Source organism: Tripterygium wilfordii, chromosome 8 (assembly GCF_013401445.1).
Source record: "Tripterygium wilfordii isolate XIE 37 chromosome 8, ASM1340144v1, whole genome shotgun sequence".
Lineage (NCBI taxonomy): Eukaryota > Viridiplantae > Streptophyta > Magnoliopsida > Celastrales > Celastraceae > Tripterygium > Tripterygium wilfordii.
This window is the reverse complement of record NC_052239.1, coordinates 885921-1005497: the sequence shown is the minus strand read 5'-3', so window position 1 is coordinate 1005497 and position 119577 is coordinate 885921. Positions and strand designations below refer to the sequence as shown.

The following is a 119577-nucleotide window of genomic DNA, read 5'->3' as shown; positions in this document are numbered from 1 at the left end:
CGTATAATACGGCGCTCAATTAAATAACCCCTTTCCTAGACAGAACTTTCTAGACATTGCTACTTTATTGTTAATCACCAAAAAAGATTACCAAAATATTTGAATATATAAACAAATAACTATTCAATATCTCACGTAATTATTAAAGCAAAACAAAAATTAGTTTCAATTGTGTATCACATATATTTTCATGCACAAGACATACACGGCAAAATTTTAATTATCAATTGATTTTTAATTGGCTTACTCAATTCACATGCAAGTACCTTTATTGGACCAAATTTGTGCCAAAACAACTAAATAAACAATAGACAGTGAATCAAAAGCATTTAAGCATACATCATGCTTTGTTCCAATTAATGCACCGAAAGAACAATAGTGATTTATACAGATAAATGATATAGCAGTTAGCAATTGATATAACAGGCAGATATGCACGTTCAAGTAATGAGCATGCAGTCAATATGCACGTACAGGTCAACAAGATTTGTAGCAGTTCACTCAATATGCAGGGAACAATATGCACGTACAGATCACTAATTAAACACAAGAATGAAATTTTTATCAAATGAATACAATGATAGTTTCAACAGAACAACAATTTCTCTTTAAGAATGTTGGTATATAACATGCAATAAACCAATTAATATTTATATTGCATGAACAGTGAACAAGCTACAGAAATAAAACAGTAACATCAGCATATATGAACTCAATAATTGATGTTTAAATTAAAATACCAAAAACCGTAAACAGTTGATAGGAATAGTGGGAGCGAGGTACGCCTTTCACGAATCTCCTTAAAGAGAAATGTCCAGCCACTGGTGCCAAGCTCTCCGGACAGACTCTTCCCAAGATACAACGCTCCGCAAACCACTAGTAAGCAGCACTTCAATACTAATGGACTTAGACGAACCAATTTAGAATTGCACTCTCAAACAGATTGAAGACAAGGAAAGCGAGACTTAGAAGAGCAGCAGAATGACAGAAGAAGAAGAAGATTTTCTCTCTAATGAAGCTGCTGCCAAGGCTCTCCTTATATAGGAGGCTTAGCAACAAAAAGTCCATATTCAATGCATTTGGGCCTCTCTTATGGGCTTATAACAAAGTGCAAAAATGTAAGAAATTATTGGGCTAAGTCTGCGAAGGGCCTGATACGCACGCACGCTCGCCTCGCCACGCCCGACCGACCGGCTCGGCTCGGCGGGCGGGCGCGCGCTTGTGTTTGAGTCCAAGTTCATAATGTGGAGCCTCTCACTCCTACAAAAGCTTGGGTGCCCTCGGGCCCAAAGTCTTACTACAACACTTGGGCTTATAAACAACACATCCACATGATATTTTTCCAATGTGGGATTCTCATACACACACTTATTGCACTATGTCCACCATGCTCATCATGGTCACTTTGGAGTCTTTTTATATTCAACCAATAAATGATTTGGTCACACTAATTGCTCCAATTTATTGTCCTTATAACAAGGATCAATTGCCCGTAATTTTCATTCAATAATTATTATTGAGCTTTCAATTAATAATGGTCAAACTATAGTTGACCCTCATTTTCCAACATTTTGTACCGACGTATATAAATTGTTTATCTAGATTTCTTACTGGCTTGGAATTCCCTCCTTTGGTACAGCGGAAACAAAATGGTCAAAGCACTCTCTCTTGTATTTTGCTTTTCCTTGCTGTATGGTTTCTCAGAATCCAAACAGGTCACTCTACTACCTGAAGCTCTTGGATCGCTTAATCTCTCATACATCCAGGTCTGCAACAATTACCATCACAAACTATTTTCTGTTTGTTTCTTTTTTTTTCTTTATAAATTAATATTGTTTTCTTTTGTTTGTGGGGAAAAGAAAGTTGGGAGTTGTTCTTACACGATTACCATAACAACGAGCTGTTCCTCCAGCAAGTACACGCGAGATCAGATCAGTATTTCATTTGGGGATTCTTATGGCAATCAGGTTAATTTGCCCTTAATTTTATTTCATTCGAAGTTAAGAGACAGTAGGTTTTTTTTTTCCTTTCTTTTTTTTAAAAAAAATTTTCTGACAAATGGGTTTCTGTGGTTTTCTATTGTGTATCATCGAGGTTAGTTCTAAGTTGGATTTCAATCTTTTCCTACCTGCTCATGATTTAGCATTCTTTCAGAATCATAATTGCGATGCAATTTCATGTAACATGACTGACTTGTATTTGTATATTGTATTCTCATCAGAGATAATTAGGTTTAGGTGCATATAATAGAGGAGCGAAAAGCAGCCCTCCTGATTCAGATTTGTATCATACCCAGAAACTAATTTAAAGGACAAGTTAAATGTTGTCAAGTTTAATATACTTTAGGAATGTATAGGCCATTAGCACTACTTTTCCTTCCGAGTAAGTCCTAGAAATATCAGTTTCTGGTTCTATAGCCTCAAATTCTTGTGGCTTTAGTTCTAATTTAGTATAGGCAGCATGAAGATGAAATTTTGATTAGCAACCAGGAACATAGACCTTCATGGAATGAGATAACTAATGTATGTTTGTGCCCGCTGTCTATAAATCTAAAATCGGAGATTACACGGAACTTTGTTTAGAAATGGAAGCTTAATATTTTTTATTTATTTTCCATGAAGTTTACTCTGTCCTATATCATGCATTATTGGGTATTCGTGGAGGTCAGCTAGGGAAGAAAATCTTTGAAAGTCTTATATTCGATTCGACTCAACTAAATCAAGTTGCAAGTCCAAACAAGCTTGGTTAGGTTTTGTGGATGTTGTGAGTTTTATTTACCATTAAAAAAGCATCAAATATGCATCTTAGATCAGGTTCGGGAAAACTTGAGTTGTGTTTTAACTTGAGCCAATAAGGAGCTTTGTTTTGAAGTGTTGATGTCTATAATGAATTTTTTTGATACCCTACTGGCTGTTCATCAGATTTATGCACCGAGATTGGATGATCCATATACAAGAACATTTGAACAATGCTCCACAGATACATTTCAGATTTACGGTCCGTGTGCATATCAGATTTGCTTTGCATACCTCTATAGAAGTGGACCGGATGGTTGGAAACCAAGTAGTGTGAAGATATCTGGTTATTATTCAGGGGATGCTATGTTCAACTACAATACCTTTATCCCTGATGATGTTTGGTACGGATTTGATTTGTGCCACAATGATTCTCCCTCGCACAAATTAGCTAGTTGGGGTTGGTTTGTGTCTTTGATTGTGGGTTTCTGCCTTAGTGCTCTCTTGTAACTATCAGTTGCCTTTATGTTCCTACTTAACGTTGGTTAGTCTTGTATTCTTACATTATTGTCGAAGGAACAAAAATATATTTACTTGAACTTACTGTTGAGTAAATGCTTATTTTGCTATTCATAGGTTCTAACCTTTTTAGATTCTGATATTCGGGCATGTAATGTACATTTGAACTCATATTAAGAGGCATCATTCAGGTAAATTGATGAAGTGGAGATTCAGAAGGTAAATATTGACTGTCCTCTGGTTCTTTCCTCGTCTTTGTTTAGAACGGAAAATGAAGAAGATACTGTGATGGTTTTGGTGATTCAATGCTGAATGGAAAGGAAAGAGATGCTGGTGCTGGTGCTGCTGCTCCTTTTTCAGGAAGATGAGGAGAACAGTGGTAGTCTTTCTCTTATGTATGTAAAGTAGAATCAGATTGAGCTGGAGCTTGAAGGTTAGTACATGTGGAGATACAAGTTATAATGCATCTGCTCCTTGGCCTGCTGATGTTATCAAACCTGTCTTGGAAGCGGTAGCAGAAAGAAACAGAAAATGTACAATTCCTGCTGCTGTTATCAAAACCCTCTTGTTGGAACGTGGAAGCGGCAGTAGCAGAAAGGCAGAATATATTGGTTGAAACAATTCAATTCTTATAGAAAACGATCCATTCACCGAACAATTTTCTATGAGCTTTTAATGCCAGACTCGATGAAAATATGAAATTGAATCGTGCTTTAATCTTCTCATTTTAATCGTTAAAATTAGGCCTCCTATTATTAAAAATAAAAATATTTGGTTGAAAAAAAAAAAAAACTAAAAGTATTTGTCGTGCCATTAATAAATTCAAATTTAATATAATCTCAACCAAAAAAGTGGTTTATATTAATATAAATTGATAATTAGGAAACCTCGAAATCTGGAAAATTCTAGTTCATTCAGCGGCGACCTCTTGGTTCTTAATTCTTATGGAAGAAAGAAGTAGTGTTACACTCTTGTCAATACTACATATTTGTTACGTAGCCTCCGCTCTCCACCCTTGAATATGGGATCTTATAGGAAAACAAAGCTGGCAATCGATGCTTTTCGCAATTTTACATCGAAGATTGTCTCAAGAGCAACTCCTATTCGAGAATCCTTCCCAAGGATATTCCCAAATGGACCATCAATTTCTCATACAAATACCAATACAGCTAAGTTTTCTGATTTCTCTTTGTATCCGGTTGTTTCTCGGAGACCATTTTTTTCAAATATTACGCGTCAATCCAATCCCTTTTTGGGTGGTGCCAAGAGATTTTATTATGTAGATCGATATAAGGTTCACCATTTCAGGCCACGAGGGCCTAGACGGTGGTTCAAGAATCCAACCACCGTCTTGATTGTGGTCTTGGTGGGTTCTGGAGTTGTTATCACCGTTTATTTTGGAAATTTAGAGACTGTACCCTACACAAAACGAAAACACTTCGTGCTTCTGTCAATACCTATGGAGAGGAAGCTTGGGGAGGCTCAATTTGATCAATTGAAGACAACATTTAAAGGAAAAATACTGCCTGCAATTCACCCTGAAAGCATAAGGGTGCGTTTGATAGCTAAAGATATCATTGAGGCCCTGCAAAGAGGGTTGAAAAAAGAGCAAGTGTGGAGTGATTTGGGATATGCGTCCCCTGAGAGCAGTGGGGTTCCTGAGAAAGGCGTCCAAGATACTTTGATAGCGTTGATTGAAGGTAAAGAGGAGGAGGAGAAGTGGTTTAGAGAAGATGAGATTCTTGATGATGAGTGGATTCAGCAGAGTCGGAAGAAGGGTCAGGAAAGAGGAGCACAGGCTACTACATCACATTTGGAGGGATTGAACTGGGAGGTTTTGGTGGTTAATGAACCTGTTGTTAATGCTTTCTGCTTGCCGGGTGGGAAGATTGTTGTGTTTACTGGGTTATTGGAACATTTCAGGACTGATGCTGAGATAGCAACCATACTTGGGCATGAGGTATAAATTTTTGAACTATTTTTTTCCTTGCCTTTATCTATTTTGTTCCCTAAGGCTGTTTGAGGGAAGGTGAAGGTTCTTAACTGATTATTAAGCTCTTGAAAATGTTAATTAGGTTGGGCATGCTGTGGCTCGACATTCAGCTGAAATGATCACGAAGAATTTATGGTTTGCCATTATACAGCTGATAATGTATCAGTTCGTTATGCCTGATCTGGCCAACATCATGTCAACTCTTCTATTGCGGCTTCCTTTCTCTCGAAAGTAGGTTTTACTTATCAATTTTTGGCAGTCTTTTTTACATTAAATTTATTTTCAGAAGCATGACATTTGTATTTGAAATGAGCCTGATTAGGAACATGCATATTGGAAGACAATAGACAGTATAGAGAAGCGTTCATGTCTTTGAACCCTAGTCGTGTCATGCGGAAGTAACAACTAGCGAATATTGGTTGTCAAATTCACTTTTTAGAATTCCGGATGATTAGGATTAAGGTCATGATCAAGGAATGCTTTGTCAAGCAGGATCTTTGTGACGAGTAGGCTCCGTGTTCTAATGGACCTTCGAATATTAGGTATTATTAGGTGGTGGCTCAAAGAAATTTGTGCTCATAAGTTGTATGCGTTGATGTATAGGTTGCTGCTACTCTGATATTATCAGATCCTCAACTCTATTATTACCTTAGACCTTAGTCATATTTGGTCTTCCTCGGAATAAGACGAGAGATATCATTGAGTTTGCAGATGATGTCTCTTATTTGCTGTTTCCTCCATGAATTCCATGATAAAAGTTGTCAATATGGTCTGCCCCATATTAGTTGTCAATTTGCTGCAACGCCTCTTTTATTAAGAACCAACATTTACAGTTTGATGGGTGCCTACTAGTGGCTAATCATGATTTTCAATTGTTGAGAGGTTAAAGCAGTCCTAATTTCTTAGCTCCATGTAAGGAATAAGTTAGAGTCAATTCTCATGGACCTAGGATGCAATTTTGTTTTTCTATTTCTTTGACAAGCAATGTGGGTTCTGGCCTTCTGGGAGATCATATGATTGATTCAAAATGCCATACTCTTCGTCTCATAATTAGGCTTGAAGGACTTGCATATACTAACTAATCCATTCCTACATCTCATTTTCCTGTTGGCCACAGCCTTGGTTTTCAGTACAATTACTCTGTTATAAAACCATTGGTTTTCTTATTTTCCGTGGGTGGATTATAATGTTAATTTCATACCCTTCTTCTCATAATTAGGCTTGATGATATGAACCCATGACCTCTTTGGTCACGGGCCTTAAGGTGGGAGCCTTGGCATTGCTCCTTGATATGTTCTTGCCATCACACATATTTCTTAAGAACCTACTGTGAATGACCCTTCATTTTTTTTTTAGGATGGAAATTGAAGCCGATTACGTTGGACTGTTATTGATGGCTTCCGCTGGATATGATCCTCGAGTGGCCCCCAAAGTTTATGAAAAGTTGGGAAAAGTTTCGGGTGACTCAGCGCTGAGGGATTATTTTTCCACTCATCCATCTGGAAAGAAGAGAGCTCAATTGCTTGCTCAGGCTAAAGTCATGGAAGAAGCACTCGCAATTTATAGAGAAGTAAGAATGGGACGTGGTATTGAAGGCTTTCTGTAGGGCAGCATACCTCTGGAGTTGGTACCTAGAGTGAAGTTGGAAGGTACTTTTATTTGTTTAATTCGGCCACATACACATTCTATTTTGTTTCCTGGCCAGCTTTCAAAATTTTAGAGTCTCTGTACGATAGCATTTGCAAGAGGAAATTTATTCTATGAAGGTTATTAGTTCTGTTAAATACGTCAATGGTTATCTTATGTGAAGGTGTATGATTCAGGTTTCAGGTTTGATCCTTCGCTTGCTTAGTGTCAAAACACTTGACACGAGGCCGTTGCTCTGTTTAAGAAGCACGAAACCCACTACAAGGACTCGTACCTTTTAATGCCAACATAAATGTTAGACAGATTGAAACACTAAATGTGAAGGAGCTACACCCATTACTCCTCTGCTTCCCTTTCTCTCCTCTTTTTTTTCAGAATCAATACTGTAGGCTCCACCATTTGCATTGAGAAGTGACCAGACTGTAGTAGGCTCTAGTAGCGGTGGGATGGAGCTCTAATTCTCTCCTAAAAAAAATGTTAAATTATGAATTAAAATGTGTTATTAAGTATTTTGATATTCATGTTAAAATATAGTTGATTTTGAAAAAGAAATTTAAATCCTAAATTTTAAACTCTAAATCCTAAAAAAATTTATAATCTATAATGATTTTTGAGAAAGAATTGGAGTCATCTTCTACATAGCGGTGGTGTTTACATTTTTTTTTCCCTTAATGATATACTAATGTTTTACTTGCAAGAACATTTACTTGGCAACAGGCAACCTAGACCCTTAACTCCTACTAACGACAAAACCAGATTTAATGCCGGCCAGCACACATGCCATTCACTCCATGAAATTATTTCCGATTGCAGTTTTCACTTTTCACAGTGCCTTTAGGCTTTAACTTTTATAATAATGTGTTTGGATTAACAGATTTGAGGAGAAAGAAAGAGAAATGAAATTTTCTTCTAATTATATTGTTTAAATAGTTTAAAAAAAATTAAGGAGAGAAATTTAAAGAGGATTGAAATAAAGATTTTATTAAAGGGAGAGATTTAAAGAGATTTTGGGGAAGATTTCCTTTCCTTTTTTCCTTTTCTTCAAATCCCTCAATCCAAACACATTATTATTAAGGAAAGTGACTTAGCTACTTTCTGTGAGAGATCACTTTCACCCACATGACAGTCTTTAAATCTCGAAAAAGAACTTCAATTGTTGAGATTACCAATATCACTCTCACATGTCCAATTAGAGTTATCATAATACGTACGTACATCTCAACAACTCCACACTTGCATTCCTCGAGTGCGAGTCGACGATGCTTGACCCATAATTTGTTCTCCATGAAAAAAAAATGGGGACTGGAATTAAAGCAGTCTCACACGAACAAAATACGAGCGTTGAAGGGAATGCGGCAAGTAATAACGAAGTCTTGTACACTGAATCTGAAATGCTACTGTATGTAGAATTACAAATGTGATTTACATCTACATGCAACTTGTGAAAATGAATGCCGGGACCACGTGATCATAGCACAAGGCACCAACAATATTAAATGGAATCTACAAAAGATCATTTTTTTTTCTCTGTTGTTCATAATTTCATAGTCTCACAATTACCTCAGTAAAATTGATATACTTACCATCAACATTAGCAAATGGCCTTGGATTGTCTTTCTGGGACTCAACTGAGGATGATTTAGACAAGAGCCGTTCCATGTTGGTCCAATTTTGACTGACAATATTATCAAGACAGTCAAAATGACGTTCCTGAAGGACCATAACCATAACCAGATTAATATCCCCAGCCACCTCTCCTAACTTTCTTCAGCTGGCATTCATGAAGCAACCAAACGCCTTTATTACCTGCGCCACATGACAGAGTAAAGGCTCCTCCCTCTGCTCTGATATTTCCGAGACACCAAATGCCACATCCACATCCACATCCACAACCTTCTCATTCTCTTCTTATTTATCTTGCTCATTCTCTCAACTTTATCTTCCAAAAGCTCTCTCTTACTTACCCCATAAAATGGATGAATACCCAGTGAAATGGCTGTTCTTTATACTAACAATCCATCTAGCCTTCAATCTTGTCCTCTGTTCACAAATGCCATCAACAAAGAAGACTTACATTGTCCAGATGGATAAGACCTCAATGCCACAATCCTTTTCCAGCCACCTAGAGTGGTACTCATCGAAAGTGAAATCTGTAGTTTCTAAACAAGAAAAGCAAGGAGATGATGGCAACAAAGAGCGGATTATTTACAATTATGAGACTGCTTTTCATGGGATGGCTGCCCAACTGAGTGAAGAAGAAGCTGAGAAGCTAGAGGATCAAGATGGTGTCATGACTATATTCCCAGAAACCATATATCAACTACACACAACTAGGAGTCCAAAGTTTCTTGGGCTAGAGCGAGAAGATAGTACCAATGCATGGTCTCAGAAACCTGCAGATCATGATGTGGTAGTGGGAGTACTGGACACAGGAATTTGGCCAGAGAGTGCAAGCTTCAATGATACAGGCATGGCACCAGTGCCTTCTCAATGGAAAGGAACTTGTGAGACTGGACGAGCCTTCAATGTCCGTCACTGTAATAGGAAAATCATTGGAGCAAGAGTTTTCTATAGAGGATATGAAGCTGCAACAGGAAAAATCAATGTTCAGAATGAGTATAAATCGCCTAGAGACCAAGATGGCCATGGGACACACACAGCCGCAACAGTTGCGGGATCTCCAGTGCGTGGCGCAAACTTACTTGGCTATGCATATGGAACGGCAAGAGGGATGGCACCTGGTGCAAGAATTGCAGCTTACAAGGTTTGTTGGGCTGGTGGGTGCTTCAGCTCAGACATTTTGTCAGCAGTGGATAGAGCAGTGGCTGATGGAGTGAATGTTCTCTCTATATCTCTGGGTGGTGGGGTGTCTTCTTATTACCGTGACAGTTTATCGATAGCAACCTTTGGGGCAATGGAGATGGGTGTTTTCGTTTCATGTTCAGCTGGAAATGGAGGGCCAGATCCTGTCACTCTTACAAATGTGTCTCCATGGATCACCACGGTTGGTGCTAGCACCATGGATAGAGAATTCCCCGCTATTGTTAAGCTGGGAACTGGCAACACTGTAACTGGCACATCTCTCTACAAAGGCCAGAGAAATCTGTTAACAAACAAGCAGTACCCCCTGGTTTATACAGGCAGTAATTCAAGCAGTCCTGACCCAAGCTCCCTGTGCTTGGAGGGAACTCTGGATCCACATAAAGTTGGTGGAAAGATTGTGATATGTGACCGCGGAATCAACCCTCGAGTTCAAAAGGGCCAAGTGGTGAAAGATTCTGGAGGGATAGGCATGATTCTGACAAATACAGCAGCAAATGGAGAGGAGCTAGTTGCAGATTGTCACCTTCTTCCAGCAGTTGCAGTTGGTGAAATGCATGGGAAAGCTATCAAACACTATGCTTTAACAAATCGAAATGCAACTGCCACTCTAGCATTTCTCGGTACCAAGTTGGGAATTAAGCCATCTCCTGTTGTAGCAGCATTTTCATCTAGAGGACCCAATTTTCTCACTCTCGAAATTTTGAAACCTGATCTTGTTGCACCCGGTGTGGACATCCTTGCTGCTTGGACAGGGGATTTGAGTCCGTCAAGTTTGCCAACTGATCATCGGAAAGTGAAGTTCAATATATTGTCTGGAACTTCCATGTCATGCCCACATGTGAGTGGAATTGCTGCTTTGCTCAAGGCTAAACATCCAGAATGGAGTCCAGCAGCAATTAAGTCAGCACTGATGACAACAGCCTATGTTCATGATAACATTAAGGGCCCTCTGAAAGATGCCTCAACAGCTGCCCCCTCAACTCCCTTTGAGCATGGTGCTGGACACATAAACCCGCTTAAAGCTCTAGATCCGGGTTTGATTTATGACATTGAACCTCAGGATTACTTTGAATTCCTTTGCACACAAAGGCTAACTCCCACACAGCTTAGCGTCTTTGGCAAGTACTCAAATAGATCTTGCCATCACTCCCTCGCAAGTCCAGGAGACTTGAACTACCCAGCTGTCTCGGTAGTCTTCCCAGATAATTCTTCAACTTTGACAATCCACAGAACAGTCACCAATGTTGGCCCTCCCATCTCAAACTACCACGTCGCTGTTTCCCCATTTAAGGGGGCAATTGTTAAAGTTGAGCCACAAACCTTGAATTTCACCGGCAGAAATCAGAAACTATCTTACAAGATTACCTTTGTTACGAAGTATCATCAAACAATACCAGAGTTTGGTGGTTTATTATGGAAGAATGCATTACACAAAGTAAGAAGTCCAATTATCATCACATGGTTGCTACCAATATAAATTGTACTGAGGCAATTTCAACAATTTATTGTTCCAAAATAAAAGTGATGTTTTATCAAGAGTGAAGGCTCTTTCATATGTAGTATATGAAATGCATTTTCTTCCTGTGTTTCTACCATCGATCTAACAGACTTCCGGTATGACCTAAGACTGAAAAACTACCAGTTTTACTGTCAAGACTACGCTTTGAATGCCTCCAGGCTACGGATATTATCTCTAGTGTCATAACGCAGAAGTATGAGGTTCACTATGAGACACGAATGAAGCTCTTGCTTAACCTTTTTAATTGGTGGCTTCCTTGCATGATTCTCGACTAACACTAACTTCAGAAATTCTAGCAAAGATCATGACTGCTAATATAGATACGTTGTCATACACTATTAGCAAACTACCCACATCATCAATCATGAGAATCCTTTAAATACAGAAAAATAAATACCCCAATGGGTTGCATATTGGCTGGAAAAAAAAGCAACAACAACACAGATTATATCATACCACAAATTTACAAGAAAGCATTAATACGTATATCAGATACACAAACAGAAGTTAAAATCATCGTATGAAGCAAATATGTTATAATCATACCATTGGGTTTGGTTAATAGGGTATTTGTCTATATGTTTGCCTAGGTTGCATGAAGCAATGGAGAGTATTTCCATAATACTTCAGGAATACGTAATAAATTACGAAAATTCCTACTTCTGAGCACAACACTTTAAAAATCCCACAGGCCCATGCGATGTCAGGCAAATGTTAAATGCAAAATCACTTCTACTACAAAATAATCATAATTTTGTTAAAATTCATCTTACTAAGAAACTAGTCAGAGTCAGAACCTGTTTTATTTAATCACAAAATAATCATAGTTAAGTATTACTCTCTTTAACAGTGTCATTGCTTCCCACTTCTTCTCACCGTAAACGAAAATTTCTCCAAACAAATATCTTAGAAGATTCAATAACCTCACTTCAGTTCCAACACGATCTAAATAGGACCTGGAGGGATTAACAATACCACATTTGGATTTGATGAAGCATTACTAGAATTCAATTTCTACTTTTAAATTTTCTTTCTAACAAAAACGATTAATCAAAATCAAGCATACTGTCAAATGCAATATGAAATAGCACTTAAAATTAGAAAAAAAAGAAGAAGAAAGTTGCAAAAAAAATTCTCAGATTTCTATTAATATTACGAAGACCAGAAAGGGAGTACGAGAGTTGTGAGTCTGTTCCGGCTAACCTGGGTTTCTGTTTATGATGAATCAGTAACGTCAGTAAGCGTAGGGTTTCCGGACGAGAAAGGATGAAGGAGGACGGTGAAAGTTCCATTCTTTAATTTGAGGGCTACTTCAACTCCAGGCAAAATGACATTGGGCCATTGGCATTGGCATAACTCATCAGGCACCAGCTGGTCGGAGTCGACGACGCAGTTTATAAGTGGGACTGGGAACCATGAGATTTGGTCCCACTCTCTCCCCGTAATGAAGTCATTTAGGAGGATTAATTGCACTTGCAGAAGGGGCCAATATGAACCCTTGGGCCTCATGTGAAGGTTTTTTTTTCTTGGGCCGGGCCTGTTGTAATTTTTTGCTTTAAAAAATTAAGGAAAAAACAAATGGAGTAACTTATTTTTAAGTTTCTTACATAGGTGAAGCCTGTGTGGCGTGCATGATGCAAGGACTTGGACCCGTGACTTTATCTTGTTGTCCGACCCAGAAGAACCGTCATGTCATGAAACTGATTTTTTGTCACCCCTAACCTTGCGTGTGGAACTCGTGGTGATCTGCCTCCCATTCTTAGGTTTGGTGTACCTTGGTCTTCATCATAAGCACGCAACAAAGCCCTAACAAAACAATTAATATGGTTTGACTTTTAGTAATCAAGCCTATAAATTTCCTAAATTCGCTAATGTTGTGGTTCACAAAAATTTGGAGTGGGCCGCAGAAATTCATTGGGCTGAAACGTACCAAACGTGGGCCACTGCTCTCCCCTTGACATATCAACGTGCGAGTCTCTTATTGGACCACTTGGAAAACTATCACTGCCCTTGACTACAGTCTACACATGTCAGAATTCCTTGGACACGTTTCATATTCCAATGACTCGTAAAGGTCGATATATCGCGATACTTGAAATTGACTAGGCAGAGAAAGGTCATAGAAACTGTTTCCAAAATTCAGAGGGACGCGTGTCTAGACTCTAGAGCACAGAACACGTTGCCTTTTCTCTTCTACGTCTCACAAAACGTTTTCTAGGAAAGGATGAAAAAAGGCTACTGATTCTTCTCTTCTCTATATGGTGTGTTTTCGTTTGTTCTATGCATCGCCTGATATGATCAAAGAGGAAGTCGAAACGTTGCAGAAGCTTTGTTTTCGTGAACGTTGTCAATAACGGAGATTTACAGGAGACTGATGAGCGACAGGGACGAAGATTCGCCGGGGAAGTGTAGGGAGCGTCGCCGCCGGATGTTAGAGATGAGACGAATGTCTTCACAGTCTATTTCGCCTCCGGATACTCGAGAACGGAAGGGGAATATAAAGGAGAGCTCAGGTTGCGTAGCCAAAGGGAAGAGGATTCATACCGAGGAGGCGACCGGTTACCAGACGATTTCTTCGGTATCGGCGCCATCTGCCGGCGGTGTCATTGTGGATCCGGGTGAGAATTCGGTGGCAGAACCGGTATTTGGTATGATGTCGGTAGCTGGGAGGTCAAGTGAGATGGAGGACGCCATATCTATACGGACGAACCTTTGCCGACCTGAGATTAGCTTACAGCAACCCGTGCATTTCTTCGCTGTATATGATGGTCATGGAGGCTCTCACGTAATGAAAACCTCCACACGTATTTTGATCTAATTAATTTGTACCGCTTATTTATTATTGTTCATGTTGTTGAACTCATGGCATTTCGATGAAGGCGAGAGTAGTTATGTAATATATGGTTGCAGGTGGCAGCATTGTGCAGGGAGAGGATGCACCTGTTGATGGAGGAAGAGTTGGTGCGCCTGGACTGCACGTGGAGTAGAGTAAGTGGTGATGCTGGTGGTTTTGATAGCACGAAAGAAAAGCATGAGCTCCAAAGACATGGCGGGAATGAAGGAGCAGAGGAATTTGAAGAGAAGTGGAGGAGAGTGATGAAAAGGACTTTCCGTAGAATGGACGAGGCGGCATTGAGTACGTGTGTGTGTGGTAGCATGGGCTATCGGTGTGGATGCCACCCGATGGAGGTTGAGCTTGCAGGATCCACCGCCGTGGTGGCCGTGTTAACCGCTGAACACATTCTGATCGCTAATTGTGGAGACTCACGGGCTGTTCTCTGCCGTAATGGGAGGGCCATTCCGCTCAGCTTTGATCATAAGGTTAGTTCTATTGACCTTTTGTATAGTTACAATTTTTTTTATAGCAACTGGAATATAGAGTTCTTATTGGCTTTTGATTTCACTTGCATTCACAAATTCTCACCCCCATTCTTACGCTCAATGATGGTTAATCGTTTCATAGAATACTAAAGAGTTAGTTTAATTATTTATTTTCTTTATTAGAAGCATACCTTTTATAGAATTATTAGTAGTTTTAGTGTTAGTTCCTCATTTTTGTATTCTTTTAAGATGTTTTCCTAATTTTAGTATAATTAGATTACTTGTCTTTGTTGCGTATGTAAAGGCATGAACAGTATCGTTAAAAAGAATGATGAATTAATAATATTTTGAGGTTTCTTTCAATTTTCTTTCCGAGTTATGTTGGCTTAGTTGTGAACTAACCAATCAATTTTTACTTCCGCACTGTGTTACTCAGTAGGATTTGCGAACCGTTGTGATTTTATGAAGGGAATTCCTTGACTACGTTACTGACAAATTTGGGTAAGGCCATGCCATTCCCTGTGTGGAAATTGGAACATAGGTGCATGAAATGTTTTTGATGAATTAGCAGACGTTGTCTCTGGGTTTAAACTTTACTAAATTTTATGGGCAACTTGATACTTGTGGTTAACTGAGCTGTTACATGTAATTTGGGTTTAGGTGTGCTGCTGAGTTGTTGTGATTTACATTGTTGGCATGTTCTAGCATTAAGAATAATAAATACTTACTTTGGGCTCGCCACCATGTGAATTTTAATAATTGTATGTGACCATTGCCCAATGATACTAGTTTGAATCTAGGAAATTTATCGTGTCATGTTACTTTTGATCAGCGCATAACATCTCGATTTTTTTTTCATTATTTTAAATCCGTAATTGTCTTATGCATTGTGTCCAAACATCTTCGTGACTCCCAAAGCTATAAATAAGTACAATTTTTCTCAGCTCATTGAACATTGTTGATCTTTTACCCCGTATTATCCTTTTTCCACATGTTAAACACTGAAATCAAGTTGTTCTCCTCATTTGGGGATGCTTCTTTTTGTATGTTCAGCCCGATAGATCAGATGAACTTGCAAGGATTGAAGCTGCTGGGGGCCAAGTCATTTTCCTGAACGGAGCGCGAGTTCAAGGCATTCTTGCTATGTCTAGAGCGATAGGTAATCAATTAAAGAAAAAATAATCCAGGCATGCATGTTTCTTATTCTTGTGTAAATGAAAATTACTTGCAACATAAGGAGCAACTGTAAGAGGTAGTTAGCATGATCCCCTATACTACACATTACCTGTATATATCCTGCATTTGAAAGGGTTACTCAAATATATTTTAAATTATTGAATAACCTGGTTTAGTCACAATAACACATGAGAGCGCGTGAATTTTACTATGTCTGTTTTAATGATGGAATTTCCTAATGCGTGATGTATACAATGCTGGACATGTCCCAGTGTCCAACGTTATAGGACCTATGATATTTTCTTTGATATGGTTTTGTTAAAATTAACGTATATATCATGCAGTTAAACTACTATCAGAATATTTTATGGTTTATTGACGGTGCCACTGATCTTTTTGTTCCTGAATAACAAGTGATATTACTTGAACATTGGCTTTCTCACCATTCAATTCTATGATCTTATTTTTTTTCCAATGAGTTGTGCTACTAAATCATAGACATGTGGGAAAAATAAAGATGATGAAGTTTTCATTGAAGGTGTGTAAGCAGTATAATGTCTTGACCTCAGGAGAGCATTGAATTGGAAACTATAATTAAGTTATTGCTGATTGTATCTAATTGGGAAATCTTGATTTTTTTTTGAGTTGCTAGTGGGCAATAATCTTATCTGTGAGTTCTCATGTTTGATGCTCGTACATTTTGGTAAATTACTAGTCTCCACGTCAGAATTAGATTTTCACATCCAATGGATGCCCATACTGTCTTGCACTTTATGAATCAGCTTCATATGACTCCGTTACTGGGCTACTTCACAAGCACAATGGCAGTTTTTTTTTACCCTTATGGTGACTTAAAACAGCAGAGTAATAAAGCCACTTATGAATTGCGTGATTCATTTGGCTTGTTATCGTGCAGGTTTGGTTTGTTTAGATAATGGTGTGTTCATAAGTCATACCAAATTTATTTCATGATTGCTTGTGGATTCTTTTTACTTAATTAGAATAGTGTAAGATTGAACTTATACTCCTCTGTGAGGTGCTTTAATTTGTAAATTAGTGGTAACATATTAGCAAGCAACGTATATAGTGACTGTTCCCAAAACTGAAGGCATATGATCTATTATTGTCTTAATTCTTGCAATTACTATCTATTTTAGCTGGTAACAGTCGTGAGCTATTTCCAATATTTGATTTAATCCCCCATCTGGAAGATATCAGGGTGAATTGAAGTTCCTTTTGCAGCGCGGGTAACATAGAAATTTCCTGCAGAGCAGATGCTTTGTCAGCAGGACTCAAGGTTGTGAATTGTGAGGCACCCTTTTTGAGGCAAGAATAAGTTGCTACATTTTCTTTTGTACTTAGTCTGGGTTGTTCCCAGAATCGTTGGTGGTTTGACTTAAAGAATTATTTAGATGAATTAAAGAAATTCTGTGATTATCTTCCGTTGTAGAAGTTGATCAAACTACAAGATCTCCTCCATTGTTATGCAAAATTGAGATATTAATATTATGCCAGGATGTCAGTGATGTAACTTCTACTTTCTGTTAGAACTTGTAGAAGAAATTGGAAAATTTCTGGGTTGAACGCGTAATATGATGGGCTGAATTGTGCCTGGTTAGTTGGGAGCTGATAATCATTCGTCTATGTTGTATTACCATGGAAAGAAGAATTGCATGTTTTTCTTTGAAAAGTTTTCATTACATTTATTTACACGTGTTGTTTCATCATGAAGTTCTTCATACAGTTTTAATATAGACCTTTCCCAAGGAATGTATCATTCTTCATACAGTTTTAATATAGAATTTTCCAGAGGAATTAACCAATTTGCAAGACGTGAAATCTATGTTCTTTTTATGTTTTTAAGTGCAGGAGTGCAATTTTTTTTTAATTTACTTCTAAATTAAAGGGAGCATATAATGATACAAATTCCAAATTTGTGGAAGTAAAGTAATTGCCAAACTTAATGTAGTTATATGTATTGATGTACACCGTTTCCATGTCCAATATGTCTACCAATGGTTGTAATACTTTGTGTTGACTGTGCACTGACCATATCTATATAATACTGGTACTACGTTTTAAATTTTGTATTCGACTAGATATGCATGTCTTAATTTTCCTGATTCCTTTATCGCTACTGAGAATGTAATTGAATGTATAAATAGTTGTTCTTCTCATGGCTTGGGATTTTCTTGTTTTAATTGTTCTTTTGGCTGCATCGGGTTTCAAGTAACATTTCATCTTCTTAACACAGTCCTTTTTACGCACACACACCTTTTTGTTTGGAGCAGTCTAATGAAATAGGAAGCCAAATGGGTCTTGCGGATTTTCATCAGGCATTCTGTCTATTTGTATCAATCAGGTCAAACCATGGAGCTGCCAAGTTGAGTGCTAGATCCTCACAAGAACTTCCACTACAAACTTTTGATAGTTTTGTATTACTCGCTGTGTGATTCTTTTTTTCCAGTTTTCTAGCATTAACTTGCCCGTTATGTAGTGTTTGGAGTTAAACTTAAAAGTTAAAAATCGCAGCGACGTCTTTGTCGTCATTTTTCAAAATTTGTTTCGTATTGGATATTAACGATGTCTGATTCATTCTAGAATGGAGAACCATGAAGATGATTGTGGAATTTGTCAGATCATTGCAATCTTGCACATATGGGTTGCTAATTCGTAAGATAGGTCTGTCAGCATGGTTTCTTATCAGTAGTGTTACCTTCTTGATATTGATCTTGCATAGCTCCGCATATAGATAAGGTTGACACATGCATGCAGCTCTCATATGTGGTGGCATCTCTGTTACTATGAAAAGAGACTCTATGAGCTATACTTTTTATTTTTTTATGTGATATATTTTATATTTGCATGTGGGGAATTGAACCTCACCCTGGCTCAAACCTAATGGAAACAAAATCAGCCAATTAACATTACATCTATTCCATTTTGGTACTTATTTTAGTAATGGTGCTCTTCTCGATCCTTGATTGAAAATTTTATGGTAGGAAAAACTAGGAGATTGCACCGTCATTTTGGTGCATATTAAATTGCGATTTGCTGTGCCTCAATGATAATATACCTGACTGTGATTAAGGGATTGCTGATTGTACCTCAACCATCCTCGGCAGGGATGGGGTGAATGCTCTTGTGGTCCAACTCATTAATTTGTTTCGCTTGGGTAATTACTGTTGTTGGAGAGCTCATTAGATATTAAGCTTATAATTTCAAGATCAGGATAATGTTTCTTAATTGTGTTTTTTGTCACAGGGGACAAATATTTAAAGCCAATTGTGACGTCAGAGCCTGAGACAACTCTAACAAAAAGGAAACCAGAAGACGATTGCTTAATTCTCGCTAGTGATGGTTTGTGGGATGTTTTGTCAAGTGACTTGGCGTGTGAAGTGGCTTGCGAGTGTCTGCGAGAAGGTAGTGCTCCTGCAAACCTCAGTGCCGGTCCTCGGATGGAAGATGAGAAGTCCAGTGCATTGTATCCTGCACGTAGTGTACTGGCTGCTGCACTGCTAACTCGCCTTGCTTTGGGTAGAAAAAGCTCTGATAACATCAGTGTCATTGTTGTAGATTTGAAGAGGAGCTGAGCTGATGGGAGAGAAAGTTCAGGAGGTAACATGACATTGATTAATTAATATGAACTTGGTCCAGTCCTTTTTTGGTCTTAGGGAAGAGGAAAATAACATGCACATTTCACATGTTTTAAGGAATAAAATTTAAAGAAAACAGTAAATTTGGAATTGTTACTATGCTAGGAGAAGAACTTCCGGAATCATTAACACGGGTGTAGAAGGTAGGAGTGAATAGTTGGCAAAGTAGGTAGAGGAAGGAACAACAGGTTGTCTTCCCCGCTTCTCTCACCAACCAGGAGGAGTTAATACCCGGATGAAAGGAGGCGAGAGGCCCCCGTTCACTAACCCCTTGATCCTTTCTTTTCTTATTTATTTTCTTTATTATCTCGTTTTCTTCCCTTAAGAATAGGTTTCTGGTATGGTGGTGAATAATAGATTACTTTATCTATTTCAGACTGTTCCATGTCTCTCTTTACAGTCAATCAATCATTGGCGTGTAGATGTTTAGGTACCCTTAAATGATGGAACTGCATTATCAGGGATCTCATCACTTATCAGCTTATACTTGATTAAAAAAATTTCCTTATGGATTTGGATAAGAAGCATCTGAAAGGAGAACTGGGAAGCTCAGTGGGTTAGAAGAGTATGATTAGTATTGATGTTCTTAGTTCTTTGGGTGAATATAGTTCTTGGAAGATTCTGCATGTTACATTTTTGTTAATAGACTGTATATTCTTAAATTCATCAGTTTCATTGTGGACTGCTACAACCAGTAGCAGTTAATAGTTAGCTGAGCTGGTGTGGAATTTAAAGTATATATACTTAATGACTTCTATTCTTACCTTACAGGGAACAACAGCAAGATAAAATGAAACCCAGAAATCGTGCCAAAAATTGCATGGATTATTTATATTCCGAGTGTGTGGAAAGCTCAGTAATTGCCTATTGTAGGGGTTGCCTGGTTGGGACTTGGGTACTTTTGGAGGCCCTGGATTTCACTTTCTATACAGTGTGTTCATATGGAAAGAGATCCATGGTTACGGTTGGGTTGCATGACCAGTGCTAAACTGCTATAATGCCAAGGAATTAGACAAGCCTTTGCGCCTTTACGAACAGTTGAAATTCCTCTGACGGAATCTATCCTACCAGCACACTACTTATCTTTGTTTTAGTCCACATGAAAGGCAATTTCCTTTTCTAACGCTTTTTTTTTTTTTTTGGAAGCACTAACATGGTTTGGCTTAGCACGTGATGCTCGGCGGACAGCAAGAGCAAGCCGGTTGGTCGGTTCAGGCGTTCAGCTTCACTTTGCTGATAAATTATCATATTGTCGACATTTGCTTGCACCGTAAAGTCTGACTTAAAACGAACAAATTGAATGCAGACAATGTGTAATCAATATTCAAATGTCCCCAAGATAAAATAAAATTTATGGACATATCCAAAATGTTCAAATATTTGCCAGTACGACCTTTTTTTGTCAGAATACCATTCAATGTATATATAAGACAAATTTCAGACAAAAGGGAGAATAAGAGCATTTTAATTCGAATACATGAAGGTTTCTCATAAAGAACAGGTATTATTTTACTACCTGATTCATAAATCCAGGGGTAAAATGCACTAAAGAATCAATTATTTGAAACTAACAATTTTATTAAACTAGCCAACAAGGCAAGGTTGATGGATTTTCAATGATGTTCTCCCCAAATTTTTGAGATAAAGATTTGAATGATAATGATAAGCCAACTAGGCAAGGTTGAACATTTGGCTGTTTTGAACAAAGTTGAAACTGGCCATTTGAAAACAGTGTATTAAAAACCCAATGTTGACCTCACCGTGCACTACTGGTTCTTATACATCAAAGATAAGACAAAATATGGCTTAATTTCCATCTTTAATAACGTAAATGGGGTAGCAAAGAGTCGCTTTCAGATGTCTGAGTATGAAGAGAGAGAACAAAGGGTCAAACTTAATAGAGGAAAACCCCAAAATGGTTTGGTATTTGGTGTGGGTCACCATGTTTGAAACCAGGGCAGGAGTTTTGAAATGGCCAAATAATAAAAGTTATAAAACTGAAAGGAACCACCCACCCCCCATTTTCTTTCTAATTGCTTTTATCAGCATCTAACCTAAACCAGGTTTTCTTGCACTCAATTTCCTTTTGATTGGTTCTTCTTCACCTTCTCCTCCTCCTCACTTTTTGTAAATATCAATTAGGGAAGATTAGCAATCATTACCACTAATTACCAAGATCAACCATTCTTATAGGCTATAGCTTCTCACAAAAAATTGTTGATGATCTCTGTAATTCCAGATTATTAAAATTATGCTCTATTTCCTTTTCAAATCTCCTAAGTTTTTAATGCTGAAAACATTTATCTTTATATCCAAGCTACAATATTTCCTTTTTGTTTGTTTTTTTTATTAGCTAAATTTCAGGGGAAAAAAGAGGGATTTGATTTTCGCTAACAAAGAGGTCGACCACATATGCGAACCAAGAGATGGAACATAAAACGTCACCGTATAAAACCCATTAAAAGTCTGGAGAACCGACAGATTCCAGAGCATCAAAAACGGCTGTTAAACTGTTAAGAGCGTCGACGCAAAAAGGGAAAAACACACAAGCAGAGCCGGAGGGCTTCTTCGCCGATTGGGGACTTCAACTTACAGTCATGGAATTTCCCCCTCTAGAATTCTTGTAAGTTCGTCTTTCACTTCTTTTCGTTGTTAAGCTTATTAATCCCACCATGCCATTTCGCCCGGTCCCACCAACACCCCCGGGGCCGCCTCCACCATTGATCGTTCACCAAGTCACACTCTCCCCTGCGCCCTCCCCCACAGAATTCCCACACCACCGCCAAGGCGTCCTACCACCACTCGCCGCCGCCTGCTCCTTCCTATTCTTTGTCCTTCGCTGCTTCCGAAAAGTTCGGCGGGAGCGCACCGCTCCCTCCGACGCCAAGCCACCACATCGATTCTCCTACTCTTCTCTTCGTCATGCCACCAATTCTTTTTCGTCTTCTAACATCCTCGGCCAGGGAGGCTTTGGCTCCGTCTTCCGAGGCACCCTGCCTAACCGCCTGGAAGTTGCTGTGAAGGTCATGGATTCCGGTTCCCTCCAGGGAGAGCGAGAGTTTCAAAACGAGCTCTTCTTCGCCTCCAAGGTCGACTCTCCCCATGTTGTTTCCGTCCTTGGATTCTCCTCCGACAGGAAGCGCCGCAGAATGCTTTTGGTATATGAACTTGTACAAAATGGAAACTTACAAGACGCGTTGTTACACAGAAAGTGTGCGGAGCTGATGGAGTGGAAGAAAAGGTTTTCGATTACAATTGATATTGCGAAGGGGATTGAGTATTTACATAATTTGAACCCGCCGGTTATTCACGGAGACATCAAGCCCAGTAACGTACTGTTGGATCGGCAATTCTCCGCGAAGATTGCAGATTTTGGTTTGGCGCGGTTGAAATCAGAGAATCAATATGAAATTACAGTGGACGAGAGTGACGGGGGGAAAGTGAACGATGTATTAGAGGTGGCAAAGAAGGCAGAGCTGGAGAGCAACGGGGGTGGTGCATTAGAGGATTATGGATCTGTAGTGGAGGATACAGAGAGTATAACAACGGGGTTCGAGGAATTCAGTCTGGGAGTAGGTCAGTCCCCGGAGGGCTTCTCTGGAGATCCAACATCGCCGGAGACCCTAGATGCTGTAACTGCCTCACCAGAGACAGTTGGCATAGTGCCATCTCCGGGGAGAAATAGTTTTGATGGTGCCAGTGTTGAGAGTGTTAATGAATTAGGTACTGGAGCTGAAAAGAGCAATAAAGGGATGAGCAAGGGTGTTTCAGCGAAAGACTGGTGGTGGAAGCAAGAGAATGGGACTTCAGAGAATGGAAAAGTAAAGGATTATGTTATGGAATGGATAGGAACAGAAATTAAGAAAGAGAGACCGAAGAGTGATTGGATTGGAGCTTCTTCGTCAAGTAATGTTGCAACTGGGAAATTGGAGAAGAAGAAGAATAAGAGGCATAAACAGCGATTTGATTGGTGGCTTTCATTAGATGAGGACAGCAAGATTGCCACGAAAAACTTGAAGAAGGAGAATATAAGACCTGCAAGAGAGTGGTGGAAGGAGGAATACTGCGGGGAGCTTGAAAGGAAGAAGAAGAAAAAGAAGGAAGGGGTAGTCAGTGACAACAATGGCGAAGAAGATTGGTGGCCAAGAGCTGAGGAATTGTATGTCGGTAGAAAGAAGAAGAATAGGAGTAGTAGTCGTGGTAGTATAGATTGGTGGTTGGATGGGCTTAGTGGAGAGTTTCTGAAAGGTCGAGGCAATAGCCGTGATTCTATCAGTGGAGAGATTCCTAATAGTGGTGGCATTAGTAGTACACCGAGTATGAGAGGCACCATTTGTTATGTTGCTCCTGAATATGGTGGAGGGGATAATATATCTGAGAAGTGTGATGTTTATAGCTTTGGTGTGTTGTTGCTGGTTCTCATTGCCGGGAGGCGGCCCCTTCAGGTGGCAGGCTCGCCCAAGTCTGAATTCCAGCGTGCCAATCTGATATCATGGGCACGCCTTCTTGCGCGCACTGGGAAGCTTCTTGATTTGGTTGATAAGAATGTTCAGTCATTGGATCGAGAACAAGCTCATCTTTGCATCACAATTGCTCTGCTTTGTCTGCAGAAGTCACCTGCTCGTCGCCCCTCAATGAAAGATGTGGTTGGAATGCTTTCTGGGGACACAGAGCTGCCCCAACTACCAACTCATTTTTCCCCTTCGCCACGGTCACGCCTTACATTCAAATCAAACAAGAAGGCTGGGTGAGTTTCAATGTCTAATGTCAATTTTCACACACGATAGTATACTGATGTAGATCATCGATCCTCATGTTTGTTGAGATTTGTGTAGAAAGGAAATATGTTAAAACATTGGGAGAATTTCAAAGTTCATTCTCAATATGCCCTAGGATTCAGTTATATTTTAACATCATCAGCTTGTATATGTAGCCATTATAGAGGCTTAAGTCATAATACTAATGCTTCTTCTTCAACTTTAAACTGAAACTATGAGCACTTCAAAATGCCATGGTTAAGCGTGGATTCAGCCATCTTAGGTTGTGTTTGGTATCACTTCCAAAAATTTTGAAAACAAAAACATAAAACATAAAATTGAAACTTGTTTGGACGAACACTTAAAACTGAAAACAAAAACTGAAAGCATAAAACTGGAAAAAAAAGAGTGTGTCTATGGTTTTATTTTCATAATAATGGAATATATCCACACCATTACATTTTTCATAACTGCAGCCTTTGCCGTGTCTATTGCAACGTAATTCACCATTGAAAACATCAGTAGAAAGCAAAAAAGATAAGAAATAAAACAATAACTCAAAGTATATTTGATCATTGTCTTTATATCTCTATGCAATTTGTAATATGAATTCTTAAAGAAAGTGCAATCTATAATCAATGTAACTAGTTCTGTTTCCAAAACTTTAAAAAACCTTTTTTTCTTGTTTTCAAAAATTTTGAAAACCTGTTTTTGGTTTTCATAAAAACCAAAAACAGAAAATACAAACAAACAATATTTTTTGTTTTTATTTTCTATTTTTTGAAAACTAAAACAAAAAACAAGAAACAAAAATGATACCAAACAGACCCTTAGTAAACTTGATTAGTTTCCTTGAATTTGAATATGTTGCTTGCTTTTTATCCTTTCATAACTTTCATGCTGTGGTGGTTCTTTATAGAAAGTCTTCCATTTATGGCATTGGTTGGCTTTGTTTATATTCGAATTTCTACCAGCAGATTGCTTGTGTATGGTTATATATTCGTTTTTCCACAAGGACAAAAAAAGAGAGGCTTTGTTTAAAATATTATAGTTAAGAGTATGGTCCTTTTGAGTTAATATCCACACAATTATTGGTTCCTTCTGATAATGATAAAATCTGTTTTGCTTTTGTATGCAAATCCTTTCTTCAAACACAGTATGCTTGAAGAGTAGTTTGGCATGTATAATGACTAATGAGATACCTTTAGTTGAAGTCGCATAGCATGCCAAGAAGCACACATTTGATTTAACTAGTTCAAGGTTCATTTTCCCAACTTTATTCATTTCTTGGCTGCACATGAACACAACAGTTGGAAGCAAATATGTAAAGTCCATTATTTGCTTATGATTGTTTGGAGTCTTGATATGATTATTTCTTATTTGGTGATGGACGTGTAGGGTTACTATAGTTTCTGTGGAATGAATGGCTTCTATATGTAGCCAAGGTGTTTGGTAAATTGCACGCGAGAAATGGCTATTGTAATTTTGTAGGGATGGAGTGAGGTGACACAAATGGCGATTGTTATCATATGCAAATTCTTCTATATCAACTTTCACATGATAGCTCATTCAATTAGTCGATCTTTTAGGTGATTAAAATCAAATAAATTTTTTTATGTGCTCTCCCGAAGTCAGTTAAGATAAACAATTTAGGAAATTTAAATTCCAAGGCCAGAGGCCTAGAACTATAAGTGGAATCAATTATGCGCGAGAGATCGTGTACACCTCAAAACTATTAAGTTTTTTCTTCTCTTTTCTATATGGAAAGTTGGAAACCCCTATCACTATGATAAATTCATAATCCGTGCAATAACTCACAAATCAGATATAGCAAATGCATGTGAAAAGCTTTTGGCTTTTGTCTAATTTCAACATTAAAAATCCCAGTACTTTTTGTGCCAGAATTCAACAAGGACTTTGCTTTAGACCTGAGAAGTAAAACAGCTAAAGGAATTTGTAATCACCACCTCGCAATTCCCCGCTTATAGGCAAGTAATAGACGCGACGCGCGCACGCGCGTTCCCTTTATTTGCACCGCCCGGCTGCGTAAACCCGAAGCAGTCACTATCCCAAGTTCTCATACACGGCAGTGGTTCGTTACGCTGGCTTTATTGTTTCTCCGTTTTTTCTCGTCCACGGTCTCCACATTCACTCTGATTCATAGTTTCACACGCACATGCCGACCCTAATCTTTCGCTAAAACCTAGAATTTGAATGTCGTTACTGCTCTCTTGGTCACTCCCTCTGTCCGTGATCTCTCTCGCTTGCAACCACTCTCTCTCCTTCATATCCTCTCACATCCATCTCCCTCCCTGGAGAACACGATGCAATTGCTCTATCGCCGAGCCGACAACGAAAGCAACTATGTAATTCTCTCGATCAAGCAGGATCTCCGCGTAGATCGCCGGATTCTTTATCGTGCGTATGACTCTTCTGCGTTTTCTTATATTCTTTTTAGAGTTTTCTTTGTCGTTCAATTCTTTTTAGGTTTTTCTTGTGTCATGAACTCTAATCTTTTGTTAAACCTATAATTTGACTCCGTTGCTGCTTTCACTCTATATTTCAGTTGTTCTCTCTCCGCGTCCGCTGCGAGAGGCCATGCGCGAAAGAATGGCTCCGCAATTATTTGGTTCAAGTAGGATCTTCGAGTCTGAGTCGACGATCATCGGGCCCTTGTAGCCGAACCAGAGTATGGGGCCGTGGTTCCTCCCTATGTCTTCGATCACGGATTCTTTTTCGTGAGTATGCTTCTTCTGCTTTTTCTTGTATTCCTTGTTTTTTCTCCTGGTGTTAGGTCATTATTTGTCTTATATTACAACTCTAGTCTCTTGTTAAAACCTCGAATCAGAAGATTTTTTGCTTTCATGAACATTCTTTGTTCACGTCCTCTCTGGCTTTCTCCTTCAGATTCTCTCATCTCCATCTCCTCCGCTCAGCACGTTCTAGTCGCCTGGGCAGGAGAGGCAATATGCTAAAGGATCTCCGAGTCTTCTACTATCCTGGCCTTGTAGCCGGGAAGGCAATGCGTCAAGGGTTAGCTTAACGCTTAGAAGTTATTTTTAGGCATCTTCCTTGTGCTTCTTCATCCTGATTTATCTCTCCTCATTTCATCATGAATTTTTTATGAAAACAACTTTGTCACTTTTGTTACTGTTAGTTCTTGTTTTTGCTCTGATCTCTCATAGGTTGGACAACATCTGTTGTCCTACTTTTTGTATACTTCTTTCTTTAATGAATTTAACATTTTCTATCCAAAAAAACTTTGTCATTAACTAACTCGATTCTTTGCAGCCTTCGACAACTTTATGCCTCCATTAATTGCAAAGTGGCAGCAACTCTCAAATTCAGAGAAGAACCTCTTTCCATATTTGCAACTTTACATCCACAGAACAGGTGAGCATCCTCACTTCCTATTGAGGATGATCTATTTATTGTATTCTGAATGGGATGATCTCAATCTGATAGAATAAAGAGGTGTATACTCAAAGCAATATCTTCAAATGTGTGTAGAAAATAGCAGAGCAAGCAATGATTATTCCCGAATTTAATCTTATTTTAAGTGATTTGGTGATTTAATGTTCAGGCACATCGTTCAATTTCTTTCTTATTGGTATCATAATTGCTGGTGAATATGAAGAGAGTTTGTCCATTTCAATGGACAAACTCTCTTCAATTTTGAACTCTGATACTCGTGCTTGTACTTTTAGCCCTTTTAAATCGACAAGTTTTATCGTAACATTGGAGTTTGGACTTATACTAATTTGTTCTACTCGGAGAAATTTCTGTCACGGGCGCTTTCACCTTTGTGAGTGTTGTGTAAGGTGCCAAGGAACACAACTATTGTTTATTTGTTTGTTGTCTGTTGTTTGGACCTTAAAGGAATAATATGAAGTACAAGGCCATGATCTTAAGGTGCCAGAGCAACTGAGCCTATTTTATGCTTCAAATCACAACCCTGACTGGGCTTGCCGCTTGGAAGTTGTAATTTGGAGCTGGTCCAGCTGAGAGATTTGTACTTTAGAAATTAGAACGGAACATGTACAAAGAACTTTTCGAAGGAAGCGACAGTGCCAAAAATTCTTTAATAGTAGGTACATTTGTGTGAAATCCTAAAGGGAAGCGCTTCAATTCTGCAGGGAAAAATGGGAATTGTTGGACCATTTTTTAGGGAGAGAAAGATACACAGAAGTGAAAGAATGAAAATGCACACAGAGGTTTGCTTTAGATCTTTACTTTTTTAAAAGTGATGTCATTCTTGATTTATTTATGCTGGATAATGCATAGTTTTGATGTAAATCTTTCTTTAATATAGTGTGGGGTGATCACGCCTTGTGCCTTAAGCAACCCTTGTGCTTTTAATTACACTGCTCGGAGATGATTTGGGCCCCATAGATTATCATCTCTATAATCCTTGCAACTTTTCTTTAACTAAGGATGTCTCACTATGAATTCTGGACTCTGATTCTAGTTTTAGAAGCTGGACATCTCTACATTCAGAGCAGTTGTCCCCACCTCATCCCCAAATGTCTACAAGGTGATAGTCGTACACCCAAATGCATGTATGTTTTTATTTATTTTGTTTTATCATCCATGGTTGACTGGACAATATGCTCTGTATGATTCATCAAATAATATGGTTTGTTTCTTTCAGGCACTGGTTCTAAATATCAACCAGACCTAACAATTGGCAAAGGTTTAACAAAGTCTGGTATGTAGATTATTGTTGTTTTTGTTTTTCTTCTAGCCATTTATAATTGCATTTTAATTTTTGCGTTTCGTTTTTCTACATAATTTGTATGTGATGTGATGGGATAAGAAACTATCAAAATAGAAGATTTGATCTAGGATACGGGTAGCGCCAATCAAAATAAGATGCAAGAAAATATGCTAAGCAGCTTGGTCATATACAATGTAGAAGATATTATTGCAGTATTAGTAGAGTTAAAAAGAATGTAAGTAGGATGTACTGAAATGTGATAAGAAAAGGCATGGACCCTATAGAATATATGAAACTCTATAGAATAGATGAAATTGTAGATCTCGATAAGAACAAATGGCAAAGGAAAACTCATGGCATGGATATTACTAATGTCTTATATGGGTTCTTGTACCCTACCCTTAACATATTGATTATGATAGTTTGGGATACGTATTTGATGATGATGATGAATGTGATTGTTGTTTGCAATGGAACTGGCATTTGCATGATTATCCATACGTTATGCTTCTTTTGTCTTTCAAATTGCGTTGTCCTCTGGTATCTTCTTTTGGAAAATTATGTGGCAACAGAAGGGTTTCCATAGAATAGTTTTGCATTGTTTGGGTCTCTGAAATTCATCATTGGTGAGTATAGGCATTGCCACATGGAATGCACCTGTGTCCTGTAAAAGAGAGAGTGTTATGTTTTCAGTATCTTGGAAAAATGGAAAAAAAAGAAGAAGAAGAAACGTATGGATCTCTTGCTTCTTCTTTTTTCCTCATTTTTGCATTAGTTTGATTTTTTAGGCAAAGCTTTGTATGATGAATTTTGGAGCTGGTTTTTAGTTCTTGGATGCTATATTTTCACAATTAGCAAATCACATTCATTCTAGTAAGATGCTATTTGTCGTCTAACATTTTTGTCTGCTTCTAAGTTTTTGGTGGTTGTGATGATTAAATGGGCTAGTTAGGAACTCTTGTGTGGATGTATCTCAACTTCCTGCAGTCTTTATTATTTGAAATCCTGTCTTTGGAAACAACCTCTCTTGTGGGGGTAAATATCTGCGTACATCTTGTCTGTCCCTAACCCCTTCCATTGTGGGAGCCTTGTACACGGGTGTTGTTTAACTTTTTTTTTTCAAGTCATTATCATACCCCCAACTCTTATGGGGTTAGCTTTCAAGCTTTTGTTCTTTTATCTCGAAGCATCATATTATAATCTGCTTCGCTGACTTCATTTTGGATTTTGCTTCATGCCCTACCCACTTAAAGATATTGGCTGGAAATTTGCGTAGGTTGATTCTATTTCTTCTGGGGCTCAGTATGATAAAGGCACTCTTGATTTGCTCTCTGGACTAGCCGAGGCATCAGGATAGAGAGGTTGGTAGTTCCGTAATTATGAACAAGGTTGGTACTTGCCTAACTGAACATTATTTGATCGTGGAAAAAATATGAGATCAGGCATATTAGCTGTCAAAATTTGTCTGAGTTTATAAAGCTAAAGCATGATATGTGAGACCATACCACTTGTTTACTTAAACCTTAAAGTAATGTCATAGATTAACAAGGAACTTTTGGCACGGTGTTAGTTTACTCCTTAAGCTGAACTTGATGCAGTGACATGATAGCTTGGAGTAAGGAACTCCCCTAAAGCCAATCTCATTCATGCCCTCGGCTTTCTGTAAGTAAAAGGGTAAACCCTCTTGCACCAGTGATATAAAAAAAATCTGTTTGAAGACTTTGGTTGTTTAAGGCTAATATTTTATGATCTAGAAACCTAATCGAAAGAGAATTCATCTTTTGTTTACATATTTTGAGAAGATATACCAATTTATACGCCCTTGGTCACCTCTTAAGTCTTAGAGCTTGTTTGGATTGATGTTTTTGAGAGTTAAGTGAGAAGGGTTAAAGAGGGTGGAGTGATTCCACCTTTACCTCCTATCCAAGTAAAGGTGAGTCAAGGTAATCCCCTCCCATGACCCCCTCACTTAACTCTCTCCATTAATTCTACTCTACTCTTCATTTTACCCTTCAAGCAAATCCTGGATTTGTTAGGAATTTGTGAACTTGTGGTGTTGCCTCTGTTATCCATCCTTTTCTAACCTTGCCACTTGACAGTTGACACACCAAAACATTTGTCCAGCCCAACACTCTACTTCTTGTCATTTCAAAGTTGTATCATTTACTCAGCTAGTGGAGGCGTTTCTAGTCAAAATTTTTCTTCTATTAAAAATTATTTCATTGTCTATAATTGCTTTATATTGTACTCTGCATCGGTCATTCACCACGTTAAAATTTTGCCAATACGGTTTAAAGCAAAAATACTTTTGTCCAATATCATTTAAATTGGGGTTTTGCCTTTTGGTTCATTTCTGTAGCCCAATAAATCACAACTACAACGTTATTTAAAAATTTAAATGCACATAGGCCCATGTTAAAGGTTCATTTTCAGTTCGGCCCGAGGACAATTTTTTCTTCGGCTTCAGGCTCATTTTCATGTGGGAAAATCACGGCCTCTTAGTTTTTACTCAAATTACCCCAGAAAAAGAGCCCCGTTAGATTGAGCCTTATTTACACTTGGGCTTGAGCTCCATATTGTGGACATCTTTCTGATTGTACTTGTCTCTTGTTTTAAAGGGCCTGAGGCCAACATTAGATTAGGCTTAAGGCCCATAATGAACTGGGCTATTGTTGTTTCGGCCCTAGGCCTATATTAAAAGGCCGTAAGTATTAGGCGAGATGCGCAAATGGGCCCAAGGCCGATATAGTTTTTACTGGGCCCAAAGGTACATTTGTTTTTTGATGGGCTAAGGTCCACAATGTTTTTACTGGGCCCAAAGGCCAATATATTTTGATGGGTCAAAGGCCCATTTGTTTTTTGTTGGGCCCAAGAGCCCATGTCATTTTCATGGGCCCAAAGACCATTTCATTTGTTAATGGGCCAATGCCTTTTTTAATTGGGCCAAAAGCCCATATCTTTTTGATGAACGCAAGGCCCAATTAGTTTGTTAATTAGCCCAAGGCCTATTTGTTTTTCCGAGCCCAGGCCCACTACTTTTTTGATGGGCCAATGCCCATTTGTTTTTTATTGGGCCCAAGGCCCATATCGTTTTTGATGGGCTCCCCAGGCCCAGTTCGTTTTTGATGGGCCTAATGCCATTTCTTAATTTTGGGCCCAAGGCCCATAACGTTTCTGATGGGCCCAGACTCATTAACATACTCATGGGCTCAAGGCCCATTTTATTGAATGTGTCCAATGCCTATTTCTTTCTGATGGGCCACTCGTTTTTATTGAGTGGAAGGCCCATTTGTTTTTATTACGCCCAAGATCATATCATCTTTGATGGGCCCAAGACCAATTTCTTTTTTAATGGGATGAAGGCCCTAGTAGTTTTTTAAGGGTCAAAACCCATATTATTTTTGATGAGCCTCTGGATCATACCGTTTTCTATTGGGCTTAGAGACCATGTTGAATAAGCCGAAATTCCATTAATGGGCAAAATTTGTTCAAATTATTAGGCCCAAGGGACATTTAAATAGCCGAGTGAATATTGGGCCAGGAAATTGGTTGAGCCTGGTTCAATTATTACCTAAGGTCCATAATCTAGAGAGGCATAGGCCCATGACAGACATTAAATTGGGACTAAAACACAAGTGCTCAAAATGATAGTGAAAATACATGCCACTAACACAGGGAAAAAAAATAGAAATACCAAAATTAATTAGAAAAGAACGAACTAGAAACAATTAGCTAGGAAACTAGAAAGAAACACTAAAATAGTAAAATTAATGAAACCAATTAATTAAGAAATCATAGACGAAAAAATATAGAGACAGAGCACCGAAAAAGCTTTAGAGTAAGCTGGACAAAGAAAAGTTTTGATTCACTCCAAATAGAAGTAATATTAATATAATAATACAAAGCATATACAAAGTAAGCTACTTCCGAATGGAACATGGTATACTGATTACGCGTGTAATTAAACTGTTCCATTTGTATGCGACATATTGAGGAACAAAATATATTGAAAAGCTACTTACGAAGGTCCAAATTCCAATGCACACAAGGCATATACATCAGAATATAAACTTCGTACAAGTGCATATTAAACTGAATTAGAATTAAACAGATCATATACTTAGTACTTACTCCCCGTACAGCCAAAATATGGCCACATCAAACTGATTTACTAGATCAAGTTTCTCTAACAGCAAAAAAAAGTAAAAAGGATGCCTATTTTCTGAAAGATGGCAATGGTGCTATAATCCTAAGGCCAAACAAAGTCGGAACAAAAAAAAAAATACCAGTTCAAAGATTAATTTTACCGATTTCAAAGTCTATATGCAGAGAAGGAGCAAAACTGTGGACTATGTTAGAAAGAAATTAAGAATATCAATATCTAGCATTCTTCCCCCGCATTCTACAATAATATGTCATGTCAGCAATAAAAAATGCCAAGGTGATTTCAGGAAAGAGCTAATGAGAATCCGTAAGTTTGTACAGATAAACATAAATTAAAAAATCACGGGCTCCAAAAACTGGAAAATAGAAAAACTTGAATTATCACAACTTCTTTCAGGGTATTTTTTTGGAGAATCATCAATCAAACAAAAAATAGGAGAAAACATAAGTTATTAGGTTGCATAATGATCACATAAATAAAAACACCTAAGAGTAATTCATCTGAAAACAGAAAACAACCACTAAAGGCCTAGGGAGAAATTAAATTTGAAATTCAATATTGTTTAAAACGTTGTTCACAACTTGCTTTCAGCTACAAACTCGGCTAATTATAACGAACACAAATCAAAACATGGGATAAAGATCCATTTAGTATATGCAATTACTTTGTGCCATCTCAATCTAATGAAATTAAGTTTCAAGGAGGATGTTCAATTCCACATAATCATTTGGTTTTGCATTTTCTTAAATAAAAAGTGCAAGGATTCAATGATATTGAACTGTAATATGCTCATAGTTATGCAATGACTGCCCACTGAGAAAGTGTAGTTAAGTGATAGTGGACAGTAAAATTCTTCAATAAAACTCTTTCAACCTTAGTTCAATCTAAGTCTAATTTAAATACTAAATTAATAAGAACAGAACGAACTATAAAACAACTAGCTAGGTAACTAGAAAGAAACATTAAAATAGTAAAATTAACGAAAACCAATTGATTAAGAAATCATAGACAAAAATATTCCTAAGTTAAGAGGACCAAACAAGCTAGAGTAAGCTGGACAAAGAAAAGTTTGCATTCATTCCAAAAAAAGAAGTAATATGAATGTAATAATACAAAGTATATACAACAGAATATAAGCTACTCACAAATGGAACAGCGTCTACTGATTACGTGTGAGATAGATATTGAATAACTGAATTAGAATTAACGCACCTCACTTTAATATGCGACAAGAACAAGATATATTGAAAAGCTACTTATGAACTGTCCAAATTCCAATGCATCAAAGTATATACATCAGAATATAAGCTAGTTACAAATGCAACAACGTATAATGATTATGCGTGTTAGATAGATATTGAATAACTGAATTAGAATTAACAAGATCATATACTTACTCCCAGTGCAGCCAAAATAGGGCCACATTAAACTGATTTACTCATCAAGTTTCTCTAATATCAATAAAAAGTAAAAAAAGGACGCTTATTTTCTGAAAGATAGCAATGGTCAGAAAATAAGAAAGCAATTGTGCTATCATCCTAAAGGTCAAACATAGTCAATTAATAAAAGAAATACCGGTCCAGAGATTAATTTTACCGTTTTTGAAGTGTATGTGCAGAGAAGGAGCAAATGTTACTGCAAAACTGAGGGGCTTTGTTAAAAGAGAATCAATATCTTGCATTCTTGCACCACTTTTTCCCCCCCACATTGTAAATAATACTGCGTATCAGCAAAAGCCAATAAAACATGCCAAAGTGATCTCGGGAAATAGTTAATGAGAATCCATGAGTTCTTACAGATAAACATAAAATAAAATAAAAATGTGGGCTTCAGAAATTGAAAAATAGAAAAACTTGAACTGACACAAGTTCTTCTCTTAGGGTATTTTTTGGGGAATCATCAATCAAACAAAAAATAGGAGAAACATAAGTTATTAGCTTGCATATAATCACATAAATCAAAACTCCTAATAAGAGTAACTCATCTGAAAACAGAAAACAACCATTAAAGGCTTAGGGAAAAATTAAATTGGAATTCAATCTTGTTTAAAACGTTGTTCATAACTTGCTTTCAGCTACAAACTCGGCTAAGTACAACCAACACAAATCAGCGCATGGGATAAATGATCCATTTAGTATATGCAATTCGTTACTTTGTGCCATCTCAATCAAAGGCAATTCAGTAAGTTTCAAGGAGGATGTTCAATTCTATATATTCATTTGGCTTTGCATTTTCTTAAAGAAAAAGTGCAAGGATTCAAGGATAGTGAACTGTAGGACTGCCCTAGCTATGCAATGACTGCCCACTGAAAAAATATAATCAAGTGTCAGGACAGTAAAATTCTTCTTTCTTCAAAAAAGTTTGTTCAGCCTTAGTTCAATCTAATTCTACTTTACATTTACATTTTGATCCTGATAATGAAATCACAGCCCATCAACTCGTCAATCGTTTTCTGCCAATTGACAGGACAACAAAATATCTTGTGCCATCAGCCATGTAGAAACATTGGAATGCATGTAATATAAATCATAATTAATAAGAAAAAGTGTTTCTTGTCAGACCAATAACAGCACTCATTGAGAGTCAAGACTACACAAGAAGCTAAGACAACTAGTCACTTAACATGCAGATATTCATTTTCATCGACACTTTGTTAGCCTCATCGACAAACTTCCTGGTACATAAACAAAAGCAGTAGACTAATCTAGAAGATAATAACAGCAATTATAATTGTCAACACAAACACACACATGCTATTGAAAATGTAACTTATAAGCTCACTAAAAGAATATCAACCTATCAGGATGGATATGCTTACAAAATTAGGCAGATCAACAACAGAACAGACCTAGAAAATCAAATTAATCCCTTCACTAATTACTGCAATTTAATTAAAAATAAACAAAAGAAAAACGTGAACTGCCAAAAGAACAACGCGAGGATTATCACGACGGGAGAATCTAAGGCATCTGAATTAACCAGTTTGCCAGATTCGATTAAACCAGTTCACCAGATCTAATCAAATTTTACAATCAAGAAGAAAAGGTGAATTGAAACAAAAGAAAACATCTAAAGAATCTGAGTTCCGTATAGTAAACAAGAAATTCACTATACGATTCTGAGTAAGATACTATAAGCATATTCAATTCAGTTCTTAACACAAGTCCAACAAACACATACCTTAAAGTCAACAAATATTAAATATCTTCAATTTCAAGGTATTTAATAAAGATTTAAGAAACAGATGTGTTTGCAGGTACCTTTCAATGTCACGGTGGACGAAACGAAGCCCTTGGCAGGCTTCAAGCGGTGAGAGCCTTAGATACACGTAATAGCTCCGTTATGCAAGGCTCTGGCTCGGGAGTGAAATCGGCGGTCCCTGGATACATCCGAAACGAGATTTTCGACGCAGAAGTTGGAGACGGCGGAAAACAGTTTCCATTGCTCGGCGGCAGCCGCGATGGTCCGCTGAAGTATGTAAAAGAGAGTTCAAAGGTAGCCTAAGTTCTCCAGAACTGAAAGCCGTCTTGCACTTCTGAGGTTAGAGGTGCAGAGGAGAGGAAAGGAGGATGAGTCGGTTAAAAGAGAGAATAGAGAGCGAGGAGAGGAGATTCCAGAGTGAGAGAGACATATTAAATAAACCCTAGATTTGAGTGGAGACGACAAAGTGCAGAAACCCTAACAAATCGAGAGGTCCGGAGACATCGGAATGGTAAATTCAGACGATATTTTTAAAACAGAGGTTAGGTGCGATCCTGCTGATCACACTTTCCATTGCTCGGCGACAGCGGCAATGATCAATGATCCGCTGAAGTATGAAAAGAGAGATCGAGAAGACTTCAGCTCTCTAGAACAGAAGGCGTCGCTGTCTTCGCTTCTGAGACTAGGGTAGCAGATGAAGGGAAAGGATCAAAGGACGATCGTTTGATCGGACGAGCGAAGAGAGAAGGCGAGGAAAAGCCCTAGTGAGAGAGATGAGGTCACGAGAGTAAGATTGAACTTTGATGAATGCTTCAGTTCTCCAGAAGCCGAATTAGGATTGAAAAAGGAAGCGTGCGGCATGCGTACACTAAAGGCCCTTCCTAGGCCCAAAATTATATAAAGCCCATAGGTTGTAGGGCCCACAACCTAATGTACATTATATATTCAAAATCATTATTTACATAATAATTTGGATAATTACGGCCAAATTGGCTGAAGATAAATTCAGTTGGGCAGTTGATTCATTTCCATCTTGCAGAAGACTACACAAGGTATTGGACATCAAGTTTTTCCTTCCATCTTTCAAATACTCTCAACTTGCTTATTGAACAAGTGTACTTCCCTTAGATGCAAATCCGAGGTAGGTTCGTTGTTGAAGCAATCAATAACTGAATCAAAAAAAAGAAAAAAAAATGCATGTCCTGGTATGTTGGAATCACCCAGTTCGGGAAGAATAACAAGGAAACTGTAGTAACATTGGCATGGTCATGGTATTGTCACTTGTCAGATGCCCTTGTGAATAGCAGCGCCGGGGAGTAACATTTTTTTGTATGAATCCAGCAAGAAAGGGAAACACTACAAGAAACCGCTAAGAAAGAACAAAGTAATAAACCTACAGGTGGAAGAACTAGTTATGCTGCTTCTGTAACAGTAGTTCCTGTTGTCATGTAAGAGGTAGTAGTTTCCTTACTCCCTACACATTTATCTCCTTAAAATTTAAAAAAATACTCTCTACACTATATAACCTTGAAATTTACTCTGCATCTTCTTCAGTGTCATCTGCACTTAGAAGATGATTGAGTGCAACTCTTGTCTTTTTGGGTTCTGGTGGTGCTTCATGACTATCGTCTTCAACACTCTTCCTCTTCACACCTTCATCATGCTCTTCATTGGGCTCAACAGAAGTATCTTCTTCACCAGAATTTTCGGCTCCATCCTGTGGTGATGGCTTGGCACCAACTTTTTCATCCTTCTCTGTAACATTTGCATTTCCTTGCTTGAGTGATTTTTCACATTCCACCAAAAACAAGCGGATATCTTCATTGCTTGCAAGATCAAGAGGAGATTTTCCTGCTTTGGTCTTTGCACTGAGACTCGAACCCTTCTTTACCAAGTACTTGACAAGATCCAAGTGGGATCCTTGGACAGCATAGTGAAGTGAGGTCAGGCCCTTGCGGTTGGCAGCTTTGACAGAAACCCCTGACATAAGTAAAGTTCGGACAACTTCTAAATGTCCCTTTTGGGCAGCAAAATGAATCGCACCCATGTCATCCATGGCCGCCGCACCAACATCAGCCTTTTGCTTGCATAGATAACTTACCACCTGAGCTTGCCCAGCCCATGCCGCTAAATGCAGACTATGATACAGTTACCCTTGTCAAGGAAGTAAAATGCAATGTTGATCTACAATATATCAATAACATTACCAAAAAGAGAACACTCAGCCTTGTTAGGGGGAAAAGAGACAAAATATTATCCATTAGTTTGCCCTCATAGCATTTTTCTCAACTGCCATGGAGCTACAGTAATGTTCATTCAACTTATTTTTAAAACATACTGGTTTATTTTTGATATTGTACATGCCTTATATTGTGAGATACAAGCAGGGTACAACAAGTGGTTCATGATTTACATTGATTTTGAAACATAGAAAACCTAAAGGCCAAACAATAAAGCATTAATTTCCCGTTCCAAGGATAGATTGGCACAAGTTCAGGGTCAGATTATGTATTTTTAAAGCATTCAGTTTGAAAGATGAAATCCCAATCATTTATTAATTTTAAACCAGGCTTTGCATAACATAAGGCCTCAACTAAACCTCAGCCTTTGGGATCGTCATCCGCACGAAGTACACTAACAGAGGAGTCTTCCATGTCTGTTGAAACTAAACTGTCAATTCTTCAAGTGATGTCTATGAATACCTTCTTGTGCTTAGGAATTCTGACAGCACAATCACTCGAATGCCAGCGAATCTCCATAACGGAGACAGAGCCAACCATTTCAAATATAATTTTCTTTGGTTTTGCATCAGAGTAATACTAAGCTAATTGATCCTTTCTCCGGATCTAAATATGCACATGACCTAGTTTAGTTGGTAATTGATAAATTCCCAAGCTTATGTATTAATCATGTAAACAAAAAACAGTGAATTTTGAAAGACAAGAAAGCAAAGAGGCAAGCAAAAATTCATGTCGATTGGCCAAATAGTTAAGGGCAACTAGTGTACAATTTCTTTGTGTGTTTGAGGTGCGATAGGAAGGGTTTTCAAAGGAACGAGGAAATTTTAACAAGGAAAAAGGTACTTGGGAAGCCATCTGACATGGATTTCTTCATTTCCAATTTCCTTTGAGTTTACTTGGGATATTCCTTTTCTTTTAAACTTAGTTCCTTATACTTTAAAGGTTTTCCCAATAACAAGGTAATGGGACATACAGTATATACGCAGTCCTTACTCTCGCATATTATGTGGAGAGGCTCTTTCCAAAAATTGAACCAATGACATCTAGATAGTACCCCTAAAAGTTTTTCCCAATATGGTCAAGAATTTTAAAACTATTCAACCTAAGTTTAATGCAATACTTTCTTGACATCAAGATATGCCAAGGAAGTGAAACAATGTTAATGATGAAGAGGTCATGAATCATCACCGGGAAAAATGGTCTAATGTCTAAGATATATGGTTGGTGTTGTATTATATACTCTTTTTCCTGTATTTAGGTTTTAGCAGCTACTTGAGCAATTATGATATGCATAAGTATATGAAGATCTTCCTATTCTCAGACGGAAGAAAAAGATAAAACTACGGTGGCTGAAAAGATGTACCCTGATGTAAGGAACAAACCCAATCAAACCTATCTGGAAAATTTGACAACTATCACACCTGACATTAACCAACATGAACTACACTTTAGGCTATACATTATAACTGAATCCTAGAATTTTCTCCAAGAAACAGAAGAAACAACATCGGCAATGCAACCAACTACGGAAGCAGAGTATACATTAGCAAAACAATCCTCAAATCAGGTAATTTGGCTTAAAATAAACACTTGAAAACACAGAATTACACTAATCAAGAAAATATTCTTATGAGATAATCACTCTCCAATCATCATATCAAAAGCACAAACTAAAAAAGTAAAGGCAATTCCTCGTCCATCTCCGCAAACAATTGATATTTTCTGGGAACTTTACCTTTTTATTCAGTTAAACTAAGATAATCTAAATTATAAGAAAAATTTTGACAAAATTAATTCAAATTCAAAGGTTATCAGAAGCATAAACACGAAGCTGAACGAAAACGAAGTAGTAATTGGGATACGGAGCTCTTGAGTGCTTATCTCGAGAGTTGACAAGAAGAGGATTGGAGGCAAGAATCGATTGCACTGCAATCAGGTCGCCGGACCTCGCCGCTGCGTGAATGTCCTGTTGCTCTCTGCTGCCCATTTTCCGATTCACCGACATTTTTTCCCTTCATCTACCGTTATTGTAATTTGTAAAACAGGATCATATACCCCTACAATTGATACTGGGTCGGCTTCTTTAGGGCTCATAAGATAATGAATTGGGCCGCTTCAGACTTTTGGGCCAAACATTTACTCTGTGATCGGGGCCCAACACACCAAAGTAAATTGTTTAAGCCAAGCCCAATCTAAAATCCAAATCAAAGCCCAGAGCGAATGGGAAGTGAGCTAAAACTAAACCTCAAATCTTTCTTTTTTTCCTTTTATTTTTTGTGTATAAGGCAAATTAAACCTCAATCAACTAAGTTGTAAAAGCCCACGCTAAAAATTAAAATATGATCCCAAGGATAGGATCAATCATAAGTGTCGAGATATTGATATAAGATTGCAAATATTTTAATAGGCTAATTAAATGTCTGGTTTGTAAATTAATTATATGTTAGCAAAATGAGTAGGATAATTGAAGAACATATCAAGAGAAAACATTGATCATGATATATTGATATGTCCATGTCATGTACATAAAGGTAAAAGAAACTAAAGACAAAGTTATACTTTAAATTACCCTAAAAATTGTCATGATATGTCCATCTCATGTACATAATGGCAGAAGAACCTAAAGACAAAGTTATACTTTAAATTACCCTAAAGGGGTCCCAAATCCAAAAACCAATATATATATGTATGTATGTATAGATGGTCGGCAAATCTTTGTTCTGTTCTCCATCCCCGGCTTCCTGATCTTCATTGTAAATTTACTATAACTGGACAATTTAGCCTATCAATTGTCTGCTTTGTACCATTCACCAACATATGCATGGACCACCACAACACTGCGACAATAGAAGAAGTAAACAATATTCATAAAGAAAACAACTTAAATATATGTGTGTATGTGTATATATATATATATGTAATAATTTAAGGTTAATTTTTAGTATGTATCCATGTGGAAGGATTGATATGCATGCATGCATATTAATACAGAGTTTGCTTATTCAAAAGAAAATTTTAATACAGAGTTACATCGTTTTCATACAAGTCAATTTCTATCTTAAGGCAAAACATAATGAACCGAAATAAGGATTAGCAAACGATTCGCAAACTTTACCAATATTACTGCGCCTATATATACATATATGAAATCAGTTCTTCAAAAATTGGATTTTAAGCAATACATATTATATACTTTATATCTATAATTAAGAACCACTTATCTCTCCGGATTTAGAGTGTAAAGAATTTCACTCGAGGTCGGGGGTTCGATTCTAAGTTGACGCCCAACTAATATGTCGGGCGAGTTTATGCGTACGTAGTTTGGCTTGAGTTTGTACTTAGTGGACTCTTCAAAAGAAATGTTTGAAAAAAAAAAAAAAACCTAAAAATATCTTGCTGGGACATATCGTTGATACGATTAACAATCTCTAGTTACTTCCATGTATGTATGTATCAAGAATTGTTGGACACGAACACAGCATGATAACGGATTTTATTTATTGTGTACGTACATACAGGGACGTATTTATCAAGTATATTGATTGCCTCCTCCAGTGCATTTGGTTAAAGTGAATTTTGGTACAGCACTGGGGTTAATGGCTCTTCTTCGATTGCTTTAGCTCGCTCCTTTTCAAGAGAAGTGATTTTCGCATCTGTTCTTGGTGGTGCTCGTGTGGTTCCTTTGGTGGGAGAGGCAATGGCTCTCTGTTTGAGTGTTCAAAGATGTTTAGATCTTTGTATTGGGGAAGTTGAGTTTGAGGGTGGTGCATTATTAGTTGTTAATGTAGTCTCCAAACCTGAGTTGGTTTCGTTTTGGGAGATTGAGAATTTGATTGATGAGATTAGAGGCAAGTTGATAGGGGTTCGAAGTTAGTCTATTGCAAAAGTTAGCAGGCGTCAGAATGCTTGAGCAGATAGTCTCGTCAAATGGGCAGTAGTCGGGGGTTTTTCCGGCAACATTCCCAATTGTTTTTTATCAGATTTACAGGCTTGGTTAGATAGTGGTTGCGATCCCCCTGTTCATCGCTTTGGATTGTTTCCTTATGGTTTTTAAGCCTTTGCCTGATAAAAGAAAAGTATAAACTATATATATTAGTTTATTTATAGAATTAAGGGAGGATAAGAGATATGAGGATTGCATGAACAGGCACTTTTCGTCGTGTTTCTTTCTACCCATTTCATTGTCAAGATGCAGCCGAAGGAAAAGACAAGAAAAGAGAAGAAAAAAGATTTGCCAATGCGATGGATTAACTGCTATGTGTGTTGGACATTCTGCCACGTAATTAAGATTACATAAAATAATATCAAGATTAAAAAAAACATATATAGCATCCAACTGAATCTCTTCATGCTCTTTTGTCATCAACACGTGCTTATCTATTAATGGCTGTAATTTAGACAACCTGATGGTAGAATAATCTTAGCTATTAAATACTATAATGACCAATCAAAAGGGGACTGCATTTAATTTCCATATTGTCGTTTCACTTATTGAATATTATGGATCAACCTTTTGTCGCATTCGATTAGATTAAGAGATATAAAGTTATTTGAATAGGCTAAACCTGTTCATTGATTGGACTAATTAAAGATTTTCTTTATCTCCTAATAAACTCGTGATTTTTTTAATTGATAAGGTATGTTGGGCTAAAGCCTAGCTCATGACTACAAAAGTATTGTTTCCAATGAGAATCAAACTTAGAATTTCTCGAGTTTGTACGGTTTGATTTCATAGAGATTCACAGACTAGTCTATCATGTGATTACTATAAATTATTGAGTATTTTTACAAGAAAACTCCATTTGGCTTATTCTCAATAGCGCAATTGAGAAATGATAAATACAACCACTGGTAGGTGGAAGAAGCAAATTAATTAAGGAAACAATACTTTGTGGATCTCCATCTTTAGTCTTTGCCTGCCATTACCAGTGGATAAACCCATCAGATTACACAAGACAAAGAAGAAATATAAGAAAACAGCAATGACTGACTGTTCTTGTCCTTACTTGTGGCCGTAACGTACCTCGCTTTAAATCTTTATCATTATTGTATCAAAATTATTAAAACCCCAAGAGAAAAACAACTAATAATTTTTTGTAAATTATATTCACAGTCATCACTTTTGTCAATTTTACAATGTTTTATTATATTATAGCACGCCAAAATTAAGAACCATATAGCCTATATTGATCTTCAGTCTTGAATTTGATTAGATCGAACTTTACCTTATTAATTATTATAAAGAGGTCAGAATTCAAATCCCACCATATGTTGGAGCTATCCTCCCAAACTCCAATGTTTGTCTATTTCTAGATATTTTTGTTGGGTTTCAACATTTAATAAATTCAACGACAAAGCATAGAGACGTGGCAAAGCCAACTGGGTCAAAAGTCAAAACCCAAAAATCTTAATTCTACTTATAATTAACAGTCAATTTGCATGGGATACCTCCAGGCTGGCTACGAACCATTGGACTGTTTTGAAATTTGTGTTGTACGTTCCACTTGTTTGATGTTTTTTTGTAGACTTGATTAATTAAGTAATCATGATTAATTAGGATAGTTACTTATGACTAAGCTTATTAAAATGTATTTAATTACAAGGGGAATCACGTAAGCCCCTTTCGTTTTCAAGAAAAAAAGAAAAATATAAAAAAATGTTTGTATTATGACATCAACAGGAGAACGTTGCAGCGTTTTTACGAAAAACAAGAAGGTAAACAATTCTTGTACATAATAATTATGAAATGAATAAGATTTGATTTAGAAATGATATACGTAGACCTTACTCTAATATAATATGTGGAAAGAGTATTTTCATAAATTCAACCACAATAAATAGTAAATACCACGAAAAATGTGGCATTAGTGCTTTCTGTATAGTGTCACAAGCTGCCAAATCTTCAGATATGTATATAAACAAAACCTATTCATCTGAATCATTCAATTCTGATGGGCCACACCCTTATTTTGGACTTATTTGCAGGTGTGTTTTTTTAACCTGACCTCAATGTAGGTCCAAGACGTTCAAGAAGACGAAGAAATATTGGTAGATGCATGCCACTTATTTGCAGCCAACGATGTGATAATGCATAGCTAACAAAATGTCATTCGTACATAGTCCTGATAATTTAGGTTATCTTGAGAGCATTAGATCTCGTGTCAAAGTTGGCTAGCATGTTCACTCCGATACGAACATCGTGAACTACGATTTCTTACAGTACGTGTGAATACGCTATTTAAATATGCTTCTTAGTCTAATATATATATGTGTGTGTGTGTATGACAGTGAAGGATTACTAGTTAAAAGAAGAGAGTTTTTTTAAAAAAAAAATAATGCAATGTTTTGTTCTTGTTCAATGATCTGTGATATAGTTTGAGATGTTTGTCCTGAAATGAGTAACAAATAGTATTGAAATCTTCATATACAGAGTCGTGGTTGCAGGTGTTTGTGTACTGAGTTTGGTGTTTTTCCCTAATCAACTAAGCAAATTAAGGAGGAAAGTAGTTAACTTGTTCCACATTGAATTAAAAGTTGCTTGAAGTAGCGGAGAACTTTTTTTATATTAGAAAATTCAGCCCAAACACATCAAAGTGAAATTATTCGTTTTCGACCGAAGACCTACATAGATTTATTCTCGTGGACCGTCTCCTAAGAAATATGCTCTGTTTCAATAAACCCTCAATTTCCAAGTGCTCTGCTCTCACAAAATGTTGCCTTCTATGGCATAAATTGAACTTGCCAAACAAGTCCGTCAGAAACCTCACATTAACTTTAACCAACAAAAAAAAAATCATCTTCAGCTGCTTCTCTGTTGAAGCCAATTTGTAAAGGCTTCAAGTGTCTTCACGTCAGCTCTGTAGTGCTTTTGTGTAAATTCTAGCAGCATTAGCCATGTAAAATCCGGATACATCCTTGGATTGTATTTGTCCACCAATTCATTTGGCGGGGTTATAACCTTATCCCCTCTTGGACACAGAAAGAAAGCAAGCGATTTCCGTCTAATATGGCTGTTCACAACTGCTCTGTGCAAGCAACTCTTGTATATCCCATTTGAAAGAGCCTGTAATGAACAAAAAAAATGAGACACTATTAGCACTAATCCAGCCAAATTAATGAACCCAAAAAGGGTTGCGTGGACTGATTACCGTGAAAGTGTTGCCAATGTTGACGACAAAAACATTGAGATTTGGGCTAATGGAACGCCATTCATTGTCTACAAACACTTGAAGGCCACCCACTTGGTCTTGATGAAGAATGGTTAAGGAAGTTGGATCACAATGATGACCTGTCCCTAAAGTCAGGTCTGGACTTTGGCATGGTGGGTAGTAATTCAGCCTTGTTATCGAATCGTTATCTTGGAAAAACTCCTTGAAGTATTCTCTGCCCACGCCAAGGCTGATTCCTAGTAGCTCCATGATCCCTAAAGACAGAGTGCTCATGGCCTCACAATATTCCTGGTAAGCCTTTCTGTTTGCATTTAAAAACAACAAACTCCAGTTAGTATACATAACATCATATGCATAAAAGAGACTGAAATGGGAATGCTTATTTAATTTGTAACACATTTAGTACCCCAATTGTGCGAAATCTTCACCCATTGAATTCGCAAAGTAGTCTTGGACAACATTCGATTCGCTTTCCTCTGCTGAATAGCGAAAAGAAAGTGTTTCTTTCCATGGAAGCTTAGAAGAAAACCTGCCAGTGAAGCTACTGGCGTAACCGCAGTGCTCTCCGTGTTTTCTTTGAGCCCTTTGTTTTTCTACAAGAGGCAATTCAAAGAAGTAGTCCATGTAGTTGTGAGCATCGTTAATCAGCGTCTTGTTGACTCCATGGTTTGCGACAAGAAAGAAACCGTGCTTCTTACAAGCCTCACCAATGAGTCTTGAAGCTTCCATTGTTGAAGCAGAGTCACCAGAGAGGAAACCACTTAAGTCTACCAGAGGAACTTGAAGGTCTGGTGCATTGCAAGGCTTTTCATCTTCAGGCCATATGAACTGTTGGGGAATGTTTGTTTGGTACCGAAGTACTTTGGCATCGAAAACTACTGGTTTCTGATCGTCTCTGCATTCTTCTTTTGTGTAGTGATGAGGCATGGATGGAAGGCTTGTGATGCAGTGAATTGCCATTGCATTACAAGGTGTTTGATATGTTCTCTTAGAGAGGATTTGAAAGAGTAATTATGTGAAGTTAAGAGGAGGGAGTGGAATATAAGTATGAGAGGTGCGATAAAAGAAAAGCCAAGACCGCTCTCTTTGGGGAGATCGGTGAAGGAAATTGGCGTCTTATAGCTCTCTGTCCGTTACAAAAAAAAATTTTGCCAAGGAAGGACCTTCAAGATGAAATTAATTGCAGTTTGAGAGTTGTTCAGATGGGAAATTTGGCTTGTAGTCCAAGGTTACCATTGTTGTCCCTTATATTGGCTGCTAGGAAACCTTTTGCCAATGAAAATTGGTGTTTTCTACATAAAGTTAAAAAAAAAAGTGAACAACTCTCGTCCACAATATTTCCGTGAGACGAGATCATGGATAGATAAGATATATGGAGAGATGAGGAGATTGTTTTCAAGAATTGAATTTAGGACATTGCACCCGTGCATCTTTACCATTAACCCATATATCGTTGCAACTTTACCATTGGCCCATGTATTGTTTGTGCCCCATGTTCGCCTGTGGCATTTCCGGACAAGATAGAGATAAAGTTAAATGTCACCCATGTAAAGCCTAACATGGAAACTCAGCTTAATTATAAACTCTAATAATCACTTGTTACACGTGTCAAAACTCAACAAGTTATGTTTGTTCTATTATGTAGTTGCATATATTTGCTCTCCTTATACTTTTTAAGGTATGGTGTGGTGGTGGGAATTTTGTGCACTGTGTTTTTGACTTTTATAAGTGGTCATCAGTCCTTATTTGTACCATATTGGGATTTGGGAAGGTTCCGTTTAACACACATAATGCAATACAAGTGGTTTTGCTCCACAAGATTATCTTCAAGCACATTGTTGTTTTCTGATTTAAGTTCCTTACAAGCCTCATCAACCCACTTGTGATTGTCTTCTGTGATGAGTTACCTGTGTTTGCCTGTCTTGTCCTTGTGTGCCTAAAATGACAATTGCCCACCTGAGAACGCACTATGTGCTTCAGTTAGGGGAACAACACATTTTGAAAGCTAATGCAATTTGTAAGGACACTAAATGTCTGAGCACAAGGGCAACTACTCCATAGAAGAAACAATTTCCCTGAATAATTAATATCTCTAATTACTATTATCAAAGGGAAAAGAAAATGGACTATGACATTGAAATGCAACAGAGGAGGGTCTGTGATTGCGCATATTATAAGGAAGAGAAAAATAAAATTTATGTTGGAATCAACAAGAGCTAATTGAAGAGATGGGACTTTCAGGAATTTCTACCTTGTGCCAGCCTAGCTAGTTTCCATTCATGTATTTCTATCCGGTGGACAGGGTTCAAACCCTGTGGATAATATTTGTGTGTGCATTTATGTGACCATGTGAGTGTGTGTGGGTTGCATGTGTGTGGGTTGGAGGATCACACGTGTGATGCATGTGGATGCTTCTATTGCCAGATAAATAAAAAAAACTGAAGAGGTGAAACTTTCAGGTCATGAAAACGGCAATTCTCATGACATTGATCGACTTAATAGTCAGAATTTCCTGTGCGTATTACCTGTTTGATGATATGTCTCTTAGAATTTGAGGGTTCTTAATATGGAGTGAAATCTCGAGGCAGAAATGAGGGACGGGAATATTTACGTTACATAAGTTACCCATCCCTGTGCATGCATAGGAAGTTATGGAAGTTTTAATACATCAATTTGGTACAGATTTCTGGGAAAATCAACAGCAGGTGGTTATACTATATTTTGTAATGTGCAGATATTTATGTGATTTGGAAATTAACTGACTTTTAAGTTCTCCAACAAGACTCTGTTTTGTGTTCAAGTTGGAGATTGAAAACAACAAGGCTCTGTTTTGTGTTTAGGGAAATGCTTTCTCTACCTGGGAAATGAGCTCAGAGAAAAGTTGTGACAATAACCTAAAAATAAAGTATGCCTATCCAAGAACTAGGGTTTTCAGGGCAGGGGTCGTTTGTCACCTCAGCAATATTTAATATTGATTTAGCGGTCAACCTGCTACATCAGCAAGTTGATCGATTGAAATTGGCAAAAGCTATCCGAGTGATGAAATTGGAACAAATTAAAATTTTTGTGATTAAATTGATACAATTTGACTTTAATGACCAATTTAGAACACATAAAATCTTTCAGGGATCACAAATTCTATAAACCCAAATCACCCTGTTTCCTGTATACTGTTTTTCTTCTTCCTATTATTGTTAGGAATTATTAAATAATCAATCCTTACAGAGAAGTACTTTGACTTGTAGTTAATTACATTGAAGTCCTAATATGGAGGATTGTGGTGAATAGGTGATGCACTTGCAGTGTTGAGTGATTTGAGAGGCGACTAGCATAATGGTGGATTTGACACAGTTGCATCTAACATAGAAGAGCTTTTGAAAAGTATCCCAAAACAGTCCCAAACAGCTTAGAACTAGATTGGAGCTTCCCCACCCATAAACAGAAAAGTGCATGAGCATGTTGGAGACAATACCACACCAAACATTGCTTTGCTTTTTGCCCCACAAGTACCATCATTTGCCAATGGGTACAAGCTTCTAGGTTTTAGAGAGAGAGAAACTGGGCAGTAAAAATGACAACCGGATTAAAACCTCAACTTGTTAATTGTTCGTATATGGCTTTTGGCCATATATCAAACATTTTTGATTTTTCAGACATACATCGTACTAATAGTGACAGCTACACCATATCATACAAAAGAAAGAACAAAAAGTAATGCTATCAGAAATTTTGCGTTTCTCATTGTTTTTCCTCCTTTTACCTCTATTCGCTTGTTTGTTTTTCTCTTCATCTTTTACCCCTAAAAACTTGTGATGTTTTTTCTTGCATCTTTTACTTCTTAGAGGATATGAGAAGAGAGGCTCATTCTATTAGGTTACAAATTCAAAAAGAACAAAAAAAAAGAAGAAGAAGAGTAGAGACATGTTTTTCATATTAGTTGCGGGCAAATGTTCTTGTATGCTCCAATAGTAAAACCTCATAAATTATTGCATTGAGGCAAATCATTCTCTCAGCTTCGTTCTATGAGTGAATATCCGTGAGCAAAATCAGTCGTGTACGTAATAATAAACTAATAAAGTAACAAACGATAGATAGTCACCAACAAGAGATAGCCTAGTTAGTACAAGTCTAGTCTGTTGTGACCTCTACGTAATATTATTTCTAACAAGTCGATGGTCGGACTAAACTTTGTGAATTAGATGTCACCGTGTTAAGGGTTTTCTTCAACTACATGCATTGTTGGGACTGCGGTGATGGACTCACTCTAAGAGTGTGTTTGGATTGAGAGATTTGTTGGAAGAGAAGAGAAATGAAAATGAGTTTCATTTCCTTCCAATTATCTTATTTGGATAATTTATAAAAAAAATAAAATAAGGGGGAGATTTAGAGAGAATCGAGAGAAAGATTTCATTAAATTTTTGACAAAATACTTACTCCCCAAAATGGGGTAATTTGGAGGGAATAGAGGGTTAATTAAGTTATTTGTTAAGTTAAAAACATATTTTACTCTTGTACATAATACTTTAACATAAAAATAAAGATAAATTAGTAAATTAAACTATTTTTTTTTATCTATTCAAACATATGAGAGGGAAATATATTCTACCTTCTATTCTTTTCATTCCCTTTCCTTTCTCTTTCCTTTCCCAAATCACTCGATCCAAACACACTCTAAGAGCAGTAGTTATAACTCAAATCCAACATTTCGCAATGGATGTATTATGTATACTTTCATGATCATACTCACTACTCAGGAGGATCCTACTCATCTTTTCCTTTGAAAAAAAAACATAGATAGTCCCCTCAGTGTCCCCTCAGTGGAACTCAAGATGGGAGTGTGTGTAGGAGCACTAAATCGGAATCAACTGTTCATTAACTTCAAAATATCAAGTGCTTTTGTCCTATTTACTTGCATGTAATGTAAGCCACTAAGCAACTAACTTTCAAGCAAACACGTACTCCTAAAATAACTTGGACATGGTGCGCCATGCATATTTTTGTAGTGACTACAACGGTATGCACGTGTAAACCAACACATGTTCTATTTCTGTCCAATACAGAGGGAAGGCTTTGCCTTGAAGTACATAACTAATTCAAGAACTCTATGCAATTGCAACTTCTTTAAACTTAATCAAGAACAACAAAAATGGACTTATTAAAGACATCATGATTGCCAAAGCACACGAATGGCTGTTTGACACATCTGAGGCAGGTTTTTAAGTTTGAACTACTATTGTAATAAGTGCAAATGAAAGAAAAATAGTGAATTTAACCGCGATAACTCTTAACGAAAGCAGGAGGTCATGAGTATAAGTCTCATGAGTGTTTTCATTATCACAATTTGTAAGTTGGACTCTTGTTCAGCCCAGTTTGTGCAAATGTCACCCGGAGTTATCTTCCCGCACTAGACGTCTAGACCTCAACCCATGTCCCAAATTATTCATGGGAGTTGCGGGGTCTTCCATGTGACCTAGGGTTTATCAACCAATTGTTCTATGGACAATTGAGTGGATTCCACGTTACCAAAAAAAATGAGAATAATAAGTGCAATGTGGACGCAAATTAATAATTCATAGCATGTGCATGACTATGGTGCCGTCATGGCATAGATGTTGGTGGATTTTTTTTTTCAATAAATTGGTCATGCTAATTGATATATGAGCAGTTGGGTGAGTTTCTCGTTGTTAAAAAAAAAAAATGCAATATGAACACAAATTAATATTTCATGACATGTGCATGACTATAAGTTGATGATATCATTTCCAGCAAAGAGACTAGTTACACAATATAAGATCTCATTAATTGCTAAATATACGATCTCAAAATGTAAAGCATCAAACTGCCGTTTGACCCTTACGAGGACACAGTAGCAAACCCCAATAATTCAAAGGAAAGCGAATGGGTCATGAAACATAACCAAAAGTTTCCTACACAGGAACACAACGGAGATAGAAACGCACCGACTAATAATATTGGCAGCTTTGGTTCAATGTGATTCACAGTGTTTCCAGGCTAAGAATATATTGGACATCCGTACCTTCTATAACGTACTCCATAGAGCCTGTACGGCTGTACTGATGAATTTGTTACATCTACAAGGTGAAGAAAATATCAATGGTGCATTAAGGTGGCATGATGCGCTAGAGCGAAATCGTATCTGATGCGATTTCATATTAGGTTTAAATAGAAACTAAACCTAGTTTTCTCATTGTAGCGAAGTGACAAAGTGAGACCTCATTTGAGAGAAAAACATAGAGAGAACTTGAGAGAGAGTTATTCCTTGTGATTGGTGAGTTTTTCTCTTATAATCTTCTCCAATATAGTGAATTGTGATCTCTGTTGTCTCCGATGGACGTAGACTTTTGCCCAACCACATAAATCTCGTGTTCTTTACTGGGTTTTTTTTTATCAGGTATTCTTTACTGGTTTGATTTAGTTGTTCTATCTACAATTGTTATGGCTTGAAATTTTTTATTGGTTTAGCACAACATAATCCTCATCAACTGTTTGCGGATCTTGAGGAGAATGTTGCTCATCCTCTTGAATGAGCATCATCACTTGAAAACTATTAGGAAACCATGATCAGGCAAATTAAATTACTCCTCATCTTGAACAATTTCTCAGTGTACTTAAGCGCAATGTATTGTTGTTTTGCAGTCAAATGGGTATCAAACACCTCCAAGTAAAATTCCCAGTGATGTCCTTTTGCAAACACAAGTCCATTTCACATGAAATAATCAAAATGTCTTCTCCCAACTTCCAAATTCTTCACTACTGGACAGAGACATTGGGTGTTGGAAAAGGAAGAAGGGGACATCAAGGTCCATCACTAGAGGCAACTAACATGATGGTGGAGTATATCACAAGGTCATGCAGATAAAAGGTGGGGCAAGTTCTGTTTTTTCTCCAAGAGCAAATCCCATGATATTGATAGACCCAACAAGCCAGGATCTATAAACAGTTAGTTCGACTGAGAATGTGTATGTGAAACAATTAGGACAAACACAGTTCCACCTTAATATCCACTAAAACATTGCTTACTTTTTTCCTCGATCTCCTGTATGTGCCATTATAAATTATTTGTTGGTGGGTCTGGCGGAGAATTAGAAATGGGAGCCAGAGATAATCCATACTGATTTTGGCTTTTGGATTTCTGAAGAAAAATAAAGGTTCAATCATCGATGGGATTGAATATCTAAAGTGTGTTAGCTAGCTTGGCTAGGGAAACAGTATTTGAACCAATCCAATTTCAAGCAGAATAACATTACATGTGGACTTCGAAGGCAAATTAAAACTGTGTTAACAAAAATCCTCTTTGTCTTATTCAAGGGTTTGTCTTTTTAATCAATGCACAGACCGAAGATCATGATCTCTGCAATTATGTATAACATCACAGGTGAATGATGGGCAGAAACGCACATTATTGATAGTGATAAACATCATGGCTTCAATATGCAATGAAGTGGGGTAAGAAAAGCAGGTAACATGCATCCAATTTAGATCTTCATTTACACATAAATTAAAGCTTACTTGGAGGGCCCTCCATATAGAATTCCTATATATTCAATGTGTTTCGAAAATTGTCAAATCCATCCTGAGAAAAGGTAGTAAGGTTTCTGAGGGGTGACTGATACTAGCTACATGGAAGTTTGTAGAGGACAAAAATAAATATGCTAGGAAAATTATCTCGAATTTGGTGTCGAAATATTGTTGTTTGGCAGCAACATAGTATTTATGTTAAAGACTAGCATAAATGCTCGGCAAAATTGCTTGCCAAACGCAGTCATAGTGTCCCAACATGTCATCTCACGTTGAGTGCATTTTGTGCCAATACGTTAGACAAGGATTACTATTTCTAGGCTTCTAGCATTTGAGTCGTAGACTAGGAGAAAAAGTATTATGTTATTATCTTTTCCGCACAAAAAGTCAGAATCTACCATTGCATGATTGTCAGGAGCTGAGCTTTATTTATGCCCATTGTTTTTCAATTACACTCTAATTTTAGTCAACTTAGCTTTGATCCTCTGTTTTTTTAGGTATAGGATTATCACACCTTATGACGTAGGCAGAACAATAAAGGATCAAACCAACATTTGATTTAAAACAATAAACACTAAAATCCATTAGAAATAGTTTTTTTTGGGTGAATTTCATAAATGTGTGAGTTTTTAGTTACTTTTTCAATTTCTATGGGTGCAGATATACTGAGGTGGAGTGCAAATATGCGTAGTCGAAAATTAGTGGGGTGCAAATAAAGATCACCTAAGATAATTGGAGCAATCCTAATAATTTTCTGAAACCTCTACCAGGTTTTCAAACTCAAGAGAAGAAAGCTAATGTGGAGGAGGTCTTAGCACAATTCATGATCAAAGTTTAAAATAAATTTCAAAATCAGGATGCCACAATGCAGAACATTGAAAGGCAGACTGGACAATTGGCACATATATTGACTGAGAGACTTCAAGGTTCTTTTCCAAACACCACAGAGAAATCCTAAAGAGCAAGTGAATGCGATCACATTAATGCTTGGGCCGAATGAGCCGCTTCAAGCTACGGGCTTTCTACTTGACTTTCTTTCTCCCTTCTTAACGTATAGGGCCTTCAGGCGGCTTAATGTTTGGGCCGAATTATAGGCCAAATGGGCCGGTTAAGCCTACGGGGTGCTATTGACTTTCTCCCGTCCTTACGTGCTCCGCACGTGCCTCTCTTTTAGTGTGCTCGTTTTCTTCACCATGGCACATAGGGCACGCCCAACGAACGTCGAAACGGGTTCCAATCGAAGTAAGGATTAAATCATTAACCCAAGTATGTTTCTCTGAATCAGACGCAAGTGAAACAAATTCAAGCATGCAAGCACACTAGTTTTTGCAATTACGACATTTGAAGATTTGGATTTGTCAAGAGTTGATTCAACAAAGAGAGGAGATCAATCGCTTCTTTCTTTTCGTTCGAATTCGAATTTCGTGGTAATGGCTTTGAATCCCTCTCTCCAACCAGAGATCGGACCAGATGGCCTCCCTAGAGAAGCCCCTGTTATCGCCTATACCGAGAAGGTAACTCCATACTTATGTGCATATATGAATACATATATACTTGTTTTTTGTTCGTTTGATCGGTTAATGTGTTTGAATTTGATTGTGATTTTGTGTTTGTGCTTTCAGAAAATCCTGGAAGAGCAGCTTCAGCTAAGGAAGTACGTTTTTCTGCTTCTGGTTGACTGCCATCCTTTTCATTGCCTTATTTTTTTATGAATAATATTGATTTTAATATTAGTTAATTTTAGCTGTCGAAGTAGATCTAATTGCTTAAATGCTACGATTTCGTCTGGTTTAATTCTCAGCGATGAAGTAGCTTTGCAATGAGCAAGCAACTGTAATTCCATGACTGGATTTGATAAAAAAATCTAAAGTGAAAGTAACAGGAATTCAGGTTTCATTTAAATTATTAGTTGGCATTGAAGAACACATGAAGCTTTAGCCTTTAGTTTACCAAATACTTGCTTATTGGAGTTAGCTTTTAAAATTACTTTAACAATTTTTAGTGGCTTAAACATATGTCTTTGGCATTTCATGCTTAATTCTTAGTAACCAGATAGGGTCTCAACGTATATCTGAAATGAATGTGTGATCTAACGAAAGAGATACAGTTTCTGCCGGTGCCATCTTCTTAGAGGATCCATTCGTGGTTATGACTTTGGTTTCCTTTAGCTGGTAGGCTTGAAAAGAGCCAAAAAGGTCTTACTATGAGGTGATAGATTTTACTACAATGCTAGAATTATTTGGATTTTGGGGATTTGTTGGCTGACTTGCTTCCAAAAGTAGGCCATTATAAAGTTTACTGTTGATAAAGAATCTACATGCTGGAATTCAAAGAGTTCTTATTGAGATCCTTGTAGCCTGTCACGAATATTTGTGGCAAAGAATTAACGGTGGTGAAATTATGACTTTAAGTCTTGAGACACACATTGGCTTAAGATAATCTCTATCCAAAATTCAAATATAATTTTAGACTCAATCTCCATTGTTTTATGCTTGGATTTTCTTAGAACTGAAATTGATAAAAGACAGTAATGAGAAATTCTATAAAAAAAAGACAAAAAGATTGTAATCCGAAATTCCGAATAGGGTGAGTGATTTGTTTCTTTTGCTGCTCATGTTTCCTGCTAATAATTTAACAAGTATCTTCTTTGGCTCTTTTCTGCAGATACATTGAAGAAAATTATTCAAAAATCCGTGATGTTGAGCGGGAGTTAATGAATCTTTCAATGGAGATGAAACTTACGGCTGGACCTAAGAAAGCTGGTAGGTAAAGTATCATCATTGGCTATTCTTGCACTGCCTTTTTATCGAGTAGCTTTTCCTTAACTTGTCCAGTTTAGTGACCTTTTCATTTATTTTTATTTGTGTTGGATCCCTCAAGCGCTTGAACTCTTGAGAAAGAAAATAGAGATATCAACTGAAAAGGTCCGTGTTGCCAAGCTGAAGGAAGAAGAAGCACGGAAGGTTTGTGCATTCTTTTTTCTGTTTTTTTCATAAAGTTTTTGCTACTGACAATCATGATTCTCACTTAAAGAATAAATCCTCTCTCATTGCTATGCAACTGGGTGCCTCTTTCATTTCAATTGCTTCATATAAGTAACATAACAAGTCTGATTGATATCTTTTCATCATGATCTTAAGGTTTGGGAATCAGCATCAAAGGCTGTGAAGGATGAGGAAGCAATTAAGCAGAAGCTATGTGAAGACTTAAACCAATTGGCATGTACTCTTACTCAATACTGAATGAGAAATATCTATTCTATGAATTGATTTTAACTCCCTTATTGTAAATAGGTTCAAGAAAGCAGTAACAGCCAGTTTTCAAGACTTGAGGAACTAAAAAGGCGATTGGAAGCTATGAACCCAAGCAGAGCATCCTCCTCTACTCCTAAGGTAAGCTCTCTTTGCAACAGCGCTCTTAAATTGCCCGTGGCCCTGGGTTAGTTATGAGATAATGCTATCCAATTCTTGGTGCAAATATTTCATTATTCCACAGATATGTCAATAAGCTTGTTTGTCACATGACATAAAAATTTATATTTCTTGGTTGTTATGTGATGCATATTTAATATTTTTATCGATCTCATCAATGTGTCCACTGTGCATGGTCTTTGAAAAAAATATTGAATGTTCATGCTGCAATGTAAAATGTAGTTTTCAGAAACTAACAAATCAAACCAAAAATAGCAAAAACTCTACATACAATTTCATTTTATCATATTCTAACATGCACGTTTCAGTTCTTGCATCTTAAAAGAAACTGAATGAATAAGGAGAGAATATAAGCTTGAATGGTTCTCCCCCACCTATCCTACATGCACAATCCTATGCAAACGCTTGAGTAAGAAAAAATCATTAGTTGATTGATAAGCAATTGGTGGATAGATGATAATCTTCGTAATAAATCAAGACTAGGGTGTGGAAGAAACATCTTTAGATGTAGTGAGTGGGGGTTTCTGTTTAAATAATCAAACTTTTGATTTTCTTGTCCCTTGTGATTTATTCCTGCCTCTGTTGTTCGGAACATAAAATCTTATCACTGCCTCTGGAATTGGGGACGTAATATCTTATGACAACTTACAGTACCCTTGTTGGCATTAAAAGGAGACTGACGGTATCTTTGTTATTCAAAATGCCAATGCACAATCTCGATGTGGCTAGTGCACACCAACATACATGCTCAAAGAGGGTCTATAAAAAGGCTGTAGGCTGATTTTTATGATAATTTATATATTCTTTCAAGAAACTCCAAAATTTTGTTACAAGTTAGTTTGTACTACATATTCACAAGTGTGCCAAAGAAAGGGTAGAAGGAAATAAAGGCTCACTGGACCTCAAGGTTTTGCTCGAAAAGATTCCTCGTGAGGTCAAATCACGTCCGCCATAGATAGTATTGGACCATTCATCTTGTGGGACTGGGATATCAGAGACTAGGGCCTCTTGACTCCCCACTTAAATATTTAACATCCTTGTCAAGGCTTAATCAAAGTCTTTCCCAAGACTTTTCCCCTGGCCAAGGACGATCCTTCAGGTGGCCTATTAAATGGGAATGATTGTTGTTCTGCTACCATCTGTAATGATTTGACTAAACATTTAGAAGACTTTGTCTACTTTGCCCCATTAGACCTCACTATCTTTTCCTAAAAAGGCGCCTCTCACATGAGTTTAGGTCTTCTATGTTAAATATGAACACGCATACCAGATGTGGGACAATGGTGGAGTTGATTTAAACCTGATTTAGGAGACCAACACCAAGCAATCAATGGCATCCATGTCGATCTATTTGGTTCTTTGATGGATCTCTATGCAATATCCAAAGTCAGGCCATTGTGTTTCTCCACAAACAGCCTAATACACAAACTGAAGCCATGCACCACTCAACAAAATGAAGTCATGCACATCCATGTACCTATGATGTGAACAAGACATGTCTCTAGTTCTTGGATTGGCTACAAAAATGATTCAGAGCAGTATGGTGCAAATATTTGTAATGATGTCCTCGACCTGTTTAGGGATGAGCTCTTGGAAAAGGGACTGGACCATTGGAACTCACTCCACTTAATGGACCGTTGTTCGATTCTTCATTCATATTGTTTCATACTATTTCATGGGTACATACATGCAGTATCTCAATATCTCATTAAAGAATCAATAAGATTGCTGAAATTTATCACTGGTGTTTTTAGGATGTAAAACAAATTGGACCTGCACTGAATAGCATGGATACTCCATCAATCCCTAATGCAACTGCTCATAGCGATGGAGGAAATGTGAATGTACCTGATCAAGGCAATGGTGAAAACGCTTCAGCCATGAATGGGCACAATCAGCATCCCAATGTTGAAGGAGAAGGAAGAGGAAAGAAGAGGAGTCAGCTTTTAGGAAGAGGAAGGGGTATTGGGGCTGTGCCGAAGGGTAGAGGATCTTCATTGCCTGGCTGGACAGGGGCTGGCTTTGAATGTTGACACTAGAAGTTAGAAGCAGCACGTCAGATATTCTTTTAAATTCTGAAACTGTGAGCCAAGTAATATCACTTTTCCGGGTATATATGTTAGTCCATCTCTCTGCTCTTTACATGGTAGTCAAGTAGGAACTGATTCAAGAACAATATTGCTTTAGATGTTCCTCATCATTTTCTGTTGAAAGCTCTATTCCGATTCTGCACATTTCTTGATTGATTGACATTTAAATAATAAAATGTGAGGAAGATAGGCAAGGGGCAGGTGATGACTTTTGAAGAAATGTCCTTTAGATCAGTGCACTGTCTAATTTTGATGGTCATGACTCATGGACGTCATTGATGGGCTTTTTGCTCTTAAAAAGACTTCCTCTACAGGCGAACATGTGGCCTAGTGATAGAGTTCCGGGGGTGCAACCTAGAGGTCACAGTTTAATTTCTGAGAAGTCTCTGCGTACATCTTGCATAATCCCGCCCACTGCGGGAGTCTTATGTACGAGTATTGTTTACCATAAATAAGACTTCCTCTTGGGGCCATCTCTTATTTACCTTTAGAATTGTCATTGCAAACCTGAATCATGAAGAAGTTCGATATTATCATAGAGCAATTTTGTTGACAATCCCTGCCCTATATGGAGTTTCTTTTTTTTTCCTTCCCTTTTTCTCCTGTGTTTGGGATAGTGTTCGTAGTGGTATGGTGTTGGCTCTTGGTTTTATGGACAGTTATGCGGCATTTCTCTTGATAGTCATGCTATTAATTAGTTAAGATATTAGATGTAGAACTAAGTTTGAGTGCTTCCTTACCTTTTACTTCCATTTTAGTTTCACTGCTTTGAAATTAAGATATTTTATGCTTCCTTGCATCATCCTATGATTCATACTTGAGTTCAGGTCCCCCAACATTTGACATCTGTTGGAATGAAATTGCTCCTCATGATATTCTTCCAAATTCTAGGAATGTGTGGAAAAGTGGGTGATCTGGAACTGATCTTGTACCGGACAATTAACTTGAACCAAAATCTGACCTGGTTGTAATGGATGGTGACTACTGTTGCACATTGGCATTGCATAAGTATACGCTTTAGATGGTTGAACATTACATTATACTTGACTCATTCTTTCTTCGTATATTAATCATCATTCTCTGTTAGCCTTGATTCTTTATATGACAGTTGTATACTTGAGGATGATGTTGAACAGCTGCTTTTCATTCTTAAATTTGCAGTTAATGGTCATATTTGTTTTCTTTGGCTGATAAGGGAGTGAGTTGAGCAGTGGAATTGTTTGCTGCCCCTTAAAATTCAGATGGTAATGAAGTGTTCTTTAATGAAAAAGGATGAATAATCTAAGAGTAACATAGATGATTTTTTGTTTTTTATTTATTTCCTGGCTCGAAAGTAATGCTGTTTAGCCACAGGCCGGTTTGGCTGTTGAACCGAGCAAGTAAAAAAAAAAAAAAAACTAATCTTTCTTGAGAAGGACGCTGATTTTGCAGGTCATTAAAGTACATACACGTGTCGGGATCAATATCCAAAGAACAGCTAAGCATGAAACACGTGTCAGAAAGGCCAGCCTGGTCCCTTGAAAGCAAACGGAAAATACTGGATAGGGGGACCACAACTGGATACACGTGCCTGCATCTGTGTGACCAATTGTTGGCCCCACGTGAACCAACTGGGCTTGGTCCACAAGCCACCACCATTTTTCCAGTTGTTTGACCCACACCATCAGCCGTGGGCCCTTCCAAATCTCAAAAAATGGGAGCGCCGAAGCACGTGGAGTCGTGGACCACCTTCTAAAAGTTCAAAACGCAAAGTTTAAGAATATACAAGCATAGTTTATCATGGATAAAGCCAGTAAAACAACTAAACTAATAAAACCCAGAAAAAACATAAACGAGAGGGCCTGTTCTGTTCCTAAATTTTTAGGATTACAAAAAATCTCTAGAAACGAAGGCCCAACGAAACCCCAAAAGAAAACTCCTCTTCATTGTGTTTAGTGCTGTTGATCAGCAGGGTGACCCAAGAATTGAAGCTCCTTCTTATCATATATCTCCAAAGAAAAGTCCCTAAGCATCTGTGTTGGAGCAGTTGCAGTTGTATTTGATGGAGAGGCAACACCAGCAGCAATTCTACTTGTTGCTGAACTGGGACTTGAAGCCATTGTAGCAGACCCACCAGACCCAATCGAACCAACCCACTGAACCGCAGGCTGCATTGATGACACAAAAGTCGAGATGGGTCGAGCCGCAACATTGAAAAAGGGGGCTGCATTAGCTGGTATTGCCCAAAATTGAGGTTGGTTGGTCCCAGCTGGGCCATTACCTGATTGTGGCAACATAAACGTGCTCATAGGCCATAAAGGAACCAGCCCTTGTGAGGTCATTGGCGTAACTGGTGCCAGCCCAGAAGAGACCGAGCCCTGTTCATTCATATCAATGAACTCGCTATTTGACGCTCTCTTCCGTCTCTTTCTAGGCAATTCACCGTCTGGTTTCGCCGGAGAGGTTGTGGGGATTTTCAGAGTGCCGTTGACGGAAACTGCGATAGCAGGTACGGTGCCTGTGCCAGTGGCTTCAATGATGGCTGGCTCCGCGTGCTCCAAGAGCCATCTAATGGTTTCGCCGTCGGACCTGTGGCCGAGTTCCCGAGTTAGCTGAAAAATCCTGGCCGCACACGTGGCTGGCATTCTGATCCTACGGCCCCGGCCTTCTACTTTCGTGTGGCGGTCCTTGGACGGCCTGCGAGCCACCAGAGAACGATTTGCCGGTTCTGGCACTTGAACGACCGCGAGAGAAGAGTTGTCCAATTCTTTGCCATCTGAATCTGTAAATTCTTCTTTCAATGGTTCCGGTACGGCTCTTGGTTGGTCCACCACCGATGGTTCCGGAGAAAAATCGGTGTTGGGGATAGTGGTTCTGTCACTCTGCTCCTCCTCGTCGGTGATGATGGCGATGTTGTGATTGTTCTCGAGTTCATCCCTACCCATATTTAACCTATAACCCAACAAAAAAGCAAAAATTTTGAAGTTTTAAGGATTCAATAGAATCTCAAAACGTAGAATTAAACCCAGAAAAGAAGAAAAGGACTCAACCCCAAAAGGAAAGATCCTTATTTTCAATTTCCGATTTGGAAGGAACACTGCAAAACCCTAACCCTATCTTATTTTGGCTAAAGAATACGTTGACTGCATGTGCTTCTCTTGCGTTGCGTAAGATTTCGCAGACTATCGGTCATTGAAACAGATAATTGCTGCAACTAAATAAGAGAAGAACGAACAGAAGGAAAAGAAGAGAGAGAAACAAAACCCTAGCCCCACTTATCGTCTTTGTGAGCCCTACCTAGGCGAGGGGCCCATATTTATGAACCGAGAAGGCACATTAATCAACGGCGGAAATGGTCTGCTTGAGTCAGGTGCCACTAGATTGTCTCTTTGTTTGCCTTACAAAAAAAAAAAGATTGTCACACGTAACTTATCCAACTTTATTTTTACATACGGCGTTTCAATTTGGTCAAAGTTTGTGATTTGCTACCCAAGAGAGTGTTTTTTTTTTAAATATATATATATATCAATTAGAAAGTCTATTACTGAAAAAGAAGGTACGTACAAGAGGCCCTCAATTTAAATCCAAATGAAAATCTCCCAATACACGTACCAACAAAAAAAATTTAAACCAGATTGGGAAACACTTTTTTTTCTCCAAAGTGTTACGGACCTTAGTTGCTGGGTCTTTATCTTTTTCAATTTTTTTGATAAGTCCAAACTCCAAAGAGAGAACACGTTCAAATAACATTGAAAATGCAGCTCATGTAAAGCGAAACTCTTTTGGCCTAGAGATAGGTCGGCCATAAAAGAGTTTTTGGGACAATGTCAAACCAGTACCTATTAGGTAATTTTGAATAATGATTGCGGTGTGAACTGTGAACAAATGATGTTTGCAGTCAACGGGCTAACGCCTTGATGTACCTGTTTTGGGCCTTTGCAGTCTTCAATACAATTGTTACCCGGAAAACTTTAATCATACCTCACTTTTTATTAAAGACATCCCGTCAACTGAGTTTTACAAGGGATGGTCAACTCAAATTAGGGTGTCTTTAGTAAAAGGTGGGGTGTGACTAAAGTTTTCCTTGTTACCTTACAAAGAAGGAGGCCCAGGACTATTAAAGCAGCCTCAAAAGGATACAACATAGATAATTGGGCCGGAGCCCAACGCATTCCAGAGCCGAAGTTTCATATGGGTGCAAGAGCGAGACTACTGGACATCCGGCGATCCCGCATTCGCAAAGCTCGAGTTGCGCACCAAAGTCAGGTTATCGACTGTTGCTTCTCATATTTCACATCACAGAGAACGGGAGTTTGGTTGAAGCTTGATCCTCTTTCAGGTACACGAACCCATGAAACTTTTTATCAATCTTATACATGAATAAGTGCTCCGCCATTCGCTGCACTTCTTCAAATGGGCATTGTCTAATATGCACGGGCTAGACTATGCTGCCTCTTAAATGGGTTCTCTTGGATTCTATTCATAGATGTAGCAGCTTAAGATCATTCAAAAATGTTCATGCGCAGTTGGTTACAACTGGAATTGTTGGTGAAGAGTTGATTGTTAACGGAGCCGTCGATTTCTTTGAAAAGTCTGTTGAGTTTGTCGATTACGCTTGTGATTTTCTAAAAAAGTTTGATTGCCGCGTGAATTCTTTCTCTTTTAGTAAGCTAATAGCTAGATATGCTTCTAGTGATCGGCCACAAACTGCAGTTTTGGTTTACAGAAGGATACTGAGGGATGGGTTTTGGCCTGATATGTACGTTTTTCCAGCGGTCTTGAAATCATGTGCTAAGTTTACGGGGATTGGAGAGGGTAGACAGGTTCATGGAGTGGTTGTTAAAATGGGATTTACTTGGGATCTCTACGTGCAAAACTCGCTTGTCTATTGTTACAGTGTTTGTGGGGAATGCATGGGCGCTGGCAGAGTGTTTGATGAGATGCTTGTGAGAGATGAGATTTCTTGGTCTGGTATTATATCTGGATATGTGAGGGCAGGGTTGTTTGATCAGGCCGTAGCATTGTATTTGAGGATGGATGTGGAGCCAAATATCAAGAGTTTAGTCAGTGTTTTGGGGGCTTGTGGGAGAAAGGGATACTTGGGTTTGGGGAAGGAAATTCATGGATTGATCGTTAAGCGTGGATATGGAGTGGGCCTGGAGGCAAGCAATGCTCTCATGGATATGTATGCCAAATGTGAGTGTGTGTGCATGACGAGGCAAATTTTCTATGAACTCCCTGAGAAAGATATTGTGTCTTGGACCAGTATTATTAGTGGATTGGTGCAATGCAAGCATCCCAAGGAGTCCCTGGAGTTGTTTTGTAACATGCAAACCTTTGGTATAGATCCTGACAGGGTTATTCTTACCAGTGTGCTTTCTGCTTGTGCTAGCCTTGGGGCTCTGGAGTATGGCAAATGGGTACACAATTACATCAACCACAGAGGCATCAAATGGGATAGTCATATTGGGACTGCAATGATTGACATGTATGCAAAGTGTGGCTGCATAGAATTGGCAGAGAAAACATTCAGCAATTTGTCTAGTAAGAATGTTTTTACATGGAATGCTTTGATAGGAGGCTTGGCGATGCATGGACATGGGCATGAGGCCCTGGAACATTTTAAAGAAATGCGTAAGGTTGGCATGAGGCCCAATGAGGTGACGTTTCTAGCCATTTTGACAGCTTGCTGCCACTCTGGCTTTGTTGATGAGGGACGCCGGCACTTTTATCAGATGATAAGTCAACCATATAATCTTTCTCCAAGGTTAGAACACTATGGATGCATGATAGATTTGCTCTGTCGGGCAGGACAATTGGATGAAGCCGTAATTCTGATAAAGCACATGCCTATGTCACCTGATGTGCTGGTATGGGGAACTCTTCTAAACGCCTTGAATTCCAGCAGAAATATGGTACTCCCTCAAGATATGTTAAACTTCCTGATGGAGCTTGAGTCTCATGACAGTGGGATTTATGTTCTCTTGTCGAATATATTTGCTGCGAATGGAAGATGGAATGATGTCGAGAGGGTAAGGAGATTGATGAAGGAGAAAGGTATTAAGAAGGCTCCTGGTTCAAGCCTTATAGAGGTGGATGGCGAGACCCATGAGTTTGTTGTTGGCCACACTAGCCAATCTTGCAATGAGGATATCCACACTTTGCTAAACATCCTTGCAAACCAGGTTTCACTTGAAGGGCGTTGTACACAATCATCGATGACTCACTGAGTAAAATTTTGTAAGAACATTACAGCCTTTCTCCTCCTTCTCGTCTTTTGCTGTACATATGAAGTCGCATTTCTCTGGGCAGTTGTCGAAGGGATTCACGTAGATGTGAGACATATTGAGAAGCTAAGCTCATCTCTATTATAGGTACGAATTCTGGAAAGCAGCAGAGGGTGAAGCCTTGCGAGCTCAAGGATGTAGCAAGAAATTTGGTCTAGGAGGAGCAATCCATGGGTTATACTTCAAACTTGGTACTTTACTTAATAAATAATTGGTCTGACTGCTTTTTGCTTCTCCATCATTGTCTTAGTAGTATAAAAAGGAAAGACTTGCAGGGACTTAGAGGTCTATTGGTCTGGTTGATTATTTGGTTTGCAGGCTCCATCCTGAAGCTTAACTGAGTTTTCAAATGCATGATGTGCAAAGGGATTTCAATTAAATGGCTACCTCTTTCTGTTTTATGTTATTAACCTAGTTTGTAAGTGAATAGTCACTTTAATGCAACAGACAACAAGTTTAATTGTGCATGGGCTGCTCGTTGGCAGTGAAACAAATCATCTGACACCCTCTATTTTAGTGAATAACATCTATCTTTTTCTTTCCATAATAATTTGGAACCAAAGATTTGAACTGCAACATAATTGCATACTCCAACCACCTTTGGCACGCGTCCAACAACTAGAGTGCATAAGAAAATAAAACAAATGTAAGGGAGCAGGTTGGTATTCTCAGATAGACATGTAGTCGCATTGGTAACGGTTCTACCGTGAAATTGACTGGTACATAGTTGGTTTCTGCATAAATGATATGTAGGATATTATAACGAGAAAAAAAGGTGCAGAAGAGAATGTGGTAGATTATGATTGACCGCAAGATTATGAATTTTGTATTGTTCTATAATTAAATTTCGTTTACGTCTCTTTTCTTTTGATCATTTGTGCGTTATAGATACAAAGATTTGAGCAGACTGTGCAAGGCTCCATTACAATAAACTTCATTATCTGAAAGATCATACGAATCACACTGTCTAAATCTCAATGGTTTGCTGGTTAAGAGCTGTATATCTCCATTTCTCCTTCTCCACAAAGTCTGCATCCAGGAACTGAGCAACAAATGCCCAAAGCCTGTAAGCGTCTTCGAAATTGGCCAGGAACCCAAGTGCAGCTGTAACAACTGTTATTCCGAGGTCAGCTTTCGCTTTCGGTTTGCTTTTAGCCATTCCCTTTCTTCCATTTGATCTTGTCTCTAGGACTCTTGTCTTATCTTCTTGGTATTTATCCGAGAACGAGATGTGATGCAAAAATCCATAGCTGAGAGATATATGATTTCGGTCAGCTAGTTTCTGCACAAGAGCAACATCAACCTTTTCTCCCGTCCAATCAAACACATTGAATGCCAATGCAGGTCCCCGATCAAACTTTATCTTTGGTCCATATATCCTGACTAGGGAAATTCCCCCTGTGTTAGGATGCTTGAGCTTTAACAAAGCGTTCACTAGCCAGTTGATAAGGCACCTTAACCGGTTACTGATCTGTATTAATCCCAACGAATCAACCTGATCCAAGCCCCTGCATTGGATCACAACTCTAGTCTTTTTGTTTTTTTTTGCAATTCCAATTTGGCTTGCTTCAGCGGGCTTCTCTGGTTCGGCAATTTCAGAAGTCTCTGACACTTTACTTTCTGCAGTTACTTCTGTAGTGTTTAACTCAGAGGTTTCTCCGTGCTCCATTTTACCTGACTTTGTTGTTAGAAGTGATATTGGACCTGAAAAAGAGCTCGATGTATCTAGATCATCCGTCTCCAACCCCATTTTAGATTCCATTCCGTGTTCTGTGTCAGTACTGTATGATTCTTCGAGCAGTGAAAATAGCTTTTTTGCAGGGACGAGGCTTACCATCCCCACACTTGTTGAAGCTTCCAAATTTGGAACTGTAGATTTCTTGACAAACAGACATCCAAACCCAGAGGGGCATTCCCCAAATATCTTGTAGAAGGAACAAATGAGGAAGTCTGGACGGAATAGGGAGAGGCCAAGGCTGTCCATGTCCTTAGGTCCCAAAGCACAAGCATCAATTAAGATGTGCCAGCCGTTTTCCTGTGCCACGGTCATCCACAGATACGGATATCTGGCTCCAGTGATTCTAGAATGAAGTGGGAAGACAAAAAGTCCCCTTTTTTTCTTCTTTTTCTTGGTTACAATCATCTTCCTCAGCTTCGCTGAATGGATTCTTAGCCTTGGCCATGAAAACTCGGCTGACATTACCTGGCCTCCTTTCTTCTCAGAGCTAGTAATCATAGCTTCAACAGCCTCGCTCTGATAATCGTAAACTGTTAAAAGTTTCCTGCTTGACTGGAATGGGTAAGATTCCGCTAATAGTTTAAAAGCTGATGTTCTGTTGGCAGTGAAAACCAAACTGTATTCGTTTTCAGAAATATTAAAAAAACTCATGATCCTTCTCTTCATTGCAGATTCCAGTTCTGACTCTCCACCCCCATGAAGTAGCTGCGTCTTCAGATCCCCCGTCTTGTAGCAAACGCTAAAGAAGGGAATATCAAAATTTGGAGGAGGTGATAGGGATGAAGTAGAAGCATCAATTTCGTCTTTCGAGGAGTCATGTTCTTGTAGCTGGCTGTAGGAGAAGAGGCCAATGCCAAGATAGTCAAGGCAGGTGTGGTTGGAGAGGGAAAGATGATAATATTCTTTGTCTCGTTTTTGATCAACTTGGGAGGTCTCAGAATATTGAGCGTACACCTTGTTAAATTCTGTGAATGATTCCTCCAAAGATGGGAGGGACTCATGGTTGGTGAATTCCGTGTCAGGGAATATTGAAGATGTGGTCGTCGCAGCAAAGTTTCGCCTGCACGCTGCCGAGGTGCTTCTGGACTTGGAAACTCTAGTCTGGTGCCCAGAGTGATTGAGGAAAAGGGATGGACAGCAACCATGAAGGCATACCTGTGAGGCTTCTTTAAGGCAAGGTGATTGCATTTCTTGTTCTCCTCTCAACAGTTTGATTTCTTTCTGATTGGTTTTCCCCTTTGTTTCCTTGTTTGTTTCTATGTTTCTTTCAACCATCTTTTCATGGTTTATATAAAGAAATATGTCTGTGTATTGTTAATTAATATCCATTTGGGACATGATGGCTCGTAAGGAGGCCTCCATATGAACGTATTGAACTGGTCAGTTTACTTTGAAGTGGACCATATCCATCATACTTGAACAAAGTTGTCCCTTGTTTACGTTACGTAGAACCGACCTCATCAAGCATCACCAAAGACTTGATAAATTTAGGGGTGCAGAAAAAAAAGAAGTTTTGAGCCGGACAATATAATGTGTTTATGAAATATTTACATGTTCATACCCTAATTTGAATTGGATTTCGAACGTACTTAATTGATTAAATCTTTATTGGTTTAAATACGGATTAGGTTTTGGATAAAATTTATGTGTTTAAATCCAGATCAAGTTTTAAATCGGATAAAAATTTTGTATTCTGGACCCGAATTTCGTACGTATAATTTTAGTTCAAACTTGATTTAATTCGGGTTAAATAAATTCGATCATCCAAACCGAACAAAATTTTGTTATCCTTAGATAAATTCAATTCAGTCCTATTGGCAGGAGCGTTAGTGTTCAGAACCGCAGTGCTGGGGTGGTCATGCATGTAGAAGATTAATTTCTACATCAAAAGAATACCCAGCTAAATTCAGTACTATCTGACTTGTTTGAACCACAGGCGCGGCTTTATAAAGCGCCAAAGCAACTAGTGGACGACAAAAACGTCTTTATAAAGCCGTCATCATCGGCCCGGACCTAAGGAAAATTGCTTCAAGTTTAAGGCTGGCCTCTGTCATGATAATACTACTAAAGTAATGCAAAAACCTCATTCTTCTGCAGGCATGTGGCGTTTACCGGCCATTCATTGGCTGCCAACTGTCATTGACGATGCTGATGCTGACGCCTGACGCCTGACTGTTAGTTGGCACATCCCTGTCCGAGTGGACGACTTTTTCATTAGGACACTTGCAATGGTGTAAGTGTTAATGTCTCCAACAAAATTAATCTTGGGTCTCATTTCTATTACAAAAAAAATAAAATCAAACACGTATTCTAATACAATCACATCAACAAAACACATTTTTCAATTTCTCTTCCCACCCAATATGAAGGCCAACAACATTTCATTTCTTCATATTATCCACAACAAAACTACACTAAAACACAAAATACTACTCCCTCTATCCCATAAAGATAGTCCTACTTTCTTTGGGCTAGTTTGGTAGAGCATTTGCAAAGTAGCAGATATGCCAACAGAAATAGTGGTAGCAGAAATGCTGGACAATTATAGTAGCAGATATGCTGCTTGAATGCTGGATAGGTGTTTAGTTGAACTTTTACTGTTAACATTTGTGTTGTGTAATATATTGGATAAATTACGTGCAGGGGTGTTTTGTATTTTAGTTGTAAAAGAAAAATATAACTAGTTGTATCTAAACATAAATATTAATTTATAAAATTCATATAATGAATTAAAATAAATTAAAGATATTTAATTTATTAAAAATAAATTACAGTAGTTACATTAGATATTTAATTTATTTTAATGAATTAAAATAAATTAAAGACATGAGTAAAGAGAGAATATCATTTTAAGGGGTATAATGAGAATAATAATGAAATAGTAAGGATATAATTGGAAAAAGAATCAAAATGCTATCAAAATTGTTCTTTCAAGCAGCATATGAAAAGTAATAGAAAATGCTACTAAAAAATGTCTTGAATTATGTGTCAAAAAATATCTGTTATGATGGAAGTAGCATTTAGTAGTATAAATGCTACTGCAAAAGCCTTACCAAACTCACCCAAAATTTGTGTATCCCAACTTATAATCTTGTTTCATTTTTTAGAATGTAATTAGTTCATTAGTTTCTTAAAAGATCCCTATTTAATGTGTTTTGTTATCACAGTATTAATTAGGGTCATCTAATTATTAATTAGGGGTGTATTAGGAAATATGTGAATAAAATTGAATGTTGTTATTATATTAATTAGATTTTCTTAATCTGTGTGAAAAAAGAAGTAGGACTATCTTTACGGGACGGAGGGAGTAATACATCCACATTAGCAAAACAATTTTCTCAATATAGCCACAGAAGCAAAACATGTTTCATAATATAGCCACATCAACAAAAGACAACATCTTTGTTGGCTTAATAGCACTTTACCATTACAAAGTGCCTTACTTTGGCAATATTAAAACATCAAATTCTTTTAATTTTTAAATGTCAAATTCCAGCATAAATCACATTGTTTGACATATATGTTTTTTATTGTTGAACTTTTGACTTGGCCAAATATTATTAAGTGGGGAAGCCAAGGAGGTGAAGAAAATCATCGAAATAAGAGAGAAAGCTCGGATCTTTCATGGAAAGGGACAGCTTTGTCACTTGGTCTCTGCAAATCATGAGAACTACAGTTAAAAGAAAGCAAGCGTGGAGTAGAGAAAAGAAGAAAAGATTTCATAAGATCTGTGTATTAAAGCATATAAAATGATTATTCTCCATGGCTTTAACCTAAATTTGAACTGTGAAAGGAAATTCGTGGTACTAGAGTTCAATTCTTCATTGGCTTAATGTGAAAGGGGATTCTTCAACACAATAATAATAACAATACCCCACAAACTCAACTTAAAAGACCCAAAAAAACCAATTGATTGAAAAAGTCATTGGTGGGAAGGGACGATATTTATTGACTTTTGGTGATTCAAACATTGACTAGAGAGTAAAATAAAATACAAACTGAAATATATTGTATATAATAATATTTTGCAGAAAATGTTTTTGCATTCAACTCAACTAATAGAGCGACGATTTCAGGCAGTAACTTTCAACTTTCTTTGAAAAATATAAGAAATTTCAAATTACTTGTCAGAGAACTGTTAACCAAATACAATAAAAGAAAAAACTTATATCGAAACAATCTTCAACCAACAATCACGCAATATGTATATTGTAATCATACCTTCTGCAATAATCTTGAATACTATATATGTATAGAATGGTTGAATATTTGGATTATTTTAAAAGCTGAAGCAGTCACAGGGCAACTCTCCTTTGGCAAGTCAATGATATCAAATGTGAAATGCATGCACCCACGCTAGTTGATCGATCAACATTGCTTGCCAATTCAGAGATGCCCTACAACTGCTCTGCTTAATTATCAACTACAACTCCTGCTTCTGGTTTTCACAAGTAGCTTAGCTTCTTAACAAGCTTTATATACAAGCGATTTGGCTTGGTTTTCCAGAGACGATAAGTGGAATAAACCAATGAAGCAATCGCATATGCTTGAGAGTTATACTGCGGATATCCTTTTTTTGTAATGGATGAATAAATGAATGAAGCTGCTCTAGTTTTAGCCTTCCAAAAATGATATTCTGCTTCTTTCACTGTCCGTGGACCATGCCCATTTCTAGAGGACATACAGTAGGGAAAGACAAGAGGAGATGCTATTCCGATCAAAAAGTTCCTCTCTCTCTCTCTCGTATAAATTTTTTTTTCCTTTATATATATGTTGGCTTTTCCATTTTTCTAAGATCACAACTCAAAAGGCCTTCAGTCTCACTTTTGGTTTGCTGCCTTCAATAACCACCCTCTTGTCATTTTAAGTACATCTACACTGATTTTTCTCAGACTCGTTTCCTCAAATTAATTCCATGCATTTATGACTGAAATTAATTAGGGCAATAATACTACTCCCAATTATATTGGTAAATTATACTATTAGTAATTAGTAATTGGACCGGTCTAGGTTCACTGGTGATCCATATTGTCCAATTTACAAATATTGCTTCAGGGTTCTCATATATTGTAGTCTTGTGATAATATTTCAAAATACGGACAATTGGTAGTAAGAACACTTTAAACAACTTAATTGTAAAAAGGTCATGGACATTTTTAAAATTGTAAAAAAGTGCAATTTAAGGGTAATTTGGTCATCTGACTTAAGATATTTTTTAGTTTATACCTACAATACCCTCCTCTTTCTTCTTCTTCTTCTTCTTCTTCTTCTCCCTCCAACTATCCAACTCTAGTGTGTCCTCTATTTCTCTCCTTCTTCTCTACTAAAAGTTATCTCCTTCTTTCTCTCCTTCTTCTTCTTCTTTTTCTTCTTCTTCTTCTGGTTCTCGATCTGGTTCTTCGTTGTCTTCTTCTTCGTTTTTGGCCGAGTTTCTCCTCTCTTCATCTCCTTCTTCGTCGTTGCTCAATCTGGACTGCGTCGAGTTGCTCTGCTTTGTTTTTGACAGATCTGGACTATGCTTCGTTGTTCAATCTGGGTTGTGCTTTGTTTTTTTGCAGATCTGGACTCTGGTTCGTTTTTTGCAGAGATGTATCACTATAGTATCACCATAGTATCACCAACACCAAAAAACCACTAAAATGATGAAACTAGTATGCATACTTCATCTTCCTAACTACTTTTCCTTTCTTGATTTTCTTTTCTTGGTTACCTCTCTTGTTCGTTTTGAAAAAACATTTACAAATGCAGAGATGTATCACTATAGTATCACGAACACAAAAAATTTATTAAAATGATACAATTGAACCAATATGCATACTTCTTCTTCCTAATTACTTTTCCCTTCTTGGTTTTCTTTTCTTGGTTTGTACATCTCTTGCTCGTTTTGGAAAAACATTTACAGCTGCAGAGATGTATCACTATAGTATCACGAACATCAAAAATCCACTAAAATGACATAATTGAACCAGAAAGATATGTAATGCTATCAAATTTACATTCTAACATTTATATCATCATTTTATGAGCCAAAAATATAAATTGAACACTAAATTGGATCTTCTATTTAAAAGTATCACTATTGTATCACAATTCGTGGAGAGAGAAAATCAAAATTGAGGTTATTTTGGTAAAAGATGATCCCCAGTGTACTTTTTTAAAGGGATGTTTTAGTGATTGCACTTTTTTACAATTAAGTATAATCTAGTGTACCGGCCTCCAAAAGTCCCTTCAAAATAAGTAGTAGGGGGTATCCGTTCTCGCAATTCGCACAATTTGTTGCTTAACGAAAATGATAAATATCGTAATGAAAATGATAAAGATTGTAACAGTTTGTTATCCTAGCTGTTGGGAGACCAATTGTATCATAACTGATTAGGTAATGCAGGGGTTAATGGGCTATTAGTCTATTACCAATTTTCACTTTTTTAGGTGATGCAATTGTGGACCCCATGATTGGAAGCCCAAAAGATAGCCTAGGCCCATGAAGCTAATCTTCAATAACGAAGTTTAGGCCCAAATGATAAGAGCAATTTTGAAAGATGGAAAACTATTGAGGCAAGAGAAAATTGTTTTTAGCGTACAGCTCTAAAAAGTCCCACACTTTCATATTCAACAAGCCAACTTAATATGAATCCATTATAAAATCCACTTCACTCTCCATTGATGGTTTTCCCTAATAGGAAAAAAAAAATTCCAAAACTTGAAAGCATGAATTCAAAACAATAATAGAGTTATAGAAAAAGAATTAGAGTCCAAGATTATCTGAGATATCCTATTATTATTCTAAGAGAATGCAGGATCGACACTCAAATCGCTTCCAACAAACAACATGGCTAGACTCGTTAGTGCCAAAACTACCACCGCCACCCATATCATCCGTCTCACCAAAGATCGCTCCTTTACTTCTACCTTCTTCGGCTTCCTCTCCACCTCTGCCTCCGGCTTCGATTTTGGTTTTTTCTTTGTCGCTCTCTTTTTAGACTTCTTATTCACAAGAGCAGAAGGAGACTTGCTTTCTTTCTCATCTTCTTCTACTTGTAATAGTTCCCGTCTCCTCATATCCTCCGGTAACACAATCGCTGTCACCGGAACGTCCCTATTCCATGGCCACGGATCGCCAATATTATCATGCTTCGACTCCTTGTGCTGCCGCGGCTTCTCCACCTCCTTCTTGTATGAAGTTGCAGTCTTGGAAGCGATGCGGCTGGCGAGCTCTAACACATCAACTTCACCTTCTTGGTCAGCCAATGCATCAAAGTAGCTCTTCCCTGGTTGGGCCATTGTTAACAAGAAAAACAGAGGAAACAGAGATTATGTTAATGAGCTAATACACAAAAGATATGTGATTTATTGTGGTATGATAATGATATGTACGTGTGTCTATATTTATATATTTATTGTCTACTCCTAATCATAATGAAATTCAATAACTTGTTAATTGTAGATTGTTTAGGAATAATTGAGTAAATTTAGGCCAAATGAATCACTCGAGCAATCACACACACAAACTGTACTTTATATTTATTTTTGGTCATTATCCATCATTAATTATTATATTTTATTTTTCTAGAAGGTATTAGGATTTAGGAGTCCTGGCTTCTTGAAAATTGTTAATTGACTGACTTAATTATATTAGGGCAAGGCCTTCAACTTTTAACTATTTATATAGGTAAACGGAAGTAACTTCCAAAAATTTAATTTTATTTCTTACCATAAATATATTGTAATCCAAGTCATAATGGGATTTTAAGTTGGTAATTTTAACTTTTGTGTTTCCTAGACCTGGAACAAAGTGAAATCCGAAGGGGATGTGAAGAAGGACCAGCAGCATCTATATGTAGGCGAGGTTGCATGTGGTGCATTATGTGATCAGTAATTAACCTTTCTTCTCAATCTCAGTTTAATTCGATAAGGGCTGCGATGGCACAACGTGGTAATTTGTTTGCTTTATTGGGTGATTATGAAGACAATGATGTGACTAAAATCATCAACAGGGTCGCTCCTAATCACTCTGCTCCGTCTGAAAAGAAGAAGAAGCCGCATCAACAACCGAAGAACAAGAAGGAACAGCAGTCTCCGAAATTGGATCCTGAGATGCTGCGCGCAAAGCCTCTTTTTCTCCCCGATCATGTCTTGAGGAGAGAACTCGTGATTCGAAATCCCAGAAAGAATGTCCAAGTCCATGCATCTCAAGACGTTGTTGCTCAGAAGACCCAAGAGAAGCCAAAAGTTGAAGACAAAAACTTGACTCTTAAAGAGTACGAGAAGGTTCTGGCTGCAAAGAAGAAGAACAACAACCTAACTGGTGAGAAAGCGGAGTACGAGCGGCACATGCCTGTTAAGAAATCGACCAAGAAAGTGATTACTGGTTTATTCTCGAATCGAACCGGTCAGGAGAGGAGGCACGTGATGCGTTCTGAGTCCGCAAATGCAGTTTTGGAGAGGAAAGAGATGGTGAAGGCTGAGCCTGTTCTTAACTTTGAGGATGCTACTCAGTTTCCTGATTTGAGAGGAGGAACTTCCAATGCATGAATTCTGTTCTTCTGTTCTTCGTTTTGTTTTATTTTCTTGTTTAGTGTTTTATTTCCTGTATTTACCTTATGGCATATTATGTTTATATATATTAGTAGGATGAATTGTGTTATTTGTCATGATTTTGTTCTGACAATTTTAATAGACGAGGATTTTATTTTTTATTTTTAAAAAATATATTTTCCAATGTAACATATTCTGATATTCACGTATTTTGCATAGCTTCTAATTTTCTTGGATCACAAGTCATTATTTTTTATTATTGCAATTTCTCCATAAACAGTAACACAATACTGATAATTAAGTCTTGTGAACATATGGTCTACTCTTTGTGTAGTATTTGTCATCTACCAATGCTGCAGTGTTGATGAAGAAAATCAAAGTCAGAGCCAAAACCAGTACTCTTCCTGCTGCTTCCATGTTTTCCTTTTGCGTTTTCTTCAGATATGTTGATCGACGGGAATCCTCTTTGATCTACAACCCTCTCTATCTTATAATCAAACAATTATTGTGGGCTTAAATGGGAATTCTTAATTACTTCCACTTACCTAAAATCTTGGTAGGACAACTCTTTGTAAGGTAATTTAATTATTTAAGTTAAGTCTTTGTAAGGTATTTAACTATTTATTTAAGTTACCATAGAAAAAGAACAAAAGGCAAAATTATAGTCAAATTGGATTCTTAACTTCAAGATCATGCAAACATTCTTATTATTCACGTACCAAAATGATGGGCAAAACCTCCATTTACAGGCTTATTATTAGTGTGTAGTTGAAAGGTCAAAGATTGGAAGTGTTTTACTGTCTTTATTTCTCTTGTGTTTTCTCTTATCGTTATTGTTTTTCAGGCCCTAATTATTATTATTTTTTCTTATAGGTATGGAGCCCAAATCCATAATCATTCTAATTCGGCCTAATTAGTCAATTGGTCAGCCCAAACATTTTAAAGCCTGTTTACATTAGATAATCTGAGCCCACTCAATCCTCTAATTATATGGTGTAACTTTTCAAATATCTCTCTGCAACTACGACCACTAACTACAACAATTCATCAATTTCCAAATAAATTAAGATACTAAGATTAATATAGTTGGAGCGCAATTTGATTCTTTACTAAAATCTTCGATGCAGTAAAATGAACTTATAGCACAGATGTCATTCGATATTAATTTTAGTTTTCATATATATAAGATTGCCTAAAGAAAAACGAGAAAAAAAAAAAACATAAATAAGCTGACTCAGTTGAAGGAAACAAAATAAATTACGGTATTAAATTATTAAGTCAAGTGGCGGTCATACATTTCCAAATCCTAATCAGGTTCTTAAAACCGGACCGGTCATTAAACCAGAAAAGTCTTCGGTTTAAGGTTTAAAGGTTCAACCGGGGTTCAAACCGGGTTCGAACCGGTTTTAATGTAATGAATTATTTATATATATATTTATATTATATGCATATAATATGTAAGAAAACTTCATAAAAATACAATATATTCAAATAAAGTATCATTTTAAACAAAGAAAATCTCATAGCCTAGTGGTTAAAGTCTTAAAAACAAAAGATCATGAGTTCAAACCCTACAAATAACAAAATTTCAAAAATAGTTTATTAACTTTAATAAATGACCGAACCGATTAAAACCGACCCGATTCTGACCGGTTCAACCGAAGAACCGGCCGATTCAATCAGAAATATCCCGGTTCATCAATCACCGGTCTGATACCTCAACCGGACCGGACAAGTGGCCGGTCACCGGTTGGACCGGTCGGGTTTTCAAAACCTTGATCCTAATAGGAACGGAAAATTCAAAATTGTAGTCGGTGGGTCCGATTTTTAAATAGGATTTCTCCAACACTCTCTGCCCTCTGGTCACCCCCTCTCATTCACTCTTCGAGCCCATATGCAAATGCAAGTACTGTGATGCAAGAGAATGAACTCAGAATTCATCGCCAATGGCGTCGCTAAGAATAGTCGAAAATCTCCTTCAAAGCCGAATCCATGTCTCTCCGTCTTTCACGCATTATGTCCAACACACTCTCTCCGCTCACTCCCTCTCATTCACTCTTCTCGAACCGAGATCGCAAGTATTGTCATGCGCGAGACAGAACTCAGTATTCATCGCCAATGGCGTCCCTGAGACTAGTCGAAAATCTCCTTCCAAAACGAATCCATGTCTCTATGTCTCTCACGTGTTATCGTCTCTCTCTCTGCTATCGTCCTCTCCGGCCTTGTTCTCAAAACAACCTTTTAGAACTATTCGCCCTTTTTAACAACCTGCTCTCCCTCTCCCTCCTCCACCGCCATTGCCGAATCGAAGGAATCAAGTTCCTCTTCCTCTTCCTCGTTTTTTGTTTGTGTTTTCGATGATTAAATATTGAATTTCTGGTTTCTTGATGTTTCCAGATTAATTCAGTACCGACGAAGCCGCGGAAGGCCAAAAGACCTGGATCAGTGGAATTTGAAAAGAAGGTATGGTATATTGGTATTAACTTCTTTTTTTCTTTCTGTTTTTTCCTATCATATATTATATTTTGAAAAAAAATTCGTCGTTGTTCAATTTGGTTTGGGGGTTTGGCTGATAACAGCAGAACGTTTTACGCCAGAGAGTATAATTGGGCTTAGTGAAGTGCTGTTTATTGAATTATTGGTGAGGATTGGTTGTCTTCTCGTTGATGCTTATTTATTTTGTGTTGAAATTTCATGTTAAACTCGATTGTTTATAGGTCCAAGTCTTCATGCGAGAAAATTACCTTGCAAATTGAATTTGGGTATGAGTTTCTTACTTTTTCCTTGACATTGTTATGTTTCGTTTGTTCTAGGGACTTGTGGTTTTGATGGATTCAAAATTTTCATGTGCGGCCATTGCTTGATTCACTGCCTCCTGAGAACTAAGACAATGGGCTCTTGGTATTAGAAGGAGACGGTTGTTACTTTAATCAAGACGCTGGTGAATTTTCTTTGTTGTGTTCTGTTAGTAATTAATTGGTAATTTTCCTTATATTTGCTCGCTTAGGTTGTTAATATACAGGAGAGGAAACTACAGCTTCCTGTATCTCTATGTCGCTTACAAACTCAGTTAATTCTGTTTGTAACTGCAGATTATTATTATTAAGATTGCTGCGGGAAATGTGCAGGCAAATTTTTGGTTGGCAATTAAGTCTTTCCATTGGCTAATATGCTTTTGTTTGTTGTAGCTGTTGTGTACGGGAAATGATGCCAAGTGCCTTTGGCTGGTAAAATTCTTGGAACCTTTTTCTTAAGCTAAGAATGGATGTACCAAGACAAAACATTTTGTTGCAGGGTGAGTTTTCCTGTTCAATGCTAATTAAGCCCAAGAGCTATTTGATTTCTGTTGTTCTTTAGCACTTGCTTCTTGTATCACATTTTTTGTAAGTTTTTATTGTTTATTTATTTAGTTTTTCAATATAACTGCTAGAGTTCTGCTTATAGTTGTTGATGACCTTTGAATGTGGTATATCATCCAGTTCAACGTCAGTGTGTTGAGTCCTCATTACCACTCATTCCTTTGGTAATGACTATTAAGGTATAGATACTTCTGAGGCTTCTTTCTTCCTGACTGGAGTTCAAAGGTTCCCCTTCCTTTCCATTGCTGCGGCCCAAATACTTGGTCACCTTACATCAAAGATGTTCTTATCCATGGGCACATTGACCTAATAGATTTTGCATGGTTTGGCATAATGGTTGTCACTTCTGTCTTGCCTTGCTGGTCAGAGGCTTAGACTTTGTGATCTTTCAGAAATGAAGTGATAGTAGTCCTTCTGAGGTTTTGTTTAATGGCGATATATATTTAGTCATTCACCCTATTATAGTGCTTGTTATCTAAAACTCTAGGGGAGAGATTCATTGTTACTTCACTCGCAGTTTTGCAGCTATAGTTCCTAACATTTTACATTTGCTATTATTCTCTGTGTTGGAATTGCTATAGACTTTTCATTAGGGCTTCAATTCTTCTTGCCGTCAAAGGAAAATCAGGGAACTACTATTTAGTCTGGTGTTCATATAAGAAATTTTTTTAAAATTCTAGAATTATAATAGAGTGGCAAATAATTTTTCTTGCCTTAGAGGAATTTTTTTCTTGGGCAGTAAATAATATTGGTGAACAAATGGTGAGACTAGGATAAGTCCCAACATTTACTGGACTGGTTATTGAATTCAATCTTTCTTCCCTTGACGCTATATACTATGACCTCATGGCGGTTATTCCCTTGGTTTCCAGGACAGTCTCAACCATCCTTTTCATGAGTCCACTTTCTAAACATTGTACTTGATAAAGTTCAGAGATTCTTTCTCTTTGTAAGTGACCTGTTTTGAGAATCATATTTAAGAGATTTTTGCAAACTTACCCTTTTAAGCTTCTTTTTAGTGCTTATGTGATTCTACTGGGAAATATTGTTTTCCTAGCCATCTTAATGCTAAGATTCTGACTCTAAATGCATAACAGAGAAGGTCTGATGTCTACGCCAGCTGTTTCTGCTGCTATCCGGAAGAGAAAGGTAGCCACGTGCTCTCATCTGCATATGTGCTTTGAGCAGTATTAATGGATATCATTTGAAATTTCGCTATTTATTTTCACTTATTGCTTGGTTAAAAAATTTTGCAGGCCAATGGTGGATTTACAATGAATCCATAATCCCGCCAGGCCCGAGTAAGATTGGGGCAGCAAGGGTGAACTCCTTGAGCTCCTTCTTAGACACATCTTGAATCATTAGGGAATGAATACAATTCAGATTTTCTTCACTTTCATTATAAATTTCCATTTTATTCAAAACCTGTTTTTTTTTTTTTTGTGGCAATGGATTGCACTGCTTGCAAAATCCGCTAAATGAGGTTTTCCGGCTCAAAAGTGTATTGTTTCTTTTGTTGTTCCAGTTCAATTATAGCAGTGGACAACCTGCACCTGAATCAATCACTGACAAGATTTGTGGAAACACTCTTTCTGTAAGTCATCTGATCACAATGATTCCGCAATTCAATCTATTTTGTTCCATTTGGTGATTTAGTGTTCAGGCATACAACAATGCCCTAATAGGAAAATGTAGTGAACTGGTTCTTTAATGAAAAAAAAGTTGCACAGGGTGTCCCAAAAGAGAGGAATTGAGTACTGGCACAACCATGAACTCAGATTGTGCACGTTATGTTTAAATGGTATTAGTGGTTTGCAGTTGATGGCCAGTATCTGCTTGTACTTTGCTATGGGTGTCCTATGCGCCCTGCATTGAAGAGTTTCTACAATATCAAAGAAGTTCACCATTGGAAATGAGCATACCTGTGTTCCAGTTCAGGAGGTATTCAGCTTAGGATGTGATTTGAAACTTTTGTTTCATCAATTTTTGCTATGGCAGATACTTTTTCATTCCAGAGCAGGGGATATTGTTTCCACATAGATTTCTGTAGGTGCATGCCCCTGCATCCGAAGCAAATACTTTCTTACTCGGTTTGAAATTTGACCCCCAAATTTTGAATTTTCATAGTAACATCCGATTCATATTAATTTCTTCTACTTTGAGACTGTCATCAAGTTGTGCACCTTCCCTCTGGCTCCAAGCAAGGTGCCAGCTGCCAAGGCCCTGACCTTGAACAAATTATATGAAGGACCAGACCATAACCTAAAGGTTCTAGAGCAACTGGGCCTTTTTACACTTCAAAACAGAACCTAGACTGGGTTAAATTCATATAAATTCTATATTATGTTTGAAGCCTTCTTTGAGCCAGCTCTATATAACCCAGTCCTGTCTATGGCAAACGGAACACAGTCCTGTCTATGGCATTTGTTCTGGATTAAATTCTATTTATATTCTTATAATGTTTGAAGCCTTATTTGAGCTAAACTCTGTGGCGTAACTTTCAAGCCTGTTATTTCATCTCCTTTAAGCATTTTATTATAATCTGCTTTGCTGCCGTCATTGTTCTTTTGTTTCAGGCACTATCCATTTAAGATATTGGCTGATTTTATGTATGCCGATCATGATTCTGCTAGTGTTATGATGAGTTTATTCTATGCACTCTTGATCTGCTCTCTGGAGTTGCTGAGGTCCTGGTAACGGCATAGAGAGTTTGGTACTTCCTTTTTTTCTGAACTTTCTTCTATTAGGGAAAAAATGTGAGTGCATGCTTGTAGTTATAATTTTTTTTCCATGCTGTGTTGATAAAACTAAAGCACGACATGTGCACTAGTGAGATCATGCTGCATACTTACCAAAAAAAATTACCTACCAAAAAAAGATCATGCTTGAAGGAGTTGAAACAAAGTAAATCTAAGGTGCATTCAATCTCATAGGTTGATCTTTTTTTACTATTCACGTCTCTACTCACCTTGCTTGTCACTGTTGTTTTCTCATAGGCTCATGCATCCAATCCCCAACTTTTGCGATAAAAGGCTCGGATGATGTTGATGATGACGACTGAGCCAAACTCATGGATGTCTTTTAGTGAAAAGGTAACACCTGTTGGCTGACAGTTTTTTCCCTTCTTTTTCCTGATAATATGGCTGACATGATTAGTTAAACACATCCCTACGTTCTGTCAGCCAATATCCTTGCACCAGTGATGCCATAAAAATGTGTTTGATTCATGATTCAGAAACCTAATAAAATTAAAATAGAAACCTAATAAAATTATGATAGAAACCTAATCAAAATCGAAATATCTTATTTACGAATTTTGAGGATGTCACCTATTTTACTTCTTTGGTCACCTTTTAAGGATTTACTTGGAATTTGGGATCTTGTGTTGTTGCCAAATGTTGAGTAAATGAATAAGCCTTCTTTGATCTATCCTAGTTGTGTAAACCAGTAAACCTTGCCACTTGAACTGCCATGCCATGTCATCAGATCTGTCGGGCCCCACAATCTGATCCTTATGTTGCTGCTGTTTCGAAATTGTTTCATTTCTCTTCTAGTAAGGTATTTTACTTTTCTTAAGTTAGCATTTTTTTTTTCATTTTCTATAATCGTTTTATATGTGCTTTCCATTGGTTAGTGAGCGTCCATAATTTTACTAGGCCTCTTTACTGGATAAGTAGATATAAATGACTGTTTGATTCTATAATCCTTGTTGGCTGTGATTGATACTATTCTTGGTTAGATTTTATTACATTTTTATGTTCTGTATGTTGCATTTCCTATAGCGTACATTGACTTTGTTTGCATATATGCTCTCATATAACTTCACAAACAGATTTCACAAAGTAACTTTTAGAGATTTTACTTGGAGGGTTCGCAGTGGTTAGGGGGTGGAGAGTTGAGGGGGTTTCCAACAGAAATTTGCGTACTTTTTTATTGGAACCCTTTGAAACCCTCCCCGCCAAACCACCAGGAATCTTCTTCCGAAGCATAGGAGTTACATTCTTTCTTTAGGTACTTTTCTGTCATCTCATGTTTTGAGGTGTTCGTCCAGTTCATTTGCTCCAGTAACTCCACAATTGGTACTTGATAATGTGTTATTTATATTATAATTGGTCATGTTTGCTCGCTAAGATCCTTTGCCCAGATAAGGATTGTTTCGGTTTCGGTTACACAGAAGTTTCCGTTTTTTTATTAGGGTCACTTCGGCCCCTTGGGAACTCCATTTTGGCCCAACAGTGGCCCACTTTGTTCGGGCCACAAATTTGAGACTATGATTACCAGAGGCCCCTTTTCAATTGGGCTAAAGGCCCACTTATTAATGTACTGGCAAGTGGCAACCATGATTTTTGTCAAACCCCACTTGCCACTTAGTCCGTTAGTCGGGGATGAGACTACTCAATTTCGGGTTGAAGCCCATAAATATTGGCCCATCAAACTGCTTACAAAATCTGGATCCATAAATAGTGGCCCAGATTTTAATGGAATTTCGGCCCAATTTTTAATGGGCTTTCAGGACCAATGTGAGTGGGCTTTTAGGCCTTATTTTAATAGGCCGTTAGGCCCAAAATTAATGGGCTTTGAGGGCCATGTTAATGGGCTTTAAGGCACATTTTAATGGGCTATGAGGCCCAATGAAGGCCACATTTTAGTGGGATTTCGGGACCATTTTAAATTTTTAATGATCGTTCAAACCCATTTCAATGGGCTTGGGGCCCAACATAAATGGGCTTTGGGGCCCGATTTCAATAGGCTTTCTGGCCCATTTTAATGGGCTTTCAGGCCCAATGTCAATGGGCTTGAGGCCCGATTTCAATGGGTTTTGAGGCACATTTTAATTGGCTTGCGGGCCGATGTCAGTGGGCTTAGAGACTCAATGTAATTGGGCTTTCAAGCCCATTATAAGGGTGGGCTTTCAGGCTCAACGTAAATGGGCTTTCAAGCCCATTATAAGGGTGGGCTTTCAGGCCCAACGTAAATGGGCTTTCAAGCCCGATTATAATGGGCTTTCGAGACCCAAGCCCAATTTCAGGCCAAATTTCAATGGGCTTTTAGGTTTGGATCCGATTTTAATGGGCTTTTAGGCCTAATGTAAGTGCGCTTTTATATTCAATTTTAATGGGCTAATATGCACAATGTAAGTGACCTTTTGGGCCAAATTGTCTTACCGCCCAATGGATCCTTCTCAATTGTTCTTTATGGTTTCGTCCCAAATTTGTTCGTCCGAACACAATAAGCCACTAAGCCCCAGTTGACAACATGCGTCATATAGGCTTAATGCAACTTCCTCCTTCTAAAGCCCATTACAGTTGGGCCATATGACCAACCAGGAGATAGACCTTTTATGAAGGCCAAATTTCAAGCCCAGATAATCCTTCTAAATAAATAGGCATTCCAATTGACTAGTGCTCAATTGGGTTAACTGCAGATTTGATGAAGGACAATGCCTCATCCAAGGCCCATCTTACTTCAAGGTTAATAATTGGGCCTAAGGCTCGCTAAGTTAGTCTGGCAATCTTTTGAGTTCACGCACATTAAGCCAAAGGCCCACCATTTTGTACGGACCATAATTTTAAGCCTTACCTGAGGCCCATCGTAGACGTCATACTGGACCTGGACCCATTATTCAATTTTAGACCCACAAAAGATGGGCCTCAATCTATCTTGGCCAGAAATCCCATAAAATATGTTCATACCGGATCATAGTCCATAGATGATCTTCCAGTTCCTCAAAAATATATACCCTCAAGTCTCTAATGAGGACGTCCGTAGCTTTTAAAGTTACGGATGTCTGCGTTTTACACGCAATTTTTTTTAAAACATCAACAACTGTGGGGCCCAGTGAATTTAGGCCCCACTAATACTCTCACAGTCTCACATAAAGTGGCGCCCGTGACTTTGTGAGTTACGGGCGCCCGCATGTGAGCCCTACTCACTATATATATATATATACATATACAAGAATTCCGAAACAAGCCAATAAAGACTGAACCATCCAGCCGAAAACAAGTGCTTATAAAGAACCGACAGTGAAAATACGTGAACACCATCACAAAGTAAACAGGCATCATATACAGGTCTAGTGACAGGCAACGCAAAATAAAGTTACCTAAAAAGTGATTATTGCTATAGCAAGAATTCCTGGCAACATCTAGAAAATGGTGAATTTGTTTGCATAAAAGAGTTCTGGAAACCTCAGAAAGATGTTGCCAAACCATACATTCATTCTAACATACCCGATGTGCTGCGGTTGTTGGAACCATTCACTAATAAACCAATGAGTGCATTATAAACAAAAGGCGCACACACTCTCGTATGAACAGCTTATAAATTTATCTAAAAAATTAAATTACACAACGCTTATCTCATGCTCATTTCAGACAAGCAAGCCGCCAAACAATAATGAGTAGTAGTAATCTTAACCACACTGTCGCATGAGACTGAATGCACACCACCTTAACCACATCCTTTAACAGGTGTTTATTATCTTTGAATCCTTTAAAATGTATCTATCCAGCTACCCGCCCCATCTCCCCCTCATTTGATTTCCATCTATCATTGAATTTTCCTTTTTCCCTCTCTGATCTCATCCTTTTTCCCTCACTGATCTCATCATTTGGTCAATCATACGCATGCATTCTTGTACGTGCACACATGAATGTGAAACACAGTGCACGCCCTCAGCCTCTTATGTCTTACAATTGACGAAACTGAGCCTGGTAGCTAAATAATAGTATGATGCTGAACACTCGTGTTTGGCTATCAAAGAATGCTTATACTATCCTTACAAGATAACCACCAGATCAGTTCAAAGTACATACCTGCACCATAGTTTTTTAGATGACTAAGTTGCATCCGCCAATGTGTAACAAACACATTCTTCCAGCCAGTATGCTGTCTTTTTAACTAAGCAACAAGAGAGTTTGGTCAACCAATCATGAAATATTTCATATAAACATCACAACACACATGGGTTGATACTTCTTTTCCTTGCATCATTTACGAAAGGTGTTTAACATCAAGTGCTGATTCACTAGGTCTTTGGAAAACAAACCTTGTGTTGCAAATCAGTCGCTGCAAACGCCTCTCTAGCACCTCGCATCTTCTTCACCAATATCTCAGTTACTACATCACCAGCAGAGTAGTGCCTACCAAATATAGGCACGGTAGTCGCATCTATAATACCTAGCAATGACATGGAGATCTTGTTACCATAGATGAGCTAAAATTATCTTCAAACAATCACATGACAACATGTGTAAACATGCCAGTGCTACTTGCACTTCTAATGATGGGAGCGTATTAGGAAAACATCAGCTAGTTTATGTGAAAGTTTTGTCCATATAATTGAAACTTAAATGGATTTGGGGGGAAAAGGCAGCGAGGAAAATGGATTTTAAAGAAGATAGTATCGCCTCAGGAACATTGATGCAAAGTTTGATGATGCCACTGCCATTGGATAAGAATAAAGACCGTGGGGAAGACGTAACACATACCCCCAGACCCTGAACAACCCCAGCACCAAGAGGAAAGGGAAGAGAAAAATATAACTGAGTTATCACAGTTGCAGTATTTTACTCACTCAAAGAGGCTTGAAGGTGTCTCAGCTAAGTTGAGAACCACACTAGTACCAGAGAAGTAATCCTACAAAGAAAAATGAAGATTAATTAAATAAGGTCAAAATATCATTTGCTCAGCATCAGAACGACTAGTGTTATTGAGAGAATGGAAAGAGAGTATTTCCATGCTCATGAAACAGAGTTTCCACTTACCAATGATTAGTCTCTCAGTCAATGAGCCATGTGACCCTAAAAATTGCCAATGAGGACCACAACCTACAGAAAATCCAAATTAAAGCTCAAATAATTATGACACAAAATAAAATTTCATGAAATTTGAATGGCATCGCACTCTTGTACTGTATTGGAATGTAACACTAAGATGCATTAGGTAAATCTAGCCCATGTTCCCAATAAAGAGTGACAAAATGTAAAACAAGTGAAAGATTGGCTAATTATTCAGGTTATCTTGTTCCTCTCTTACGACCCTGCTTTGGTTGGATCAGAATGAATATATTTTCAAGCGTAAACCCATCAGATAGCTATTATTCTCCAAATAGGTTAAAAATGTTGGCACTGTCATTTTAACCACCAAATAATTTTGCCTTTTCCACCAACATAATCATGTTATCCTTACTTCTTAGACGGAACACAGCATTGCAATCTTGTGAAAGTTGTCTCCTGTTTACTTTAATGGAAAAACCGAAAAACAACATCATCATTACAAAAAACTTTAACCATCACCTACTTTAACTGACATACCGGCCAACACATTCATTTTGTCTACTGCAAAATCAAACAAGCAGGCTAAATTAATAAGTTGAACTAAATGATCTTTGGATTATAGAACTTATTTCTTGTAACTAGTTCTCCTCTTTGTCGTAATCGAGGAGCACCCCCTTGATGCCTGTCTAATATAGTCTTCTGTTGTTGCTCAAACCAAAATGATATTTGTCCATAATTGTCCATAATCTAGGTGACATGCTAACTCTAAATGGTCCTCACACTTTTCCCCATACCACCTAGTTATGGACATATTATAGTTGCATAAATTATGAACATGTAGTGCTGCTCAAAAACAAGCTTTGGGCTAATAGTAACACATGCTCATATCAGGAAGTGCTCATCAGTTACTCTCTCTCTCTCCAGTAGATGCACGACTAAACCCGGCTAATCTTTACAAAGTTTTTATACATCAGAACATAAGCCTGCGTATATTGATAATTAATGTGAGATATTGAAGAACTAAATTAGAATTAGCAGGAATATATACTTCCACCCAGCTGAGCCAAAATATGGCCAAATATAACTGATTTACTCAATTGAATTCCTTCAAAGCAACAAAGAAAAAAGGATGCTTATTTTCTGAAAGATGGCGAAAATGCTATCCTCCTATGGCCAAACAAAGCCAGCAATAAAAGGAGAAATACTATTGATGAAATACATTGAAAGCCAGAAAATACAGATGACAATCTTACACAATGAAGTGTTATAAGACAATTCGAACAGAAAGATCAGCAAAAACCATCAGAGGTTTCGGGAGAAATTAAATTGGAATTGAACTTGCTATCAGATACAAACTAAACTGTGTACACTGTACAATCAATACAAATTAGCAAATAGTATAAATACTCCATTTAGTATATGTATTAAGTACCTTGAGTCATCTCAATCTGCTCTTGGTTTTGGTAATTTGCATGAGATTTCAAGGGCAATAAAAAAAATTTCGCAGAGGATGTTCAAACGCATAAGTTAATTGTCTAATAGATGGCTGAAATGTTTGTTGCACACTTGCACCATTCATTAGGTTTTGCATTTTCGTAAACAAAAATTGTAACAATCATAGAGAACTTATTGCTGAAGAATATTGAATTGCAGGAATCTATTCCTGAGTAATTCAGCAATAGGAAAAGATAACCTTGCTTCAATAAAATTCTTTCAGCCTAAGTTGAATACTTGAATCTAATTCTACTTCAAATAGATTTCTGCCAACAGGCAAATCCTTTGTGTGCCTTAGCCACGCAGATACATTGGAATGCATGTTATATCAATCATAAGTCATAAGATATATGCTTCTTGTTACACAAACCATAAGCACTCATTGGGAGTCGAGACTACATCACTACACAAAAAGCTAAAGGATAACTGGTCACCTCACGTTCTGATATTCGTTATTAATGAGGAAGATGATAAAAGCAATAGTCATTGTCAATACGAACACACACATATGAACAAATACAATTGAAAATGTAACTTAGAGCTTATTAAAATATGCTTACAAAATTCCACAGATCAACAACAAAATAAACCTAAAAATCCAAATACTTCAATGAATCCCTTAACTAGTTAGTGAAACTTAAATAAAAGACGAGGAAAGGGAAAAAAAATGAACTACTAACAGAACAACGCATGTAAAATCCTGAAAACCGAGCCTCACGTATCTGAAATTTCATGCATGGCGCAAATAATTTTAGCAGATAAAGGCATTCCACTTAAATAATTAATCGGCTCCAAAGACCTAATCAAATTTTACATGAAAGCAGAAAATAATTGAAAACAAAACCAAAAAATCTATAAGAACCTGAGTTCCATCTAGTCGAAGATTCTGATCGAGTTATTACAAGCATACTAAATTTTAGTTCAGTTGAATCAACGAATATTGACGATCTTCAATTTCAAGGTATTTAATAAAATATTTTTTACGATACAAATGTGTTTGAACTCTTTTTGGTTTCTAGATTGCTTACCTTTCAGTGTCTTCGACGACGAAACAAGACCTTGGAAGTCTTTAAGCGGTGAAAGACGTATAATCGAGTAACTGCGCCGTCCGGCAACGCTCTGGCGGGAGAGTGAAATTTGCGAGCCCTGAACACATCCGAATGGGAAAATTTGACGATCTCTCTAAAACGGAGGTTGAAGGTTGTCCGGCGGATAACACTTTCCATCGCTCGGCGATGGTCCACTAAAGTTATGTCGAATTCAGCGATGGTCCACTAAAGTTTTGTCGGGAGAATTCGAATGATGCTTCATTTCTCCAGATCTCTGGAAGCGGTGCTGTCTTCGCTTCCGAAGTTAGGGCAGAAAGGAGAAGGAAGGAAGATCGTTTGATTGGATAAGAGACCAGAGAGAGGGAGGGGAGATGCCAGGGTGAGAGCGTTGGAGTAAGTTTTGTAGAGAGTTGGAGCGAGGTGATGAGTATCCCACGTGGAAAAAATAGGTTACCAACTCTATTTTATAAGGATCTAAGAGCATGTCCACTCAAAATAGGTAAAAACCAGTTTTTGGTAATGCTTTTTCATTTTAATGGCTTCCAACCGGTAACTTAAAAGCTTACTCATTTTCAGCTTTTCATTTTTGCTAACTCAAATCTCGGTGCCAAAAAGCATTACCTATATCTCAAAATTAATTTTTTATTGTCTCTGGTTCCTCCACACCAGACTCTTCGCGCGAATCCCCTTTGTTCACGAGAGTTGCTCCCGATTGCGAGAGTCGATAAACTCCTGTCTTGAACTCGTCATACTGAAGTCGCTGATTCGTCCTGTAGAACCACATCAGCCTCGCAGTCCACCGGCCGGAACCACCCGCTTGCCGTAGAAAATCATCATTCAATCCACCGGCGCAACTCACCCAATTGACACCATCAATCTCCTTCTTTGAGAGCTTCAATTAGACGCTTCTTCTTCTTCGAAAGATGATTTCTCTGCAGATTCATCAGGTGATGAGCCGAAGGATGAGTCGGACATGAGCTAGATGGTTGCGCTGCTTCCATTGAAGAAGATAAGGGCACAACTTTGCTAATATCTCAATAGACACGTGGCCTTATCTCACACATTTGATCAATTTTCTTTTCATCAAATGTTAGGACACATGTCCTTATCTCATACACGTGGCCATGTTATTTTTAATTAATATAAATATTTGAAAATTAATTACAGTATAAGTTATAAAATATTTTGATGAAAAATATTTTAAAAAATTAATTAGATAATATATAAATATTTGAAAATTAATTACAGTATAAGTTATAAAATATTTTGATGACAAATATTTAAAATAATTAATTAGATAATATTAAAAAATTGGAGGTGGTTAAAGTTAGTTATGTTAAAAAATATTAAAATATTTGATGTGATGTTAAAATGGGGTATATGGTTGGAAGGGTGTTAGAAAATTGATAACCTATAACTGCTTTTTACTTAAAATAAGGAAGTTGTGTTACTCAAAATGAGTAAGTGGGTTGGACTTGCTCTAAGGCACCCTCATCTAGTAAGTTGATTTTCTGAGTTGTAGTTCTACCTTGGACCTTATGGGCAGGGGTGAGTATTCATCATTGGTGCTTTCATTGAGAGAGTCGAGTTTGCAGAGAGGGTTGCTGTCCGGGAAAGGGTTGCCGTCTGAAGGGCGAGCGTAGCCACCGGCAGAGAGGGTTGTTGTCCGGGAAAGGGTTGCCGTCTGAAGGACGAGCGTAGCCACCGTGGATGTCGACTGTCCAAGGGGGGAAAAGGCTGCACTCTGAAGGGCGAGTCCCACATCGAAAAAATAGGGCTACCAACTCTCCTTTATAAGGATCCAAGGCACCCTCACCTAGTAAGCCGGTTTTCTGGGTTGTAGTTCTATCTTGGGCCTTATGGGCCGAGGTGGGTATTCATCACGAGGCTTCAGTTCTCGTCTCTAGATGATGAATCTAGAGATGTAAAGTGGGCCGGCCGGAATGGCCCATACAATGTCCTAGACGTTCGTGGGCCGGGCCGGCCTTCTTGTTTGAGATTCGCGAGTCGGGTCGGAAATGAAAGTGCTGCAGCTGCTGCTAGTCAAGATTTTTTTTTAGAACTTTCCTGGCATTTCTCAGTGTTGATAAATGGTTTTGGAATTTGGACTTTTGAGAGATTTCAATAAATATTCAGACGTCAAGGTTAAACACTGAAAGGTTGAAGCGATAGCCAATAGCACAAACCTACTTTTGTCCAAACTTTATTGATTAAGAAAAAATTAGAGAGACGATTAACTAGCGAGACCGATTTTGTCAATCTATAGCAATGCAACTTCTACATGTGTTGATTTTTCTTAACGGTATTATGAACAAATGAAACTCACTTACGTGTGTGGTACACTTGTTTTTAATAATCGATAATGATATTATACAAATTTGTATTTTAGACATCCGATATGATTAAACTTTATACACTTTAACATCCTTCATCCTTTTTTATATTCGTTTAAAGTTATACAAATTGATAACACAGAATAAATACAAATATGAACGTGCTTGAATTTGAAAGATTTTTATTGTAAATTCAAAGTAACCCACCCTCAAAAAAGGAATTTATACTAATTACACACAAAGACAAAGTGTTCTTATATATATTCGCTTTATTTTCCACTCATATGATACAAAGCTGGTGTTGATGAAGAAGTTTCCCCTTGTATTAAACAACAAAAAACAAGTATTCATCATTCTGTGTAAGATAAAAAAAAAAAAAAAGATAAAGGCCTATAGGTGAGAATTGATTGCAAATGACAACAAAGCCTAGAAACCACCTCAAAAAACTTCCTAATTAGGGTTTTGAAGGAATGATCTTGATGACAAGCCCAGGGAAGACATCATCCGGGTCATGGATATGCGGGTTCCGCTCCACGATATACGGGTCGCCGCACTTGTCGCTGATGGTATGCAAGGTCTCTCCTTCTCCGACCACATAGATCTCGTCGCACGGCCGGTGAAAAAAATGGTTCCCTCCGATATGATCATGATCCACAAGGGAATTCTCTCTGATCGATGCAAACAATATCAAGCCTAAGAGGACTATTGCACAGTACCAAGATGCCATATCAGCTACCATAACTGCTAATTTCATGGTTTTGGAAGAGGAAGCCATTTTTGAGAGGAGGGTTTTGATGAAACAGAAGAAATATGCAGAACATACACATGAACTCTCATGTTTATATGCGAGGGAGAGAGAAAGAGAGAGGACCTGTACTTCGGCCTACCACCATTTGACGGGGTTACTCACATTATTCATATTCCTAGTCATCAAATTACTGAAAAGGACTTTAATTAACAAAGTTTAGGTAAATAATTTACCTCTTTAAAAAATAGTAATATTTTGACATATCATGTTGATGTCATGGTAAATATGGTCATTGGTCAGCTATAAGCAACTTCCTTCGAACTCTCCAAGGATGTTTTGGAGGAATCACTACCAAGTCGCTGTGTTTGGTGAGCAACTCTTGGTTTATCTTGTCCACTAAAAATGTGAATATACAATATAGGCGGCCAAACATCCTTAGTGGCCGATAAAAGTAGCTTTTCTCAAAATGTGTTTCCAAACACACACTTATCAATCTTGGAAAAAATGTATTTTTTGGAAGAAAAAAAAATACCATACAAATAAAATCATGTTTTTATTATGTCTTGTAACACAAATGGTTAGTTATTTTATTCACCTTTTATCTCTATGGAACAGCTGTGAGGTTATTTTGTTGTCTTTGTAAGATCCAAACAACATACTATACATGCATCCATCAAAAAGAATTTAACAATTTACTGTCTTCCTAGTTCCCCATTCTAGAAAAATTTTAAATTATAGAATATGACAATATTTTTTCCGAAATTAAAACGAGTTATAATTATGAAAGCTTGAATGGGGCTATGGTTTTATAGCTAGTGGGGGGGGGGCATGTAGTTGAGACAAAATAGAAGAAAATGCCATAAATAAAGTAAAGATAGAGCAAGGGTATTTGTGTCAAAAACACAAATGGCCAAACTAAAATGTTGGTGTGAAGACGTGTAGTGGGGTGAGATTTATGTGATGGAGTGGCGTATTGTGTGAGGGAATTGTTGCCTCCCCACTTGCCACCATTGGAAAACCTGTAACTATCAATGATCAAACTAACCCAACTAAATAACCAACCAACGAACCGACCCTTAACACAAGTATTGGGCCATTTGGGGAAGGCCTTACTATATTGGTTGACTTTCGAGGGATGGGTTTTTCTGGGTTTGTATGTGCGGACCGAACCCCGTTAGACGTTGATAAGGCTTTTGGACTTCAGCATCATTGGCGTGCTCAAAACGGGACCAAGATGAGATTGGATGACCGAGTCATTTCCCACTTTAGAGACCAATTCAAAGTAATTGGATATCAAAAGAAAAGACCATCATCTTCAGTCCATGGAAAGAAACTAGTGTAAATAAGTCATGATCAATGTTTTTGAAATGTACTGGATAGTTTCAATGGATCATGAAGTGGTGGCGGAAATTTTAGTCAAACAAAAAGATCGTTTTGATACGTTTTTGTCCCAATATATTAGAGGACCAAATATAATTGTTGTCACTTTATTTAGTAGAAAGATACAATAGCTATAAATTTTCTATTCTATTCATGTTTGGTATATCTCAAATCAACAAATATTGTTCAATTTAAATTTATCAATTCACTGTGAATATACGAACACCACACGACTTTATTTTCTAAACCATTGCCAATGGTACATGAGCTAGAAAATGTCATGTTGTTTGAAAGATGCTTGAGTTTTTCTTATAAATCATGTCGTTTGATGCTCTCCAAGCTATGCGAGATTACAAGTTTGACAACAAAAATAATCCTTGGATCCAATAATTTTTTCACAATGACTGTAATTAGATTCTATTTCCAAATTGTAAAGCGAGTGTAAACTAATAAATAAATTAATAGTAGAGTCTCTTTCGAGTTAGGTTAGTGAGAAAAGATACATGACAATTAGACCAAAGAAAAAGGCAAATATTATTATTATTCTAGCCGTGTTTGAGCAATTTTAGTGCAGGATTGACTATAATTAGTTGAACTAACCAGTTAAAAAAGAGAAAGCAATAGCATATTTAATCTCCCTATAAGCTACTAATTTAGTTGGCGAATTGGACCATTGTTGATAATCAATTAATGACGATTAAGTATGCCAATTATGACAATAACAGAGACCATAGGCACAATTTTTACAATAAAATCAAAGTCAACTTCTCTGGAGCATCATTCGTTCACTCTCATTGTTGCAAAAATATATAACTATTTATGTTCTTCAATTATAAATGATAAAAGCCTTCCAAGAAGTTGTTTTTTTTTTTAAAATTAATGTCGGATCAAATTGGAGAAGATAGGAAACTAACACTAGCTAAACGAACAAGGCTTCACACAGTATCTGAGTATCTTATCAAATTTTAAATAAGAGACCATTAGAGAAAACAGTTTAGTTTGCTTCCTAAAATATTAATTAAGTTAATTGAAAGTTCAAATTAACCCATCATAATTGATCATGGGCCAAAATTCTATTTGGGTTACCACTTACCAGAGAGATAAAGTCAGCACTGCAGCCCAATACATCGTAGAGGATTTAAAGCACAACTACTACAAAACACTGAAAACACCAATACTGCCCATTCAAGGGCCTTGGCCCCTTGGGCTAAATCGTGGGCAGTCTTTCTTGACTGTTGACACACCTTTCCTATATTTTTCTTTTTTCTAATTAATTATTATTACTATTATTAATATTGCCACTAGAAAAGATAAGAAGATTACAAAGAATAAGGATAAGAGTAGAGGTGGAAAAAGAAAAGTCGAGTCCGAGTTGGATTTCAAACGTACTTAATTGATCAAATCTGAATTGGTTTAAATCCGGACAATAATCTAATCTGAATTAGGGTTCGAACAAGTGAACCGAACAAAATTTATGTGTTTGAACCCGGATTGAGTTTTAAACCGGATAAAAATTTTATGTTTGAACTCGGATTTCAAATATATAACTCATGTCCAAACTTGATTTAATTTGACTCAAACAAATTTAGTCTCCGGATGGAAAACATTTTGCCACCTCTAGATAAGGGACCTGACCGAGCATTAAAGGCATCGTCTAGCCACGAAATAGCGGAATGGATAAAGATTGCAGAGGAGAGACTAAACGCGATCGCAATGACCCACCAAGAGCAAGTTAGTAATGCAAATCCATACAAAAAAAGAAAAAAAAAGGTTAATAATGCAAATTCCAATAATATTTAAATATGTGCTTATCTGCCTCTGGTCCATCCTTGTCCCTCCCACGCCATCTTCACAAGTTTATAGTTTTAAAATAACCATGACCTTTTGCCGTTGAAAACTTGAAATTGATTGATTCTTCCTTCCAAATCTGTTCAGTCTAGAGTGTGTGATAGGAGATAAGCAAATATGGGCAAAGGAGGAATGTCTCAGGGGGAAGCTGAAGAAGATAACATGGCTGCCTGGATTACGGCTATCAACACTCTCAAGATTCTGCCTTTCAAGCTTCCTCCTGTTGGTATTATTCCCCTTTCTACAAATACGATCATAGTTGTCGTTGTCAAACTTATTGATTTTGGGATTCAAATTCATGTTTCTGATTGATTTTTTCCTTTGTCCTTTTAACTGATTGGACGGCTGTGTTCTGTTTATTGTTTTCAATAACCTTTTAGGATCTCATGATGTTAGAATTAGGATGAAGGCTGTCGGTATCTGTGGAAGTGATGTTCACTATCTCCAGGTAAATCCCTCTTTTATCCGCTAATAGGGCTATGTGTCGGTGAACTCCATATTTTATCAAACTGAAGTGAGTTGACATTGGGTCCGTTTGATTGATGAAGTTCTGTGAAACTAGAACAATATTAGGATTGGATTTGACGATTTGTCTTTCCATTTCTTAAATTCAATGATCAGTCATCTTCTATAATTTACCTAGACCTTTTCCAGGAACAATGGTAGGGAATGAACTTATTCTTAGACTGTAGGAAAAGCAAAATTAATTTGAAAATAGTCATGAATCATGATTGTTAAGATTTTGTATCTGAGATTTTTTAATCTGACGGGTACATTCTTCTTCTTTTGTTTTTTTGTCCAATTTTGGTACTTTTTTTCCCCAGAAATTGAGATTGGCAGATTTCATAGTTAAAGAACCAATGGTGATTGGACATGAGTGTGCTGGGATCATAGAGGAGGTTGGAAGTGAGGTGAAGCATCTGGTTCCTGGTGATCGTGTGGCACTGGAGCCAGGAATTACTTGCTGGCGATGTGATCTCTGCAAAGGAGGTCGATATAATTTGTGCCCTGAGATGAAGTTTTTCGCAACTCCACCATGTCATGGTTCTCTCGCCAATCAGGTTAACAAATATGCATAATTCCAAAACTAAAAAACTTCCATTATGAGAAGCATATCTTGCACTCATTTTGAACCTGTGCATAATTCTCATTTATATGATTTTCTGTTCATGTATGCACTTCCTTGTGCACTCGTATTGAAAGCTTTATATTGTTCTAGACTTTGGGCCACTATTCTGATGAGTCTTCTTTGTCCTAGCAGCATATGGCACAATGAGATCATGTAGTCATATAATTATAGTTTCTATCCGTTCATATCTTGGGAGTTTCGAATGTGTGCAACTTTACATATTATTAACACTTTGGTTCCCACATAAGATTGACCTTAGTAATTAGGATTCAGTGATGTGACTGGATTTGTAATTTTGTAGCTGTTTTATTTCTAAGGTCTGCAGCCATTTACTCTGCCACCTATAATTCAAATGAGAATATTTAGATGAACTGTATGTAATTAGTTCTACATCAATTAAATAGTTGTTAACATGCAATGAATGTCGCAACATGATTGGTCTTTGTGGATACATTTTGGAACTGATTGTGACTTCTAACTAAATGTCATTCATTCTCATGATAGGTGGTGCATCCGGCGGATCTATGTTTTAAACTGCCTGATAATGTGAGCCTGGAGGAAGGAGCAATGTGTGAGCCCTTAAGTGTTGGTGTTCATGCTTCTCGGCGAGCTGAAATTGGCCCAGAAACAAATGTGTTGGTTATGGGAGCAGGGCCCATAGGGCTTGTCACAATGCTAGCAGCCCGTGCCTTTGGAGCACCCAGGATTGTTATTGTTGATGTGGACGACTATCGCCTATCTGTTGCAAAGAATCTTGGCGCCGATGAGATTATTAAAGTTTCAACAAATATTCAGGTTTCCTCCGTTCTTTTTTTTGTGGAAGTATGCTGAAGTCGCTCTGAATATCATGACAAAGTTCTACTCTTAGCCAAAAATTGTCTCTTCATGAAACAATAATCTATAAAGATATGGAAGATAAAAAAAATGAATCTACCAAGTGTCATGGCTGATCTTCATTCCTCGGTTAGTGCTCTAGCGTCTATTACTCTCTTTAACCTCGGAATTTTACAGGATGTAGCCGAAGAAATTAAACTCATACACAGAGCAATGGGTGCTGCAGTGGATGTTAGTTTCGACTGTGCTGGCTTTAACAAAACCATGTCAACAGCCCTGAGCGCCACTCGAGCAGGTGGCAGAGTTTGCCTTGTGGGGATGGGCCACCATGAAATGACTGTTCCACTGACTCCAGCAGCTGCTAGGTACTGGATCTTTTTTCTTTCTTATTGGCAGTGCCAAATTCAAAGTCGTGATTAATTAGATAATGTTGTGAAATCAATTCAATATCAGTGTATTCAAGATCAGATTTATGTTCATTTTGGAGACAATTTAGGGGAATCCAGTAGAATATTCAAAGTGCATAAAAGACATTGATGATCAGAATAAAGTAAAAAAGAAGAGAGGCAGTGGAAACATATATTGGAGAATTCACTGCATTGCAATCATTGAAATGCTTTGATAATTATAGTAATCCCTACATGTATCATGCTACATAAACATAAGCTTAGATGTTCTAAAAATTCAAATATTTTTTTTTACATTAAAATTTGTGTGCAGTGAATTTATGAGGTTACTGGAAGACATGATAACATAGCAAACTGGTTCTCTTTTTTTTTCAGGGAGGTTGATGTGATCGGTGTATTCCGATATAAGAACACATGGCCATTATGCATTGAATTGTTAAGGAGTGGTAAGATAGATGTGAAGCCCCTTATAACTCACAGGTTTGGGTTCTCCCAGAAGGAAGTTGAAGAAGCCTTTGAAATAAGTGCAGGCGGTGGTAGTGCCATCAAGGTCATGTTTAATCTGTAAACTCGACTTCAAGTTGATGGATTCATTCTATCTGAAAACTGAAGGATAGAAAATCAGATTAAAAAATCACCGCTCATCAGTTGTTTCAACTTCAATGATGTTAATGAAATTATTGTCAACTATTGATGATTGAATAATAGAGATGACTGAGTTTGTTTTTCAATGTTTGCCGCTGCTTTTGGAGTTCTGCAATGTGTTATTCAGCTTTATTTTGTGACATTTGTCCTTCCATTTAATTGACTTAAAAGTCCATATTATTTAGCAGATTTGCATGAGAAAAAGGGACTATTTATGCTCTCTATTGATGAAAAATGGTTCTTCCAGAATATTTTGTTCTAGCTGTTAAACAAAGTCTGTGTGGGTGGATTCAGAAGTGCAACGGATCCCCGCAACTGAGATCCCGATTATCCCAATTACCGTGGCCAATTGCTGAGATCTTTATCTTTTTTGGGGAGGATTTTCTGTTGTCTAAATAAGTTTATTTGTATAGCATGTGCATACTGCAAAATCCTGCAGAATTGACGCTCCTCTCCAACACTTGATGACAAAATAAAGTGTAGTGAGAAGACAAGTCACTAAAGTAAGTCCATGAAATGATACATCATATAAATGTAAGTCACAAATCGAAAGAGCCATTGAACTGTCTAACAATTTCCATACAGGCCAAAAACACCCTCTTTATGATTATGGCACACCCAAGTACGCTAGTCTCTTGTTGCTAATCCCCTCCCCAAAAAAAGCCAAAAAAAAAAAAAAAAAAACCAGAACTACATTCTCAACTAATAATTCTCCCGCTAACTTAGCTATCAGAAGAGAACCCAGGGCCAAAAATAAAGAAAAAAAGAAATAAATCAGTTTTAACATACGGGAACGGCACAATATGCAGTGCCAGTCTTTCATTGGGCAGTGGCAGTTGGTTCAGCCAAAAAATTCCATACTCTCACTTCACCGGTTCCATCACCAGTAAAGAAAAGACCCCCAGGACCAATCTGAATGGCACGAACCTCCTGCTTAGCAAAAAGTTTACCCCTCTCCGCAAACCTTAATTCAAATAGAGCAAAAAACACTAATAAAACATACAACAGCTAGAATACTTGGAAGAAAAGAAATATGGTTCAAGAGGCAGAAGAGAATTTGAAAATAATTGATAAAACAATGGAAAAATTATAAAAACTCACGAAGGCAGATCATAGAGGCGCACAGAGTTGTCATTGCAAGAGCATAGCAAGATAGGCTTGCCTTCTGAATCATGAATACCACTAAGAGTGATCAGACCCTGCAGCAAGTATTTTAAAGCATAACCTTTTAAAGTCTATTGGGGTAACTGGCTATGTCATAAAATCATTGCAAACTATTTCTGTTAAATGCAATCCCGAAGTTAAGATGCTGGCAACAATAATAGGAGGAATATAAAATTAAAAATAAAAGCAGTATCATGTGAAACACATAGGTAAGAACCATCCACGGCATTATCCATACACCATGAAGGCTTACATAAACAAAAAAAGATAGCATTTTCCCATGGCATCAGAAGCAAAAGGCAAATTAATCACCAAAAATTAAGTGCAAACATATACATTTAACTTGCGAGGAAAACATCCCATTCCCCGAATGGTTTCTTCCCACCACCACAGCAAAACAACTTAAACATCAAAACCTTCACCTCTCTACATAAATTAACACTGCCTATAACCCAAGGTAAGTCCCAATCAAAAGCAGAATCAAGATTCCCACTTTGGCTCCCCTATGATTTACAGTTTGTATTTTCAATCAGAGGGGTTTCAGAAAGGCATACTCAAATGCCATAGGTAGACTTTTCCGGGCACAAGGATGCACAGAGAAGGCTTATTAGATATTATTGCAATGTACACTAGTTGCAGCTAATGAGTACTCTTAATCAATCTGACCCTACAACTACAGCAACGGCATTGGAGTACAATGAGGAAGAAGGGGGGAAAACAATCCTAAATGCTACATAATTTAGGTCTGTTTACAATGTGCACTCCACTGAAATTAGCCGATATTTTCTTTTTTCCTAAGCAGTAATCCCAAAAATTTAACTTTCTGCTAAATGCAGAATAAAATTGGTTCGATGCTTACTCAGATCCATAGATCACAATTCCCCAGTGACTCCAACTTAAGAATTCCGATCCATTCATTAAAAAAAAATCATAGAGCTTAAATGGCACTCAACCAACCGAACCTCAAATTTTAATGCTACAATTCCTTTTACTATTTATTTTCATAACACCAACGCTGCCACCAGCATGATCACCAAGCCATGATCCCAAACAATTTGTGAGGCTACCATTTATTGCCACAATCAGTATGATTCAGCTATTTGGCAGTCATTTCACCAGATCAGTCATTAGGAAAAGTTGAAAAAAGGAACCCAGAGTTCAAAATCAATTCTTATAGTTCTCTTTTGCTAAAAACATACTCAAGCACTTGAATAACACTTTAAAATCTAAACAAGTGAAAATCTCACATGATAGTTAGCGGACAAAAAAAAATCAAAGTACCCAAAGTAACCTAGGCAGCTAATCAGCTTAAGCACAATAGTTAAAAAATAAATTTTACCACAATTCAAAATTGTGTAACCCCTACCCCTTGCAGGCTTGCACCTAAGTCAAAAAGCTCCTAATAATACAACCATGTCTATATTTAAAGGGCCAAAAATTTCATAAAAAATCCAACATATCCTTCACAGATAAGTTTACATTACTATAACATCACATAGTAACAGAGTAATAAAACTGCATAAAAAACATACACGTTCTTCGTTGTGTGTGTATGTTACTTCCAAATTTCCACTATCATTAGCGACCCAAACCTGCATAAGGGGGAAAATGAAGAACGATGTAACCTTATTCCCGATGCAACATAAAAATGAACAAATAATGGAACAAACCTTTATTGTTTGGTCTAATGAACATGATAAAAGAAATTGATCCCAGCAAAGCATAGACATCACCACTGAAGTATGCTCTGTCAGTATCTGCATACACTGTAAGGTTTCTAGGCTCCATACCTGAAATGAAGCACAATAAAATATTGAAAAGTAGAATACCATATGCCATATCAAAAATAACAGCATTGTACTTTTGGTAACCACTAGAGGAGAGACCTAGAGAACCTTAAGATAGAAAATCGGTATATTCTCGTAGCAGGACAGAGGAGACAATGAAACAAAACTTACTCTTATTGACTTGTCCATGGAACCAGAGTAGAGTCTGTTAGCACCAACAACTAATGAAACAACTGCGAGGCTGTGGCCTGTTAGTGATACAGCAGGATCGAAGCCGTTGGTTGCTGCATTATATCTCCATGCCAATATGGCGCCATCCTGCGGGAGGATGTTTCAGCTTAGGGTATGGTATGCACACAAGAGAGTCAGGGTGGTGAAGATTAAATAATTGAACTTGAGCAAGGGGCCAAACAGGCAGATTAAGCACATAAGTAACCATTAATCACAACGAATCCTTGTCAATGACAAGGCTTGCCATTTCATTTGCAATTCAAAACCCGGAAAAAAGCCCTCCAACATTGCATGGCTTGAATGAATGTGGAGATTAATATTCAAAGCTAGATGAACTCATAAATCTACATGTTTCAAAAGAATTACCTGCACACCAGCAAAGAGCAAATCATTACCCGCAACCAGGGCATAAACATGCCCTGCAGGACCAGGAAGACTATGCTGGGCAGAAGTTTGAATATCCCATGCCTGTGAAGTCATCATGATAACCAATGAGACAAAATATTGTTCAATACCAAAACTTGCAACTGATTTCTTATGTATAAACTCTCTCTCTCACACACACACATGTACACACCAAAGAAGGAATTTTCAACTCTTGCATTACCTTAACAGCATTTGGCAGACCAACAAAAATCCAAGGACCTTCACTTATCATGCAACCTACTTCACCGCCAAGATTATAGACATTCACACACTGCAAGATAACATGTGCATATCATGAAACAAACGAAGCTGTTAGTCTCTATTTAAGGAGCAAGAAAGTTGATGAGGATAAAAGAGAACATTTTCTTTTCTAATGCCATTCAATCCTTCACACACACACAAAAACCTCAGCAAAGAAAAAATTGAATGATAGAGAAGCAAAACATGGAGGGTACTTGATTATTTTTAATCATTTAACATCAAATAATATTCAAAAGTTGATTCACAAGAAATAAACGTGTAATATATTGGTATGATTACTTATGAAGTAACTACACGTTAGTTGCAACTTGCAAGTTTCTACACAAAATTAACAGAGAGAGTTCAGTTGCTATCATTCCAAAATTACCGGTATGAAGTAATCAGAAGAAAAATGACAAAAAACAATTTCCCAGTACAAGCCTTTTAATCCCAGACTTATCAGAAATCCCACTAAATTATGGAAAAACGTTCTTTCTCCACCCATTCATAAAAAAATGTGAGATCAGTACTAAGAATAGAAACCTAAAGTTGACAAATTAACAGACAGTATCTCAATCTGGAACTATCAAAATACCCATAGTTTTTTTTCCTCCTTATTACTTTAAGTCTTAAATGAAATTGTGCATTTATGCTATCAACCATAAATTGTTGCATTGTCCATTCGACTGGCAATGCCACAAATTTCGTTTGTTCTCTTTCCCTTATAATCAACCAAATATAAACTTGATTGAGAAATTCAAACTCATAAGCAAAAACGGATTCCAGAAAAACACAAGGATGAAAAGAATTAGCGCCCACCTGACCAGACTGGCAATCCCAAACCCTCAAAGTCTCATCTTTGCTTCCAGTATAAAGCTTATCAGAACCAGATGGCAAAGCAATCCCGTTGACAACCTGTTAACGTAAATCCCAATTAACCTCTAAGTCATGCAAATAAAAAAAGAGAACCAACAAAACATACAAAAATTCACCTTCTGGTGGCCTTCGAGCTGCGTCAACAGAGAAACACTTTCCGACACACTCCAAGAATGCACGAACCTACATTTATCACCGTACTTACAACTCCCTTGAGCCCAATAAGTACACAATTTCTCAGTCTTTCTCACCACCAGGTTACCCCCTACACGTCCCCAAGTCGAGGATTGGTTAAAATTGGGGTTTCTACGAGCCGCTGGAGGGCCTGTAAAGCTGTGGTCATTCCCAAAACCGCGCTTGTAAGTGTTAGAGCCGCCGCCGTTTGCCGCCGGCATAGGAGGCAATTCCCTGTGGAGAAAGGGACACTGGTAACGAGTGCAATTTCCCGCCCGCCAATTAAAGCAAACCTTCTGCCTGGAGTCGGCCGTTGGTGGACCCCCAAGTCGTTGGAAGACACGCTTGTTGCCCCCATGCTGATTCAAATCCATTGATTAATGGTGCAGGAGTAAAAGATCGATTAAACTGGAAATGATAGTATCAAAATCAAAGTTGATCATCAAAGCCTTGAAATTCTTTCTCACAAATAGTATCCCTCTCTCTCTCTCGCACACTAAAAATTACGTGCAGTTTCTCGATCAATATATTCCCAATAATTTGGAATGAATTTTCCTTCTAAATTGGATTGGGATTCGAGAAATTAAAACCCTAACTTGGATCCGCCTGTGTGTTTCTGTGAGAACGAAAGAGCGACGAAGGGAAGAATATGCCAAGAAGACGAACGCGTCAACTTCACGACAACGTGGATTTACGATATTAACCTCCAAAAACATTATACACATTATACAGACAACCTACTGGTTTTTATCTAATCCAGCACTTCAAGTCTTCAACATATCTCATTGGAAGCCCAGCAATCAGCATACTGGACTGCAACTTTTAAGGGAATGGGCCCAGCCATTTCTCTATGTGGCCCTTTCATTGAATAAGCTCATGAGTGAATTCGAATCAAAAGCCCACAATTATTATCTGCAGCTAAGCCCATGAAAGTAGAGTAAAATTATTAAATTAAAGTGAGCGATGCCAAAGAACGATAGAGAAATAATAGTTTAACAAAGTTTAAGTCAGGGTCCCACGTCATGTCCGATGAAAGCTTTCGGATTCAAACTAGATAGAAAAAACATAAAAGGATCAACTAAAAAAACGCAGAAACATTCAGTGACGACTGACGAGCACCAGACAGGAGCAGACCAAAGAGAGCCCACAGGAGGCCTGTCTTGGGGAGCTAAATCACTACTCCAACGGGTTCCTTCTTCTGTGGCTCTCTCTCTTTCTTTCTCTAACCAGGTCTGTTTCTTCCTTCCCAGCTCTCTTCCATTTTACATAAGGATCTGTAGATGTGTGAACTGGGGAATGCGGGTTTAATTTAGGACATTTGAGGCTTTATTTTGGTAAATCTTGATGGGTCTGCCTCTGATTTGGGTTTTACTTTTAGATTTGCCGCTGAAGGTTATTGACGATTTAGTAATTTGGTAATTGGTATTTTTTGGTTCGTCTATGGTTGGTTTGAGATGATAAGGGTTTTATTGTAGAAACTTTTGAATTGTTCTTTTCCATCTTTTTCTTGTTAAGGATGATAATACTGTCTCTGATTTGGGTTTGACTTTTATTTTGAGTTTGAATGGGTGCCATGGGTTTTAGACATTATGATAGCTGTTTTAATTGATCCAGTCATGCTGTTTGACGATACGAGTCTGACTTATGTTACATTGTCTTTGTGGTTCCAGATCCGACGATTTATTAGAGATTGAAAGTGTTTACTGGAGAAGGTCTCAAGCTTCCGTCTTCTCCTGTTACTATCTTATTTGTCCATAAAGGCATATCGTATGGGTCATGGTAAGTATCCCTGTCAAACTTCAACAATTGTACATGAGAAGCTCTTTGTTTTCAAAAAATTGACCTCAGCTATGATTTTCCATAGCAAAAGTTCAATATATTTGACTTGAAACTGAGTTTTCACATTTATTAGGAAAAAGTGTATTGAGATTGGCTTACGAAATTTGTGACACTATAGAATCATGAGCTGATTCTGATAGGTAATTTTTGGTTGAGGGGGGCTAGAAGCTGGTATGGCTGTTGCCAAGAGCAACAGTACTGATCAATTGTTGAAGTATCCATGCTGTTACAGAGTTGAAGGGTTGAATCAAACGATTTTGGATGTGGAACTTACTTCAAATTTAAAAGACCGTTACATTCTCGGAGAGCAGTTGGGTTGGGGGCAGTTTGGAGTTATCAGCCTGTGTTCCGATAAGTTGACTGGGGAGGTTTTGGCTTGCAAATCGATTGCCAAGGATAGATTGGTGACCACAGATGACGCAAGAAGTGTTAAACTTGAAATTGAGATAATGAGTAGGTTATCAGGTCACCCAAATGTTGTAGATCTCAAAGCAGTGTATGAGGATGAAAACTATGTTCATTTGGTGATGGAGCTTTGTGCTGGAGGGGAGCTTTTCCACCAGTTAGAAAAGCGTGGACGATTTTCTGAGGTTGAGGCCAGGGTCCTGTTTAGGCATCTGATGCAAGTGGTTTCATATTGTCATGAAGCTGGGGTGGTTCATAGAGATTTGAAGCCTGAGAACATTCTATTGGCTACAAGGGCCTCATCTTCACCAATTAAATTAGCAGATTTCGGTCTTGCCACCTACATCAGGCCCGGTAAAGATTTTAACTTATTTTGGTTCTCCCATAGTCATGTATAGTATTGGTTATTGCTTTCTTGAAAATTTTCGAGGCATTCAACGATCTAAAACCCTTGGCCCTTGTTCAAACAGGGCAGAGTTTGCATGGAACAGTGGGAAGTCCTTTTTATATTGCTCCTGAGGTATTGGCGGGAGGCTATAACCAGGCTGCAGATGTATGGAGTGCTGGGGTTATTCTTTACATTCTTCTTAGCGGCATGCCTCCATTTTGGGGTAAGACTAAGTCACAGATATTTGATGCTGTAAGAGCTGCTGATCTGCGGTTCCCATCTGATCCTTGGGATAACATATCTGAATCAGCAAAGGATTTAGTCAAGGGAATGCTGTGTACAGATTCTACTCGAAGGCTTACTGCCCAGCAGGCTTTAGGTTGGTTGATACTTGATGTACCAAATTTTTTGAACTATGAATTTCTGCTACTTAATATTAGTGCCGGATTTACTTTTCTTGTGTGTTCTGGGTCGCCGGGAGCATGTTGAAAGTGTAGAAGGTGATGACTTGAATTTGTTTTATTAGATTGTTGCATTTTTTAACATAAAGGGGAGGAAAAGGATATGTAATACTGGGTGTAAGTAGTAAACTCAACCCTATACTTGTAGCAGGAGAAGAAAGCAAAGTTGCCAAAATTTTGGGAAAAGGTGTATCCGATAAGTAATTTAAAACAAAAGATATTTGAGATGGCCCTTGTGGCATGTATTAATAAAGAGTCTCATGCAGACTGCATTCTACTGTTGCTGCCCCGCATGATTATTGTTCTCTCAAAATTACTATATTTACATATTTAAGAAGTCAACAATTATTGCCTTTATTAATTATACTATTCTGTATCTGGTTTTGCAAATGATTTTTGGCAATATTTTCATGTGGAGGTTGCCAATAGTTCCTCTGCAGAAGGCTTTGCATGCATTGATCCAGCATTCCGGATCCTTTGTAGACTCTCGTAGAAGTTGGAACATTTAATTTTTTATCTTGTAGATCATTCGTGGGTGAAGGATGGAGGGCCATATCCAGAAAAATCAAGTGAATGTGGAAACCAGAGCTGTGGAGAATGGGATTTAGGTGGTGGCTCATTCTCTGCATTCATGTCCAGAAATCAGGACATCAGCTTTGACACTGGATCACCTATTCCTTGTGATGTTCAGTCACCCACATTCACATGCAGGTCATCATTCTCCTCTCTACCAAGGGAGCTATCAACCCCTTGCTTTGCATCTGGTGGATTTTCTTTCCGTGACGGCAACGATGCTAAAGCATTGAAGTTCTCGTCCCCTGTGTCATCAATGCCAAGTTTTTCATTCCTCAGCCCTTATGCTGTGGTTGAGCAAGGGAGTTGTGCATTAGACTTTTCAACCAACATTTCCAGAGTGGAGGCAATCCAAGGAGGTAAATGAGTTCCTTACTATAAACTTCTTATGCGGTTTCTTACATAATAGGAGAAATTATAAGCTTCATTTCTCTTTTATTTAATCATAATTTATCTTCCTTCGTCATGCAGAGGCAAACTTGGAAAAGCTGTTTGTGCTATTAGAGCCTTCTCAACATGTTGATGGAGGGGTGGACAATAAACGATCATCTGCAGTTAAGAGGGCAGGAGGGACGGTTGGGTCTAAGATGTCATGCATACACAGCAAGAGGAACCATACGATTGGTCTTGGTGAGCGTGAGCAGCTCGATCTCATTGTGAGTGAATCAGTCATCCGCTGGGCATCATGCACACATCTTCCAACTGCTCCAGCTCTCCGGTCTTCTCTTGTGTGCTAGAATGGATGACCGGTCAACACGAAAGAATAGTTAGGTCTTCATAACAGACTAAGGCTTTGAAAGTGGCATACATACACGCATGTGAATTTTTGTTGTGTGCCCATTAAAGAGAGAAGAAAAGGAAAGATGGCTAATGTATTGTGTTCGGTTTCTTTTGTTTGTGTTGCTGATAGCTGGTGTTCGGAGTATGGGCTGTGTTTTTCTGGTGGTGTGAGGAGTTTTGTTGCTTGGTAGGTTGTGTGAGTGACTAAGTTACGGCTAATGGGTGGTCCCTTGTATAAAGTTGGATGGTTCATAGTATGAAGTTTTCCAAGTTTCATATCATTAGCTCTTATAGTTTATTAACTTCAGTCTCATCCATCCATGTAACTTTTTGTTGCATCAAACTCCAAAGGAGTTGAAGTTGGCTGGATAGTAAATTGACGGAATTAACTCTTGCAAAAGGCAATAGCACAGGTCCTAGATTCAACTCCTATGTTCAGCAAATTACTCGAAAAGTCTTGTAATTGTTGTCTGATGCGTGTGGGATAGGGGGACTCGTAATGTCCGAAGTTCTCATTTAAGTCGAGTTTCTATGTGACCGTCTATCACTCAATTAATTTGCAACCCACGTGGCAAGAGACAGAAAAACACTGTATGGGGCTGATGTCCAACCAATTAATTGGGAATAATGATGTCTAATACTATGTCAAAAGGAGCAAAGGCTTTCTTTAATTTGCAATGCGGCAGTTGACATGATCATGGAGCTGGGACGAATTTATTTGGTTTCTGTAATAAAAAATAATAATTGGGCGAGGTAACGTAAGGCATATGTAAAACCCAGGTCACATCTGGCCATGGCTGCGTAAACAAACTCTGTATATTCAGGCTCCAGAGTATGGTTGGTTCCAACAAAAAAGATAAGATTCAAGTTCCAAACACAGACCAACCTCACGTTTGGTCTATTGGACTAGTCTCATGATAAAACCATGAAACAATTTTGTGCTTTGGGTTACTCCACGTGTCCTGCCAAAACAAAACCCAACTCCTCCTCTCTTCACCGACTCATTTAGAAATTAGAATAATTCGTTGAAAATGGATTGCAAGATAAACACCTCAAGTCCTCCAATTCTGTGCAAATTGCACAGAACAAAACCCAACTTCAGAATCAAGACCATTGCCTTTTCTTCCAATAGTGCTGCAAACCAACAAGAATCCATTTCCACAACCATACACAGTCAGATTCAACCTGTTCAAACTGATGTTTACGCTGTCAATTTCAAAACCCTTGGAGCTTGCAAGCTTGGCATCTCAGCATATCCTGATTTTGAATACAATGCTGAAGGGGGAAGTGGTTCTGGGACAGGTACAAAGACCAAAGGAAACGACTTGAATGAAGAAATATCGGTTTGTTTTGACATGGAAACTCTGTATATTCCACCATTGACTGGTGGAACAACTAAGTTCTTGGGATTGCCATTGCCACCATTTTTGAAGATTGATATTGTCCCTGAATTATTTCAAGGGATTATCAACCTAGAATCTGGTCAGGTAAGACCATACAATGTTTATTATCATCAGCAATCTAAAACTAATCCTTTTTGGAATTGCTCTTAGAAAATCCACCTCTCACAGCAAATCGATATTGTGCATTTTGGGTTATTCAATTCTCATTGGTACTTCGCACGGCTTTGTTTTTTTTGGACCGTCTCACTTAATGATACTTAAGCCCTAGAAAAAGACTGTAAGAGGGTGTGAATCTTTACTTATAAACCCACGTCACTTTCCCTTTCTCGAATGTGGAATTTTTGTCTTCACATTGCTTGCATCCCATTATGTTCATTTTCCAACTTTCGACCATGCACTATCAATGCCTTACGTGATCATTTTTTAGCAGGTTGATTTTGAATTTATGGCAAAGTTCTGTTTTTCTGTTGGGAGTATCTATAAAGCTCCTCCACTGCTTGTGAGGACAGTGTTGACATCCGAGGAATCCAGGGGAAGAATGAGAAGTGGAAGAGGAGAAAGACTGGATGGAATAGGGAAGTGCAGATTGGTTGGGGTGGCAACCGTAGATCCTATTGATGATATCATCATGAATTCTTTCCTCAGACTTCCTACTGAATGCCTCGCCAATCTGAATGCTGTAATCTCCTCCGTCAAATCTTCTTAAAAACCAGAGTTTCAGTTCTACGTACAAATGGATACTGTAATATCAGTAATTTGTGATACTTGAACACCCATTACGTTTGTGATAATAATTATACCTCAAAACATTTACATGGCGCTGCGGCAAATTTCAGCTCCCACAACCAGCCAAGGTACATGTATATCTAAAATCGAATAAACGACCAAGGGGAAAAACAGGAATCTGCCTTGTTTCCATCTCCCCAATTCTTTACCTTTGGTAACCCATAGCAACAGTTTGATTTCAACTGCAAATAATTGCATGTATCTGCAAAACCGGAAAAAGCCTTGCTAATCACAGGGAACAATGACAATGGCATAGAGTTCCAGGAGTGGCTGAAACCGAGAAAGAGGAAACAAAATGTTCAATTAAACTACTCACCAGAGTGCGACTCTGTGTTTATTTAGAACAGCAGTTCCGTAAATTCAAACTCACTCGAATGCAAGCCTTTGTGTGCCAACCAGTGAATCATATAGACCCTTCCTTTCTAGTAACTCAAAATGTGTGCCGAGTTCTTTGATCTTCCCATCAAAACAAACGGCAATTTGGTGTGCATTTTGAACTGTGCTTAATCTATGAGCAATCACTAATGTTGTCCTGCCCTTCATTAGATGGCTCAGAGCATCCTGGACCAGGCGCTCACTGACTGAATCCAATGCACTGGTGGCCTGCAACAAACTAACCAGATAACTATACGGTGCCAAAATCAGGAGGTCCTGTGCTATACAATAAAGTGCCATCGTGAAAACAAATGTGGCTGCAGTTTATGTATTCAATTTTAAAATTGTGAGAGAGAATATGCATATGCACCACGAATCAAATCAAAAGCATACCTCATCAAGAATTAGGATCGGGGCATTCTTTAGCAGGGCTCTTGCTATAGCGATTCTCTGAAGATTGGAACACACAGAAATCAAAAGATGATGCATGTGCTTGCTGCATGCATGCCTTTTCAAATATAAGGATGTATACACCATTTGAAGATTTATTAAGTACCTGCCTCTGTCCTCCACTTAGGAGGCCCCCACGCTCACCAACTAGGGTGTCGTAACCCTTCAGATCATAATTATTAGATAGCAAACAATACAAATATGGTCTAAAACAACCAATTGCATATTTAGAATACAACAAACCTGTGGTAGTGAAAGAATAAATTCATGAGCATTTGCTGCTTTGGCTGCCTTTATAATGTCATCCTTGGAGACATAATCATCTGGAAGCCCATATGCAATATTTTCACCCACAGAAATTGAAAAGAGAACAGGCTCCTACATCATCACGACAGTTATAAATTTAGAAAAGTAACAAATGTCAGAAAATCGAGTAAAAGATTGAACTTTTCCTAGCATAGGTTGGCATATGCACTAGTTTGTATACGAAACGAATCAGTTAAACATATAAGCCCAACCAAGCCAAATCTGAGATCATCATCCCATAAGCTAATCTATGCCTTAAAACAATGCATCCCCAGTCAAGACAAAAGCAACCAAAAGAGACTCTCCTGTAAATGTTGGTCATGCTATCAAAATAAAGTATTACTGGATTAAGTGTTCAATTTCCTCCATAAGAAGAGGAAAAAAACGTACTTGATTAACTATGGAGACAACCCTGGCCCATTCACTCTTATCAAATGTTCGGACATCTTCTCCAGCAATTGTTAAACGACCTTTGATTGGCTGCAAGTACAAGACATCAAATATTCTCGCCATCACATGGTGCTGAAAACAAAATCTACAAAATTATAATTCTGAAGGCAAATCAAACCTCATAAAAACGTGCAAGCAGCTGTACTATTGTACTCTTGCCTGAACCACTTGGCCCCACAAGAGCAGTCACAGTTCCAGAATTTATTGTCAAATCAAGACCATTCAGGATTTCCACATCAGGTCTCAAAGGATAAGAAAAATGCACATCTGCAACCGATTGAGGGCATTATTTGCTTAAAAGAAATTATGCATGAACTGTGCAAGAACATTTGACATGCATGTATAATATATCTACTGCTCCAAGCATTACACTTATCTGCATAATGGGTAGAAAGTTACTTGCAACCACAGAGAGTTTCAAAGCAAATCAGACACAGACACAAAAAAACGACACTGCCTGGCTCAAACTATTAAGCCAGCTAGTTGATTCAAATTCCTACGACGTTGGAATGTCATTGTCAAAAATTAGAAATTGCTACAAACTTCCTCAATTAAACATTTAAAAGAAATTAAATATCATCAGGCAAATGTGCTGAAGATACCTTCAAGATGAACGTTGCCAGACCAGGCTAACCTACGAATATTACTAGATGATTTCAGGGCTGACATGTAGTGCGTATTCAAATTTTGATTTCTCCCATCATAACCATCGACAAAAAACAATCTAATTTTGTCATCATTCACATCTTGTTCCTTGATGTCTTTTTCTAAACCATAAGCAAGGGCATCATCAACTTCAACACCAGAGAAAGCAGAATTAATCCTCTCAATAGCGGAAAGAGTTCCACGGAGGTCTCCAAATGTGTTGACCAGACCTTGAACCTGAAAAGTGTATTTTTAATCAGATAGCATATCAGAAAGGAAAAGTATGAAAGTCTGAAGAAAAGTAAGGGAACTTACAGCAAAGGTTAATGTGAATGTGTATCCTATAAAAGAAGCCATAGTTCCAACAGAAAGTTCCCCCTACATCAATGAACTTGGTTTAGGTACAATCACAGGGCAATGCATTCATAGGAAAAAGGGACAATACTTGAGGTATGTGGAATGACATTATTTGGCATCACAAACTCTACCTAAAGTCAGTTTACACATCTCTGGTTTATTTTCGGTGTAGATGGAAATGAAATGGCATAAACACCTCAGAGTATTTTCTGCTAATGAACAAAATAAATGTAGAAATGTAAAAAGGGGGGAAATGTCAAATTGCATCCCATTCTCATGGGGTAGGTCACATGTTTGCTGTCTGGAAGCAGACTGCGTGCTTGAGATACAGGACATATCTCAATGCTCTAGTTTTTGCCGCAGAAACAACTTTTTGAGTTGTTAGATATATCATAAGGACTGGTAAGGTAACCTCCACAGTCGTTCAATGGATATTTTAAGACTCAAGAAGTTAGAAAAATTAAATGATATTAAATTATAGATGATATTAATTAAATGTTGCTTCAACTGTCATCATATGAAACTAGGATATTAAAAGAAAATCAGCAAGAACTAACAACAAAAACATTACCACAAAAAACATTACCATAAGACTGGCGGCTTCTTAGATAGAGAAAAAGCTATTCCATATTCAAGATGCAAATACACGGATTTTTGTAAAATTGAAAATAAAATCTCAACCACAAGTAATTATGCAGAAAGCTCAAACCTAAGCATACGGACTTTAAGTAGGGCAAAATTAAGGATACCTGATAACATATAATATAGCCATTTGAACCATTGAGTGGGAATTACAAATTTACAATTCATACTTACTGCCTTCACTTTGCTTCCTCCGAGGCAATATAGAGCCAACAAAGAAATATATATAGCAACTCTAGTCAATGATTCATTCACAGATTTGAAGGTCCCGAGCTTTATGCCACTACTCTGATATGCAAGAACCTGCCAAGCCTTAATGATGTTAATGTCTAAGTTTATTTGATTGGTTTCCTTTCTCTACATATGAACAGCTAAATAGTGCAACTGCAAGTAAGAACATCAGCAATCATTTTGGAAATTATGAACATAAGCAACATCCAATTACTGACCAGGCTGCCAAACATAGACATCTGCCTTTTCTCACCACCAAATGATCTGACCTATAGAAATATAAATTACAAACATAATTATTCAAGAAAATCAAGTTCAAATATACTGTTATTCAAAGATCAAATGTACATCCAAGCTTTTCCACACCCTAATACAATGTAAACAGTAAAACGATAAAGCACTCACAGTACGAATAGCAGAAAATGTTTCTGTTACACTATCAGATATCGACGCTTGAGCCTGTCCATGAGCTTTAAACACAGGCACAGTCGATCTCTTGTATACAGCTTTAAAAGAATTACTACCAGTTAGCAGAAAGGCCCAAAAAAAAGCAAACAGATTAATAGTTTACAAATTGCACTATGGATGATAGAGGAAGCCATTTCAAGATTGTATTCAGTGACAGTGGGAAGATCAAGAAATAATGAATCTGTTCTTGCATTTATAACTATATTTATAATTGTCACCAAAAGGAAAACAATAAGGAATACAGAATCTATGCCCGAGTGAGAGTTCAAAATGCATAAATTGCTGAAGCCCACACTCTTCAGATCAATTGAAGATACAGTGCGGTTAACAAGTTTTGTGATAGTAACACTTCGATCCAAGCAGCATTTAACTTTTCGAAATTAGAAATATAACAATACTAAATAATGAAAATAAAAGCCAAAAGACTTCTGGTAAATATTAGAATGGAAGCATATACAAAAAGCAAAACGATACTTCTATTGAACCTATGTAATAAAAAGATAATTTCAACATAAAAATTTGCAAGGATAGCTGTAGACTGAGCGTTCTGAAGAGAAGTGTTTACCAACACACACGGAAACAGTAAGCATCAGTAGGCCCAGAATTGGCGCAAGTCGGGGCGCTAAGGTGAATAGTATGCATATTGTCCCAATCACCTATAAAATCAATGAATACCACACATATCATACACTGGAGTATCATATATGTGAGAAATCATAGAGATTATTAAGTGAAATATAAAACTAACCACACACAGTGTGTAAGAGAACATGGATATAATGCACATTATTAATGATAGATGGTTTCATTAGCATGATAACTGATTACCACATGAATGTAGTTTACATAAGGCTCACTTTTGCTTAGATTAGAATGGCTTGCCTCGGAAAGTGCCCGAAATCCACGATCCCTTGAAATGTTCTCACTGACAATATTTTTGAGAGCCCCCAAGTCAGATGTTATCAGACCACTAAGTTCACCAACCTGTAAGGGTTGGTTAATGCAAGTTTAAATCAGTTCATGGAAACAGGCAATGCGAGTTTAAATCAGATGTTACCTCTTTATGGATATGGAAATGCATCATGAAAAAGGAAATGTAAAAGAAATAAAAATTAGAAAGTACAGAATCTTGGATAGCACAGTTGAAATCACATGAGAAATGGGTACAATAAGTGAACGTATCTGTTTAATGGTTATTTACTTCTTTTATAGTTATTTAACCTGCAATCAGCTAGGTTTCACAGCAATGGTAATGCAAAAAAGAAAACTCTGAGCAACCAATCCACACCCTTCATTCTTGTAGGCCACTTATGTGAAGCTGCTTTTCGAAGCTTATAAGTTATCAAAAATAAAGAACAGGAAAATAACAGCATCACAATGAGATAATTTCCTGTGGCTAACTAAGTTGACAAAATCAGCAAGCACTTTTCTGATGATAACCTTGATCAAAGGCTATTAGCTTCATCATAAGCCAAATCTGAATTACCACTGCACCGTATAAATCTGCTAGTCGCTAGAGATTCACTTTGCTACTTTTCTGTTTTCATATTAAAATGCTAAAGTATTAAGATTTCAACAAGGATTGAAATTAAAATAAACCAGACAACATTCAAGTCTTAGAGTCACTTACATTGGTCTGCATACCACGCAGTTAGACATACAACGATATAACATAAGAAAGTAAACTGACATTCTCTCTTCCATGCTTTAAAAACTAAATCCAGAAACGTTGACATGAAGCATAGAAACAATCATATCGAGGAAAACAGGCATAGTGCGTAGGTTCAGATCCACCATAGCATGTTCTCTAGTTAAAACCACAAATTATATGCGCTTGAAAAGGCTAGATTTCTTTCTTGCCTTAGAACTTTCAAGGTAATCTAAGAAATAAAATACCTAGAATCAAACATAAACACTTTATATTAGAGTTGATAAAACTAAAAAAAAAATCACAAAATTCCATAAGTCAAATAACCAAACACAAACCTTGTATCTGTCAAAAAATTCCACCTGCATTGGAAAAAATGCATATCAAAATCCACATCATATAAAAATAACAGATAAATTCTAAGTTTATTACAAAGTATTTTCATAAGGTATTTCTTTAGCCACCAAATATTAGCTGTCTAGTGTTTATCACTAAGGATTCCATGGAATCTAAGCTGATGCTTTTCTTGTTACTGTGTAGTCCCAAGCTAATAAAAAAGATCAGATTCTTTAGATTATTCTTTAAATTTATATTGAGGAATTTGCGTACCTTCTGCACAAGCATCCGCCTAAAAACGTGAGCTCTTAGTGTTGACATGACCTTCTCCCACGTAGTGTTCAAAGTTATCACAAAGATTACTGTGAAAACTGGCTCCAATGCATAGAGAAGTCCAATCTTACTAAGCAGCCTCCACAAAGGCTCCGGTCTCACTCCTATTAGTACTTCAAAAAACCTCCCTTGAAACAAAACGAGTAGTATTTTTCAGAAAATAATCTAATCTGATCAGTTTGGTTTATTTCACTCATAATTGATTCTTAACAAGACCAAATAATTGCAACTCATCGAAGTGAAATGAACCTTCTCGAACTCGTACCAGAAAATATGGGCATGGAGAGAGTACAAGTAGTGCAACCAATTAGAGTCAAAGTAGAAATCCCCAGCTTCAATTTGTGCTTAAGCAACAAACTCCACAGAAGCTCCCGACTTATCAAATCCGGGGACTTCACCTGGACGCTCCTGCCCACCGCATCATCGATCTTCGGGTCCGGCTCGCTCAACATCGCGTCCGACGCAGGACCCGTCACGTACGCACGCGGAACCGTAACGCTCCGAGTCCGGGTGCTCCATTTTCTCCTGCAAGACGTTGGATTTGGTGGGAAACGCCATGATTGGTGGAAAGAAGGAGTTACAGAGGCAAGAGGCGGTTTGAACTTGGTGAGCGCCTGACAGGAAATATCAGATAAGTGAGTGGGACTCGAGAGGTAAAGAAGCGGGCAAGTGGCAGAAGCCATGGATGTTTCGCTGCAGAGAGGGAGAGGACAGTTCGATTTTAGTTTTAACCCTTTTAACGGTAACGGCGCCTAAGCATAATTCTCCTTCGGCAATCAGCACTATCCGCTGTGTCCGCATGTGTAACTACTAACTTACGACCGATACGACCACGTATGGATACATCTAAAACGCACCGTTCTTCTTTCGAAAGCAGCCCAACTAGCCAGTCGCATTATACCTCAATCCAATACGCACTTAAAAGAAGACGATTCAGACCCACAACAATTAGAATTTTGGCCCAACTAGACACTAGCCAATGTCTATGTAAGTTAAAAGAAGATAATTAAGGCCCAAGGAAAATATTAAAGCTTGGCTCAACAAGCCTTTGTTTTTTCAATAGAACACGGGCTTGGCTCAACATGCTAGTGTATACAAGTGTTTTTCAATGACACATTACTTGTTTACGCTACCATGATGTGAGGGGTTGATTGGTTGAATCCAACTTAAATTAAAACTTCTCAATTAAAATGAAAAAAAAAACCTAATTTCAAACTACTCTCTTAATTTATTGACTTTTCTTTGCTTACGGGGCTTTAGGCATTTCCCTCGTACAAATATTTTTCATAATTGCATACAAAAAAAGAAAAGAAAAATCTCACATAATTGAGAGGACCCAATAGTTCACTATCACCCGTACTGCCCAAAAAAATATCAAGTACGGTCTCATGTACACACTAGCCACTCTATCTAGATAATAACACGCATATGTATATATCCCAAAAAAAGAAAACACCCCTATGTATATATTTGGACGAAATCAATATTATATTGAATAGCTCCACAATGACATGTCAGCGTCACTTTCCAAGTCATCACCACTATTCCAATCACCCACACAGTGAGGTGGACTCAGCAACATCCCTTCCGCCATATTAGCCAACAAACTCGGCATACCAAAAACCGCCTCCTCGTCCATGTAAAATACCTCCTCCGTCGCTGCCTCCGTGGTGCGTTCGGTCTTCATATCGTCCCTGGAAACACTGCCCTCCTCCGCTGGTCGAAACGATTCCGCTGCCTCGGCAGCCGCCTTCTGTATATCCTTGGGATCTCCAGAAACCGGCACCGGCAGCCGCCACAAAGAGTCCGCAAAGTTGAGGCAAGCGGAACGGCCTCTCAAAGCAAGTGCTGCGACGTCGTGTGCACGCGCTGCCATTTCGGCTGTGGGGAATGTACCGAGCCAAATCCGAGTCTTCTTGTTGGGCTCCCTCACTTCGCATACCCACTTGCCCGAATTCCTCCTCCTAACTCCACGGTAAACAGGGTGCCGTGTTTCCCGAAACTTCTTCCGACCAGCCCGCTTCTTCGGATTGCTCGAAGCCAGCATTAATTCTTCATCTGAGTAGTGAGAGAAGATATCCATACTGATGATTAGTACTTGTGCTTTTTCTGGATAGTGAACTCAAGTGCTTTTGTAAGAGAAAATGAATGTGTGGGCGTATATATACCTTATGTGGATTTTGGAGTTAAGTGGTTAACACGGAGTGTGATAAGGAGACAGCTGGAGGGAAGGGGTGGCTGTCCACGGTTTTCCCAGAAGGAGAAACCAGCTGTTTCATTAAACAGCTTGTGCTTGCGATGCCTTCTTTGATTGACACGTATGATGTTGACTGCAAAAGCTGACTAACGGCTGATTGGCATTAAAGATAATGGGACCTCCAGCTGTCAGAGTCAAAAGGACTAGTCTCAGTCGTACGGGTTTCTTCTTGTAGACATTTACGATGACATACACCAACTCGCCGATTAAGTAAGGCATCTACTACTAGGCTTTTTTATCCCCTCTATTTTACTATGCTTTAATTTTTAACACATTTCTTTGCTGTATTTGTAAATATATATGGTATAAATAAAGATTAAACAGACATAGGGCATTTGATTGGTATTTAGAAAGTGGGACAAGCATAAAAATTATTCATTTCTTTATTTGGTTAGATTTGGGATGGTGCAATCTCAAATAGTCAAACTCATTTCACTATTTATTTTCTCATGTTGATAATAATCAAGCTCACAAATATGTTGAGAATTCCCGATACACCGAAATTCTCTTATGCGGATATCCGTAAATTAATAATTTACGCACTCCACTTTTTAAATATTTTTAGAAGTGAAATGACAAGTGTGGTCCACTATTTTGGGTCCCATATATTTCTAATCAATTATGAGATTGAGGTGCGTAAGTTAATATAACTTGTGGATGTCTATATAAGAGAATTCATATATATATATATATATATATATATATATATAATAAAGAAGTGACATGTAGGATCGGAGAGGAATTGAATTGGGAAAGTGGAAGGAAATTGCGCACGTGGAATGAGGAACAAGGATGAACCGCTTATCTGGCACACAAAATCAATCAAGACCTTTTCATTCTGACGTCCCACGATTCCCAAGACACGGTTATGCCAGTTGTGTCAGTTAATCCAACTGCCATATTATAGCCACCATCCCTCATTCTCAATCCAACAAAAACGGTAGAGATGGTGGTTTTCCCGCGGAAACGCGTGGACCACGTGCGTTTATTGCAACATGCCAGCCTTAGAGTCTTATAGACTACATTAAGCCAAATCGTGGGGCCCATCAGATTTTCGTTTTCTTAGTCAAGGTCCCCACCAATCATAAGATTTTCCATTTTGAAGGCGTTGAAGCTTACTATTATTTTGAGTTTTTGACTGGAGAATCGTAGCATGACTGAAGGAACTGGAGAAAGGAAAGGAAAGGAAAGGAAAGTGCAGCAATGTAATTTTGTTGGCCCATGGGTCTACTTTTTGGAAAATCTAATGAGCCATAGATGAAATGGTGTACACAATAATATCAATTTGTTGGCCCTATTTTT

At 37.8% G+C, this 119577-nt stretch overlaps 20 protein-coding genes and 2 long non-coding RNA genes across 34 annotated transcripts; 12 read left to right on the top strand and 10 right to left on the bottom strand.

Annotated features, from left to right (window-relative positions):
• Positions 1 to 1606: 1606 nt before the first annotated feature.
• LOC120003437 (embryo-specific protein ATS3B-like) lies at positions 1607 to 3366 on the top strand. The gene is made up of 3 exons (XM_038852429.1): positions 1607 to 1766; positions 1860 to 1967; positions 2922 to 3366. The coding sequence occupies exons 1-3, from the start codon at positions 1650 to 1652 to the stop codon at positions 3243 to 3245; spliced, it is 549 nt and encodes a 182-aa protein (XP_038708357.1). The 5' UTR covers positions 1607 to 1649; the 3' UTR covers positions 3246 to 3366.
• Positions 3367 to 4146: 780 nt separating this feature from the next.
• Positions 4147 to 7081, top strand: LOC120003234. Its single transcript, XM_038852123.1, has 3 exons — positions 4147 to 5214; positions 5330 to 5478; positions 6604 to 7081. Exons 1-3 carry the CDS (start codon positions 4276 to 4278, stop codon positions 6851 to 6853), a joined length of 1338 nt encoding a protein of 445 aa, XP_038708051.1. The 5' UTR covers positions 4147 to 4275; the 3' UTR covers positions 6854 to 7081.
• Positions 7082 to 8223: 1142 nt separating this feature from the next.
• On the top strand, positions 8224 to 11300 carry LOC120004277 (subtilisin-like protease SBT1.3). The gene has a single exon (XM_038853580.1). It carries the CDS (start codon positions 8867 to 8869, stop codon positions 11192 to 11194), a length of 2328 nt encoding a protein of 775 aa, XP_038709508.1. The 5' UTR covers positions 8224 to 8866; the 3' UTR covers positions 11195 to 11300.
• Positions 11301 to 13387: 2087 nt separating this feature from the next.
• LOC120003707 (probable protein phosphatase 2C 75) lies at positions 13388 to 20772 on the top strand. Of its 2 annotated transcripts, XM_038852755.1 has the most exons (6): positions 13582 to 14021; positions 14147 to 14557; positions 15611 to 15716; positions 18335 to 18415; positions 18998 to 19351; positions 20161 to 20772. In XM_038852755.1, the coding sequence occupies exons 1-5, from the start codon at positions 13611 to 13613 to the stop codon at positions 19324 to 19326; spliced, it is 1338 nt and encodes a 445-aa protein (XP_038708683.1). In that variant the 5' UTR covers positions 13582 to 13610; the 3' UTR covers positions 19327 to 19351; positions 20161 to 20772. The 2 variants fall into 2 exon arrangements, with proteins under 2 accessions (XP_038708682.1, XP_038708683.1); XM_038852754.1 differs by lacking the exon at positions 18335 to 18415 and having other exon boundaries at positions 13388 to 14021; positions 20161 to 20770.
• Positions 20773 to 21423: 651 nt separating this feature from the next.
• Positions 21424 to 25003, top strand: LOC120003978 (receptor-like serine/threonine-protein kinase At4g25390). The gene is made up of 2 exons (XM_038853158.1): positions 21424 to 24429; positions 24981 to 25003. Exon 1 carries the CDS (start codon positions 22062 to 22064, stop codon positions 24138 to 24140), a length of 2079 nt encoding a protein of 692 aa, XP_038709086.1. The 5' UTR covers positions 21424 to 22061; the 3' UTR covers positions 24141 to 24429; positions 24981 to 25003.
• Positions 25004 to 26470: 1467 nt separating this feature from the next.
• LOC120004192 lies at positions 26471 to 30692 on the top strand. Its single transcript, XM_038853463.1, has 7 exons — positions 26471 to 26605; positions 26713 to 26884; positions 27438 to 27539; positions 28615 to 28680; positions 28798 to 28854; positions 29500 to 29594; positions 30140 to 30692. Exons 1-7 carry the CDS (start codon positions 26471 to 26473, stop codon positions 30218 to 30220), a joined length of 708 nt encoding a protein of 235 aa, XP_038709391.1. The 3' UTR covers positions 30221 to 30692.
• A 2525-nt stretch (positions 30693 to 33217) lies between these two features.
• LOC120004494 lies at positions 33218 to 37086 on the bottom strand. Its single transcript, XR_005469552.1, has 2 exons — positions 36289 to 37086; positions 33218 to 35702 (listed from the first exon to the last, which is right to left on the bottom strand). It is a non-coding gene; the product is annotated as an uncharacterized LOC120004494 (long non-coding RNA).
• Positions 37087 to 37476: 390 nt separating this feature from the next.
• On the bottom strand, positions 37477 to 40513 carry LOC120004447 (ankyrin-1). The gene is made up of 2 exons (XM_038853797.1): positions 40332 to 40513; positions 37477 to 38367 (listed from the first exon to the last, which is right to left on the bottom strand). The coding sequence occupies exons 1-2, from the start codon at positions 40472 to 40474 to the stop codon at positions 37764 to 37766; spliced, it is 747 nt and encodes a 248-aa protein (XP_038709725.1). The 5' UTR covers positions 40475 to 40513; the 3' UTR covers positions 37477 to 37763.
• A 4505-nt stretch (positions 40514 to 45018) lies between these two features.
• LOC120003780 (gibberellin 20 oxidase 2-like) lies at positions 45019 to 46983 on the bottom strand. Its single transcript, XM_038852870.1, has 3 exons — positions 46045 to 46983; positions 45618 to 45939; positions 45019 to 45532 (listed from the first exon to the last, which is right to left on the bottom strand). Exons 1-3 carry the CDS (start codon positions 46596 to 46598, stop codon positions 45269 to 45271), a joined length of 1140 nt encoding a protein of 379 aa, XP_038708798.1. The 5' UTR covers positions 46599 to 46983; the 3' UTR covers positions 45019 to 45268.
• A 7378-nt stretch (positions 46984 to 54361) lies between these two features.
• Positions 54362 to 59169, top strand: LOC120004306. Its single transcript, XM_038853617.1, has 7 exons — positions 54362 to 54691; positions 54800 to 54831; positions 55842 to 55939; positions 56058 to 56140; positions 56318 to 56395; positions 56471 to 56569; positions 58363 to 59169. Exons 1-7 carry the CDS (start codon positions 54608 to 54610, stop codon positions 58639 to 58641), a joined length of 753 nt encoding a protein of 250 aa, XP_038709545.1. The 5' UTR covers positions 54362 to 54607; the 3' UTR covers positions 58642 to 59169.
• A 1281-nt stretch (positions 59170 to 60450) lies between these two features.
• Positions 60451 to 62132, bottom strand: LOC120004304 (transcription factor TCP19-like). The gene has a single exon (XM_038853616.1). It carries the CDS (start codon positions 61620 to 61622, stop codon positions 60630 to 60632), a length of 993 nt encoding a protein of 330 aa, XP_038709544.1. The 5' UTR covers positions 61623 to 62132; the 3' UTR covers positions 60451 to 60629.
• A 727-nt stretch (positions 62133 to 62859) lies between these two features.
• LOC120003991 (pentatricopeptide repeat-containing protein At4g38010) lies at positions 62860 to 65987 on the top strand. 3 transcript variants are annotated; one of them, XR_005469419.1, is made up of 3 exons: positions 62860 to 64917; positions 65052 to 65155; positions 65853 to 65987. XR_005469419.1 is itself a non-coding variant. In XM_038853178.1 (1 exon), exon 1 carries the CDS (start codon positions 63123 to 63125, stop codon positions 64905 to 64907), a length of 1785 nt encoding a protein of 594 aa, XP_038709106.1. In that variant the 5' UTR covers positions 62861 to 63122; the 3' UTR covers positions 64908 to 65631. The 3 variants fall into 3 exon arrangements, 1 of the variants encoding a protein (XP_038709106.1); XR_005469418.1 differs by having other exon boundaries at positions 62861 to 65155; XM_038853178.1 differs by lacking the exon at positions 65853 to 65987 and having other exon boundaries at positions 62861 to 65631.
• Positions 65768 to 68116, bottom strand: LOC120003990 (molybdenum cofactor sulfurase). Its single transcript, XM_038853177.1, has one exon. The coding sequence runs from the start codon at positions 67975 to 67977 to the stop codon at positions 65932 to 65934; it is 2046 nt and encodes a 681-aa protein (XP_038709105.1). The 5' UTR covers positions 67978 to 68116; the 3' UTR covers positions 65768 to 65931.
• Positions 68117 to 77117: 9001 nt separating this feature from the next.
• Positions 77118 to 82324, top strand: LOC120003827 (phosphoglucomutase, chloroplastic-like). Of its 7 annotated transcripts, none has more exons than XR_005469381.1 (8): positions 77118 to 77700; positions 78051 to 78178; positions 78426 to 78532; positions 79694 to 79745; positions 79853 to 80190; positions 80415 to 80537; positions 81173 to 81309; positions 81593 to 82324. XR_005469381.1 is itself a non-coding variant. In XM_038852939.1 (8 exons), exons 2-6 carry the CDS (start codon positions 78503 to 78505, stop codon positions 80469 to 80471), a joined length of 273 nt encoding a protein of 90 aa, XP_038708867.1. In that variant the 5' UTR covers positions 77118 to 77700; positions 78051 to 78502; the 3' UTR covers positions 80472 to 80537; positions 81173 to 81309; positions 81593 to 82324. The 7 variants fall into 7 exon arrangements, 3 of the variants coding, with proteins under 3 accessions (XP_038708867.1, XP_038708866.1, XP_038708869.1); XR_005469383.1 differs by having other exon boundaries at positions 78051 to 78532; positions 81593 to 81688; positions 82032 to 82324; XR_005469382.1 differs by adding an exon at positions 79469 to 79545 and having other exon boundaries at positions 78051 to 78532.
• Positions 82325 to 84632: 2308 nt separating this feature from the next.
• LOC120003314 lies at positions 84633 to 89376 on the bottom strand. Its single transcript, XR_005469329.1, has 5 exons — positions 88900 to 89376; positions 86366 to 86428; positions 86176 to 86237; positions 85648 to 85778; positions 84633 to 85499 (listed from the first exon to the last, which is right to left on the bottom strand). It is a non-coding gene; the product is annotated as an uncharacterized LOC120003314 (long non-coding RNA).
• Positions 89377 to 91452: 2076 nt separating this feature from the next.
• On the bottom strand, positions 91453 to 92139 carry LOC120004322. Its single transcript, XM_038853636.1, has one exon. The coding sequence runs from the start codon at positions 92026 to 92028 to the stop codon at positions 91708 to 91710; it is 321 nt and encodes a 106-aa protein (XP_038709564.1). The 5' UTR covers positions 92029 to 92139; the 3' UTR covers positions 91453 to 91707.
• A 3060-nt stretch (positions 92140 to 95199) lies between these two features.
• LOC120004011 (sorbitol dehydrogenase) lies at positions 95200 to 98330 on the top strand. The gene is made up of 6 exons (XM_038853208.1): positions 95200 to 95455; positions 95610 to 95677; positions 96054 to 96290; positions 96863 to 97153; positions 97370 to 97557; positions 97975 to 98330. The coding sequence occupies exons 1-6, from the start codon at positions 95347 to 95349 to the stop codon at positions 98165 to 98167; spliced, it is 1086 nt and encodes a 361-aa protein (XP_038709136.1). The 5' UTR covers positions 95200 to 95346; the 3' UTR covers positions 98168 to 98330.
• Positions 98331 to 98705: 375 nt separating this feature from the next.
• On the bottom strand, positions 98706 to 103863 carry LOC120004010 (zinc finger CCCH domain-containing protein 63-like). Its single transcript, XM_038853207.1, has 9 exons — positions 103085 to 103863; positions 102912 to 103007; positions 102034 to 102123; positions 101793 to 101894; positions 101367 to 101513; positions 101079 to 101198; positions 100941 to 101000; positions 99346 to 99443; positions 98706 to 99208 (listed from the first exon to the last, which is right to left on the bottom strand). The coding sequence occupies exons 1-9, from the start codon at positions 103514 to 103516 to the stop codon at positions 99064 to 99066; spliced, it is 1290 nt and encodes a 429-aa protein (XP_038709135.1). The 5' UTR covers positions 103517 to 103863; the 3' UTR covers positions 98706 to 99063.
• A 294-nt stretch (positions 103864 to 104157) lies between these two features.
• LOC120004008 (calcium-dependent protein kinase 26-like) lies at positions 104158 to 107866 on the top strand. 2 transcript variants are annotated; one of them, XM_038853205.1, is made up of 6 exons: positions 104158 to 104372; positions 104813 to 104921; positions 105122 to 105740; positions 105857 to 106153; positions 106760 to 107167; positions 107280 to 107866. In XM_038853205.1, exons 3-6 carry the CDS (start codon positions 105155 to 105157, stop codon positions 107543 to 107545), a joined length of 1557 nt encoding a protein of 518 aa, XP_038709133.1. In that variant the 5' UTR covers positions 104158 to 104372; positions 104813 to 104921; positions 105122 to 105154; the 3' UTR covers positions 107546 to 107866. The 2 variants fall into 2 exon arrangements, with proteins under 2 accessions (XP_038709133.1, XP_038709132.1); XM_038853204.1 differs by having other exon boundaries at positions 104160 to 104372; positions 105055 to 105740.
• A 145-nt stretch (positions 107867 to 108011) lies between these two features.
• LOC120004012 lies at positions 108012 to 109804 on the top strand. 2 transcript variants are annotated; one of them, XM_038853209.1, is made up of 2 exons: positions 108012 to 109075; positions 109419 to 109804. In XM_038853209.1, exons 1-2 carry the CDS (start codon positions 108620 to 108622, stop codon positions 109695 to 109697), a joined length of 735 nt encoding a protein of 244 aa, XP_038709137.1. In that variant the 5' UTR covers positions 108012 to 108619; the 3' UTR covers positions 109698 to 109804. The 2 variants fall into 2 exon arrangements, with proteins under 2 accessions (XP_038709137.1, XP_038709139.1); XM_038853211.1 differs by having other exon boundaries at positions 108174 to 109075; positions 109422 to 109804.
• On the bottom strand, positions 109573 to 116902 carry LOC120004007 (ABC transporter B family member 28). Of its 2 annotated transcripts, XM_038853203.1 has the most exons (18): positions 116284 to 116902; positions 115959 to 116146; positions 115688 to 115711; positions 114584 to 114685; positions 114267 to 114357; positions 113639 to 113739; positions 113452 to 113502; positions 113177 to 113305; positions 112319 to 112381; positions 111961 to 112240; positions 111477 to 111625; positions 111299 to 111388; positions 110846 to 110980; positions 110709 to 110765; positions 110546 to 110602; positions 110094 to 110380; positions 109792 to 109979; positions 109573 to 109714 (listed from the first exon to the last, which is right to left on the bottom strand). In XM_038853203.1, exons 1-16 carry the CDS (start codon positions 116699 to 116701, stop codon positions 110144 to 110146), a joined length of 2172 nt encoding a protein of 723 aa, XP_038709131.1. In that variant the 5' UTR covers positions 116702 to 116902; the 3' UTR covers positions 109573 to 109714; positions 109792 to 109979; positions 110094 to 110143. The 2 variants fall into 2 exon arrangements, with proteins under 2 accessions (XP_038709131.1, XP_038709130.1); XM_038853202.1 differs by lacking the exon at positions 109573 to 109714 and having other exon boundaries at positions 109754 to 109979.
• A 321-nt stretch (positions 116903 to 117223) lies between these two features.
• Positions 117224 to 118162, bottom strand: LOC120004013 (dehydration-responsive element-binding protein 1B-like). Its single transcript, XM_038853212.1, has one exon. The coding sequence runs from the start codon at positions 118099 to 118101 to the stop codon at positions 117505 to 117507; it is 597 nt and encodes a 198-aa protein (XP_038709140.1). The 5' UTR covers positions 118102 to 118162; the 3' UTR covers positions 117224 to 117504.
• Positions 118163 to 119577: the final 1415 nt, after the last annotated feature.

Excerpts from the sequence above, each read along its gene's own strand:
- LOC120003437 (XM_038852429.1), top strand. The coding sequence starts at position 1,650 with ATGGTCAAAGCACTCTCTCTTGTATTTTGCTTTTCCTTGCTGTATGGT. Across the intron at positions 1,767-1,859 it reads TTAATCTCTCATACATCCAG|AAAGTTGGGAGTTGTTCTTA; the intron begins GTCTGCAACAAT and ends TGTGGGGAAAAG. Across the intron at positions 1,968-2,921 it reads GGGATTCTTATGGCAATCAG|ATTTATGCACCGAGATTGGA; the intron begins GTTAATTTGCCC and ends GCTGTTCATCAG.
- LOC120003234 (XM_038852123.1), top strand. The coding sequence starts at position 4,276 with ATGGGATCTTATAGGAAAACAAAGCTGGCAATCGATGCTTTTCGCAAT. Across the intron at positions 5,215-5,329 it reads CAACCATACTTGGGCATGAG|GTTGGGCATGCTGTGGCTCG; the intron begins GTATAAATTTTT and ends AATGTTAATTAG. Across the intron at positions 5,479-6,603 it reads CGGCTTCCTTTCTCTCGAAA|GATGGAAATTGAAGCCGATT; the intron begins GTAGGTTTTACT and ends TTTTTTTTTTAG.
- LOC120004277 (XM_038853580.1), top strand. The coding sequence starts at position 8,867 with ATGGATGAATACCCAGTGAAATGGCTGTTCTTTATACTAACAATCCAT.
- LOC120003707 (XM_038852755.1), top strand. The coding sequence starts at position 13,611 with ATGAGCGACAGGGACGAAGATTCGCCGGGGAAGTGTAGGGAGCGTCGC. Across the intron at positions 14,558-15,610 it reads CGCTCAGCTTTGATCATAAG|CCCGATAGATCAGATGAACT; the intron begins GTTAGTTCTATT and ends TTGTATGTTCAG. Across the intron at positions 18,416-18,997 it reads GTTGCTAATTCGTAAGATAG|GGGACAAATATTTAAAGCCA; the intron begins GTCTGTCAGCAT and ends TTTTTGTCACAG.
- LOC120003978 (XM_038853158.1), top strand. The coding sequence starts at position 22,062 with ATGCCATTTCGCCCGGTCCCACCAACACCCCCGGGGCCGCCTCCACCA.
- LOC120004192 (XM_038853463.1), top strand. The coding sequence starts at position 26,471 with ATGCAATTGCTCTATCGCCGAGCCGACAACGAAAGCAACTATGTAATT. Across the intron at positions 26,606-26,712 it reads TTTCTTATATTCTTTTTAGA|TTGTTCTCTCTCCGCGTCCG; the intron begins GTTTTCTTTGTC and ends TCTATATTTCAG. Across the intron at positions 29,595-30,139 it reads AAAAAAGAAGAAGAAGAAAC|GTTGATTCTATTTCTTCTGG; the intron begins GTATGGATCTCT and ends AAATTTGCGTAG.
- LOC120004447 (XM_038853797.1), bottom strand. The coding sequence starts at position 40,474 with ATGTCGGTGAATCGGAAAATGGGCAGCAGAGAGCAACAGGACATTCAC. Across the intron at positions 38,368-40,331 it reads GATAAGCACTCAAGAGCTCC|TCTGCATTTAGCGGCATGGG; the intron begins GTATCCCAATTA and ends ACTGTATCATAG.
- LOC120003780 (XM_038852870.1), bottom strand. The coding sequence starts at position 46,598 with ATGGCAATTCACTGCATCACAAGCCTTCCATCCATGCCTCATCACTAC. Across the intron at positions 45,940-46,044 it reads GAAGATTTCGCACAATTGGG|AAAGGCTTACCAGGAATATT; the intron begins GTACTAAATGTG and ends AAATGCAAACAG. Across the intron at positions 45,533-45,617 it reads ACATTGGCAACACTTTCACG|GCTCTTTCAAATGGGATATA; the intron begins GTAATCAGTCCA and ends TGTTCATTACAG.
- LOC120004306 (XM_038853617.1), top strand. The coding sequence starts at position 54,608 with ATGGCTTTGAATCCCTCTCTCCAACCAGAGATCGGACCAGATGGCCTC. Across the intron at positions 54,692-54,799 it reads TTATCGCCTATACCGAGAAG|AAAATCCTGGAAGAGCAGCT; the intron begins GTAACTCCATAC and ends TTGTGCTTTCAG. Across the intron at positions 56,141-56,317 it reads AGGAAGAAGAAGCACGGAAG|GTTTGGGAATCAGCATCAAA; the intron begins GTTTGTGCATTC and ends CATGATCTTAAG.
- LOC120004304 (XM_038853616.1), bottom strand. The coding sequence starts at position 61,622 with ATGGGTAGGGATGAACTCGAGAACAATCACAACATCGCCATCATCACC.
- LOC120003991 (XM_038853178.1), top strand. The coding sequence starts at position 63,123 with ATGCTGCCTCTTAAATGGGTTCTCTTGGATTCTATTCATAGATGTAGC.
- LOC120003990 (XM_038853177.1), bottom strand. The coding sequence starts at position 67,977 with ATGGTTGAAAGAAACATAGAAACAAACAAGGAAACAAAGGGGAAAACC.
- LOC120003827 (XM_038852938.1), top strand. The coding sequence starts at position 78,503 with ATGTACCAAGACAAAACATTTTGTTGCAGG. Across the intron at positions 79,746-79,852 it reads CTGCTATCCGGAAGAGAAAG|GCCAATGGTGGATTTACAAT; the intron begins GTAGCCACGTGC and ends AAAATTTTGCAG. Across the intron at positions 79,918-80,121 it reads GTAAGATTGGGGCAGCAAGG|TTCAATTATAGCAGTGGACA; the intron begins GTGAACTCCTTG and ends TTGTTGTTCCAG.
- LOC120004322 (XM_038853636.1), bottom strand. The coding sequence starts at position 92,028 with ATGGCTTCCTCTTCCAAAACCATGAAATTAGCAGTTATGGTAGCTGAT.
- LOC120004011 (XM_038853208.1), top strand. The coding sequence starts at position 95,347 with ATGGGCAAAGGAGGAATGTCTCAGGGGGAAGCTGAAGAAGATAACATG. Across the intron at positions 95,456-95,609 it reads TTTCAAGCTTCCTCCTGTTG|GATCTCATGATGTTAGAATT; the intron begins GTATTATTCCCC and ends ATAACCTTTTAG. Across the intron at positions 95,678-96,053 it reads GTGATGTTCACTATCTCCAG|AAATTGAGATTGGCAGATTT; the intron begins GTAAATCCCTCT and ends TTTTTTCCCCAG.
- LOC120004010 (XM_038853207.1), bottom strand. The coding sequence starts at position 103,516 with ATGGATTTGAATCAGCATGGGGGCAACAAGCGTGTCTTCCAACGACTT. Across the intron at positions 102,124-102,911 it reads GGGATTGCCAGTCTGGTCAG|TGTGTGAATGTCTATAATCT; the intron begins GTGGGCGCTAAT and ends GTTATCTTGCAG. Across the intron at positions 101,514-101,792 it reads TGCTCTTTGCTGGTGTGCAG|GATGGCGCCATATTGGCATG; the intron begins GTAATTCTTTTG and ends ATCCTCCCGCAG.
- LOC120004008 (XM_038853205.1), top strand. The coding sequence starts at position 105,155 with ATGGCTGTTGCCAAGAGCAACAGTACTGATCAATTGTTGAAGTATCCA. Across the intron at positions 105,741-105,856 it reads TGCCACCTACATCAGGCCCG|GGCAGAGTTTGCATGGAACA; the intron begins GTAAAGATTTTA and ends TTGTTCAAACAG. Across the intron at positions 106,154-106,759 it reads TACTGCCCAGCAGGCTTTAG|ATCATTCGTGGGTGAAGGAT; the intron begins GTTGGTTGATAC and ends TTTATCTTGTAG.
- LOC120004012 (XM_038853209.1), top strand. The coding sequence starts at position 108,620 with ATGGATTGCAAGATAAACACCTCAAGTCCTCCAATTCTGTGCAAATTG. Across the intron at positions 109,076-109,418 it reads TCAACCTAGAATCTGGTCAG|CAGGTTGATTTTGAATTTAT; the intron begins GTAAGACCATAC and ends ATCATTTTTTAG.
- LOC120004007 (XM_038853203.1), bottom strand. The coding sequence starts at position 116,701 with ATGGCTTCTGCCACTTGCCCGCTTCTTTACCTCTCGAGTCCCACTCAC. Across the intron at positions 116,147-116,283 it reads CTCCATGCCCATATTTTCTG|GGAGGTTTTTTGAAGTACTA; the intron begins GTACGAGTTCGA and ends TTTTGTTTCAAG. Across the intron at positions 110,603-110,708 it reads TAAGTGGAGGACAGAGGCAG|AGAATCGCTATAGCAAGAGC; the intron begins GTACTTAATAAA and ends TCCAATCTTCAG.
- LOC120004013 (XM_038853212.1), bottom strand. The coding sequence starts at position 118,101 with ATGGATATCTTCTCTCACTACTCAGATGAAGAATTAATGCTGGCTTCG.